Source organism: Lonchura striata, chromosome 24, assembly GCF_046129695.1.
Source record: "Lonchura striata isolate bLonStr1 chromosome 24, bLonStr1.mat, whole genome shotgun sequence".
NCBI lineage: Eukaryota > Metazoa > Chordata > Aves > Passeriformes > Estrildidae > Lonchura > Lonchura striata.
Window position 1 is genome coordinate 4977223 of NC_134626.1, and position 144179 is coordinate 5121401.

Sequence of the window (144179 nt, forward strand, 5' to 3'; positions counted from 1 at the left end):
CACCTGAACTAACAGCAGTAGATGAACCTCTAATATATATTTTTTTTTTTTCTAGTGCATTTTTAATGCAAATCTGGTCCCCATGATTACTGAAAATACACTCCCATGATGAAAGGACTTTTCCATTGAACCCCCAACTCTCACAGAGAAAGCAGTGAAAGCAGCAGGATGGACCCAACCTCTCACCACCCAGATGTCTGATGGCTTTAACTGGCTTTAATTACATTTTAATTACAGTTACAGTGAGCAGTACTTGAGATGGTCGATGGCTGGCAGATGTATTTATTCAGCTATTAGCTATTAGAATTTAAATCTGTTCCATTTCACAGATTGCTGTGATGTTAGGAAGAATTAAGTATCCCATTAATAGCACCCAATAGTAGGTTGATAACAAGGATGGCTACACTCGCAGCTACAACAGTCCAGGATTAAAAAATAGAAAAAAATAATAGAAAACTTCCTACAGATGACCAAGGTGAAACTCTGCCATTTGTTTTCCTGGTTCTTGACTGTGCTTTTGTACTGGCTTTTGAGAACACAGCCCAATTTTGCTAAAAGAGAAATGTTTGCTCCTTCAGAGTATTTTTATTTTAAGGAAGCAAAAGCTAAGGGTGCAGGAACAGAACTGGAAAATGGAATTTAGATGTGTGAGAGAAGCAGCAATTTGTTTACCAGCACACAGGGGGTTCTGAGTGCTGGGAAGTCAGCAAGAGGAAAAATCTGCCTCTGGTTTGGGTGGGAGCCTGTCTCTCCTGCCTCTCAACCAGGTCCCCACCCGTGGGACAATTCCTCTTTTTCCTGTGCTCAGACAGAAACCCAAACCATGCCACTTATTTATTTAACTTTGGGGTAGATTTTCCAAGGCACTGCAGCTCTGCTCAGCTCTGCTCCTGCAGCCCAGCTCAGCCAGCACCCGAAATCCCACCTGGGGCAGGGATCACCAAGTTCTGCATCCATGGAGCTCCTCGGTGCCATCGCTCAGCGGCTGCTCCCACCCCTCTCTAGGAGCCAAGTGCTCCTTGAAAAGCTGCTGTGCTGTCCTTTGGAAATTAAAATTCTTTCCAGAGTTTTCAGTAACAAGCAGCAGAGGGGACTGCCCTGGCATTGGTGAGGAGAGGCAGCTCCTAAAAAACATCTGAGGGGTGAAGGATAACACCCTGTGAAAGTGTCACCTTCTCACACCTTGGACAGCTTGGGGATGGCTCTCCCAACTCGTCTACTCTTGGTAACAAGCAGCAGAGTCATGCAGAGAGAATTTGGAGCAGATTTAGCCCGGGAGAAGCCTGGGAAAACGACCTTTGCCAGAGCACCCACCTTTGGTCAACACCCAGCTCTGACCTCCTGCCTCTACAGGGCTCATGAGGAGCACACAAAACACTGAATTCACTTATTTCCCCTCTTTCAGGCTCTGAATTTGTGGTGCCCTGGGGCTGAGAGCCCACATGCCCAGCCAGCACAGTGCAGCTCTGGACCACCCACACTCTGATTCTGCCACAGAGCACATGAAAAAATTATTTCTGGGATATAAAAGACAGGTACCCCCATTTATAATTATCACATGCCAACTAACGCCTGTTGTTGGGCAAAAAAAAAAAAAACCATTTTTCAAGCATCTGGATGCTTAAACAAGCACCGGAGAAAGTTCATTAATATAGAAATTGAAGTTAATTAACTAACTGATGGTCTCCTCTGTTCCATTCACTTTAAAGGAATCTGCATCCTTCCCTTGGTCGACTGACTGGCTTTATTCAGCTCCAGTTACTATATCAAAGTGATATATTCTGCTTACAAATTCAAGGCAAAGCCCATTTATCTATTACAGAAGGAGAATGGATTTACATTTAAATGGCTGTTCTTCATGTATCTAATAATTCAGTTGAGTAATCAAAGAAGTACAATCTAAGCAGGAGCCTCTCTGTGTTTTGCATTAATAAAGCCTCTAAGATTCCTCCACACATTCCTCCCAGTTTATTTATTTCAACAAAATGGGAAAGCTGCTGTTGCCCAGCTGCAATCAGCCACTGAGAAGGTTAGTTGGGAATTAACAGGCTGCTTGCTTAGGCTTACAATTCAGTTAAAAATTCAGGTTCAACAGGAGAGCAAGGAATTACACATGGACTTTCATTCCTTTAAGGAAGTAAATAAATAATGCTTCAAAGGTGTGAAGAGAACCTTGGCAACAAAACTGTGGCCACTGAGAGCAGCTGGTATCATGGGTTCACTGAATTCAGTGAGAAACTGCAAGGATTGAGCTGGCCAGATCCAAGCAAAACAATTTGCAAAGTGAAAGACACTTGGAATAGGAAAAGGCCAATAGGAAATAAAATTCAAAATTATGGTAATCAACTTTTTAATTCCTTTTCCTTGGGCTACATTCAAATTATCTAAACATATGCAGAAAAATCTGTGTATGCATTAAAAAAGCAAGTAACTATAGTTGATCCAAAACTGTCTTCCCAATGAATGGCTTGCAAAGCACAGAATTTGCTATTAAATTTTTTGTTATAGTAATTCCAGTGGCAACTTGACCCCAAAAACCTATCAAAATCCAAGTGAAAGACAAGAAATAAGAAAGAAAATGAATAAGTGAATAAAGTGAATAAAACCACTGTTTCATCTTTTACATCTAAATGGAGACACAGAACATTCCCTGCTCCCTGCCTCGTTGATGATCAGCTGACTTTTCACTGCAGCAAAAAGTTCCAGGAGCTGAAGAGGTCTAAGGAAGCATTTAAATGAGAAGAGTTTGGAGCTCAGCACATCCCTGCTGCTGCCTGACTGCAGGGACTGTGCAGCTCCCACCATGTACACAGCAGATGGCCTAAATAAGGCTAATAAAGATACATTAATGTTTCTGTTGCCTTCCTTGTAAATAAGATTTCCCCGTGGGCTTACTAATTCATTAGCCAGTTTCTCTACAGCTTCTGACCACAGATCACAGAGCCATGTAGGAAATGTTTGAATCTGCTGCACACATTCACCATCCTGTCCTTTCCCACAGCAAGAATTCTGCTCCCAGAATTCTGAATTCTAGGAGAAAGTCTGCTGGGGTGTGCTGCAAACCTAAGCAATGGTTTTGTTTGCTGCTGAGCTCCCAGGAAGTTTAGATTTAGAAACAACTCTTGGATAATTTATTTATAGATGTTTTAGGTAACCAACTCCAATTTAAGCATTTTCCCAAAGCCCCACTGCTGGCTGAATGCACAAGCAAAGCAATCAGATTAATCCTGTATCACTTGTCTGCCCCTGGGCCAAAGATGCTCTTTGTGCCCCCTGCACCCCGTGTGAGTTCTGCACCTTCCACTGCCTGAATGCAAAGCAGATGTGCTGGGAGGATCCCAATTTTCCTCCTCCCTGGGAGGAATGAGGAGAGGAGAGCACTGCTGGAGGAAATGCCTCCAACAAATGAAAACACAACGTGCTAAATAAAACCAGCTCCATTATCGGCTCCGCTTTCCACCTGCAATTACTGTACATTCCAGCTGAATATTTTTCCCTGGCAACCGAAACAGTTTCATTACAGCTTAAATATGTGACAAGGAAGCTGACTGCAGACTTGTGAAAAGCAATTATTTTGGACACTGATTACTTCCTATGCAGGCAGCGAGTGCTGGAACTGCAGAGAGCTGGGAAAGACCACAGTGATGGGTGAGGGTCTGGAGCAGTTAATTAATGTTTTAGGGTGAGCAGGGAGGGGGAACTGCAAACACACAGCGTAACATGCAAATTCATTAACATGAAATTACTTAATATATTTAGTTTAAATGCAATTAATTTACAGAAAAAAAGCCAGCCTAGAGACAGATAGCTGGTGCTTCTGGTGCAACAATCAGAGGAACATCAAGTTCCCATAGCAACATATTTGTTAGAAATAAGACAAACATACTTAGGATGGTGTGGTTTTGGTTTTAGTCCATCTGAGTGATGAGAACTGCACTAACAGGGCTCAAAATATTGAGATAAAAACTTAAGAACAGCTATAAAGACTCTTTTTCTCTAAGCTGAGAGGGCATTGCAGTGAGATCTGAACTAAATCTGGAAATGCTGGTTCTGATGTGGGGAACTGCAAAAACAACTGCATTGCATCAGTCCTGGGAGCAGTATCACAGCCCTTGTGGGCTCTGCACGACTCAGCCACAGCAGATGCTGGCATCCCACCCCTGCAGACAGAGGGAACTGCATTTATGGCTGCTCCAAGGCATCTCTGATGTGCATTGAGGTTTGATGGTCCTTAATTACTTCATTAACTAGAAAGAGCCAAAAAGGCATCCCAAACCTGTCAGTCAATGCTGTAAATGTATTTTTTTAATCAGTGAGTCATATCTAATGATGTTTCAAAAAGATGGAGGGATCCTGGCATGTGTTTTCTGAAGAAGGCTGCCTGTAGATGCCATGAAGCCCCTGGCAGGTGCTGTGCTCCCTGTGCCAGGCTGGGCAAGGAGCCCCACAAGGCTTGAACACCTTGAGCAGGAGGTGAAAGACCAAGGGCAGATACTCACAGAGATCCAGGAGGTCCATGGGCTACCTGAGCCACTGCCCCCATGGCAGCTTGTTCTTCCTCCTGACACGAGCTTTAAAACCAGTTCAACTCAGAATGGATCAAAAAAAATCCTTCAAGTGCCAAACTTGTGTGTTGTGCTTTCAACTGGTTTCAGACAAACAGAGATGAATTGATGTTCTGCCCCTTCTCAGGGGTGTGAGACAGTGATTTTCTTCCCCTTTAGATGCCATTAAGTGGATGTGACATTCAGCCAGGATCTTATTGACAAGTGAATATTCCCCATGTAATCACCAATCCCGGCCACTCAGCTGCTGCTCTGATCAGGGATGAGGACAAACGGAGCTGATGAACCACTCCATGTGCATTTAGCTCCTGAATAAAACCACTGTTTCATCTTTTACATTCCAGCTCTATCATAAATCTGCTTCTCTCCTTCTCCTCCTTTAAAAAGCACCGATACTCCCTTAAAATCAGATTTTAGAGGAAATTTCCATCCTTGTGCTTCACTCGCTCATTAATTATTTACCAAGACCTTCAAAACACAGCAAGTTTGTAATTAAGGCTGACTTGTATTTTTCACTTAGAGCAAGTGTTCATATCCTTTGTGTCCCCCCATCTCATAACACCAATCCTCTGAGTATTTTAAGATTTTACCAGAATATTCAACAATTAGTTCAATTTGTGGGTGCTGCCTTGAGCAGTGGCTGTTTCTTGGCTGCCTGGTTTCGGGAATGGATCAACACAGACTCCAATATCAATGTTTTACTGAGCAAAACACAGTTGATTTTAAGCTAGTATTGTTTCCTTTAATGGCTGTGATTATCTGCTGTGCTGAGGCGTCTCTACCCCATCGTTGGTCCTCTAGAGATGATACCACAGAAAGATAAAAGGCCAGAGGGTAATTATACAACTTTTCATTTCCACTGATCTCTAAGCATTGAGTAAAACACAAAAATGCCTCCTACACACACCAGTCAGCTTCAGCACTAAAGATTTACCTGGCAAGTAGAGAAAGGATTGAGGGTTTAGAAATAAATTTACCAGGTAAATAGAGACAACATTGAGGTTTTTTCCAAGGACTAAAATTAGAAAAACTCTTTTTATCATCGGAAATATTTTGCTTTTTGCAGCCAGCTTGTTAATTTGGCTGTAGAGGGATGTGATAAATGACACAAATCCCTGCAGGAGTGCAGATACTTGTGCAGCACAGAAAAACCTGGAAATAAAACCAGCATTGAGATGGCCATGTTTGCACATGAGAACATTTAGGTTGGAAAAGACTTCCAAGATCATCCAGTCCAACTGATTTTTTAAAAATATGGATATTGATCTAGTACCAATATCCAGCTGTGACGGACAAAAACTCTCTAACAGTTTAAAGTTAGAAAGTGTGTGTTGACTGTGTGTGGGATCGCTCCCAAATCCACACCGCAGCTTCCAGGTGATTACAGAGCCCTTTTATCCATACAAGTATTGAATACCCAAATACAAATACATATTCATGGTACATCCCATTCCTCACTTTGTATGCTAATCACTCCAAAAGCCATTCAGCATGCAGTGGTTTGTTCCCTGAAATGGGTTGGTGTCCCTTTCATGGGGAGGGGTCCCAAAATGAGGAAGTCAATGAAGTCTTCCTCATTCTGACCTTTCTACCTTTTCAATGCAAATATGACAAATGAACTCTAGGTAGAACTCCCATTCCTTGTCTTCAATTGGTTTCAGAGCAGAGGAGGCCCACAATTGTCTTGTGTTCCTAAAAGCTATTTGTGAGTTTCTATATTCTTCATTATAAACCCAGCTAACATTGTGCTGACAAGCAATCAATTATTAGTTAACTCCTAACTCTTAACTTCATCAAGGCCTACTCATTTATATGAATTAACTCTAGTAAGGCTTATCTCTAACTAAAATCTTAGCTCCTCTAAAATCTCTAAATTTACGTTTCACAGCCACCAGCCCAGCTCTGCCAGGTCCATCCCTGAGCCCCTTCCAGGGGTTGTGACTCCAACACTTCCCTGGGCAGCCTGTCCAAGGCCTGGCCCCTCCTCAGTGAAATTTTTCCCTGAACCTCCCCGGCACAACCTGAGGCTGTTTCCTCTCACCTGTTCCATGCAGGAAGAATGTCCTGTCTTGTAAGATAAGCATGGATTCTATTTGCCATCTGTTGGAGGTTGGGCATTTTCTTATCTCTTCCAAGAACAATGTCTCCCTCTGGGGAGAGATCTTCTGTTAATGGCCATTAATGCCTCACTGCATGACTGGGAAAGTTCCATCAGCCCATGGTGAGATGCTCCACCCAGAGGGAGGAGCCAAGCAGCCCTACCTCCATAAAATCAGCATTTTTGGGACACCAGAGCAGCCCTTTGCTGGATTCCCAGAGGAAGACCAGGCCCAACTCCTCCATCCCCAGACCTTCAGAGAAAACTCCACCCTTCTCCAGATCCCTGCTCCAGCAGCATTTCATCTGCCACTCCAGGAGGAGCAGCCACCATTTAACTGGACTATTCCCAACACCCTGACTCCTCAGGGTGTCAGGTTTCTGACTCCATCACTAGTTTTGTTTGTACTAATTACATTTTTTTTTTCATTTAGCTTTTTTTTCCTAGTAAAGAACTGTTATTCCCATTCCCATATCTTTGCCTGAGAGCATCTTAATTTTGAAATTGTGGTAATTTGGAGGGAGGGGGTTTACCTTTTCCATTTCACAGGAGGCTCTTGCCTTCCTTCACAGACTCCTGTATTTTCAAACCAAGACAAAGAGCCTGAACCCACCTGGCTGCACCCTCCTGCCAGGGACTTGGATAGCAGGAAGGTCCCCCCACCCCAAGTTTCCTTTTCTTCAAACATATTTCCCCAGCCTGCAGATAAAACATGTTAATTTCCAAGCTAAAAGTCTTTATTTCTGACTTTCAAATCAGAAAGAAAGGCCCAAACACTCAAAGCTCTTCAGCCAAGGATGGTGTTTGGGATTTTTTCCTCTGTTTCATCCATCTCACTGGTTACAGAGCCCAGACTCTCTCACCCACAGCTGCACAGTCACTGTTGTGCCAACAGGAAAAAAAAGCAGCTTCTGTTGGCAAACCTGGTAGATCAGAGCTGGGTCAAAGCTGCCTCTGGAATAAGGAGGGGCCTTTTGTCCAGGCTGGTTTGTGATTTACACTCCCCTCCAGAAGCCAATACAGCCATGGCCAGGGCAGCTGTGGGGGAGAGGGGGATGGAGCCCAGGCACACCCAGAGTGTCGGAGTCCAGCACATCCCTCCGGCTGCCCTGGCTGTCTCCAGACCCTGGCAGGAGGAAAAAACTCCTGCGGCTTCAATTTTAGCCTGTGGAAAACTCAATTTTGTACGAGGAATTACAAGTCACAAGGGTTTGAGTAGTGTAATAGGTGAGTTGACACAGGGTGGAAAAAAAGAATTTTGGGGTTTTTAGAATGGGGTTCAAGGGGGTACAGGATGGAGGAATTTGGGCATGTCCTGACCATCTTGTTCTTCTTGTCCTCCATGTCTTGCTGTGATAGTGACACTTTTCTGTTGGTTTGAGGTAGGGACACACTGTCTAACATAGATTTTAGGTATTGGTACAGGAACTGTAAACATGTGGGAGTCCAGGGCATCCCTCTGGCTGCCCTGGCAGGTCTGGGACCCTGGCAGGGGTCAGCAACCCCCCTGGACAGAGCCCCCAGAGACACTGGCTGTGATCTCTGGCCATGGAAAAGAGTTTTCAATCTTACAGGATGAATTACAAGCTCTGAGTGTTTGATATCAGTAATAATTAAGTGTGGCATGGGTGCAAAAGTAAAATTTTAGCATTCTTGATGAGGTGTTCAAAGGGGACAAGATGGAGGAAATTGGGTGTGCCTTGTCCTTTTTCTCCTGCTTCATGCCCTCCATGTCTCACTGTGGTGTTGGCATTTTTCTGTTGGTTCAGGCTGGGGACACACTGTCCAACGTAGGTGACAGATATTGGCACGTTATTGTAAATGCAGCCCAGGGAGTTTCTGGTATTTAATGTTTGTAACATCCCATTGAGGGCAGAGCCCCACACGCTGCCCTGCAGGACAGAGCTGGGCAGGGCAGCAGAACATGTGAGAGATAAACAGAATAAACAACCTGGAAACCAGCACAGACCAATTATGGCTTCTGCTTTGGCAGCGGGGCAGAAAGAGACTTTCTACAATTTTGGGATCATTTAAATATCACAGATCCTGACATAAACATAGTAGATGTAGTTTTGAGTATATAATGTGGGAGCTGCCCAGCACTCGAGGCCAGCCTGCCATGGTTTCTGTACAGGGCAGACCTTGGAGGGTCAGAGAAAAAATATCACAGATAAGGAGAAATAAACAACCTTGAAAAGCAATCAGAAGCATTCCAGGCTCCATCTTTGGCTCCTACTTTGATCCACACCAGAGATCCCTCCCACCCTTCCACCCCATAATGGCCAGAGCCTTTCCTGCCCCGGTCACACATTTGTGCTCACACTTCACACACCTGCTCCTCTTGCCACTCACAGGGACTAAACAGCCCCTAAAATGAAGTGGTCTCAGAAAAAAACCCAAAGAGAATATTCTACCTTGCCAAAGGAACAAAACTCAATCAGATTTGCAAGGAGGAACTCTACATTTCTATATAATGGTTCTATTGCTGGGATACCTGCAGGGGACAATCAATAGGAGACTGTTGCTCTCGTGTGATGACATTACCATATGGAGAAATTTTTCCTATGTGTAAAGAGGATTTCCTCTGATGAGCTTTTGAGCAGAGTGTTGGGCATCTGTGTCTTTGACAAGAAAAAGGCCAAATGGAGTTGTCTAAAATACTGCATGGCTGATTTTTGTTACCTGCTGTCTCATTTGTCCCCTTCTAAATCTAAGGCAGGAGCACATTTGTGAAGTCTCTCCAGGAGGACCAGAAGCTTGGATTGAAGAGTGCTTGTTTTTGATTGGAAAATAAAGCACAGATTTATTCCAGACTGTTCTGCTCCATGCTTTAAAAACAATGTCTGTTACAAGGTTATGACTTTCATCAAACCCAATATGTTTCTATTAGTGATACACAGAACTAGGGAAAAAACCCTAAATTAGAAGTCAACACTTGGTTCAGATAAAAAAAAAAAAGTTAAATTTCAAACCAGTAAAATTCCAAGTTATCAGCTGGAAAAATACACTTTTGCATTTCTTTTTTCCTTGTGGAACAACTAGAAATCCTGAAAATGCTGGGTTGGATTTTCTCTTTCATTCCCTCTCAAACTTGAACAGATTTAAATTCAGTATTAGTGAGCATCAGCTTCTTCCCTGATTAGGCAACAGCAGGGAAGAGGAGAGTGAAAAAATAAATGATAGCAACCATGAAATACTGATTTTTAAAGAAAAAAAAAGAGACATCCTGTTGTTTATTGATTTTTCTTGCAGTTATATGAAATAATCAAATGAATTAAGCCTCTCAAAAAATCTGGAAGGCAAAATGTGTGTGGGGGGAAGGTGCACAACAGCATAAACCCCTTGTTCAGCATCACCTCTCCCTGATCTGGGGAGATCCAGGAGCTACAAGCAAAGCAGGAAATTTCCAAAAGCATTAGACTGAAGAATTCCCAGCACCTGTGAAACCAATACCCAGAAAATAGATACAACTCACTGCTCTCAGGAAAGAAAAATATCATCTCTGATTTTCCTGGCTCTATTCTTTAGAAGATGAGGTTTAGCACTGCTTAGAGCTCTCCGTGCTACAAATCATGGACGAAATGATCCCACAGCTGCTGCCTCTGGGACCATCATCCCCACCTTCTTCCTCACAGATGGATTCAGATCCCCACCAGCAAATCCCATTTGAATTTCCAATCAGATGCAGTGACAAAGTTCCTGCAGTTTTCCTGTGGAGCATTCAAGCAGCTCTAATGGTATGTATGCTTTAGACATTTTTAGGGAGAAAGATGGAGTGAAAATAATGAAATTAAATACTTTGCTGTAGCTCTGAGCTGAATGCTTTAACAGGCTCCAAAATGTCAAAGGCTTTGTCTTGTCTGAAAGTAGGAAAAAGTCTTTTAAATAAAGGCTGGAACTACCCAGCTCACACATACTCCACCCAAAACAGAGGAAAATGAGTTCATAAGCGAACTAGTCTTCTGTCCTGGCTTGTAAGATAAGCATGGATTCTATTTGCCATCTGTTGGAGGTTGGGCATTTTCTTACCTCTCCCAAGAACAATGTCTCCCTCGGGGAGATATCTTCTGTTAATGGCCATTAATGACTCACTGCATGGCTGGTAAAGTTCCATCAGCCCATGGTGAGATGCTCCACCCAGAGGGAGGAGCCAAGCAGCCCTACCTCCATAAAATCAGCATTTTTGGGACACCAGGGCAGCCCTTTGCTGGATTCCCAGAGGAAGACCAGGCCCAACTCCTCCATCCCCAGACCTTCAGAGAAAACTCCAGCCTTCTCCAGATCCCTGCTCCAGCAGCATTTCATCTGCCACTCCAGGAGGAGCAGCCACCATTTAACTGGACTATTCCCAACACCCTGACTCCTCAGGGTGTCAGGTTTCTGACTCTATCACTAGTTTTGTTTGTACTAATTACATTTTTTTTTCCTAGTAAAGAACTGTTATTCCCATTCCCATATCTTTGCCTGAGAGCCTCTTAATTTTGAAATTGTGGTAATTTGGAGGAAGGGGGTTTACCTTTTCCATTTCACATGAGGCTTTTGCCTTCCTTCACAGACTCCTGTCTTTTCAAACCAAGACATCCTCAAAATTTGTAAGGCTCAGAGCTGTCTGGTCAGAAAGTTTTACGACCACATATTCCAGTGCCAGCCTTGCTCATCCATGGCAAAGGATGAGCAGCATCTGCTGGGCTGGAGGAGCTGGGGGAAGGAGGATGTGCTGTGCTGGGAGTGCCTCTCCACCCACGGCTGAGCAGTTTCACCCCCAGCCTCTGAATATTTATGGCTCAAGGTTCAGCTGCGCTGGAGCCGTCTCGTCTGCACACTCTCATCCTAAAACCCCTCAGGATTTCACCTCCTGCCTTTTATTCATGCTTCAAAGAGGAGGTGCCACTCAAAATGCAAGTGGGTTTGTATTAACCACCCGAGCAGAGTGGAACAGGTGTGGTGTGGCACTGCTGACCCTGCACTGAACCTCAGGACCTGGAGCTCCCGAAAATTCAATCAATTCCAGTGTCAGAATCTGAGCTATTGATGATTCCAAGATTGTAGAAATACTCTGTCTTTCACACCCTCTGCCAAAGAAGAAGTTGTAATTTGTGCTGGTTCCAAGGTTGTTTATTCTGTTTATCTCTCACATGTTCTGCTGCCCTGCCCAGCTCTGTCCTGCAGGGCAGCGTGTGGGGCTCTGCCCTCAGTGGGATGTTACAAACATTAAATACCAGAAACTCCCTGGGCTGCATTTACAAGAACGTGCCAATATCTGTCACCTACTTTGGACAGTGTGTCCCCAGCCTGAACCAACAGAAAAATGCCAACACCACAGTGAGACATGGAGGGCATGAAGAAGGAGAAAAAGGACAAGGCACACCCAATTTCCTCCATCTTGTCCCCTTTGGACCCCTAATCTAGAATGCTAAAATTCTACTTTTGCACCCATGCCACACTTAATTATCACTTCTATCAAACACTCAGAGCTTGTAATTCATCCTGTAAGATTGAAAACTCTTTTCCATGGACAGAGATCACAGCCAGTGTCTCTGGGGGCTCTGTCCAGGGGGGTTCCTGACCCCTGCCAGGGTCCCAGACCTGCCAGGGCAGCCAGAGGGATGCCCTGGATTCCCACATTCCAGAAGGTTTGGGGGAGCTGTGAGTGTGGGTTTCTCCCATCTTGAGGTGAATTAGTGAATTATTGCAATTGCACAGGAAATGATGGAGATGCACATCCAAAATAACAGCACCCAGATGATAATTCCACATGGAAATAAAGAGTATTTGTTGCTAGCATAGGTTACATCTCCAAACATCCTGTACTCAGAATACTGCTGCAAAAGCAAGAGTGGAAATCTCTCTGAGGAAAAGAGCAAAACCTGATTTTATATGTCATTCAACAAACACCATCTCTGCTGCCTTTCCTGGCCCCCAGTGCTGGTGTTCCCATAACAACAGAGGAGATGCTCCACTGACCCTGACAGCAAAGGGGATCCAGAGCTGCTAAAATACTTCCAGAACCTTCAAGGACCAGATTCTTACCCAAAAACTCAGTCTCAGTCTTGAAATACACCTGCAATAATGCTTATCTTCATCCAGTACCCATTGAAGGGGTTTTTATGTAGACAAAAACAAAAGGAGATGAAAGCCTAACAAAAAATTTGGGTCCAAACCTGAACAAATAAAAAAAATCAAGGCTGAAAAAATATCCAAACCTGAAACCATCTTATTTAGCCCTTAATTTCCCCAGAATCACAGTGTGTTTTACATATGGAATTCAATCAAGAGCTTTTACAACTCTCTACATAATTTTCTATATGGAATAATAACAGTAACCCAGTGAAGCTTCAAACATTGCACAGGGAAACATAAATCATGGCATACAGGATGAGCAGAGGCACTGAGGTATCAGTGGTAAAACAATACAGGACATTTGTAAAAGACATACAAACAAGAAAACCTATTTATTAAGTTAATTGGAAATTCAGCAAGGAATTTGCTCAGAGAACTTGCTCTTCCATAAAGAATTGAGATTTCTTCCAAGGGCTGCCTTGACATAAGGACTGTCCAAATTGCCCATATGCCCACAGGCTGTGGTGTTAAATATGAATAAGTTTACTTAATTATTCATCCATTGATTAACCATGACAGCCCCAGAAAATAAGACAAACACCTTTCCTCAAACACATTACTCTCCACTGTAATACAACAGCCCTGGCAACTCTCTCCTCATCACAGACCTATTTCTGCTCATTAAAGGAATTATGGCACCACAGGTGATACTTGAAAAACATTTCACAGAAATAGACCCTGAGGGCAGCATCTTACAGTGGGCACCCCTCTTTCCATTCAGGAAAACAAATGGAAGGAGACATTCATCAGCCTCCAGGGGCTCCAGGGGCTGAGGCTGGAGCAAGAGGGATTTCCAGGGAATGCCAATCCTGCATTTTCACTGCAGTCTGTCACCAGGGCAGGGTCACACCGTGTTGTGGCCCTTCTCCAGGGGAATGTGGCACCTTATCACCTTATGTGGCACCTTATCACAGGGACCTTTCAGCTGCCTGCACGCAGCCAGGGCAGGGCTGTCACACCTGGGGGACACCACTGGACAGCTCTGAGCAAACCATTAAGCCACAAAAAAAAAATCATCACTGAGATGATGCCTTGGCCAACTGAAGGTTTAGACTTGTAAAGGTGGAAGATGATGGTGAGATCACATCTTGAGTGCTGTGTCCAGTTCTGGGCCACTCAGTTCAGGAAGGACATTGAGATGTTTGAGCGCATCCAGAGGAGGCAACAAGGCTGGTGAGGGGCTTGGAACACAAACCCTGTGAGGAACCACTGAGGGAGCTGGGGTTGTTTAACCCGGAGAAGAGGAGGCTTAGAGGTGACCTCATTCTGGTCTTATTCTGTGTATCTTTACAACTTCCTGAAGGGAGGCTGCAGACAGGTGGGGATTGATCTCTTCCACCAGGCAGCAACTGGCAGAACAAGAGGACACAGTCTCAGCTACGTCAGGGAAGGTTTAGGTTGGATATTAGGAAAAAATTTTTCACTGAAAGAATAATAAAATACTGGAATTGTCTTCCTAGGGAAGTGGTGGAATCACCATCTCTGGATATGTTTTTAAAAAGACTGGACCTAGCACTTGGTGCTATAGTCTGGTTGTGGTGTTAGGGCATAGGTTGGACTTGATGATCTCAGAGGTCTCTTCCAACCTCATTATTCTCTGATTCTGTGAAAAAAGTGGTGACAAGAAGCAGAAAATGGCAGATGGAAGTTAGTTCCTAATAAGAAATGTCATAACTCGTTCTTGGGCTGTTTGTGGAGAGAGGTGAGCCTGGACAGGGCTGCCTGTGCTGGCAACAAAAAGCCCAGCAGGTCAGAGAAGCACCCAGCTCTGATCCCAGCTCTGATCCCAGCTCTGATCCCACTGGGAGCTGCAGAGGGATGTTTTCCAAGGGCCTGCAGGGACAGCACAAGGGGGAATGGCTTCCAACTGCAGAGGGCAGGGATGGATGGGATATTTGGAAGGAATCCTTCCCCATGAGGGTGATGATGCCCTGGCACAGGTGCCCAGAGCAGCTGTGGCTGTCCCTGGATCTCTGGAAGTGCCCAAGGCCAGGTTGGACAGGCTTGGAGCAGCCTGGGATGGTGAAGGGGTGGGACAGGAAGGTCTTTAAGGTCCTTTCCTGTCAGAACTCAAAATGTCCCTCAGACATTCTTGGAGGTTCCAGGCCCAGGTCAGAAGCATTTGAGACACTGGCAGGCAGCTGGAAACAGCTGTGATTTTGGATTTGAACCATGGAACGATTTACCAACCTTGCAGGAAGAACAAGAAGTCACAAAAATTTAGATGTTATAGTAGAAGTAGTCACAAAGTAAAGGGAAGAATTTTTGAGTGGTGTACAGGGGGGGTTTTAAGTCTTGTACATGAGGGTCAGAGGTTTTAAGATGGAGGGATTTGAGCCTGTCTTATGGTAGTTGAGCTAATTAATAATATAAGAGTTACCAAGAGCAATTCCCTGACAGGATTTATCACCAAATTATGAGAGTAATTGCTCACCAGAACTTTATTTAACAAAACCTCTCCTCTGGCAAGAACTCCCATGCACAACTTACCCTACTCTTCATTCACAGAATTATTTTGGGGTGAATTGTTTCTGACCTGCATGGTTCCATGTTCTCCTGGGGTGCTGCAAACAGCACCGAGCAGGAATTTTGTTTTACTTGCACCCTGGCACAAAGATTTTTTGTCATTGCCTTGCTCACACCGTCCTGGCAAAAATCCTAAACATGCACCAGCCAAAATCCTGCAGTAAGCACATTGTGGGTGCTCCAGGCTGATGTGAGATTATCTACTCTAACATGAAGCTGAATTAAATCAAATGGATGCAGCCCAGAAGAATTCTCAAGGTTGCCTGGGACATCAAATAAAACTTTTACACAGGGCACAGCTACAGAGAAACTGACTGATGAATTTGGACTGATTGCCAGAAACATGAAAGGCCCTTGATGTGACTCTTGTAGGAGCCAGTTTCCCAAAATACTTTTTATTTCCTTAAATTGCCTTTTTTTTTTTTTTATAGGCAGATTGCAGAGCTATTGCTGAGAGAAGAATCCTTTTTCTCTTTGGATTTCACTCTTCACTTTGGGAGGCTTCGGTTCATAAAACTAGAAAAATTTCTCACAACAGAAAATATCATAAAGACAAAATCTCCGATTTTCAAGTTTTTATTTCCTTTCCCCTGCCCTGCAGGTGAGCTCACCAGTACATCACCCTCACAGCTGAGCATTTCTTGGGCTCAAATTCTCTGGGCAAATTCGATTTACATCTAATCTGACCTATTTGCTAAACCAAATGCTGCTGCTTGTAATCATCAAATCACATGAAATCAGCCCAAATTCCCCTGAAATGAGCCTGAATCTGTGCAGATCAGCTAACCTGAACCAGCCATCATCTCATGGAATTGCCCTGCAGCCCAGGATCTGCCCCAGCCAGCTTTGGGATGGCAGGAGCTACCAGCAAGGAGAGGGGCTGGGAGGAGGAGGGATGGAGAGAGGGAGGGAGGAAAGGAGGAGGAAAGGAGGAGGAAAGGAGGAAAGGAGGAAAGGAGGAAAGGAGGGATGGAAGGAGGAAAGGAGGGGTGGAAAGAGGAAAGGAAGGAAAGGAGGGAAGGAGGGAGGGAAGGAGGAGGGAGGGGAGGAGGAAAGGAGGGAAGAAGGGAGGGAAGGGAGGAGGGAGGGGAGGAAGAAAGGAGGGAGGGAGGGAAGGAGGGATGGAAGGAGGAAAGGAGGGAAGAAAGGAGGGATGGAGAGATGGATGGAAAGATAGATGGAAAGGAGGATGGAGGGGGAAGGATGGATGGAGAGGGGAAGGAAGGAAGGATGGAGAGGGGAAGGAAGGAAGGATGGAGAGGGGAAGGAAGGAAGGATGGAGAGGGGAAGGAAGGAGAGGAGGGATGGAGGGGTCACCTGAAGCCCAGAAGAGCCTCACTCGACACCCAGGTGAGGGAGAGCCAGCAGCAGCAGCCGGTGCTGGCAGCGCTGGCTCCTCGGACACTTGAACTCCATGAAACAGAGCTGGGCTGAGCAGCTCTGCCTCTCTCGGTGCTCTGCCTCCCTCTCCTGTCTGTTCCCAGCAATTCCATAAATCGAGCAAAGCCTTGGGATTTGCCAGTTCGAGGTGCCAGAACCCTGCAGCTGAGCTGAGGATGCCAAACCCACACTCGCCACGGAAAAGGGAAGGAAAGAGAAATATTCCAGCCAAAACACCCCAAAATCCCCCTGCAGATCTCGGGTGTCAGAGCCCACAGCTTCTCCTCAGCCTTTCTTAAGGAAATGATCCCAGCCCCACTCCCTGTTTCTGATTTATTATAAAATACCAATGGAAAGGCATCTCAGCCACGATTCCTTAATTCCATCAATATAATAATAAAAGCAGCAAACCCCAAGTGGAGCATCACCCAGCTCAGTGAGAGTTAAGCATAACAAAAGCCCTCTCTCCAAAACAAGCAGGGAAAACACAACTTTTCTGAGGTGCAGGCAAACAGCTCTGGGCATTCCCAGGTAAATGGAGCCAGCTGGGATAGAACAGCTGAAAGGGAAGAGAAAAAAAAAAAAAACTATAAAAAGCATCTAAACACTCTATTCTACTCCCAGCAGCAGCCTCAGTCTGTTTTTGGATTTTATGTGGATAAGCTTAAATGTGTGATTCATGCTTGGCAATAGCTGTAGCTGGAATACAGTAAAATGCTAAGATCAAGAGGATAATTAGCATTAGATGTAATTAGATCCACACAGTTGGATTCTGGAGAAGCTAATTTGTATTTTAAACTTTCTTGTGTGCCTTTTGCCATCAAAGCTGGAGATCACCATGACTTTGGTTTTTTCCTCCCACATGGAGAACATTAAAATATTAAATGGTAGGAAGACCCTCACAAAAAACTGGCATGAATTCCTTCCATCTCTGATCCTAATGAATATCAAATTTTAACTAAAATGCTGAACTTCACAGGGGAAAAAAAATTATCACTTCTGAAATTCTTTCTCTGGGATTCCTACATGTGTATAACAAATCTTCACAGGAGTTAATCCCATTTAAACAACTGTGAATGTTAAATTACCCTTCTAGTTAATCTACAGTTTGCCTTGAAGATAAAAGCTTTGTTTTTATTGGAAAAGCAGCATTTTGCTGTTTACAGGAAACAAATCCCACCTTATCAATTTGCGTAGTTGGCATTTATCATTTGATGAGTTTGCTGCACTTAACACATTATTTACTAAAACTCTGAATTTTGAGAAGAGGAAAACAAGAAAATCTCCTCTTTCCATGAAGAAATGGAATTAAGAAACAGAGGATATTCAGAAACACAAATGCTATCACAATAAATCTTCTCCCAACTTTTGTTTTTTAAACAACCAATTCAGCTGGGGCTGCCATCCGCAGCCTGACAAACCCATAGGAATTTATGATGATGGATCATTATTTTTCAAGTAATTGTGTTATTGGCATCTTCAGCAAGCAGCAAAGTGATCGATAAGCTGTTGGGAAACAAACTGTTCTCAAGTCTGCAATAGGCCACTAGAGAAAAAATAATTTAAAAGGGAAAAGAAAAATTAATAAAAAAAGAGGAAAAGTGGGTGTGGAAAATAAAAAAAAAAACATATTTCTTGGAGAATAGTTGTGCTCTATTTTGAGAAGCACTTCTTTTTTTCTTTTAATATATTGTCACAAACTTTTTACTTAAAACCAGGTGCTTAATGGGAAGTCAGGACCCAGGCAGGAGCAGTTTTCCCACAGCACAGCAGGCAGCAGCCACCGGGGGTCAGCACCACAGCACAAGGAATTTCTGTTACAAACACCAGCTTTTCTAGAAAACCACAGTTATTCAGTCTGTGGGAATTGGCCACAGCCAGGCACAGATTGGTGCAGAGCTGTCCAGGACAGGGGATGGAATATTTGGTGAGAATTTAGCAGCCATGGATAGATCTGCTTTTTGAGAGTCCTTTGGATCATTATCTACCCATGGGTGAAAAACAGAGGAAGAGGCTCCAACCTTTCACGGTCTTAAAATTATATTTTGATTTAACCTGTTTGACTCATAACTGGAGTCTTCCCAGACTTTTCAGAAGCTGGGAAACATGGATAGATAGAGTGAATTTCTCTACTCAGAGCTGTGTGCTGCCATGGCCAGGTCTGGCAGCACTCTTAATATTTCCAGTGGAGTTTTCATTCCAGTACATTTTTCATTCCAGTACACTCTTAAGATTTCCAGTACATTTTTTATTCCATGTCACTCTTAATATTTCCACTACATTTAAGGGACCTGAGGTACCTTTGCAGCACCCTGGCCCACTGGGCTCCCAGTCCAGGCAGGGAAAATCAAACTCTTACTAAAAGCCTGCAAAAATGACTGTGCTCTCCCAGCTGAGCACCCAGTGCTGTTGGTTTTGGAAGCACAGAATCCCAGAAAAGTTTTGTGTCAGATGGGACCTCAAAGCTTCTTGCATTCCACCCCTCCACAGGCAGGGACACCTTCCCCTGTCCCAGGGTTAGGACACCCCCAGCCTGACCTCGGGCACTTCCAGGGATCCAGGGCAATCCCTCACAGCTGCTCTGGCCCCAGCAGCCTCCCAGGGAGGAATTCCTGCAGTTTTTCCATCCCCAGCCCTCCCCCTGTCCTGGCACAGAGCCCCTCTCCAGCCTGCCCAGGGGAGCCCTGGCACCCCTGTTGTGAATGCAGTGACCCTGGTGGGAAGAAATGCTCATGTCTGACTCAATTCAGAAGGCTGAATGATTTCTTTATTATAACTATGCTAAAATACATTAATATATTATATAAAGGAAGATACTAAAACTACAAATCCACTTTTTCTAACTCCCACATCTAACTCACAACTCATGACCCTCTCTGAGAGCCCAGCCCAGGTGGGTTGGATTGGCCATCAGGCTCAAACAATCCTCACCAGAACCCAACCCAGCAATCACCCCAGGTAAACAATTCTCCAAACACATTCCACAAGGAGCAGAAATAGAAATTATTTTCTCTTTCTTTGCTCTGTGCACCTCTATGAAAAAATCCTGAGAGAGAGAAGAACGTGCCTGCCACACAAATCCTCAGCAAATCCTCAGGGCTGCCCCTGGCGAGGCTGGGGAGGAGCTGCTGAGCTCTGCAGCCCCTGGCAGCAGATTTTATCCTGATTTTTGCTGCACACCCAAGCTCATCATTAGCACCTCTGTAGGAGAACCTGAGCTGCTCAAACAAGGGACAGGGACTGGTTCTGTCCAGGCTGAGAGATGTGGCAGGGAGGATGCATAAAATGATGGAATGAAGAGAATGAATCTTCATTTTGCTCAGACTCAAAGCATCAAATGCCTTTTGTTTTGCCAAACCTTAATGGACACACTCTTAATTCCCTGGAATTTAACTTTTTTTCTTTACTTTTTTTAACTCTTTAGTGAGGGCAGCACTTCCAGCCCATTTGTGAGTGCCAGTGGGTACCAAGGACACAGAATATAACAAATCAAACTGCATTGCTCAAGTCATTGGGCAAGCTGGAACAAAAGGAATAGTGGAAATAGAAATACATTGAATTCCCTGGGACTCTCTCTGCTCCTGCCACAGCTGCTGGGAGCCCTGACAAAGGTGCTGCTTGGATGGAGCCTTATAGGAAAATACTGCAAAAATGCAATATTCCTCACCTGCAACCCATCTGCCACTACCCTCAGGACACTGCAGGGTCCTTCTCTTCTGCAGAATAAAACCCCATCCATTTCTCCCTCCCAGCCTGTTTTCTCTTTACCAGGGCTTTGATGATGCTACATTTCCATTTCAAAAAAAAATGGAATCAAACATATTTCCTATTCAAGCATAGTTTTCCCATATTTAAATTTCATATAATACATTTCATTCCAAGCCAAGATAACATATGGATATTTTTAGGCTATCACATTCCAGCTCTTTAGGAATGTTTAATTTTGGAAGGGCTCACATGGTTTTTATTCCATCATTACATCCATTCCATTAGCCAGGAGTACAAAGCACAAAGGCAGCTCAAGCTCATGATGGCCTGGATGTGTTCTAGTAAAATATTTTCATTATTTCATATCAGAATTTAGGAAAAATATCCATTTACATGATTCTCAAAAATCCCCGCCTACCATAAAATAGGATAAAGGCAGAGCAAAGATAAATGCTTTGCTTCATGTCTTTCATCCCCTTTACCATTCTAATAATGCTTGGCCATTAAAATTGCCTCCAAGACCTCCAAAAAAGAATAATAACTGATTCCTGCTTGTAGCTGCAAGTGTAATCATACACATGTTTTCAGTTCATTATTTTGGTGTCATAAAAACATGAGGGTTGCAATTGCAATGAATTATTACATCCATATACTTTGCTACAAGCATTAACTGACAAAACCAAATTAGTCCATCAGGAGGGCAGATGAACACTGCCCATAATTGAATCAGGAGTAAATCAGCTCACAAGTGCTTTGTAGACAGATGATGTAATAATGGAGTCTGACTATTGAGATGACAGAGGACAATTTAATTTACACAAAAAACACCGTTCAATATTTCCTCTGTTTTCTGTTGTTGGTTTGTGGTTTTTTGGGCTTTTTTTTGTTATTGTTTTGTTTTTTTTTGTTTTCCCTCAGATACTTGGTATCTGATTCTTGGTAGCACACAGCAGTCAGAACATTTGGGAAAAGCTTTTTCTTGTTGTTTTAAGAATAACCCCCTCCTGCTGTGCACTATATACATAGCTGTAGGTACGTATCCATAATTTCACACTGAATAGTTCCCCTCAGAGGCTGCTCTGTGCTGGGCTGGTTTTAAACACATTTATCACACCTGCATGGGCCAAGGTGGCAGAAGAGCTGCCTGGCATGGAGAGGGGCACAGCATGGGGCACCTCTGCCCCCAAATCCTGCTGTGGGTTTGGCCTGACCCCACAAGTCCAGGGTGCTGCTCTGGGGAATAAACCACCAGATCCATCAAGGAAATTTGGATTCAGCTCCAGTCCAAGCCCATCTTTTACCATCTCTTTAATACCCACATTCCCACACCCTCATTTTTTTGAAAATACTGATTTTTTTCTACAATCCATCCACTGTCTGGCCATCAGAAAAACCTCTGTGCTGTCACAAATCCCTGTCCTGTGTTCTTAGGCAGGTTCTGCAGCTCCCAGCAGCTTTTCCAGCCTGAAATAAACCAAAGCAGGAAATCCCCTCAGAGGTAACAAAACTCCCAAGCTGCTACACCCCACTTTGCTCACTGAAACGTGGCCTCCATGGTTCTCTAAGGCACTTCCTATAGAATTATATATTTCTATATTTCTAGAGTATTAGCAAGTCCTTGTCTGTGATGCCTCTGTCCTTCAGGGCCCAGTGAATGTTTGTGTGATTAAAAGCAGAGCATTGTAAGCAATAAAATCCACAGAGAGAGCAAGTGGACTCCATCCACTCTTTTCCTCCTGGGAGCACAGTCCTACCTAATGAAGTGAAAAGAAGGAGATAAATGTCACTTATCTTTATCCCTAAAACAGCTCATCCCACTGGCTGGGAAGGAAAAATATTAATGATCTTCCCATTTTATTTCTGTGGCCCCCAAATCTCTTCAGCTCAGGCAGGAGCACATCAGCTGTCAAGGAGAATTTTTACTCATTGCTTTTGTAGGAAGAGGTAAATGATGTTTCCTCTAGAGCTGGAGCTGGCCCTGGAGACAATCAGATTATCCTGTTCTCCTCTAAAACACAAAACTCCAGGGGCTTCCCAAGCAGTTTGTTTGTGATACATTTCTTGTCATGTCAGAAAAATGGGCTTGGTTTTGACAAAAATTACACTTTTTTTCTGCACCAGCACACACAAGGTGATTCAGCCTGGCAATGACATGCACAGAAATTTGGCAGGGATTTTATTCTACACATTCCCAGGCACCACACTGGTGGGCACAGATTTATGTGGTTGCTTTTGAGCTGCTGAAGTCTGACAACACCAGCACACAAACCCAGACCACAGCTCCATTCAGGGAACAGATTTAGTAAAAGGAAAATCCCCAACAACAAAATCTGACAAAACAAAGTAACTGTTAATTCTGTAATGCTGCAGTCAGTAATTTTCTTTTTCAGGTGTCTGCAGCACAGGCCAGCATCACAACAGCCTTGGGTGGCTGCACTGTGGTGACAGGAAAAGAGGTAAGGGGTTCAGACTTAAAGGGGGATATTTAGGTTAAATATATGGAGGAAATTATTTCCTGTAAATTGTATTAATACTACCTCAATATTGTCAGGAACTGTAGTGATTGGCCAGCAATGGATACAAATAGAGGAAATTTGAGTTTGATGATAAAAGATTCTCCCCTGGGATGATGGTGATGCCCTGGTACAGCATGCCCAGAGCAGCTGCCCCATCCCTGGGATTCTCCAAGGGTTGGACAGGGCTTGGAGCCACCTGGGATAGTAGAAGGTGTCCCTGCCCAGGGAAGAGATGGGGTTTAAAGTCCCTCCAACCCAAACCATTCCATGATTCTATGACCAATTGTCAGGAGTCAGTGATGCCTCACCGTAGCAGGTCAGTGGTTCCCCAGCCAGGAAGGCCAGACTTTTTGGGATCACCAAATTAATCTCACTTCACCCACCACCTGACACCTGCTCCAGTTTCTTATTTTCCCAAAACTAGTTAATCTAACCTGAGGCACAGTAATTAAACCAGGCTGCTGAAAAACATCTCTGGCATCCACACACCCCCTCCTCTCCTGGGAGAGCAAATGAAACAGCTTGTTACCATGAAAGATTTATTTCTGCCTAATGCACGTAGGAAACCTGATGCTCCAAGTGCCAGAGAACACATTCCCAGCCCTGATTCCATGTGGCCCCAAACCAACTGATCCAAGTGAGATTTATGCTGTTTGCTGGTGTTGTCCACAGAAGGAAAGAGAGCTGTCACTGAAGGTTTGCTCAGATGCTCTGGAAGATGGTGCCTGAGTTCACAAAGTGCTGCAATTCAGGAAACCCAGCAGCAAAAATTAATCCACCCCTGGAAGTGTGTCGGAATCTGTGGTATTGATGATCCCGAGATTGTAGAAAGTCTCTGTCTTTCACACCCACTGCCAAAGAAGTTGTAATTGGTCTGTGCTGGTTTCCAGGTTGTTTATTCTGTTGATCTCTCACATGTTCTGCTGCCCTGCCCAGCTCTGTCCTGCAGGGCAGCGTGTGGGGCTCTGCCCTCAGTGGGATGTGACAAACATTAAATACCAGAAACTCCCTGGGCTGCATTTACAAGAACGTGCCAATATCTGTCACCTACGTTGGACAGTGTGTCCCCAGCCTGAACCAACAGAAAAATGCCAACACCACAGTGAGACGTGGAGGGCATGAAGAAGGAGAAAAAGGACAAGGCACACCCAATTTCCTCCATCTTGTCCCCTTTGGACCCCTCATCTAGAATCCTAAAATTTTACTTTTGCACCTGTGCCACACTTAATTATTACTTCTATCAAACACTCAGAGCTTGTAATTCATCCTGTAAGATTGAAAACTCTTTTCCATGGACAGAGATGACAGCCAGTGTCTCTGGGGGCTCTGTCCAGGGGGGTTCCTGACCCCTGCCAGGGTCCCAGACCTGCCAGGGCAGCCAGAGGGAAGCCCTGGATTCCCACAGAAGCGTCCAAGGCAATGAGTACAAATTCTCCTTGACAGGTGATGTGCTCCTGCCTGAGCTGAATAGATTTGGGGGCCACAGAAATGAAATGAGAAGATCATGAATATTTTTCCTTTCTAGCCAGTGGGATGAGCTGTTTTAGGGATAAAAAGGCCAGGTAGGATGGGGCTCAGAGCAGCCTGGGGCATGGGAAGGTGAAGAACAAGATGGGTTTGAAGTCCCTTCCAGCCCAAACCAGTCTGGGGCTCTGTGCCATGTCCCTCAGTGCCTGACAGGCACTGCTGCACTCAGCTTTTGGGAAGAAGGTGAAACTGCATCACCTCTCCTCTGCCTCAGCTCCAGGTAAATGGTTTGAAACCAGGTCCTGCTTGGTTACTCTTTAATTAAATAATGGAAAAATGCACAAGGGACTAAAGGGCACAAAATAAGAGAGCTCAGATGGTAAATGTTCATCTAAGCCTCAGTTTAGAAGGTCAGAGATTTTCTTTCTGCATCTTATCAGGGGCTGAAATTTTCCCATTAATCACTTTTTTCAGATCTAACACCCATCAGATCTGAACTGCTTCAAGGAGCCCAGCTCCTGAGTAGGGGGTACAGAGCAGGTCTTTAAAATACTATTTTGTTTGTATAAAACCATATTCAAGCACCAGATGAAGGAATTCTATGTTGCATATTCCATGCTTTGTTTGCAAAACAAAATCTTTGCAAAAGATGCCAGACCAGATGTGATTCCAGGGATTTCATGCTGCATGACAAATATTTTGCTTAGGTAATGCCACATCAATCTCACCTCACATTCCCCTTGAGAGGAACTGGACCAAGAGCTAAAAACTATAGATCTAGGGGGCAGAAAGTCAAAAGCTTTGAGCCACATGACATTAATTTCCATAGAAGAAGAACTAAGAATTTTTATCATGTCCTTAATTTTCTGCTGGGAGTGAGCAGCCAAACCAAACTGACATCCATTTGGGGAGCAGCCACCAGAGTGGAATACAGAATGCATGTAATGGATAATATCTGTGTAATGGAAATATAATATGGAAGAGATTCACTGCAAAATCCTAAGGTCTGGATGATTTTCAAATTACTTTCTTGTTCATGCTGGTCACATTTTGAATCAAGTTCCTTATTTCATAACCAAAGGAAAATTAACTGGCAAGATATAAAGAAAAAATATTGGGAGCCTAACAAATCAGCAGCATCTGAGAGCCAAGGAATTGATGGAAAAATGAAAATTAATCTAAAGGAGCAGTGAGTCAGAGAATTATGCATGGCTGTAAATCCAGAAAACTGCAATACACCAAACAAGTTGCTTGGAATTTTATGTATAAAATAAATGGTTTCTCTACTAAGCCCAATTCTTCCAGAGAACGCTCAGCTCTCCTGAAGATCACATCTCACTCCATATATTCAATATTTTATGATATATCAGATGGGAAATACTCTTCAAATTCTGATAAACCCTCATTTAAAAGTGGCAATCATAAATTCTTCAGATTTTTTTTTTCTTTTTTCTAAAATTAACAACTGGAGTTTTCATTTGGGTATTAGCAAAATTTATAGCACGAACTTATGCCAGATTTGAATTTGTGCTTCAAGCAAGAAAGACCCTCCAGCACTGCCTGGCAGGCAGGAATTTCTTCTGAGATCAGAAGATTTAGGATGGGGCTATGAAGCTAGCCTCTTTCCCAGTTACTTCTTTTGGAAATCACCAGCCCTGTAGCTAGGCTGGAAAGGCAAAACATCACCCACCCTGCATGGCTTGCCAAGGAAAACAGAAATTTTATTCCCCGAGTGATCCCAGGCAGGAATTACAGCCCCCCTTTGGGAATTACACTCCTCTAAAGGTGACCACGTCCCCAGTGGCACTGACAGATCTTTCAGGCATCAGCCAAATTTAATTCCTGCAACAGCAAGGATTTGCTGCCTTGGGAAATGTGGGGAATAGAATTATAACATCTGTGTTGTCTCACCCTTCACATGAGCCTGAAAATGGAATAAAAGTTTTTAAAACGCCTCTCAGTTGCCCCATCTCTAGGTCAAAAAACCTTAATCTGGCAGGGAAACTGGAGTTTTGTCAGGGAGCTCGGCCAGCTGCAGCCTCCCCATCCCCACTGTTCCCTGCACCCAGGGCAAATAAACCCCCAGGGCATCACCAGGAGCGCAGCCCAGCAGAGTTATGGAGCTGTAATAAATTGGTGAGGAAAGGGGCAACAGACTAAAATGGGAAGGAAGAAAAATAAATTTTCAAAGGGCATCCCATGTGCTGTGCTAGAAAATGCTGCTCCAGAGGTCAAATTCAGAATGAGGATCTCTGCAAAGGGCAAGCCAGCTCTGGAGCAGGGCTGCCAGCACACTCACAGGTGGATATTGTGGATGCAGAAATCTCCATAAGATGTGCAGGAATAATCAGCCAATTGTGCAGCATCAGCTGCTCCAAACCCCCAACTTTACCAGATTTTGTCAATGGGGACGAGGTGCAGCTGGCAAGGGGAAAGTCGACTTCCAAGCATTCAGTATTTGGTTTTCAGAGGCAGGTACTGAAGGGCAGCACTGGGAGAAGGGGATGTGTTTGCAGGGGAGCATCCCACACCCCCTGGTTTCCCCATCTAGGGCAGATAATGCTGCACACAACCTGAAGCACATTTTGCAAGCAGAGCCCAGCTCTTCTCACATGTGCTTTGGAGGAGAAGTGTCCTTACAGCACAGGCAGAAGCTATAAAAACCACAGGATCCTTGCAGGTGGTACATCAAAGAGTGCTGCCAAGCCTGTGATCTATCTGGAGCCTGGCAATTCTCCAGGCACAATCTGACATTTCATTAAGGCCAACACTTTTAGCAGTCAAGCACATCCCAGGGTTATTAAGGAGCTGAAATGCCACCAATGACAATGATGTGGTGCTGGGTATCCACAAATCTTTCTTGTGAGATGTGTAGTGTTGGGTCAGAACTTGGCTCCTCAGAGGTTGCTGATGAGGGGAATCCCAGGGGTAAGATCAGGTTTTATGGTTTGTAAAGGCATTTGCACAACCTTACTTGACATTGAGACCTTTTGTGGCCCTATTCCAAATGTCAGCTTGGTTGCCAGAGCCCACCCTGGGTCAGGGGTGGCTCCGTGTGGTGGAAAAGTCTCTCCTCCAACCCGAGCTTCCAAAGAAAGGCTCAGCAGTCTCTGTTGTTTGGTCTCAAGACAGTTTATTGCAAGTTATCTAAAAGATTTTCTCCTGGGGCTGCTGTGGTTTGCTCACAGCTCAGGCAGAGGCACACACACACCCTGACATCCTCTCTGACCCCGACTGCTTCTTCTCTCCCTGCCCAGGGCTGCTGCTGTCTTTTATATGGTACGTGTTAAAATGTTTATAGTTTTTCCCCAATGCCTACTATTATATTATTATAATATTATAGTATTATATTAATACTATATATTAAATGGTGCTTTTCTACTCTAAACCAATCTGTGAGTGCCAACATCACCAAGAACATGGAGGTGAGGAAGGAGAAAGAGGAAGGACAGGACAGGCCCAAATCCCTCCATCTTAAAACCTCTGACCCCCATGTACAAAACTAAAACCCCCCTGTAGAGCACTCAAAAATTCTTCCTTTTACTTTGTGACTACTTCTACTCCAATATCTAAACTTTTGTGACTTCTTGTTCTTCCTGCAAGGTTGGTAAGCCATTCCACAGCTCAAATCCAAAATCACAGCTGTTTCCAGCTGCCTGCCAGGGTCTCAAGTGCTTCTGACCTGGGCCCAGAACCTCAAAAAATGTCTGAGGGACATTTTGAGTTCCGACACTTGGTGACACAGGACAGGACCCAGAGCTTGATATCCCAAACCTGTGTCTGCTCCCACTGCCCCAGGGAGTCCTTCCTGCCCACTCTGCAAGGCCCATGGATACAGACACATCCACAGACACCTCAGCTGAAGTTCTGCTTTCAGGAGTGCTGAGTGTGCACGGTCATTGCCATAAGGCTGGAAAACTCATAGGAACACACATGATCCACTGAGATCCCGTTGGATGTCACTGACATCCATGGCAGCCATCCTCACATTGCATCTCACCTCCTACCTGAGGAAACATCTAGAAAATCCTACCAAGATGATCCACCAGAGTGCAAAAAACCTGTTTGACTGACTAAGGTGGGATTTGAAAACCCAGAAGCCCCAGGTTTCCTTTTGGAGCATTTCCCTCTAAGAGAGGGAAAGGAAAACAAACCAAACTGAAATTACCACCTGTGTTTTCCCACCTCGTTGGTCTTGCTAATTTGGGGAACAAACTGCTCACCCAGAATCAGAGCTTTCTCCTACATCTCTTCTTTGGGTAAAACCTGACACAATGGATCCACAGCCTTTGGACTGATCCCAGGACGTGTAATAGGAACGTTTAATACCAAATCCTCTTGAAGATCTGCCTGACATTTTCTTGGATGCAGCAGCATGATCCCAAACTTGATTAACTGAGTAGCAGTCAGCTAATTAGTCACCTAATGAGTCATCCTGCCAGCTCTACCTGTGAAAGTTTGAGAGGCAGAGCAGAAGTCCCACAGAGACCTGCAGGAAACTCCAATACATCGTATTTTTAATGTCACCCCCTAAGTAGAAGCATACAATCCAAACATTATTAGTTACAGAACTGGCTACTACAAGAGAGAGAAAAGGAAAAAGGAGAGAATACTTTACAGGACAAATTTGCCATGATACCTGTACCAACACAAACAGCAATAAGAAAGTACCAGTAGATCTGAGAGAAACAAGCCCTAAAAATTCAGAGCAAGTATTGTTATGGCATCACTGCAGAAACTCAGGTTTATCCATGGCTCTAAGTAAACAAGCACATCCTTCCTCAGAGCTACCTGTCAGCTGGGATAGGAAAATAGGAGTAAATCTTGTAAAATCCCTTATCCAGTCTCTTAGACTTGCGGAACTGGGTGTGAAGGAGGATGTGAGTGCACAGCTCTGGGGCACCTCATGGTGCTTCAGAGCACCTGTGAGGGGCAAGAGGCAAACATGGAAAATTTGGGATTAGTCATGCCACACACCACCTACTTAACAGCCAAAAGGCACAGATAAGAAATAACCAGGCCCATCTGTAGAGAAAACACCTGGGAAAAGGAACAGAGCTTCTAGGTGATACAGTAACACAAACAGCCAGGGAAAGCCATGGAAAAAAAAAAAACACTTTGTCCTTCACCCAGCTGAATACCAAAGCAGACATTCACATGCTGCAGCAATTACCCTCCAAAGCAGCAAATCAGCCTCCACTTAGAATGCCATTGTTTTGAAATGCAAAAACCACCACACATGCGTTGCTCACACCCAAACAGTGTGGGAAAGAGCAGCTTGTTGCAGCCCATGTTAACCCAAACCCACAGGGCCCACCCCTTGCTCCCGTTTGTAAATAACTGGGCACAAAGCTTTTGAGTGGTTTCAGGGGTAGTTGAGGCCAGTGTGCAAATGCAAAAGGGATCACCCCTTTGCAAAAACCCCCAGATTTTAGGGAAGAACTTGGGGAACAGAAAGGGACAGCAAGGACATTAGAGGGCGTGGGGTGAAGAGGTGCTGCCTGTGCACGGTCCCCTCTTACCTGCTTCCATCAGCTGGCACTGCTGCCCAAAAACTTGGGAGAAGGTGACGGGCCCTGCAGCAGGGCTGGAGGCGGCCGGGGGGGAGTCCATGGCTTCCCCGCAGCGCTGGGTGTTGGTCATGGAGCAGAGCCCGGAGCTCCAGACCTCCTGCCCCACAGATCCTCACGGAGACACCCAGGCAGGAACCGTGCTGCCTCTTCCCGAGATGCCAGGCTGCTCCTTTCAAGGGAGAGGATCAGCACAGGTTTTCAGCTGAGTGTCATCAGGATTTTCATTGAGGAAACCAAAGGTCTGTGCCTCTCCCGGGAGGTTCTCCTGCGTCCTGGGCAGGTCTGGCGGCTTCAGGCGCGAATTAGCACCGGGCACTGAGCACTGGCGCTTTCTGGGCTATCTGCCATGCTCACAGCAAAGCCCTGAGGCTCTTTTCTTCTGCCGAGATGTCCAAGCCCAGCGGTTACCTTGTCCGTGAGCTCAGGCACATCTCCTCGGGGAGCAGGGGAATTCTCCCGGGGCGGGATGCGGAGCTCCGTCCTTCCCTCAGAGCCCGAGCTGCCCGGGCTGATCCTTCCCTCAGAGCCCGGGCTGCCGGGCACCGGGGGGATCCTTCCCTCAGAGCCCGAGCTGATCCTTCCCTCAGAGCCCGAGCTGCCGGGCACCGGGGGGATCCTTCCCTCAGAGCCCGAGCTGATCCTTCCCTCCGAGCCCGAGCTGCCCGGGCTGATCCCTCCCTCCGAGCCCGAGCTGCCGGGCACCGGGGGGATCCTTCCCTCCGAGCCCGAGCTCCCGGGCACCGGGATGCCGGAGCCGCGGGGGATCCTTCCCGCAGGGCTCGGAGCCCGAGCAGCCCCTCAGGAGCCCAGGGGACGCTTCCAGCGGGTGGCCCCGGCCGGGCCGGGCTCTCGGTATCAGCCCCGCCGCTGTCCCTTCCCTACAGCCACACCGGCGAGGGGGAGGAGACTGGAGCCACGTTCAATAACATCCTCTGCCCTGCTGCAGTGCCTGCCCGGATGCAGCGGCTGCTCCCGGAGCGCTTCTGGAGGTGCTTGGCAGCGCTACCTCAGGCAGGGACCGAGGAGCCGCCTGCCCTAACCCTCTCCTGCCTGCCCTAACCCCCTCCGGGCTGCCCTAACCCCATCCTGCCTGCCCTAACCCAACCCCCTCCGGGCTGCCCTAACCCTCTCCTGCCTGCCCTAACCCAACACCATCCTGCCTGCCCTAACCCCATCCTGCCTGCCCTAACCCAACACCATCCTGCCTGCCCTAACCCCATCCTGCCTGCCCTAACCCAACCCCATCCTGCCTGCCCTAACCCTCTCCTGCCTGCCCTAACCCCCTCCCGGCTCCCTTAACCCTCCCCTGCCTGCCCTAACCATCCCCCGGCTCCCTTAACCCCCTCCTGCCTGCCTTAACCCCCTCCCGGCTGCCCTAACCCTCTCCGGGCTATTTTTCGAACACATATAAATAATAGACGTTCCTTTTCCGGGTTAAGTAAAGGTGGCCCGTCCACCTTGGACAAGTCCGGTAATTTGGTCCAATCCAGATGTTAATTGACGCGTTATGAAATAATAAAATTCTGTCCCTACTTACTATCCCTTAACCCTCTCCTGCCTGCCCTAACCCCCTCCGGGCTGCTTTAACCCCTTCCCGGCTGCCCTAACCCTCTCTGGGCTATCTTAACCCTCTCCTGCCTGCCCTAACCCCCTCCTGCCCGCCGGGATGCTCCAGGAACGGGAGGAAAGCTCCCAAACCTGCCCTTGGTGCCCGCATCCCGCAGAGATGCCTGGCTAGAATTCCTTCAGTGTAAAGCACCAGCCAGGGCTGTTTCCAAGGGGAAAGGGGCCAAGAGTTAACTCCCAGCAAAGTCTGACAGCGCTGATTCATCTTTATTTGAAAAGCTCCCTCTGCCAACGCAAAGGATGCTGACTCCGGGAGCTCTGCAGGAATTTGTCGGCCGTGAGTCATCAGAGCTTTTTTGGGGGAAGTCTGCTGGGAAAAAATCTTAGAGCGTGGTTAGGAAAACACACGGTGAGGCAGGTGGAAATGAGAAACTCAGATTGCAGCAGCAGCAAGCCCGGAGGATGAGAGGTGCCTGCAGGTACAGGCAGAGCAGGGACAGACAGGGCTGGCCGCAGCCTCTTCTGCAGCCCAAGGATGCAGAAAGAGCCGAGAGCAGCTGGAAAATTCCGAGCAGAGGGAATTGGAGTCACGTCAGCGCCCAGCCCCTGGGGCAGCATCACCGAGAGGGAGCTGTCCACAAAATCCCAACCTAGCCGGGTTATTGCATTTACTCCTCAGATATTACATTAATTTAAGGAACAAATATTTTACACTGAGGTGGAGGAGCCCTGGCACAGGCTGCCCCAGAGAAACTGTGGTGCCCCAGCCCTGTAGACATTCAAGGTCAGGCTGGATGGGGCTCTGAGCAATCCAATGAGGTTGGAGATGTCCCTGCTCGTGGCTAGATGCCCTTTAAAGCATCCTTTAACTAGTCTAGGATTCTATGATTTATATGATTTTTCAGCTCAGATTATCTTTGTCAGAATCCAAACAGACCATAAATAACTAAACTTTGCATTTTTATTTCACTAAAGACACAGGAACAATTTCTGCCCTTACACAAATAAGAGATTCAACCTGACCTTCCTGTCTACCACATGGGGGAAAGCAAAAATTGGGCCATTTGGTCCATATGTTTTCAACATTCAGGTGTTTATTCCCGTGGCTGTTTTCTTCCTCCCTAACTGTGCCTGTTGCTCTCCCTGACTGTGTCACATGAAATCCTTCCAGAGCTGTTTGGTAACTTCTCTGCAGAATCCACTGCAGAGATGCATCCTGCTCTGAAATAATAAAGCATAATTCGGGAAAAAAAAAAATATGCAAGAGGCTACCTGTAAATCTTTTTTCTCTATTTCCTTTGCAAAACTTTTCCAGCTTTAAGATGTCAGGGGTTTTAGTGTTGCAGATGAGCTCACAGATATATTTTTCCTTCTCCCCAATTCCCTTGTGCATTGGGAGAGTGCACTGGAGGTTCTAAATCACCAAAACAACCCAATAATCTCAGGTAGCCTGTCTGCTGCAGGTGCTGAGGACTTTGTCACTGGAGGGAGAGGAGGATAAAAGGGAGAAAAGTGGGGAACTGTTAAAGGCTGTTTGCTGTTGGATTTGCAGAGGGGTTACACAACACAGGAGGCCACGCTCCATTTCACACCACTGCTCACAGCTCCCTGCCACTGCATCCAGCCAGCCCACATCCCCAAAAACCAGAAAGCAAGAAAACAAACCCTCTTGTCTGGGCTGGCCTGGGAGTTGTGTCCCTGCTCAGCACCACCAGCTTCTCTCCCAGTGACCCCAGAGCAGAGGAGCTCACCAGAGCCTTCCCTTCTCTCTGGACACACTCCAAGGGATGCTCAGTTTAGCTCTGTACATTTTGTTCCTAAGAAATGACATTTTCCACCTCACTGCAGCTCACCTGGATTTTCCTCACAGCTGATGCCTGTGTTGCTGTGCTGAGTCCCACACCTCATCCAATGCCAGATTTCCTCCTCTGGGCTTCTGTGCTTACCACAACACCCCGGGTTTTATAAATGCAGGTGAACCCAATGGGAAGAAATGATGATGTTTGACTCAATTCAGAAGGCTGAATTATTTCTTTATTATATATTCTTTATTTTTTATATATATATATATATGTATATATATACACTATATATTCTTTATTATAACTATGCTAATATATTTTATATTAATATATACTAATATATTTTATTTTATTATAACTATGCTGGTATATTTGATATACTATATAAAGTCAGATACTAAAACTACATACTACTTTCTCTATCCCTAATACAACTCATGACCCTGAGAGTCCAGCCCCAGGTGGGTTGGATTTGCCATCAGGCTCAAACAATCCTCACCAGAATCCAATAAAGTAATCACCCCAGGGAAACAATTCTCTAAACACATTCCACATAGGAAAAACAAGGAGCAGAAATAGAAATTGTTTTCTCTTTCATTTCTCTCTGTGCACCTCTATGCAGTTCTGGTGGTGCCATGGTGAACTCAATCAGCTGTCCCTGCACAGAAAATAATGACAAACAGAATAACAGATCACACAACCTGACTCAAAGCTTCTCTTTCTAGGTGAAAAGGAAATAAATGAGTGTTAGGAATAATGAAAATAATGTGCCCCTTGTTGAGATGCTGGAGCTGAATTTAGAGGAGCTGTGTTTGTACACAGTGAATGAAATCTGTGGACTCAGTGCCCTGGAAGTGTGGGGGGAAGGTGAAAGGAGAGGGAAGTTAACCCTGTTTTGGTTTGACTCTAGTGAAATGCCAGTCCACTTATGAAAATATATTTTTCTTTAAATGAGTGTTGTGAGATGCTATTAGAAACAGAGTAAGCAGGTTTGAGTTTAGAAATAAAGAAAAAAACTTTGTTAACTTACAGTTATAATAAAAGGAACACACAGAATTTAGAATTAAAACTTTCTAAAACATTCATTTTCCCTCTACTAATAAATCCCCAATAAAACACAGCGAGACAAAACCTTCGGCTCTTGATTAAGTTACTACTCCTTAGATAATTCATTTTCAGTCTATTAAGGGAGAGAGGAGCTTCTCAAAGCAGGACCAACCCACGCTGGCAGCAGCACAGGCACAGGTCACACTGGGACAGAAGAGCCTTGGAAAATGCAGCTCAGTGGAGATCTGCTGCTCTTCCACATCCAGTTATCCCACGGAACAGACAACAGTGTGCCACAGGAAAACGCATGAAAGGGAGAGAAGAAGCTCAGCTGAACTCATTGCACCACGAGAACAGACTTTCACTGCTGTGGCACTTCACAGCTCTAGAAATACCCCGTGTGAGAAATGGGGTTATTCACAGCAAAGCTCTTTGTAACAAAGGATTTGGGAGTGGGGGAGGGCTCAGGAAAGAACATTCAGAAATTATCCTTAATGAGATGTCATCAGCTTTGAATGGGAGCAGGTGAGAACTTATTTCTTGTGTCAGAAATCCACATTTCACTGGTGCAAGGCAGACTCTGGGAGGAAAAATAGCAGCTAAGGATTTTTGCATTTTCTTCCAGGACAGCACTGTCACAAGGAGGGTTGGTGGAATCACTGCCTGGATGCAGGGGGATGTAGGGATGTGATTATTCCTCCTCAGACCACACCATTGACATCAGCCCTGGAAGGTTTCTGCAATTCTGATGCCTGTGTCATGCAAGGCAAATGGAGTTTTGTAGAACTCACTTGGAAGAAAAGCACTTAAGGTTTGGCATCAGAGGCAGCAATTAAACACATTTCTGCCTTCCTGCAGATTACATCTCCAGCAGCTCTTGGCTGGAAGACAATTTTGTTTGGTTGAGTTTTATTCTTTCTGGAAAAAAAAAAAAAGTTTGAAAGGCACAGAAGAAAATGACATAAGTGGTGCAGAAAGAAAATTCCCTTAAGGACTTAGAGAATATTTGGATAATTTATCAAAAGTAAGGCTTAATTAATATATAAATATCCTTGTAGCAAAGAAATATCAGCTCTGAAAGGACTCTAGTCAGTTGGTGGTGGGCCCAAAGAGAAGCTGAACTCAGATACAGAATCTACCAGAACAGAGTACTACAGGATTTCCCTTGAAGGTCAAATTAAGAAGCATTCCTGAATCAATACACCCCAGGTAAGCCTGCACATGATAGAGGAACCCAAGAAAAAATTTCAGGGAGTCTTTCAGTTCTGTCAGTTAACACTCCAGCTATAGGAAAATTCAATATATAAGAGAGTAAATACACAGTGCAGATGGCAAGATGTGAGCTTAATAAAGAGCACTGTTTCATATACAGATTTTCTGATGCAGTGACTGGCCCCACACAGTCTGTTCCCCTGAGCTTCAGCTGGAGGAGTGCAGAGGCCCAGAGAAGCTGACTTTGGGCAAGGAGATGAGCCTGGAGTTCATATCCCCTGCCCAGCTCTTCACACAGCCACTGACTCAGGCACACAGGGACAAAAAATTCACACAAAACCAGCCCTGCCAAGTGCTGCTGTGTGGGAATCCAGGGCTTCCCTCTGGCTGCCCTGGGACCCTGGCAGGGGTCAGGAACCCCCTGGACAGAGTCCCCAGAGACACTGGCTGTGATCTCTGGCCATGGAAAAGAGTTTTCAATCTTACACGATGAATTACACACTCTGAGTATTTGATATAAGCAATAATAAGTGTGTCATGGGTGTGGCAAGCACATTTCTCTCCCTCTCAGGATTTTTCATAGAGGTACACAGAGAGAAATGAAAGAGAAAACAATTTCCAGTTCTGCTCCTTGTTTTCCCATGTGGAATGTGTTTGGACAATTGTTTCCCTGGGGTGATGGCTTGGTTGGATTCTGGTGAGGATTGTTTGAGCCTGATGGCCAATCCAACCCACCTGGGGCTGGTCTCTCAGGGAGGGTCATGAGTTGTGTTAGAGAGATAGTCAGAGATAGTATGTACTTTTAGTATCCTCCTTTTATATAGTATAGTCATATATTTTAGCATAGTTATAATAAAGAACTAATTCAGCTTTCTGAATTGAGTCAGACATCATCATTTCTTCCCATTGGGTTCACCTGCATTTACAATAGCATAGGTGCAAATGTAAATTTTAGGATTCTAGATGAGGGGTTCAAAGGGGACAAGATGGAGGAAATTGGGTGTGCCTTGTCCTTTTCCTCCTTCTTCATGCCCTCCATGTCTCACTGTGGTGTTGGCATTTTTCTGTTGGTTCAGGCTGGGGACACACTGTCCAACGTAGGTGACAGATATTGGCACGTTCTTGTAAATCCAGCACAGGGAGTTTCTGGTATTTAATGTTTGTCACATCCCACTGAGGGCAGAGCCCCACACGCTGCCCTGCAGGACAGAGCTGGGCAGGGCAGCAGAACATGTGAGAGATAAACAGAATAAACAACCTGGAAACCAGCACAGACCAATTATGACTTCTGCTTTGGCAGCGGGGCTGACAGACAGAGACTTTCTACAATCTGGGAATCATCAATAGCTCAGATTCGGACACTGATGGAGTCAAAGTGACCAAAACTTAGCAGAGCAGTACAAAAAGGGGGGTGGCTCTATTTGCATTAGCATCTCACACCTAAGGTAGTATGTCCAGAGCTGCTCCCAAACAAATTCCCCTCCTTCTTCCAAGGAGCTGCAATTCCTGCTGTGAACCAGCATGAAATGGCCCCTAACCTCAGCAGCTGTCAGTGCCCCTCCTTTCCTCACTGGGGAATAAATGGTGATTGTCCATGAGCAGCAGGGCAGAACTTGCTCTGCTGTCACTTCCAGGTGAGCTCATCCCTGTTGCACTACAACATGAAATAACTTATGCATGTGTATTAAGATTAAAAGAGTAAAAGGAAGCAAAGGATGAAACTTTATTTCTGACTTCACAATATACAAAATTTTAAAAGTGGCTGTGGATTGGAGGATGAAACTTCTACTTTTCTAACTACACTGGTAAAACTAACAGTCTATCAATTCTCTCTTCTCACAAAGAATGTAAAAAAGTTATTGTTTACATGATAGTATGTGAGAAACTTTAGTAGAAATAAACATTAACATTAGAAGGTATAGAAAATTTCTAAAAGAACTTTAAAACTTTTCAAAGAACAGGGTGACACATCCCTGCACCACAGGGAATGTGCCTTGCACCAGGAGGATCAGCACTATTTCTGTCATTGCCCCTGGGGCTGGAGCATCCCTGGTGTGTCACAGCACTGCAGCAGCTTCTGAGCAGTGACCTTGGCTGGCTGTGAGCTGTGAGCCAGGAAAAGGCTCAGAGCTGCTCAGAGCCCAGGGAAATGCTGCTCAGCGGTGCTGGATGTGCAGCTCTATTGATTTATTTAAAAAATATGGATATTGATCTAGTACTGATATCTAACTGTGACAGACAAAAACCCTCTGACAGTTTAAAGTTAGAAAGTGTGTGTTTATAGCTCCCAAATCCACACTGCAGCTTCCAGGTGATTACAGAACCCTTTTATCCATACAAGTATAGAATACCCAAAATACAAATACATATTCATCATTTTGGTACATCCCATTCCTTGCTTTGTATGCTAATCACTCCAAAAGCCATTCAGCATGCAGTGGTTTGTTCCTTGAAATGGGTCAGTGTCCCTTTCATGGGGAGGGGTCCCAAAATGAGGAAGTCAATGAAGTTTTCCTCGTTCTGACCTTTCTACCTTTTCAATGAAAATATGAAAAATAAACTCTAGGTAGACTCCCATTCCTTGTCTTCAATTGGTTTCAGAACAGAGGAGGCCCACAACTGTCTTATGTTCCTAAAAGCAATTTGTCAGTTTGTGTATTCTTCATTATAAATCCAGCTAACTGAACATTGTGCTGACAAGCAATCAATTATTAGTTAACTCCTAACTCTTAACTTCATCAAGGCCTACTTATTTATTTGAATTAACTCTAGTAAGGCTTATCTCTAACTAAAATCTTAGCTCCTCTAAAATCTCTAAATTCCTTAAAATTTACGTTTCATTATTTCTGCCCTCTCCTGCGGTGTCTCAGATGAGCTCAGGATGGACTCTGTGGCCACTCCTGAGCACACAAAGTTCTCTGTGTGCCACAGCCTTGGAAGAGCATTTACAATCAGCTCTGGCACCAAGGACTGAAGCACCCCCTGGTTTTGCTAACTGGGACTCTGAGATGGGATCCAGCCACCAGCAGTGTCGTGTCCTCTGCATCCCCCTGCCAGCACCACGCACACAGAGCTGAGCAGCCTCCAGGCAGCAGCTTCAGGGTGAGAAAGTGATCCTCCTTATCTGTTTTGGGATGTAGCCTTCTCCCAAAAAAAGGCCACAGCTCTTCTAAAACGAAATAATTAGTGCTGCCTCATGTGACAGCACAGACAGAAGAATGGAGGCATGCAGCTATTTAAAGAATATTTCTCAAGGTTCTCATGCAGGGACAGAATGACAGCTCAGCACAGTCAAATCCCTTCAAACTCACCTGAAGCTGAAAGCCAAACAGGCTGTGACACTGCCAGAGGAGCCAGGCTGCCTGGCAGGCTGCTGCAGGCACTGGCAGGCGACAGTGACAGCAGTGGCTTTTCTCTAAGAGACAGATTTATCATGCATAAGGAACCTTCAGATTTTCTGGGGTGAAAGAGCCATTTTTAGCCTATGTGAAATTAATATTAATACATCTAATTCAGCTGTTCCCAAACCTACTTCTTGGCACCTGCTGTTGTTTTTAAGGAATGTGACTGGATTAATTCACCCATGACCATGGCTGCCCATCACCCTCAGTGATTCCCTTACAGGGTTTTCAACTGAGGAAGGGTCCATTTAGAGTAGATTTAAAGAAGGTTTTTACAGCGAGGGTGGTGAGACCCTGGACAGGCTGTGGCACAAAGCTGTGGCTGCCCCTGGATCCCTGGCAGTGTCCAAGGCCAGGCTGGACAGGGCTTGGAGCAGCCTGGGACAGTGGAAGGTGTCCCTGCCCATGGCAGGGGGAGAATGGGATCAGCTTTAAGGTCCCTCCAGCCCAAAGCACTTTGGGATTCTCTGGAAAGAGCCAAATCCCACAGCCCTGAAGCAAGCAGGAAGTGTCTCAGTGTGCTGTGATGGCACACAATGTATGAAACATGAAACTACAACATGAACTAACCTATGCAGGTATACTAAGATTAAAAGAGTAAAAGGGAGCAAATGGATGAAACTTTTTTTCTGACTTCACAATATATAGAATTCCTAGGGACCACTGCTAGGAAGGAAAGAGCCCTCCCACTGCCTGGACATTCCCCTCCCAACTGAGGAGAGCTGCCTTGAAGCTCCACAATGCTGGCACACTCAGGAGGAGGTTTGGATTGGGATGGAGAGGCCACACTGCAAAGGGCTCGTGGAGCTGTCAGGAGAATGAATCCCTGTCTGTGTGCACCAAACCTGTCAGAGTGAGGCAACACTCACACCTCCTTCCTCCTCCCCACCACCCACCAGGAAAACCCCAAACCATTCCATTGTTTCAAAGCTAGAGCACAGTCAGTCTCCATTTTTAAGATCTCCTTGGCTGAAATAATAAGAAATATTTCCATAATGGGCTTTTCCACATGAATCTATTGTTGTTCTCTTTCTTTACATAGCAGGCAGACAACAGAGTTTTCAGTCTTCCACAGCAATTCAGAGCCCAAACACAAACCAGGCTCCAGCACATCTCCACACAGTTTATTTTTAATAAACTTCTCAGTATCAGCATTGCCATGAGAGCACTGCAGAGCTGCCAGTGTTGTCCTTGCAAATTCTACATGCAAAACCTGAGTTTTTTCCCCACCCTCTCCTTGAATTTTCACAAGAACTTGTGGTATTGGTCAAGGGCAAAATTTCACATTTCATCAGCAGGCATGGGGGAGGTTAAAAATTTGCTGCAAAACTGTGAAATTCTGCCTTGAGAAAAGATGGCATACTTTTCGTGAATTCACTGTGAATGAAATCTCCATCCTGTTGAACTGATGCTTTTTTTCTGCAAGAAAAATCATTCCCCTCCACCCCCCTCCCAGAAAAACTGCATTTTTTATCTGAGGAAAAATGCTGAAGTCTGTAGCAACCATGGGTTATTTCTTGTTGGTGGCATGGATATTTTTCTGCTAGAGCTTAGACTGTAATGGACCCTTCAAACAGACCAGTACAATATAAAGCTGTGTGCTGTGGTCTCTTGGTTGAGTCACATGTTATAAAACTTTAAAAACAGAGCATTTACAATCAGGGACATAAAGACATGCTTTTAAAATTGTAAATACATATTTACAGGCTTGTGTGATAAACCAGAATTTCTCTGGGAAAATCGTTCCTGTATCACAACAGTGTACACACTTCTCTCCTTGAGTCTGTCAGTTTTTATAGTTGATAACACCCTAAAAAAGGCAGCAAAAATAAATTGCACTGAAGTGATTTCTAGTAACCTCACTGGGATGCCTTAAAGGCACTAAACTGGGCAGCATCCATGCCAGAACTCCACACTTCATTTAACTGACTGGAAGCTGAGTGGGTCTGAGAGAATAGATTGTTTAAATCAGTATTTGGACTATATGGCAAGAAAAGTCTTCCTCAGCAGCAATCCTCAAGTGAACAGTGATCATTTAAACACTAGCTGTGATCTTTGACAAGGTGTCCTACAAAACTGCACTGGGAAAATCAATCATAATCAATCAATCAATCACCAATAATAGTGGTGCTTTTAGTCAGAGTATATTTGGTTTATTATACTGCATATTCATCTTTCAAGTGAATTAGGCACTCTCCAGACACACAGGAAGAGCATTGCTGTTTGAAAGAACAGGGTTTACCATACTAAAATTACATTATGAGAAAAGGGACAAAATGTGGAGAGAAAATAAAAAGGTAACAAAACCAAAGTGAGACAAACTGATCAGAGAGCTGTGTGTGCACACCAGCTGCTTGGACACAGACATAAGGCTAGGAAACTTAATTTTTTTGTGCTATTTGACCAAAATTTACCAAGCTGCCTAGCAGATCTGGATGCTCACTTCTAACTAGTTTGAATGACTGAGATTCTCAGCCTTCCAAGGCTGCTGTGAAAAATCCCAGCCTTTGTTTGCAGTTAGTACAGCTCTTCCAAGAGGAGATTACTGCTAGAAAAAACTCCAAAGGGAACAAACCCTAGAGACCCTCCACCCCAGAAATGAGCCAGAGCAGCCAGCAATGGCACAAGGATTCCACAGTCTTGGACTGGAAGCATCACTCCCAGCATGGAAAGGGATGCAGCTTTTTCTGCCTCATCCAGTTCTCAGCCCCTCAGCCTTCCCCCAAACCACAATTGCACTTAGAAAGCCTCCAAGAGGGGTTTATCCAAAAAATCTGTAGTGAGATAATACAAGATCCTGAAACCCTTTACTTTCCAATTCAAACCACACACACCTAAAACATTTTTATGGCAAACAATGTTTCTTCTATAAAGCTTTTCTATTCAGTTTGAACAATTTGATTTTCATCAAAACTATACAAAATTAACTGTTTTCAGAAACTCCATGCATATATATTTTTATCTGTCTTATATATATATATCTATATATGAGATATATATATAAAATTGATAATTTCTTTGATTTTTTCAGGATGGTGGAGTATCCACTGGGCACTTGTTTCTTCCTAACTAACTTGTGGATACACAGATTTGTGCTTATCTGTGTGGAGTGCAAAGTCAGGACAGGAATAAATTGACTGAAACAGGAAGGAAATACAATAATCAACCCCTTTGGCCTCCTTAAAAAGTTCCAAACCTGGATGGTACATTAGCAGGGATCATGGAAATCATATGTTGGCAGCAGGAACCCTTCACCTCGTGGGTGAACTGGGCAGAAGTTCTGCCCAGAACTGGCAGAAGATGTGCCTGGGTGTGATTTGGGACAGGAAAGAGGTAAGAGACCTTTCTGCACTGCATTTATCATCTGACCTGTGTGTTTCTGGAATTAGTCTTTACTGGCTGTCCTCAAGGATGGCCTCTGGACAGCCCTCCCAAAACCAAACACGTCTAGAGACACAAACACAGGTGCTCTATTTAAGGACAAATGTTGTATTTGAGGACAAGTCTGGGCTGATACTGCACAGCAACACCTGTGTTTGATACTATCCCTAAATAAATAAATCCCAACTCTAAACAATACCAGATTGGCAACACAAGTTATGGCAGCTTTTGAGAAATGGATGTTTGTCCCTTCATGGAACTGGGCTATCAGTGCATTTCCCAGGGATCATGTAAGGGGTGATCTTCCCAAAAAATGTGTCCTGATACACTTCAAAAGCAACAGTATCTGCCCCTTAAAGCTACTGGTACAAAGTCAAGAGACTGAGGAACCCACAGACTTCCCATGTGGAAACCTCAGGAAACCCCAGCACTCCCTGCAGTGGTTTTTGTGGGATGCCCAGTTCTTTATCCGTGAGGATAAAGCAGAAACTGAAAGGATGGAACAGTCTTTTCAGAATTTAATTGCATAGTATGTGAAACCCCCTTTGTTCTCCCAGAAAGAGGAGACTCACCCAGACCCACCCACCCTCTGAGCATGGGTGCTTCGCCTGCAGATGCTGAGCACTTCCCCGTGCTGTTCTCCACGCTGGCACGTGGGCTCCATGCACTGGGGCACCCCCAGATCACCCTGCCCCAGCACCCCCAGTTATCCCTCTCTGGAGAAGGCAGGACCTGCTCTGTGCTCCCTCCCTTGGAAGGAAGGGATGACAGAAGCACAGCATCACTTCCAGCAGGAGAAAATACTGTCCCTGTTGTCTGCTGAGGAGCCCATCTCACCTCATCTGAGCAAAGCAGGAGAGGATAATGCCTGAGGATTACTTTACCTCACCTTTTTCAGTCAGAAGTTTCTGGTACCTGAAAATACACAGAGAGTTACATTTAATCAGAAATAGTTTAAGGAGTCACAGTTCCATGTTCCATGGAGCTGGAAGCAGGACAAGTCATTCAGTGACCACTGTACCGCAAAGAGACAGGCATGATTTAATTTTGCTTGGATTTGGACCACAGCTAAGTGATCCGTGCCACAGCTAGAGATATTAGCATTCATTAGCATCCATCCCCAGTATTGAGGAGATAGCAAACCTCAGAATTTTACTAACTATTCCCTCAAAAGTTGTTTTTTGAATGGTTTTAAGAATAAACTTCAGGCTGCAGTGTCTTCATTTTGTTAGTACTCATTGTCACCTTTAGCTTTACACATGTTAAATATCCTGTTCCTTAGCTGTTACATCAGTATAAAGGAGATTATTATCTGAAAGTTAATGGCGGGGAAATGAAGAAGCAGAAAATGGTGTCTTGTTTAAACCAACAGAAAATCAGCTCAGCCTCACCAGTACATGGAGCTGGGTAATTAATTTGCCCAAGCCCATAGTGCTGCATTACACAGTTTATCTCACCACTACCCCAGCTAAGGTTTTTGCATGTTACCACAGCACTGCAATTTGCATTGTAATGCTGGTCTTTGAGCTTGTGGTGGGCCACAAAAACAGCCAGCAAAATGCACATTCACAGGTATACATTTTTTTTGGACAGCGAATATTTTTGTCCAGTGTTCACCCATTCAGCCTAAAAGATCCCAAAGCACTTAGCCCACTATTACAATCATATACAAACACCACTCCTTCCAGGTCAGGGATAAAATCCATCCTTCCACAAATAATCACCATCTTCAAGCTCCCTAAGATCCAGGAGAGTGACACCTCAGGTCTTAAAAGATCATGAACAAAACTCTTTAAACCTTCCATGAGTTGTACAGGGCTGACTACACTCACACATCCTTTTGATCCATAGTATGTATGGATGGATGTAGTATGTATAAGTACTATGTATAGTATGTAATTATTTACATAGTATGTAAGTACCCATCAGCAGAGAAAACCTTGTCCCTTTGGGATTAGCACATCACATATTTCAAGAGGAAATCCTTGCTTGCAAAAAGCTCCAAAGGGAAAAAACCCTAGAGACCCTCCACCCCAGAAATGAGCCAGAGCAGCCAGCAATGGCACAAAGGATCTCAGTGGTCTCTCAGCATCACTTCCAGCATGGGAGGGGATGCAGCTTTTTTTGGCTCACCCAGTTCTCATCCTTTCAGCCTCCCCCAAAGCCAGGAGCAAAGGCTCCGTGGCTTCTCTGAGGTGTGGCTCACACCTCCAAAGAGACACCGACGCGTTTGGGAGCACAGAGAAGGAGCCCTGCGCACCCTCCAGGCTGCGCCGCTGTACCTGCTGGGGTGACACGCCCAGGGTCTATTCCTTGAAGAAGTGGGATGTGCTGGAGCTGCATTTCTTGCACTGCCTGCTGCTGGGGCTATGCGAGGAGGAGGAGGGACATCTAGAGGCCATGCGGAGCCTGCAGCTGGGCAAAGAGGCAGAAGAGCATCAGGGACCGGCACAAGGAAAAACAGAGCCGCGCTTCAGGGAGCCGTGAGAAAGGAGAAAGACATTCCACCCACACTGCAAGCACCAAGTGCCACTTCTGAAGGCAAGAGGGTATTTTTGCCTTGTTCTCGACTTACCCTGTGAGTTTATTTAAGCAGGAAACAGATAATGTCAACTGGAAGCAGTGTCCAGGCTCCCAGCCCGTGTCCCAGACCCTCTGACCAGGACAGACAAACCCACAGATACATCAGAAACTGGAAGAGTTGTGTTCTGTTCTCTCAGAACAGTCCACATCATGTTTTAAAATACACGTTTTTGGAAAAGGAGTTTTACTTTACCAGAGCATATACCACATCTGGTCATTCCTGGCCAGGGCAAGGTGGGCAGAACACTCCTGTCACTATTGCAGCGACAGACTCGACACGGGCACGCACAGGCCACAAAACTGCCTTTACTGCACTTCAAATTTTAAACTAAGAGTCCCAAAGGGAAAGTGAAAATCAGAGATTTGTACTGTAAAATTTTGATTTTTTTGCATCGGTTGATTGTGATTTCAAGAAGAAAGCCTGAACACATGACTTGAAGCAAGGGAAGTCCAACTGCTTCTGCCCTATTCTAGACATACAATCTCAGTTCAAATGTACACCCAAGCCAAACTTCCATACACTAAAAAATTAAAAAAAAAAAATCCCTTCTTTGTTTTTAAATTCAGCACCTTTTGCTGTCATGCACAAACTTGTCTGCTTTCCTTCACACCTGTGCACCCCCATAGATAATTACATACCTTTCTTCTCAAGGCAAATTCTTCAAAATTCTGACCAAACCAAACCACTTATGTTCTTCCAGGGGAACATCTTTTGAAATATCATTTTCTTACACAGCAACACGTCTAAAAAAAGTTAAAAGCCAGGTTTCTCTCCAGGTTATTTTTAGAGTTCAATATACACCCTTGAAAGGAGATTTCATCTTGTCCTTACACACAATGTAACTGCAAGTTAGACATGAAAAAGTGCAAAACTTTCCATTACAACAGAAAACCAAAACCACAGAAATTCTGAAAAGCAAGGCAATTCAATTATTTTCAAATTAAAGTTGGTGGTTAAAATTGCCTGCCAAGAGTTTTGTTATTGTTCTGTGTAAATCATCCACTCCAGCCTTTGTGAATTCAATCCTGAAGCCTTCAGCCAATGTGGAAGAACAAGAAAGTGGAAATGGGAAGGTCAACAACAACCAGATTTTTGTTCTTCCATATAAGGACTGTTACCAAGGGAAACAGCAGAATATCCAAAATAAGTTTAGTTTGTTTGGCTTCAGATTTTTACTATAAGAGGGAAATTTTCATTTATTTCTGTTTAGAATGTCTCCATGTAAGTAATGCTTTCTGTAAAAATATTAATTATGACTTCTTAAAGTTCTTCTATAATTGATGACATCTGTGTGCTCTTGCATGCAGTGAGGCAGGGTCTAGATCCTATGGGAAACCGAAAGAAAAAAAATGTTAAAAGGTTTAAATCCAAAGATAATAAATATCAGGGAAAATCTGATCTAAATTTTCAAATGCATACCCTGATCTGACATTAGGAAGAAATTCTTCCTTGTGAGGGTGGCACAGAAAAGCTGTGGCTACTCCAGCCCTGGAAGTGCCCAAGGCCAGGTTGGATGGGGCTTGGAGCAGCCTGGGACAGTGGAAGGTGTCCCTGCCATGGCAGGGAGTGGAAAGAAATGGGATTTAATGTCCCAAACTGCTCCAGAATTCTACGATTTTTCACTCCTAATTTCCACAAGCTTTAAAGCAAATAGATCATGGCTTGTTATTTGGAAGCTGAGGATTAGAGGAATGAGATAAAAAAAGGATATTTTTCTAAATAGAAAATGGAATTGAGTTCCTTATGGAGTTCTTCCTGCTGCCTTTCCACAGTGCTCCAAAAGCAGAGCTGTGTCTGCTCTGCCAAAGCTGCCAGGAACCAGGGCCCTCCCTGCTCCAGCACTAACCTGCCGTGGATGGATAACTCTTATTGAAGAGCCTGTTGAAAGAAGAGCTGGGATTTTGGGATGGTTTTGACAAAGTCCTGGGTGTGCGAGGGGAGCTGGGCTCCGAGAGGGAGGGGAGCAGAGATCCCCCCGCTGCACCAGGAGCAGTGATTGAAATTGCTATTTTTATCACTGTCACTTTGCACCTGCTTTCACCATCTCAGCGCTGCTGGGTAACTGGAGACAGGCGAGGAAAAGGAATTCTGAGGCTCCCTGTGCTGAGGGATGGTTCTGTGGGAAGGGGCAAGGGCTCCTCCCAGCCCCTCTCACCCCTGTGCACAGCCCAGCCCAGCAGCACAGCCCAGGCCACCCCAGCTCTGCCAGAACCACTGCTAGGGAGCTGTCCTAGCCAGAAAAAAAGTCATTAAAAAAATAATAACATCAGAAAACATGGCCAGAAAAAAAGCCATTAAAAAAAAAAAGAATAACATCAGAAAACATAGCCAGAAAAAAAGTCATTAAAAAAAAAAAAAAAAAATAACATCAGAAAACATACTCTGCTTGTAAGGGCCAGAACCCAAATGTCAAGTAGCAGAAAGGACTTGTGTGCACGAAGTTTTCTCTGTCAACGAAGGACTTTTAAACCAAACTAAATAGTTTGGTAGATGTACCAGCTATTCCATAAATTAAAGCTAACCCAGAAGTTCCATGAGGTTATTTTTTACATGGAGACAGGACCTAAAGCTCTCTCTCACACTGAGAGCATACTCAAACTAGAAGAGATAAATCACCCAATTTAGTGAGACTCCCTACAATAAAAAATATGGTAAATCCCAGCTCTTAAAAGTTTTCCATCCTCAAATCTGAAGGTGTTTTGTAGTGTGAGTCAGTACCATAATCCCAGTTTTTCAGATCCAGAACGGAGTCAGGTGGAAAGGGATTTGCCAAGGTCACTCAGAAAATCTGCAGCCTTAAAGCAGAGCACTGAACAAAGGAAAAGATTACCACAGCACCCACATTATTGTTCCAAGTTAAATTGTCTCCTGAATATTTAATTTGTCCAAACCAAGTTCCTACTTCCATACACCTTCCCAGGCTTCCCATGAGACTTGCCATGAGCAGCATACACAAATTCAAAGGCCAGGAAAAATGCCAAACCCTGGCACATCCCCTTCCGTAAGACATTTCCAAAATAATTTGGTATTTTTTATTCAAATTAGCTTGTCTTCTACCACACTTCTTCAATTAACGTTCTCCTGAGTTGCTAGTTTAATTCTCTAGAAATGTCCCAGAAAAATAAGCCATGGTATTTGTGGGTATGAAGGCTGGAGTGATCCGAGGTGGCTGCCAGTCCCACCAGGGAAATTCAGCAAACAAAGTCATGGCAGTATGTGGTAAAAATTCAGATGATTAAGTTCACATTTTTACCTCAATTAAAGTGGTTTTTTGTCCTGCAAGGATTATACTCTATAATCTAAAATAACCCCAAGGATATGCTCCAAAATTTCAGACACACACACATTCCACATTACATTTAACAATAAGCATTCCAGGAACATATTTTATCAAGTGTTTCATGCTCTTAAGTAAGAGAATAGCTAAACTGACATAAATCATTGACTGCCTAATTAAAAGAAAAAATAAATGTGGATGTTTAAGCTCAAATTCTTGTTTTTGCAGAATTAGGCTGAGTAATTTCACAGGCCAGAAGGGAAGCAAGAAGGTTCAGGGGGTGGATAAATGCCATTTCTGGGCTTTCTGCTCTCAGGGAGATTAAACCACAGTCCTGCTACCCTGACTGAAATGTACTCTGTGGCAGCAATACATTGCTTAATGGGAAAGTAAATATATAAAACAAGGACTTGGAAAAACATGAAAAACATCACCCACTAGGGAAAAGACCTTCGTTCATCTCTTTCAGTGAAACAAAGCATTTATCAAGACAAAAAGGTTTATGGATAGAATTTCGTTGAAAGGGATGTCTCCTGTGGTATGGAAAAGTGTATAGAAAATGGGGAAGCAGTAGAAAGCAAAAAGGATCTTAAGGTGTTGTACTGTGGTTATTAGAATTACGTGTGTTTGTTCAGGGAAGCAGGGAAAGAGCTGGAGCATGTAGGGATTTTATCTTTCCTTCACATGAAAAGCCAGAATATGAATATTAAGGTCGGGCCTTTCATGAATCTAAACTGGAAAAACCTGTTCTTGAGATCCTTTGCATTCTCCACTTCCAAGAAGACACCCACCAGCACTCTCCAACCACAGTGCTTCAAAGAACTGAATCCCTTGAAGCAGCACTGCTGCCCCACAGGAACACATAAATTGCTTTGTTTCACATGTGCTCCACAGTTTCAGTTTCTCCATTGCTGGCTCAGTTCCCCTCCCCGTGGATCACGAGGAATTGTGGTGATGAACACCAAACCAACAGCAAGAACTGCTGGAAAAAATCTCACCCCGTGCCTGCAGCTCACCTGGGGGAATCTAAGATTAATGTATTTACTATTTAAGTAAAATGCTGTTTTACAACGTGTTTTAAAATTGTGTTTAACATTTTCAAAAGCAACCGGTGACCTAAAGTAGCTCCTTGAAAAGGAATTCAGCACTGAGATAACTTCTGAGCTCCTTCAGAAAATCAGTTGCCTTGAAGGTACTTCAAACTGAGCTCAGAGATTGGAGTCTTAAGTCACTTAAGAAACCTTGGGGGTAAACCTATAAATTTAGATGAACAGTATCATGTCAGCAATTTGTCTTCCTGCCCTTTTAAAGTGACACAGAGTATTTTGCAAGCCAAAAGGTGAACAATTTGGGATTAAAAATAGAAGTACTCAAATTCATTTTCTATACTGTCAGGTCATGTGATTTGAGAAAAACTTTGTATCTACTAAATCACATTCCTAACAGAATGAGAAAACTTTCATCACACATAGGGAACACTGTAGTTTATTTAATTAACTTTATACAGAAATGTTGACACCAAAAGGGTTGAAAAGGATTGCTAGAGGGCTGCAGAACAAGGATGAGTCCTCGGTCCTGCACATCTCATTACATAAAAAAGAAACCATAGAACAAAGTGTACTTTTGATTTGACAAGGTAATGGGTGACATACTGAATTTGCCATAATGAATGGAGAATACAACTTCCAGTGTCAGTAGAATTTCAGTGTGAAACTCTTCAAAGCACCTCTGTGATGTAAGAATTCAGTATTTCTCATCTTCCACCTCCTTCCACTCTGCACTGCTGAGCAGAGATCTCGGCACCTAAAGGAAGCACTACATAAATTCCCCCACTGATCATGGCTGGGGGCTCTGTGGGAATGAGCCTTCGGATGCCCAGAGCAGGAATCCCATCCTCTGCACTCCCAACACAATCACTGCCCTGAAAAGTCCTTGCATTTACACAGGCAGTTAATTAACTTTGCTGAGCAGCACTGCCTGAGCTGCAGAAGGATCAGACTCACTGAGGCTGGAAAAGTCCTGGAGTCCAACTGAGACCCGTCCCCACCTCGTCACCCAGCCCAGAGCACCGAGTGCCACCTCCAGGATGGGGACCCCACCACATCCCTGGGCAGCCTCTAGGACACTCTGAGGCCACTTCCCCTTGTCCTGCCCCTTGTTCCCTGGGAGCAGAGCCACCCACAGCTGGCTGCATCCTCCTGGCAGGGAATTAGAGAAACTGTCCCTGCTGGGTGTCTCCACTGGGACACTTTTCTCCAGCCTGAGCTCCCCGCTCCCAGCTGGAAGCAAGGCAGGAGCTGCTGAAACAGGCTCAGTTATGAGGTTGTTACTCCTTTTGACTGACTGGGGGCTTTGAGTGGTGCAAGTCTCAGTTTTGCTGCTCACCTGCTGTGTGCCAGACCACCATGAATGAACACCGAGCCTTTACTCCAGAGAAATGAAACATCACCTGCTGAACAACCAAAGCCATTCCTCACAACCCTCTGGCAGTTTCTGGGAGAGCTGTCATCCAAAACATGACTCAGAGACCCTGTTTGGTTCAGGAAACATAAGTCTTAAAAAATTAAACAGATATATATATACATATATATACAAACAAAGTTCATGTTGCTGATTACATTGCTTCACTAACCACTTGAGCTTTGAATAAATTAGGAAAATGAAGCCGTTACCTATCTCTTAAGAAAAAGCTTCCCTCCAATTTGATGCCTGCTCAAGCTTCCCTTTGAGTTTGTTTTGCTGCCTGTATCTGAAAAATCCAGAAAGCAGGATTTCGGTAATCTCTTTCCAATGAAAAGTATGATCTACCAAAAAGTATGATCATACTTTTTGATCAGTATGTATTGTAAAGTATGATCATGCTCTAAAAGTATGATCTACCAAAACCATTTTTAAAGACTTACTAAGAGAAGTAAAGGTGCAGCAAATGAGAATGGAAAGTGATGAAATACGTGTGGGAAGCAGCACTCAGAGGTGACTCAATGGCTTCCTCTTTACTAAAGAGGGTCAGAGGTAGGTAGTGGTGCAGAGGCAGCACAGGACTCCTGGTCCTGTGTTCTGTCAGTAATTCTTGTGTAAGTCACTGGACCCATCCCCACTCTAACAATCTATTTGCATTTTAAACATCTAACCCTTGCTTGACTGGAACTGATGGGCACAAAGAGGCACCAACTCCTGCTGCAGTCTGTTACCTTAGTATTTATTTAATTCCAAAAATACTGTAAGACATTACTTACATTAAATTAAATTAACTATTTAAAAAGAAAAAACGTCCCAAAGCTTAGGAAATAGCAGCAACTCACATGGAAAAAAGATCCCTCTTCAGTAACATTCAATTCCCACTCTCATTTGATGTGTGCAATGGACCATTACCTATACACTTATACCATGCCTTATTTAAGAGTGTTTTATTTGCATCTTGCTGTGAAATACTTTCCTCACCATTCTTTTCTACTAGGAAGCTGCTATTTTTTACAGTTTAATTAAACAGATGTGGAAGTTCACCCGTCTCTCATCACAGACTTACCACAAAAGCTCAGCTCCAAACCAGCATGTGCTTGTTTATTGTTTATCTATTGTTTAGCTCCTTTTCATCATGAGCAGAACTACATCACCAAATCATCATGTGACTCATGCAGATCACATTCAGTAAATAAAAGCCAGAATTAGTATGTAAGGTCTTCTAAGTTCTCTTTTTAAGGTCATTCACAAGCTATTTGACTGTCTCTAGCAATTCAGCTCCTTGGCTAAACCCAACTCCAGTAAATACCTGGAGCTGAGCCCATAATTTTGGAAATGAAGTCACAAACCACAGCAAACGAAGTGACTGCTATTCCTATTTGCATTCAATATTGAACATTTAGACATCAAACTCTATTGACATCTCCCCAGAGAAAATCACCAGGAACCAAACTAGAATTTTAAATAACAGCCTTGCAATAGAAAATGCTGACAAACCAGAGAACCAGAACCAGCCCAGCCTGAATCCCCTTGGGCAGCTCCCTCCAGGCTGAGGAGCTTGCAGAGGGGCCTGGCTGCATCCCCTGGATTGCCTCGAACGCCTAGGACTGAACACAGCTCACACAGTTGCTGCCACAAGGTGGTTCCCATGCCTTCCAGCACACTGAAAAAGGGAAAACAGAAAAAGGTAAACACAAGCTGTCAGATCTCCCTCTCCACAACTCCAGCATGGCTGTTTTTATTAAACAGACACTCATTTGATCTCACCCAGCGTGTCACTTGGTCTCTGTAAACAGGACAAGTTTAATTGTTTTCATTGCCTGTCTGGATGCATTTCAAGACGTGTCAGCACTTTGTGGGCTACGTTACAGCTTTATTGTTGCTTCAGATCCTACAGAGACGGCTAGAGAAAAGCCAGAGAAATTCAATTATGCAGATGAGATGCAATAGCAATAGTTACTATGAAAGCTGCACATTTCTCTTTGTGATGAGTCACCTATTTAGGACTAAAACTCTTTGATGATCATTTCTCATTTGGAGATCTCCATCACCCAGCAATTCCCTGATCAACTGGAGAACACAGGTGAACAGCTCAGTGTGGCACATCCTCGGGACCAACAGGATTTAACATCACAGCAGAGAAACCTCATATAAAATGGCAAGAGGATTTCTGCTATGACATTAGAGAATGAGGCTGGTTTACTCACCATCAGTTCACTGCTAGACATGGTTAATAAATCCTTACAAGGTGACTGAAATACTGCAGCAAGAGCAAACAACAAGTGGTATTTCCTTTGTCAGTAAAGGATTGGAAACAATGAACCAAGTTTATGTCCCATCCTCAGCAATCTCAAAACTGTGAGTTTTCACTTTTTTTCATGTTTCCTTTTTCTTATAAAACCTCCAAATACAACAGTGGGTATGGAAAACAATGTTTTCCCCTGGGTAAATACAGTAAAACCTAATCAAGACTGAAAACCTTCAGTGCAGCTTCCTCCCACCTCCTTGGTTTAACTGCTGTTGTAAGTAGACCAAGGATTCACCTCTTCCATTGTGGTGCAAACCCCAAACTGCACTGAGTACAAAAACACTCCATGAACCATGTTGGAACCTCTGCATCATTCCACCAGATCTTCCCCCATCAGGTAAAATTCAGGGAAATGTTGTAGACAGAACATGTTCAAGGAATAATATCCCACGTGAAAAAATAAACTGGAGTTCTTACCAAAAAGTCATACTCACACAGAAGCATTAATTTGAACAGACAACTACATAAAATAGTAACTTACTTCTGGATTAGTTGGAAGCATGTGAAGGAACCGACTGCTATAATGCTGCTTAACCTTGTCAATGTTAAATTATTCCACCCCACTGCCACACTAATATGGGCACAGATGCTTCCAGTTCCACTGCAAGAGGCAGAACACACATCTTGGTTGTGGAATACATAATTCCAAAATTCTCAAGAGCCAAAAAAAAACCCTTTGCATGTATTTTTATTACTGGACTATTTAAAAAGTGTAAAGCATATAAAAATAGAAAACTATAATATCAGAAAACCACAAAACAATAGTATCAGGAGTTGAAATAGTGTTTGTAATTTTAATTTAAATAATTTAAATTTATTAGCTGTGTTCATAATTCAAATCTAAAATCCTCAGGCTAAGTACAAAGTGGCCAATTGGTATAAATTCATGTCACTGAACCAGGGGGACACAACTGAAGGATACAAGCACATTTAGCTCCTCCTAGATGAACACTGTTTCATTGTTCCTGGCACATCTGCACCCCACACAAAAGGCAAGTTTCCCCCAAGTTTTTAAAAAGTTTACTTTATTGGTCTTAGAAAACGTGTCAGGATATTTCCATCACAGTATTTCCATCTGGTTGGTCATTAAGTGCTTGCAACACCACGGACTTGTACCCTCAACTGCAACTTAGAGCACAGGATGGATGGCACGTGGAGGAGAAAATCCCTCTTCAGCTGCTGACCTGCATTTACAGCCCTCCAGCAAAGCTACAGCATTCAAAAGCAAGGACAACCCCACTTTTTATGTCAAATTGCAATTTTTAATGTTGTCATTAGAATAATCTTTATATCACTCTCCAATAGAAGAAACAATAAACCTAACAGCAAACTTTAATACAGGAACATGCTCCAAGATTAACAACCCAAAATGAAAACAAAATGAAATTAATGTAAAATGTAAATCACATATAGTACAATTGAAGTGTCCAAAACAATTTAAATAATTTTAAATATTTTATTTTCTTAAACTTGCTACAAATGCTTTATACAATATTTCAACATAAAGTCCCCATAACAGAAATGTAACAAAATGGGAATGATAGTGAAAGTGAAAGTTAAAGTGGCACAAATTCACCAAACAAGTATTAAACTACAAATTTCAAAGAGGTAGATTACTTTTTAAGAACAAAAAATAAAAGGGGTGTCTGTATAAAGAAAACTAGTCACTTCCCATCCATTCTTGTCATTAATCGTGAAAGTTCTATGAACACGTGACAAACAGTATTTCCATAAAAAGCTGTTATGAACAATAAACCAATTCATTGTCTTAAATTAGAGGCATACAACCTTTTAGAATAATTATATATTTCATTTTCAAAATATGCAGGTCTGCAGCCCTGCTCTAGCCTTCTTATCCATAAAAAGATACACTGCATCCATTATATATCTGGTGTTTAGAAATTCATCACTGCTATATAAAGTTTTATTTGCATGTGTAAATAAGCACTTGGAAAATCCATAAAACATCCAAATCAGGCTTTTTTCCACTGTATACTGGACATCTAAAAGACTCAGAAAGTGAGGAGAAGGTGGGAAGGTAATTCTGCCGTGCTAGTTGGCCTCTAGTGACTCATTTAGACAAAAGGCTTTAAGAGACCCAATACATGGCAAAAATACTCAGAGTGCAGCAACTGTTGGCCCTGACTTCTGCTGATTTCTGGCCAGGCTGAAGGAACCTGCTTTGCCAAGCACAGAAACTGAACTTCCCAACGCCATCCACAAAGGTGCAGACAAAGTCAAGAGCAAAAGATTTGGTTCACTTAATCCCACTGATTCTTCTGCTGATTTCCTGTGGGGTTTTATTTGTGTTTAACAGTACTCTTTGCTTTAATCTGAATCATCCTGTGTGCCAAGCACAAAGTAAGAAAATCTAGGCCCGACACTGAGCATGAGCAAGAAGCCTGCAGGCAATTTTATGGTTGTGACTCAGCTCCTGTGAGTTTCACAAGCTTGGATTTCACATCCCTTGGCGTACTGCTTATCCTAAGATGAGCATGCAACAGCTCTACCATGGCATTAAGGGATTTTTTTGTTTTGTTTTTACAAGAGATTCCTAGAAAATAGAAATTAACAAAAAAAAAAAAAAACAACAAAACAAAAACTGAAGATAAATGACAAAACAACTTGTGAACAAGTATGTTTACACAGAAAAACAGAAAGGTGAAAAACAAATTGGCAGACAAATATACATGAAGCAAGTCTTGAAAAAATATTAAGATTTCCTGGGGGAAAAAAAAAAAATCAAAACCCAATAGTGCCTACATTGAGGAGAACCAAAGCTGAACTGTGCTGATATTAGTGTATGAAGGAGAAAAATTCTTCACACTGTATAATTGATGTAAAAAGAATTTGAGTAGACAATCTAGATTTATAAAGTTACTTCAGAGACAATAAGAATTCCCTGGTGTAACCGTTTGTTAAACCGATAAAGACTCCAAGCAGCCAAAGTAAACCGAAATATTTGAGCCAGCCAAGGAAACCTTGCCCCAGGTCAATTGTTATTTCCCCAAATACAACTCAACAATTCCCATATGCACCCATTTCCAAGTACTTGGTTACTTTGCCTAAGGTCAAATGATTCATTTAGATGGAAAGATGTGGTGTTTTGGCTTCTTTTTCTACTGATCTGTTCTGGCACCATTTCAATATAGTTTCACACATAACTAAGAGAGCAGCTGATGAGAATTAACACGAAGATGTTTATGTCCCAAGGGAACAGGCCTGGTAGGCATTTCTTGTTCCTAAAAGGCATTTTTACACCATTAGTCTCCAAATTCCAATAACATTTTTCTCCTTCAACATATCCTAATTTGGGTATGGATTGTTTTAAGTCAAATTCCCCCCCAGCACTTGGGAATAATTCTGCTATATTGAACACCTTTACTTTAAAAAGTATTTCCTCGCTATTTGCACCTCAGAGATCTTCACTGTAAGACACACAAGCTGTGAACAGTTTGGATTTTGACAATGAACAGATCTTGCTCTACTTGTTCTGACAGAGGGTGCCAGTTCCTCCCCCTCCTCCTCTAGTAATGACTTCGATTAAAAAACCCTTCCCTTGGCCCTAAATCTGGTGTTAATCACAGCCAGGCGCTGCAATTACCAACCCCAAAAGAACTCTTAATTACCAGTGAGCTTTGTGAAAGTTCCTCAGCAAATCAGAGCCTGTTTCCAAGAAAAACAGGGCAGGAGCAAGGTAACAAAGGTTATAAACACTGTGCAAAATATACTATTGATTTGAGAGACTACATGAAGACGTAAATCGGGACTCAGGCACGTAGATTAAGATTTTTATTTATTTATTGAAGGATTACCCTTTCTTGTGATTAAAATGCTTCTTCTCAAAAAGAAATAGAACTTTAATTATAAAGTTTTATAGTGAAACATAAAAAGCATGATACTTCTAACAAATTTACATGTTCATGTAACTTTTCTTACATGTCTATTTCCCTTATATTAAGTATTTTACGATCTCAGTCCGTATGCACATACATTTTTGAAGTATTTGGTCATGGTTTGTTTCTTTCATATATATATATATATATGCAGAGAATGCTTTTTATTACAAACCAAAGCAAGTCATTTTAGTGAGTAAAGAATGCAGTCATGTTTTTTAACTTAGTGAACCACCATAAATAAATCTAGAATCATTCTGGGCTACCTTAGATGTCAGATACCAAATACAAGGTCAGTGTCTTCAATAACAATGAGTTTAATGACATTAAGTTTATTCCCACTCAGGTATTGACATTTTTTTCCAGAGTTTTCAATTCAGTTTATAATTAAAGACATTCTCTATACAAACCGTGTATATTTCATGACATGACAAAATGCATCAAGTATGTACATCATACCTCAGCATCAGTAAGCTGCTCATCCATGTTTTAGGAAATGCAACTTCTTTTTTTATTTAAGCATGACAAACTCAAAAAAAAAAAAGGAAAGAAAAAAAAAAAAAAAAAAAAGACTGGCAGGCAAAACAGCAAGCAACGTGTTCCTGGGTTGTTTCAACTTCAAATTAAATGCTTACCTGAAATCTTTCAGTTCTTGCTTTGTACTGCTTTCATCTCTTTTGTTTTCTGCTGCTTCTGCATTTGCTGCCTGCTGCAGACTCCGTGTGATTGGTCCTCCAATCCTCTCTCTAGATTTTACACTGAACCTGTCTGCCTTTTTCTTACTCGCCACAGCAGATTTACTTGGCAAAACAGCTTTATTATTCCTCTGTATTCTGACGTGCAATTTCCGCGACGCTTTGCTGGAGATTCCAGAAGAATTGTTCTTAGAAACCACCTTAGTTTTTTTCCCATCAACATGGGACATTTTAGACACTCTTACAGGACTAGAGTTCCTCAATGATGAAGATGAATTTGGCTTTTTAGATCGCATGGAAGGTACAAATTTAACGTTTTGTTTGGACTTGAAGGAGGCAGAGGGGAGCTGGAGCTGTGCAGGTCCTGAGGTTCGTGCTCTCGTCTTGCCCAGATGAGGCTGAGTGCTCTGCATTTTGATTTCTGCATCTGCTGTTCGCCTGCGCTGGTTGCTGCCTTTGTCACTGTTGGCAGGTGAAGAAGCTGCACTTTTTTTGGAAGAATTCTTTTTGGAGGAAGGAGAGATGGGTTTTTTGGGGCAGCTGTATGATGCATGTTTGTTCAAACTCCCAATGTAAGTGAACTCTCTGTTACAGTAGGGGCAGATGTGAGAGTCCGTCTCAGATGGGTTATTTTTCAGTTCTGCCTTCTGCTGGGCAGATTTCTTTTTTTGCAGGATAGCTTTCTGTACAAGCTGGTTTTTCTTTTTCAATGCACTTATTTTTAGTTTATTGGAGGACATTTTGCTAATCTCAACATTGAAATTGAGTCTTTTAGGCTGACCCATTCGTCTGAAGGCATTCTTCCCAGGCCCAGCAATAACCACCACACCATTCTTAGGCTGCACTGTCTGTTTGAGGGGTACTGGATTTTTTTTAGGTGTGTACCTCTTTTTATCACTAGCAGATGCACAAGCCAGTATGTGTTTGTGTAACTCAGGCATGTTATCAACACTTTTTCCACATTTTGTGCATCGAATGGCAGTAGTAAAAGTCTGTGGGATATTATGGGTTGTGAAGTTTGTTGCAGTAACTCCAATACCCATAGGATTACGATGGTGATACTGGAACGGAGGTGGTTTAAAGCTTGGGTAGTGTTGATTGAGACCCATACGAACATCTGGATCTTTAGATTTCACTCCAGAAGCCATTATTTTTATAGTAGTATAAAGCTCTTCAGAAGAATCATTTAGATCTTCATCTTCCTCCTCTTTCGAAGGTTCCAAAGAATCTTCTGGCAGGTTCTGCATGTGCTCTACGTTCGCCTTACTGGGGTCAGTAAAATTCTGGGGTCTCAAAGTCCCACTTTCAAACTCATGATGTGTGCACTCTTTGTCTGGATGGAGATCCCGTTGATGCTGTTGCAAATTGCACAAAAAAGCAAATTCCTTTTTACATACTGAACAAACAAAGATATTCCCTACTCCATGAAGCAGAAAGCGATGTTCTGACAAGTCTGTTTTATCCCTAAAAAGCTGTACACAGAATTCACATTTGAAGGGCCATTCTTCAGCATGAATGGATAAATGCTTTGTTAGGTCTTTAATGGAAAGAAAAGGTGATTCGCAGACATTGCACACAAAGCTCTTGTTGAACGTTTCCTGCACCACTCCTGATTCACTTGAAGTCTGAGCATCTTCTCTCACTTTCTGCTGCTCGCTTTCAGCTTCTTCCTGTTTTATTATCGGGAGAGAACTTTCAAGGTTATCAGCAGAGGAAACAACAGAAGAAACTACAGAAAGAGGAGGTGGAGATGGAGACGATGAGGAAGAAGAGGATGAGAAAGAGGAGGAAGAGGAGGAAGAAGATGAGGAAGACAGCGTAGGGGGGCCAGGTGAAGCAGCAGAAATAAGAGGTTCGACAGAAGGGACAGGGGATGGAGAAGGAGAAACCGTAGGTGAAAGAACTGGTAGCGGGGACTGGGTAGTAGTGTTGGAGAGTGGCGAGGGACAGGAGGAAGTGTTGGTGGCACTGGCAGAGACATCTGGAATCGGTAAGGGCATCGTCGGGAGCAGAGGGGGCGGTGAGGTGGCCGCTGTCAGCACGGGCAGGCAGGGCGGCGGGGACGGGGGGTTGGTGGGCGTTAGCAGCGGGGGCAGCTGGCACGCGGCAGGCGCCGCCGCCGCCTGTGGCACGGGGGAAGCGGAGGAGCCGAGGGGCCGAGCGCCAGAGGGAGGCGACGCCGAGAGCGCGGGATCCACGTCGGGCTCTGCCTGAGGCTCCAGGGCCTTGCTGGGGCTGGCGGCGCTGTCCGTGCCCACGGCGCTGTCCGGGGCTGCTTCCGTCCCGTTGTACTCGTTCAGCAGAACCTTCTGCAACATGCAAGTGGTGGGTTTCTTCTTCTTGACACCGCTACACGTTGGATGTGTGGAGTTTTCTTTGTATTCCCTAATTTCAGCATCACTGCAAGGCTTCTTATGCACACTTAGATCTAAAACAGATTCCCAGGGAACCTGAGTCTTGCTTTTGGCATCAGACCTTTGTTTCATACCACTGGACAAATCCAATGGCTGCTGGTTGCACACATTGCCAAAAGTTGGAGCTGCTGTCCAGTCTTTTGATATTTTATATTCTTCAAAGCAAAGAGGGCTCAAAGTCTCTTTGTCCTCCCTTCCACTCAAGCTCCAAGCAGGTGAGTTGCTGTGGCTTTCTAACTTTGGCATTTTTGAACTCCGAACATTATCATTCCACACAGTTTTTCCCTCACCTGATTTGACAAAGTCTCGAAGCACTGGACTGTGCTGTGGAGAACTGGGAGGAGAGCTGGTCCTTCTTTTAAACCTGCTGGATACTGGAGGCAAAACAGACGATGATGTAACAGAAGGTCCTATTTTAGGGATTTCACTTGATGGAGTTATCTTCTTATTGTCCTGTGTCTGAAGAAGCTGCTTTAATTTTGATGACAAATAAACCCCTTTTTCTTTATGAAAAGGTAAGCTTTCTGTTGAAATGCTAAGAGGAAGATTTAAAGAACTAGTAGGAGTTATAGGTTCTGGGTCTATTTCAGTTTTTATTTTTGGTACAAGAGGAGGGCTGGCAGTTCTTCTCTTTTTGGATTCACTGCTCCCACTGCTAGAGGGTTCCTTAGGAGATTCATTCACATGTGTTTGTGTAACCTTTAAATTTGTGGAAATTTCCACTGTGACTGGACTGATTATACAATTCAATCCATACAAATCTGCAGAGTTGGACTCCATCTGAATCACATCACAATTGCTAGTGCTGCTGTTGGACTGAATTTTACCATCAATGTAGTAGTTTAAATTCTCAGAGATATTGCTGGATATATCCATAAGGTAAACATCATCTCCTTCGCCTTCCTCTTCTATTTCTGTGCTTGCTATGTACACACTCTGGACTGCTGGGGCTGGCTCTGTTGGGAGAGGTGGCTCTTCAGTAAAGAACCCTTTTCTTCTGACACCTTTGGGAATAAGATGACGCTCGTGAACCCTACGCTGATGCCTCCGCATGTTGGTGTGAGTACCAAAAACCTTTTTGCAATATTTGCATGGATGCAATTCTTTGGGCTCCTTGTTTTCCTCAGCAAACGCAGAGTTTGACATCTCCTGGGAAACTTTCTCAGAATCCAAGGCAACAGAGTCTTGCACAAGATTGGAAACATTCAGGTCATCTTTAAGACCATCATCCACAATCACCTGGTTATCAGCAACGTTATCCAGGTGTTGTGACGAGGTCAGTGTCAGGAATGGTTTCCTTTTCGGGCCGGCCTCGTGGCGCCGCTCGTGCCTCCGCCTGTTGATTTGAGTGCCGAAGGCTTTCCCGCAGTATCGACACTTGAACGCGTGGTTCAGGGTGGATATGTGGATGTGCATGTGGCGCTCAAGTCCTTGCTTTGTTGTAAACTTCCTCTCACAATGCTGGCAAGGAAACATGAATGTTTCCTGAACATCACCGTTGGATTCCCCCTCTGCTTTTGGAATTTTCACCACGAGTTTTTTCTTTGGAGAGCTCTCTGGAGATTCCTCTGATGTGCTCTTTTGTTCTTCCATGGAGTCCAACTTTTCCTCACATATCAAAGGCATTTCAGCATTTTCTTTAGGCATATTGGTATCTTCTATCTCCTCTTCATCTTCCTCTTCTTCATCCTCCTCTTCATCATCCTCTAAATCATCTGATGCACAGTTTATTGCTTCTCCTTGTTTGTCTTCAGTTGCCACTTGTGTTTCGTTGGTTGGACTGGGGATCATCAGCTTTGGAAGTACATCTTGATTTACCATTTCCTGAATCACAGCTGTTTGTTCCAGAGACAGCACAGCAGAAACAGAAGGCATTTCATCTTCCTCTTTATGAGCTGGAACACAAGAGTGCAATAAAGAAAAGCATGAGATATTTTTACCAAAACATGTCAGGATATGTTACACCTTTCTTCTCCTTTCTTCCTCTAGCACAACATATTCCATGTTCCTGACCCAAGACAATATCACCACTTCTCATTTATTTACTCATGTGGATGGATGTTTTCCTGCATGCAAGTCCTACCTATCTGTTCTCTTTTTCCATTGCTGAAAAAATAAGGCCAGGTTGGATGGGGCTCTGAACAACCTTGTCTAGTGAAAGTTGTCCCTGTCCATGGCAGGGGACTGGAAGAAGATAAGTTTTAAGGTCCTTTCCAGCCCAAAATATGCTGTGATTCTACAATGGTTCTAGGAAAACACCTTTGCTGCCAATCCCCACAATGTTGCCTAAGTGGGTACATTATAGAGCAAAAAATCCTTCTCCATTCCTTAGCTGGGCCATTCCTTACCTGAACAGTGCAAGCAGAAGGGACAACAGAGGGAGGGAATGGAAGAGTTATGGGTCAAAAGAATTTATTCTGTATTTTTCCCCCTTGGTACAGACTTTGTTAATTAGCAATAAATAATGACCATGAAACTAAGCTCCAAAGACACTAGAATAAGGATTTTGCTCTGTTATTTTCCTCTAAGGAGTTTGGGTTTATGTCTAAATTTTGCAGCACATTAGTTTTTCCTGTGGTCAGAGTTGTATGTTTAATGACATGGTCCTAATAGCCAAGTTCCTAAGTAGTAAAACAGTTGGGGTAAGTGATACAAACATGTTCACTTTGCTACAGAAAGAGAACCTGTTAATGTACTAAACATGACAAGCATCCTTTGATTCAGAAAGATAAATAGAAGGAAAAAGTAAGACGTTTGAGAAGTCACCTTCTTTAGAATCCCTCATATCTGCAGAAGTAGAATCCAAATCAGTCTTTTTCTGTTTTGTTTCTGCTGCCTTCTTTCCCTTGTTTTTACCTTCTTGAGTCTTCTTCTTTCCTAGTGGGAAAAAAGCATTTATTATTTCTGCTTAACAATTTTTATTTGTCATAGATGAGTGGCAGATTTAAACCCTCAGCTTTGGAGTGCAACAAACTCCTGTAGAGACCCTGCTTTCCTGAGGAGTACAAATGATTGATTAGGAGAGCAGACAGCATTCATGTAAAAAAATTCTGACACTGAAATACTTTCCTCACTTTCAAAGCAAGAACAAACTACCTGTCCTGGGTTAAGCAGCTCACATCATGCAGTTACCCCATGCCTTAATATGGCCACTAAATTCCTGTATCTCGCAGAAGTATATGGAAAATAGAAAACTTCTTTATATACTATTAATCCTAATGTTAATTGGAAGATCTTACAAAACAGAAACCCACTGAGGTTTACTCTAGTTGTAGAAACATTTTGAATGATGAGGAGAGTTAGGATAAAAACAATGAAGTAAGAACATCATGAGAAGATTGAAAGCAGCATGAGTTTGAATCTTCTCATGGCAAACAGGGCAAAGCAGTACAACCAAATGAGATGCAACTGGGTAACAGAAAATGATGGAGGCATTTTGATGGGTCCTGACACAAACACCACTTTCAAGTTATCACTTTCTGTTAGCAAAATGAAGCAGCATGTATTAGTTGCAGAGGATGATGAACACAAAAGGGCATTAATATGAAAAGAGCTGACCAGTACTGTAAGATGTAAACACACGAAAAACTTCATTTTCCACTGCACTACAAAGTACTGCTAATTTTTGCCATTAATCTTACATATTCAGGCCTATAACATACAGAAATTATGATATGGGGTGTGTAGTAACAAATGGAAGTTCATGGATTTTCATTCACTTCATTGCAGATTGTAGTCTCCACACAGAATACAGAAAACACCGCTGAAACTCCACGGTTCTACACGCAGCTCTTGGGAAGAACAGTCCAGAAGCAGCAATCCAAACTCCTCCTTTGCCCCTCTAACACACAAAATGCCACTTTACAACACACTGCCCGTTCCCTCTGATCAGAAATGTCCACCGCAGCCCTAAATCCATTTCCTAGTTAGAAGCACATTCTTCCACGTCACAATCCTGTCAACAAACTCTTCCTTTTTATCCCTTGAAAATATTTTTCACATCCTGAGCCAAGAAACTGAAATGCCTTTAAAAAAATGCTCCTCTGTTCCAAGAAGTTCCAAGTACACATACCCCCCCCAAAGAACAGCTCAGAGAGCCTCAGCTTTAGAAGGAAACATTTGTTTTGATTTGAAAAAAACTAAATAATTACTTATATTTCCTCTCAAAGAGCTCAGATTTCATAGGCCGGCCCCAAATTCTAATATGTTTCAGTTTTATGTATATAATAAACATTTTTTAATTTCTTATCTCATTAACATATTTTAGTCTTATAACCTGACAATAGCCACTCAGACTGAATTTTGTCACCTTTGGAAGAGACACACACATCATTCCCAAAGAAAACTAGCAATTTCTCTAATATCCTCAATTATTGTTATGATGCCCATGTCTTACCTGCCATAATGGAATGATACTGGGTTGTTTGAACAATGCAACATTAAATTTTGCTTTTATACCAAACAGCTGCAACTGTCAGAAGACAGCACATATTTGGGTGTTCACATAGGCATTAGGAAGATAAATCTTTCTTTACATTATAAGATCGTGAAAGTCCAATTTAAACACCATTTTTTTATTATCAGCACCTCTAATGCTCATAATTACAACGAACACTATGAAGATCTGAGTATGAAGGATATCAAAGAAGTTTCCAGAAGTATCTCCCAAGTCACTTGAAATTCTCTGGGAATGTACAGTAACACAATCCAACAGTTCCAGTTCTAGGGAAGAAGTGGAAATGCAAGATTTCAACACACTCCTAGAAATCCAACATGCATCACAATACACTTTATGAGTGGCACAACAAATCATACCTAATTCCTAGAACCCTAAGAACTCTCAACCTTTTTGTAGACTACTTATCACCTGAAGACCACTATCAGTATCTTGACCTAAAACCAACAAAATTCTTGATTAATGTCTCTGGACAGGTGAGACTAGAAAGAAGAATTAAAAGGTTGGTGCATAGACCTGCCAAACCTGGCATGCACTCAGAGACACTTTTCCCCCCACAGTGCAGTGTCCAATGTACTGCAGACGAAGTCACAGGGCAATTCTGCATCTAACTCTACAGTAGCCCTGAATTTCAGCATAACAACAGGTCACTGTCAAAGTCTTCAAACCAAGACCAAATTAATTCTTTTTTCTAACAATACTGGCAATATACTGTGCTCTTTCAAGGCTGAGCTAAAGTATGAAAAGGCACCAACACAAATCCCAAATTATAAGCATGCGGGTATGTTTCAGAGTGTCATCCAGAGAGATGTCATCCATAAAGAATATAAAATTCATAATACCTCAAATCCAATTTTAATCTGAGAAATCACTACAATAGCAGGATTTTCACACAAAATCAAGGTAATTATGTCACATACCTCATGCTACTGATGGAAAGCAGATCCTTTGCAAGTTCTGCCAGTCCTAAAAAGAGATGCCACTTGCTCATGATGTAACCTGCTCCATGATACAGCTGGAGATGTTTCAAGTTCTTGGCATTTGAGCACCGATGCATTTGAAGAGAGAATTCACCCAGTACCCAACTTGCCCTTTCTCTGAACAGTGAACAAACTTCTTGTGCACACACAACATTTCAGATGTGTCAGATCAATTTCTGACACATATCAGTGAGAGACACCAAACCATTGTAGATGATCTCCTTTACCAGTTTTAGTTTATTCATCTTCTAGGTCGCAGCTTTCTTTGAGAAAGTTCAAAGAATTCACTATACTTAAGCATGACAATGACTGTCCCAGATGCACAATTTCAAGGTCCTGACCACTCAACAGCACATGGCCAGGAAGAGAATTTAAGAACATAGTAATAGGTGATACTTCACTGATATGCTCTCCCAGCTTTCATGTATTTGGAGTTCAGAAATTTTTGAAGAAATTTAACAGCTGTTGACAGACTTTCTCTCATGAGTTCCCAAAGTGCTTTCAAAATACATATAAACCTGGAATATTTATGTAATTTTCTTCCTGCAGATTTCCAATAAAAACATAACCTACTGCTGATATAAAGGGTATCAGTGAGTAGTCCAAGGCCTGCCCCTTAGTTTTCTTATTGTTTCAGAGGTCAGGAACAAACTGAAGCCTGCAGGAGGGGGAAATGCCTCTGAACACAGAACCTGGTGGAAGCCTGAGTATAAGTACACACGTGCACTTACCATCAGGTTCCTGAAGGGTCCTACATGGCTGCTACGGCCAGCTGGATCCTCCACTTGGTCTAAACAAGAAAGATACAGGAATGAAACACAGGGAAAGTGAAATGGAAACAATGACAAAAGAATAAATGAAGGGCAGAACTTAATATATGTGTATGTGCTTTAGAAGAATTGTAAAAGAAAGATGCAAAGGAAAATGAATGAAATAAACAGATGGAAAGTAGGAACTTGTCTGCAGTGATGAAGATCAAAAGAGGAATTCACCAATTTGCCTTGCAACTTTAAATAGAATTCCTTTATCTCTCCTCTCCACTTCTGCTGCAAGACAGCTCAGCCTTCACAGCCTTTATAGCTCAGCCTTTATAACATTGCAACAAGCACAGGAGAACTCATGCTACTGCTAATGTCCAGGTCACCAGTACTCCCACTAATATTGAAGGAGTTCAGATAACAACAGAGTAACAGTGCAAGAGAGAAGTAACCTTTATTTGCCCATACTTCCTTTTATTGATAAAACCATGAAACCTCTGGACAACCTGCAGTTAGCTGTGCTCAGGCTTTTGTTGTTAACCAAACTACTAATGGGACTATTAAACCACTGAGTTATTTCTGGTGGGATGGAATAAGCCTACTCAGAAGTTGGGAGGGAAGACGTTTAACACAGTCTTTCCATACACTTGGAGCTGAACTCTATAATTAAATATTGCTCAACCATACAAGATGCCATTGTCTTTAATAACCTTTAACTGCAGCACCAAACATGTTCACAGTTAAGATCATAAAGTAGAACATTCACACCTGAGCTCAAACACAGCTTCAATCCCTTACAGAAATGCAGAATGTTGACATTTGTCTCCCCAAAATTCTTGGGTCAATAAGGGAAAAGAATAATTGGTATGAAATTACTGTTACTCCTTTGAGATCCATAGCCAACAACTAACTGCAGCCCAGTAACACACCCAGACCTTACCCTGTGAGTCTCTGCTGAAAAGTACCACAGAAACCTGCCCAAATCTCAAGTCTTCTGGAAAACAATGGAGAAGTTCCCTCAGAGCCCAGCTGAAAAGTATTCTTAGGGGACAGACAAGGGCAGCACTTGGCAAGGCTGTGGCTGAAGGGGAAAGACAAAATGGCACATTACACTGGCAGCGCCACACAGCTTCATGCTGCAAAGCACAGTAATAACAAGTCACTAGTTAACCCTTTGGAAAAGGCTGAGATTAAAGTCTGCATCAATCCCATACAACAGCTGCTACTATTCTATAAAAAAAACCTTCTAGTTGTTTTTTTTCCTATTAAAAAAAATAGTACTTTGGCATTATAAAGATTGGAATACAGATTAAGTGAATATTCAAGCTAAAACATTATTTTGGAGAATTCAGCAGAAAACAACTGCATAATCATTTCCATAGTCTTTTGATTAGTGAATTTTAACATATTGATACAACTTGAATTTTAATTTGAGAAACAGCTTGCTGTGCACCAGAATTCATCTGTTCTTGTGTCCAGAATATTGGCTATTGTCATGTTTTTCAAAATAAATTCCTTAAGCCTTCAGGCATCAGTAAAAATTGGAGTAGTTGTTTGTTCTGCAGACAGGCCAGAACACATGAATGCCTTTTTCACACACAGAATGCTATATCCAGAAGAACAGCATAAATTGCTTCAAAAAATTAAATCCAAGTTGTGTTGGCTGAAGGTGCACGACAAGATGCAGAAACATGTTGCAGTGACTTCTTAGGATCTTGTCCAACTGTGAATGACACAGCACATGGGTGTTAAAGACCTTACATATTCAATAAGTTGAACTGATTAAACAGTAAGGTAACTAGGCACCAAAAAATGCTGTTTAATTCAAAATGCTCATTATTAAGATGTGAATACTAAGGCTGTTCTTTTAATACGTTCCTCTGTTTGCATTTAAAACTCCTTGTTTTGCTTTTTGCTTGTTTTTTTCAGTTCTTCCATTATTCACAAAATTGTTCATTATTCTCTACCAGCACTTGCTCACACAGCAAAGACAAATCAAAAACCACCAGGCTAAACAAAGGGCAACATAGCTGTGTGTTAAGGGCTGCTCTGAGCCACTGAGACAGCCAAGAACTCCCAACGTTTAGGGAAAGTTGGTAAGCACAACATGTCTGATACATGTATTTAAAAAATTAATGCATATGAGGATTATTCCTATAATCAGGGGAATTACAGAAATTTGCCAGAAACATGACCTCAAACCCACAAAGTTATGCAAATATTTTATTCCAATATCTAAGCCAAGAGTCACATTTCAGAGGAGCCAGCACAGGGTTGCTGCTGCCCATCCAGCACCTTACAGCCCCAGCACCTGGCTCAGTGCCTCACTCACAGCATCCACTAGCTCATAGACTGCGCTAATTAAATCTTTTTTAAATTGTTGTCCAAAGTTTTAAGTGACCTAGGATAGCTGAGGTTCAAAATGTCACACTGTAAATTACTGGAGAAAAAGGAAGCAAGAGTAAAAATAGTAAAAAATCTAATATTAGGCCAAGAATAAAAAGATTGAAAAAAAAGCCTCAACAATTCTGACTTATTTAAACAAACATTGATTAAATGTTGTAACACCGACTTCTTCCAAAATATTACTGTTAATACAACAAGATATCAAAGTTCCTTTTAAGTACTTGCAGTTAAGTACTGCTTTGAAAGGATTCCAGCAAGCTTAGCTGAGGAACTCCAAGTACTTCTGGACAGACACACTCATTACCCAGGGAGGGAATGGCTTTGGAACCCAAAACCAAAAAACTTAAAACAAAATAACCCATGAAACCACTGCCTACCAAGTGCTCTGGAGAAAAACACCCTCGTACTGGCAACAAAACAGGCTACAGAACCCAAACACAGGCTTCCCAAGAGCCCACAGCTCAGAAATTCCAGTGCTGCCACAGAACACCTTTGGTGATAATTCCTGGGGTTTATTTTCCCCACAATTCAGAAAAAGCTTTTCATTTTTATTTCTCTGTAAGATAGATACACTGTACCAGGAGCATTTCCCACTTTGGCTACAGATCATCCCAAGCACTGGTGGATACGTACACATGAAAACCTCCATTTTCAGAACTGTATATTTCTAAACCAGAAAATTTTACAGGCAAAGTCTGCACATTTTTAATCATATTCCAGCAAGTCTAAGGGTGAAATTCAAGCAACAGATCAATTTTTTAAACAAACACCTCATTAAAAGGAATGTCAATTAAATGTAAATGGCTCCACGCACAGTATCATTAAGAGGCATATTTCAACAATGCTGCCAGGTAGGTATGAAAACTTGCAGAAAAAAGGAATATGTAAAAGCTTTTATTACACTGTTTTCTTCAATCTGTCATCATTGTAAATATTTGGTGGAATGTACTTCTTGCAACACATTATAAAGTTATCAGATACAACTACTTTGTGTAGGCATAACTTGTATTGTTAAGCAAATGAAACACTAAAATTGACATGAGCTGTTTCACAGCATACAAAAACAATCACAACAGAATTTTAACCTCCAGTTCTTGAGAATCACAAGAATATTTCAGAGCTGCAGAAGATCATGCTTCTGTACAGTCAATCTGCCCAGACCTAATGTGTCAAATAATATTAAAGCTGGAGTGGTAGAATACATACAGCTATATAGTACAGAAAAAATGGAAAAATCTTGTGAATTATCTACAGATTATGGGCAAATGCAGTGAGCAAAGGTTTCTCTGTATTTTTTCCAGCAGAACTTGCATCTCCTCTTCCATAAAAAGACACTTTCAAGCTTACCCAGTAGGAGCAGGAGAAAGAGGAAGCCAAACTTCACAGCAATTCTATTAATACCAAACTGCCTGTTGTATAAGCCTAATGCTTCCCATTAACCACCACTTCACTCACAAAGAGAACATTTTAATCACTGCATTTTCCAACCACAATATAAAAGGGGTGATGAGGTCTCACCTTGGGAAGGTGTTTCAGGACACCTGAAGACAGAGGTACACACTCCAAACTGTGCATGAAACTATTTGTACCAAGCACTAAGTACACTCTGCAGGAAAGAAACAGGGCTGTGCACTGACACAGGCTGTTAACGTGACATTTGCATAACAGATGAACTTGTTGCCATGGAAAGCATAAGAAAATTCTGAGCTGGGCTATTTAAAACACCAATTTCTGCAAATGTTTGGCAAAGTCTCCACTTTAATGATAGCACTGAAGATCATGTTACTGTGTCTCACCACAAACTTCTGGAATTATGGTAGTACAAGAAATGTGAGGGTGACACCAAAGGTGTGCCATGCCAAGAGAAAGAAATGACCCAACAGTCTGCAAGAAGCAGAAGGGAATATATTGCCATTATATGGAGTTTGTGAGACCAGAAAATTTGACACTGTTCACAAATTTCAGATAAGCAGATTTTAAAAAATTGGTGAAAAATTCTGAGTGGGAAGCCTGTGTTAAATGTGTGATATCACACCAACCCCTACAAGCTGAACTATGAGCCATCTCTAGTCCTCTTCATACAAGTTACCTTTTGTAAATTAAATTATGTATCATAACTCTGTACCAGACAAGAGACAAAACCCGTTTATACTGTCTGTCAGAGTATGTCATCCACTCTTGCAGCATCTCATTCCAGTCCCCAACACGTTCTGCCTTCTGACTAACCTGGTGCATATCCCAGGAAGTCTTCAGTTTATAGACTACAAGACTTACAATGACTTAAGTAGTACAGAATGTCACCGAACAATTACAAGGCATGGCAAACAAGGGTTTAATTCCATGCAATTTTAACCCACACAAGAGCTGTGATGGAACAATTAAGTATAGATAATTAAATGTAGAGCTTTTATCCTCACAAGATTTGAAAATGTTATTTCTACCCTTATGCCAATATTTCTAAAAACAGTAGAAAGGGGACACAAATATGGGACCAGGCTTGCTCTAGACTTTCTCAATTGCTCCAACTCTTGGTGTATTCCCTCCCTAACCACACAGCCTCCCCTCATTCACTACAAATTCCTAGCAAGTTACTCCATGGCTACCACAGCTCCCACAGCCAGCCAGGACAGAAAACACGATGAACATTCTTCTCTGTACTTCTATTCCATGAGCTTTTGTTTTGCTAAGTATTAAGACAAAAGCTGCAGCAAAAGAAATGTCAGCTGGCACACACAGTTTCCAGAAATAACTGTTCTCTATATTTAGCCAGTTTTTATTTAAAAATTCAGTTAAAAATAGAGCACCCAAATTGTGTACTTAATACAGAGAATGTCTAAATTTAAATCTCTGCTTTAGCCAATCAAAGCCTTTATCTAAGCCCAGAAAATGTTGCTTCCAGTCACTAGACCTTGCTCGAAAATGTTTGTGAAATGAACTTAATCTCAGGTAATTAGAAATACCACCGATTTTGACAGCAGCGTTTACAAGGCAATGCAAATTAAGGCCCTCACACAACTACTTGTACCAGCAAGTTTAAAATGAGCACTACTAGATCAGTCTGACTTTTTCTGTAAGAAAAAAATCCAAGTATCTGTCATGGCCCTATCTGGATCACTGAACATTTGAGAGGATTACATCAAAAATATCTGCTGTTTTAGCTAAGTTATCTTCAAAAGTAACTACTTGGGCCTTTACGTGCCATTTTATTCTGCTGCTTGACAAACCAGGTATGTTCCAATCCAGCAGCAGTCACACAAATAAATGATATTAAAAAAAAATATATATATATAAAAAAAGGACATTTGAGTCCACTGCAGACCCAAAAGCCCTTCTCACAAAGCTGGTCAAGGTGGTGTCTTGCCATCCACAGCAATGTTGTCTCTCTATGCCACACACGAAAAGCTGTCACTGCATAGAAAACCAAACCCAAACCACTGATCCAAACATTTGCCTACAGAGGGGCAATGGCTTTGCTTGGAGAACACAGCTGTACAAAGGCTACAACCCCAGGAACAGGGCTGCCTTTGTGTCTACCAGGAGCCCCAGGAGTGCTGTAACAAGAGTCCCCACCACTGAGGAAACAAGAGCAAAATCTCTCACAGATGCAGGATTTGGACAGTGCTATCACCATGCTAAAGTTCCCATGGATAAACCCCTCAGAATGGCACAAGGTCACACTCAACATTTTCATTTACACTCACTCAAATTTGTCCTGTTATTAATTTTATTCAACTTTGTCATGTCTGCAACATGTCACTTCTCAGAATTTTTTCTCCAAATATTCCTAGTAAAATCACCCCTCTGTGCTTTAAAATGTATTTCTCTCACTCTTTGACAACCATTTCCAAATTTCTTTCCTTTAACCTTATTACATTTCTTCAGTACAACCAACTGCCTAGTGGTAAGAATGCAGTGTTTTTCCATCAGTCCCCATTAAAAGTATGACAGCATCTTCTCAACTGGGTCTCCAACCTAACAAAGAACATTAATTGTTAATAACCAGCTCCTGTCAAAACATATTTGCAGCATGAAAACTCTGCTTCTCTGTTTCTGTTAAATTTGAAAATACTCATATCCTTCCAGCTTCAGAGTGACAAATCCAAGGTCATATGAGAGAATATCACAGCAGGTCCTTTACAGAAGTAGATAAATGAGGGTAAATATTACTATGCAAACTCAACATTTTAATGTAGAATATAGTCACCAAATTGTTTTTATCTGCTGGGAAATTGTGGAAGATTTGCTTCACTTCCTTGGTGAAACAAAGTGCTTCATTCATTTCAGCCACAGCCCACTGATACTTGCTTAGAGAAAGGCCTGCCAGCCTTCTCTGATAACATGAGATACACTGAATTATATTTCCAAAGGAACTGTAATCCTCCAGTTGCCCAATCAGTCCATTTCTCAAAAGGACTGTGCTACAGGACAACAGCAACAGTTGGTGCTCATGTTAACAAGACCAACAACAGAAGTTCTAAATTTATAATATGCCCCAAACCAGACAAGAGCAAGTTGCTGTGTGCTTAATCTGCGACACCAAGAAAGGTCACAGGCTCATTAAGTTATTACAGGGAACAGCAACTTCTTCCACTTTTCAAACAGTGAAAACAAATCTCAGAGCACAAATGTATTTGTCTTCTGCTCAGTAAACTGCTACGTGCAAGATGAAAGTCTAATTTGATCTAAATGGGTTAAAACTAGAAGTTTTTTGCACACACCTGTTTATAGTATGCAAAGTCAACTAAAACAGACTACAGAAATCAAACATCACTGTAACATAACTTGGCCAATTCAATTTGCAGGTAAGGAACCAGAAAATAAAGCCAGCTCTGGTATCTGAGTGGGGAGAGTGGAGGGTAATACCCAAGAGCTCAGGATTTGAGAGCTATGAGCTAAGCTTCAGCCCAAAGTCCACTTTGCTTTTGCAATCCCCCACAAGGGTCTGTAAGATCAGAAACACTGGGCTCGCTGCTCTTTACCTGCAAATTGAAAGGGAACACTTTGCAGGAAAGTCCATTTTTTCCTCAACTCACTGCCACTTGGTAAGACCTACTCCATGGGAAAAGCCCAAGGCAACTCTCAAGACGTGGCTGAGGCTCCAGCTCTGGCAAAGGTGGGTGTTTGAACATTCTGATCCCAATCCCAGCTGGACAGGTCAGCTATCACAGCCCTGAGCTGCTTTACACAGCTCACCATCTCCACAGTCTGCAGCTTTAGTGGCAGCAGCATAGGGAAGTCTGCACTGCACTCAGCCCTGAATAATGGCAATGCCTGAGAAAACGTTCCCAAATTTCTATGAATCGAGTCACTTCTACAAACACCAGGGCTCTCCCATTCAACAGTCACCTTGTTTCTGATGGGCTGCCAAACAAAACCAGATCTGTATCTGAGGAGACTGGAGTGAGACATCTGACTCTCAACAAGAGTTAGAATAATTTATAGCTGACTACTCATTTCCATGGCATTTTGCAGCAATAATAATCAAGATGATGGATTTTCAGCTATTAGAATACTCTCACTAGAATAATTTTATGTCAATCAGCACATTAATAACAGGGCCTCTCTGAAGTTCTGCAGCATTAATCATACTCAATCAAAAGCTCTCACAGAACTCTGATAACAAAGTGTAACAACAGAATTAACTCTTAACAGCTGGTAAGATCTTAAGTGCTCAGAAAGCTTCATCCTAAATAACTCTCAGGCACTGGTGATGCACATAAATATTGTGATTTTTCCAGCGAAAGAGTGTATAAAAGGCAAGTAAAATTCTTCTAGAAAATGGTCAGATACTGCCTAATTTCTTAGCTACAAATGCCACTGAGTCTTGTTTCAATAAGCGATAATAAGCCCAAGCAGAAAGTCAGTCTGCTGTAACATTTCCTTGACAAACTCAACATAGCAAGTGCAGGCCAGTGAGACTTCTTCAGAACAGTCATTCCTGTCAATCTGTGTAAGGCTCTTGGCAGGAATGACAAAATAAATTGACAGATTGAAAAAAATTAATACACTCTAGTCTTAAAATGGCTTTACTTTTCGTTCATTTGAAAAAGATACAAAACAGTTACTAAATGAAATATAAAATTTCTTTGCTATTTTGCAGGTTTGTAATGTGGTCATGCGAGAATCTTCAGAGAGTTGACAAACACAAGTTACCTTCTGAAGGAGACCTCAATTAAAGAAAAGAGCTCTCAGCCAAACACTCAAATGGAGCCTGCATGTCCTCCATGAACAAACCAGCTATCAAAACTTTCTCTGTGTGCACACTCCTGAAGTTAAACGTGCTTGTTCATCACTGCATAATAAATTACTGGGGGCATCTGCAGATAAGACCTTGATATAACACATTATCTATAAATAATGTGAGTAAAATAAATGGTCAATGCAAAATCATGGTAAATTGCAATAAAAAAGTTTAGTACAGTTAATGATACAATATTATTCACATTAATTCTGATCTAATGGTTTTGAAAAGATGATGCATTAAAAAAAATCTAGAGAAAGGCAATAGAAATTATTAAGAGCCACAAAAGATTCTTACTACAAGAACTTAAAGCCTTCCCTACATAAAGAAATGGTTCAAGCAGGAGGCAAATAAAATAAGAATACACTGAAATAACTGTCAATAACTGACTTTGTCTTGCATCCACCAAAATCCCCAGAGCCTCCAACTGAGAAAACCACTGAAGTGGGAAGATTGCACAGGAGGGTCAGGAAACCATAGAAAGAGCAACAGTGGCTGGTAAAGCCTTGGCTTATGTGAGGGAACACAAAGTAATTCAAGAAAGGATTATTCATGAGAGCAGAAGTCACCCAGATTTACTGAGATGTAAAGCAGTCAGTAGCTCATCGAGTTTGTTCTCTTATCTTCTACAAGCAACAGGACAATTCTATATCACTAAATACTTGAAGGAACAGAAAACAAAAGTACTTGTTTCTCTCTGGAAAACAGTGCCTATTCTACTCTGCAGGAATTCATCCCCTTCCTATTTTCGAACAAATCCTCCAAATCTATCTCAAAGCTCTTCCCTAACAGCAATCACCAAATTTTCTCCACATCTTCTACACAGAAGTGTTTAAACAGTTCTATGGTCAGAAGAAAACAGTCTAAAGAGTCTTGGGAAATCCCAATACAATAAATACTTCTACAAGGAAACTGGTATTTCAATAGCAACTGAGTAACTTAACTTATTTTCAGGAAAATCGAAACAGTATTTGCTAAGAAAGCAGGAGAATAACTTCCAAATGCAGTGGATTATTTAAAAAAAAACAGCAGTGAAGTATCAATCAGCTTTCCTTTAGGTCACTCCTTGCTTCAAAGCTAATCCTGATCATATGAAAGGAAAAATTGATTAATAATAGAAAGCTGCCTGTGCCTTGTTTCACTTCCCACTGTGGATTATGTAACTGAAGATAACTGAAGATAGCAAATTTGCTGGGAAATGCCACAACTGTGGTCTAGATATATTTTATTTTTTAACTTGAGAAAAGCAGCCTAAGGAAGTGTGACTAAAAATGCAAAAGTATGAAAAAAATACAGAACGCTTTAGAATCTGAGTTACCAAACAACCCAGGAATTTTTATTCTGTTAGGTAACTACATACATCTGCTTTAAGCAGAACTAAGTAGCTAGAAATACAACTTGTAACAACCATGAAGGTCAGATTGTTATTTTAAGTCAAAGACAAAAACCCCACAGAAATAAAGTAACTGTGTTCAAGGTGCTTGTAGTAATTCCAAAAGTTTATACTTAAAAACACAGAGTTTAAGGCACAAACACAGGCTGAATTTTTTAAATTTTCTTAAATACAGGTAATTACTTTTTAAATTCCTGAAATGAAGGCTTATTTTCTCTTATTTTCTTAAATCCATAGGCAGGAGCAAGGCTGGAATGAGTGATACCAAATACACTTGGCTGTTCTGAAAGCACAGAGCAGCTGTCCTAGGAACTGGGGGCACTGCTGGAGAGGTGAGGATGGGAATTTAAAGTAATACAAGTCCCCCTTTCAAAGACCCCCATTTATGGGGGTTAAAAGAAAACTTGCACTGCTTAGAAGACCTCAAATGTATGAGTTACTCTCCAGACAGATGCCTCTATGATGGTTATGGTCCCCTGACACCCAAAATGCTGCTTCTGAACTGGAGTTGTATAAACCTTATTGCAAATCAATGTGATTTGGGGAAATCAAAGTAAATTCAATCCTAAGACTTTGTTCCAGATGATCTTGATGACTTCTTCCTCCCTCCCGTGTCTTTTCCCAGTCATTGGTTGGGAAATGGAAAATTTTAAAGCCTTGGGCTCCTGAGTTTTGCATTAAATTTACTGGAAATAGAGCTTAGATAACAATATAATTTCATTATATCCTTGCTACAAATGTACAACTTACACTTCCCTCCATAAGCTAAATTCCAACTCAAATACAGTAATTTTTCTTACAAACTCTTTTCTGGTTAGAAACAAACTTTTAAACTTCGTCAAAGTACAAACCTAATAAATTTGTGTAACTTAAAAACCAGACAGTCACAGCATCATTTGACCACAATTTCCATTTGGGATGACATCCAGATGGCAATCCAAGGCCTACCTTTTATAAACAGGATGCATATTTACAGCACTCTCACGTACAGCTAATTATTTGGAACTACATGAGAATGTCTAAGAAATTATCAACAAAAAAATTAAAACTGCAAGGATTTCTACTATCACAGAATTTAACCTGCTTATTTCATCCCTACGTGTCTGTGTTCCCCAACAGCAATTTGACACTGTTTCAGCAACAGTCACACTTTCAGACAGCAGAAAAACAGTGTAACTTTTAGGATGACAGAGTTTTATTTACACAAGAGAAGAAAAAGCCTGAAGTTGCACGATTCATTCAGCCTGATATAAACCAAGGCACAATAATTATTTGTAATAGCCAGTAACTGATTGTTAATTCACCCACCTTCATCTCACACTGCCTCTGGGTCAGTGTTAGTTATTATGAGTACCCCTATAGCTCATGTTCTGCCTGAAGCCCAGTAAGAACTGTGGGAAGCAGCAACATTTATAATAGAACCATGTAAGGTAACAAACATTTAAAAGATTTATTAGCAATGGTTTGAGATTTTAAACCACACTGAACAATCACCAGGGGCTGTCCATGACACAGGTGACCCTGATGCAGGTGCTTTGCCTGCACTACAATAGCAAAATATTTCAGGAGTTGACACAACTGTGGTTGAGAGGTCATTTGGTTTCACAAGCCACACCAGCTGCATTATGCATTGAATTCTGCAATAATGAAATTGAAGACTTTTCCCTTCTGCTGAGAGCCTGACAGCCCCAGTGCAGCTCCTGCAGCCTCGCTGAGGAGCCGCGGGGCTGCCGGACGTGAGGGGACACAGGAGGGCCTGAGCACCTCCAGAGACAGAAAAAAGCACGGGAAAAAGAAAACACTGTCCTCTTCTCTCCCCAAAAAAGGCTATTTTAGAGGTATTACTCTCAAGCATGTGGTAAGACAAGCTTTCATCCTGAGTAGCATCAGTACCTTTCTTCCTTCAGAACCAGATTTTTGATCTGCCACATAATCCATAAGAAAAATGAGATTTTAGCCTTGTTTGATCACACTGTGGAGCCTTATAAAGCAGATTACAGTCTGATACAAACACTGAATATCTTTATGTATGACCATCTATTGAATGACCATCCTTTCTTTAAAAAAAAAATACTTTAGCTACTGAAAAGTTACTTTTTTTCAGAAAGACCAAGTCTGAAGCCAGAAGCTGCATGTGCTCTTTCCGAAGGAAACACTCTGTTGATGTTACTGCTTACTGCTACAAATTATTCCTGTCATATGAAATGAAAGAAACACCTGGATGACACAATAAACAATCCACGCTACTTCTTACAAGGACACATGAACCCAACTTAAAAAGTGAATCCTAACTGAACTGTTTTTAATTTCCTTAGAAGGAGAATTTTTAAAAGATCTTGTGCTAATGCAGTTGTTTGAGCAAATTTCCCTAAGAGCTTGGCAGGCAGCACATTAACTACAACCTGGGAGAAACAATGATAAACATTTAACAAATGAAATTTCAGAAAGAAATGCAAAAGAAACAAAAAAACTAATCTCAGCTATTTTTGGCCATGCACTGCAGCTGCTGGCTCTGAACTGTGTAGTTAAGGCAGCAGTAACAGCTTGGCCCTGATAAAAATCCATTATGGTACCCAGTTCAAGTTCAGGTTTTCCTTTTTGGGGGACTGCATTATCATCTCCCTCAATACCTTGTTATCCTCCTAAATTTCTTTCTACATCTCAAATGCACCTTAGGAACATCACATTGCTCCAATGCATGAAAAGAAATGCAATGACTGCTTTTTTCCTCCAGAATTCCTGAGCTGCTGTGCATGGTAGAAGGAAGGTGTAGATTTTAAGTCAAAGACAAAAGCCAGGCAGCAGCCAGCAAACACGAACACCTGGGGACTACAAAGCAGTTTGAAAGCAGAACACAAAACCAAAAACATGCAGGAGGGAGATGGGGACCTGGAGGAAATGCCAGGTTAGATCCACTCTAAAGCAGATTATGGGCCCTTGTGTCAGGGATCACTGGCAAAAGGGCAGCTCAAGGGCAGGGTGAGCAGTTCCGTGTGGAGCTGGTGTGTGCCCAGCCCCTGGCTCACCCAAACCTCACAGGGGAGCCTGTTCTTCCTCCCCTGCTACCTCAGCTGGCTCACAGCACAGAGGATTCTGCCATTCCTTCAGAGAGAGGATTCCTGCTGCTGCATGGACACCTCACAGCACTGAAAGGGCAGAACAGCCCTCTTTAAATACCTGTGGAACAGTCACCTCTTCTGTCACTACACAGATGGCAGGAACAAGGCTACCTGTCAAATGATAAATATCTAAACTGTTCAAGCATAAGATCTAAGATGCATTAAAAATTCAAAAGGATATTTGTTTTACTGAATATAAAATAATAACTACATGTGTATCACAACACACCTCTCAAATAATGTCTTGTCTAGTCATTCCTAAGGTATTAAACTGTTACTTTACTTTTCTGGAATATGTGCTCCTAAAGGACACACTCATCCACAGTTGTTAGAATTTAGCAATTCTTACTTGGCTATATTTTCTTCTCAATGTGTAAGACAATAGTGTGCAACATAGGCCAAAATAAAATTGGGGTGGTTTTGGGTGTTTCAGTGCTATAAAGTAAAACTTTTAAAATCTACTGATCTTTTTAGGTCACTAATGAACTCAAATTTCACAAGTCTCTGGAGGAGCTGCTCTCTAGCAAGCTTCTTAAACTGCTATTTAAATCAAATATTACCTTATACTGACTTTCAAGGGAAAAAAAAAAAAAATCTTTCTCCTCCCATCTCTTTCTATCATATAATTAGAACTATTTATTTTAAAATTAATTACTTTTCAATTATGTTCATCATAATTTCCTTTATTTCCTCAAATCCCTCAAGTCTAGGATTAAGAGGCTTCCCCATCCAAGGATACAGCTGAATCTACAAGAACAGGGAATAGAAACCATTCTGGAATCCTCACTGCAGCTACTGCTACTAAATCTGCAGGGGAAAAAGTGTATATTTCTTGAAAAAACATAGCTGTGAATTGCAAATATTAGCACATGTTACTAGAAACAGTAAAATAACTGAGAGTAAATGTAGAGTAAAAAAAAAAAATCCAACAAAACCTGTGAAAAACAATTATAAAATCTCAAAACATCCAATGAATTGCCTTCTCACTTTACAGCTGAAACTTTAATAAAACAATTCAAATCAACTAAATGCTAAGAATTTGGTCTTCACGAGACAAGTGTATTACTACATAAATAGATTATTCTTGGTTATTCTCAAATGCTTCACGAATATTGTGCTTGGAGTTGGTTTTTGCTGGGTTGCTTTTAATTCAATAATTGTGAGCCTCAGTAAGGAGCTTGTGTTTATAAAAAGAGGGAGAAGATTTACTCTTCCTAATTATGAAATCTGTAAAATCTGTAACAGTTAAAACACAAAACCTACAAAAGAGCACAAAATCAAACCCCAGAAACCGAATTACTTTACTGGTATATTTACCTATAACTTCATGAATGCAAATCAAACTTCTATGCCCTGAAAAATTACCTCAGAAATTATTCTGTCTGGCTTTTCTCATTTATCATATAATCAAATTCCTGTAGGTTGTTTTTCTAGCCTTTCAGGTACATCACAGGCACACAAATTCCTTGTGCTAAGATAATGCAGATTTAGTTAAAAAAACATAATACAGTCTGTAGTTTACCAAGTGCTGCTTACATTTGTGCTAAATATGCTTTTTCATTATAAAATAAAACTCAGTGCTTGAATTTCAGTTTGTATTTGCTTAACCTATGAAATACTATTCAAAATAACTGTGTTGCACTACAGTCCCCCTCCTCAATCTCAAACAGAATAATACTCACACAATAAATGTTTCCAATATCTGACCTTGTTTCCATTCTGAGTTCCAATCAACTGTACTACCTGTAAGATCAGGCCCTACATTTTAAGTTAAAAAAAAATTGTAATGACGCTTCTTAAAATATTATCTTTCTTCAGTTCATTTGTAGCCTCCAGAGAATACCAAAATGTACATACTCCCATGCCAGAGGAATTGATACATCTGTGCTGCAACTGAGAATATTTCCTTTTTTATATCTAGTCCCTGTAACTAAAGGCTTTGTTGTCATTTTGGCCTAAAACGTTAGTCAAAATGTCAGTTATATAAGGCCACGCGTGGAGGCACACGCACTCTAAAAAACCCTGCTGCTGTATTAGTAATGGAAAAAAATCATGGATGTCTGGTCTGACATACACATTCACAGAGGGAATAACGCGTTTATACCACCCGAAACTGTCCCACCCTCCCTCCTCGGCCCAAGGCAGCCGGGAGCAGCCATTCCCACCGCCTGCGAAATTCCACAACCATCGGCCTAGAAACAACAAGAAATTCAAAACCGCAGGGAAAGAACAGGACCGGAATTCTTCATTTGGCTCGACCGACGTACCCCAAAGCCCGGGCTCAGCCTTCCCTTCCCAAAGGATCCGGCCCCGGGCTCGGCTCCCCGTCCTGCACAGCGGGATCGCGGCGGCCCGAGCTCAGCTCCCGCTTCCCAAGGAGGGATCGGGCGGCCCCGAGCTCCACCCGCCTTCCCAGGGAGGGATTGCCGGGCTCCGCTGCCTTTCCCAAGGAGGGATTGCCGGGCTCCGCTGCCTTTCCCAGGGAGGGATCGCCCCGGCTCCGCTGCCTTTTCCAAGGAGGGATTGCCGGGCTCCGCTGCCTTTCCCAGGGAGGGATCGGCTGACTCCGCTGCCTTTCCCAGGGAGGGATCGGCTGACTCCGCTGCCTTTCCCAGGGAGGGATCGGCTGACTCCGCTGCCTTTCCCAAAGAGCGATCGCCCCGGCTCCGCTGCCTTTTCTAAGGAGGGATCGCCCCGGCTCCGCTGCCTTTCCCAAGGAGGGATCGCCCCGGCTCCGCTGCCTTTCCCAGGGAGCGATCGGGGCTGCGTTGGGCTCGGCCCCCGCCCCACGCGGGATCGCAGCGGCTGCCGCGGCCCCGCGTGTTCGGCCGGCGGAGCGGGGCATTCGTTCCCCCGGCCCGCGCCGCCTCTCCCAACTTTTCCAGCCACAACTTCCACGTTCCGCCCGCGGCGCCGCCGGCCGGGCCGGGCCGGGCCGGGCCGGGCCGGGGCCTCGCCTCCCTCCTCTCCCGGCTGCGGAAGGTCACGGCGGCCGCAGGCGGGGCGGCCCCGCGCGCTGGCGGCGGCGCGGCCGGTGCGCTCCGTACCTCTGCGGGCCTTCGGGGAGTGCCGGCGGCTGCGGGCGCTCGCTCGCTCCTCCTCGATCGCGGCCGCTATCGCCGGGTCGTCCTCGCCATTGTACCACACCAACAGCTCCTCTCCCGCCGCGATTGGCTGCCGGGACACAACACGGGCCGCGCGGCCAATCAGCGCGCGCGTTGTTGGCGGGGCGGGGAGCGGCCGCGGCGGCGCCCACGGCGCTGCTCCCGCCGAGCCTCGAGGGCGCCGCCCCGCGCGCCCCCTGCCGGCCGGAGGGCACAGCGCGCCCCGCCCCGCGCCGGGAGCCAGAAACGCGCAAAACTGCCCAAAAACTGCCCAAAATAACCCAAAACAACCCAAAAACACACAAAACTGCCCGAAATAACCCAAAACACCCCAAAAACACACAAAACTGCCCAAAACTGCCCAAAACAACCCAAAACCACACAAAACTGCCCAGAACAACCCCCAAACACACCCCTAAACCACACAAAACTGCCCAAAACAACCCAAAACAACCAAAAAACACACGAAACTGCCCAAAATAACCCAAAATAACCCAAAACAACCAAAAACACACAAAACTGACAAGAACAACCCAAAACATTCCAAAACAACCCAAAAAACACCCCAAAACCACACAAAACTGCCCAGAACAACCCAAAAGAACTCCAAAACCCCCCAAAAACAACCCCCAAAAACAACCCCCAAAAACAACCCCCAAAACACCCCAGAACTACCCAAAACACCCCAGAACCCCAAAAACAGCCCCCAAAAAAACCCCCAAAAACAACCCCCAACAACACACAAAGCTGCCCAAAACAACCCAAAATAACCCAAAACAATCAAAAAAACACTAAAACACCCCAAAACAACCCTAAAAAGAGCCCCAAAACTGCCCACAAACAACCCCAAAAACACCCAAAACCAACCCAAAACACCCCCCAAAACAACCCCAAAACAACCCCAAAAGCAACCAAACACCTCCTCATAGACTGTAATACACACACATAACCCCCGGAACACAAAACATCATTATCTTAAAAAATCATCCCCCAGAAATTCACACAAAGACACAGAAAAGCCCCACAAAAGTGACAAGAAAAGACCAAGCAAAGACCAGAAAAAACAAAAGAAAAGATAACCTTTAAAAATGGAAAAAAAAAAAAAACAAACTAGAAAAAAAATCAGAAAAGGTCAAAATCAGGAAAAAAGACAGTCACAAAAAACCCCAATATCACAGAAAAAAAAATCAGAAAAATCATGGAATGTTAATATGATTCAGGTTGGAAGGGACTTTAAAATCCATCAATCCGTGTATTAATAATTAATACACAGTTGTTGTTATTATTATTATTATTGGCATGAACCTTCCAGCTGTAAAGTCCCAAATTGTCGTTTGCCTCAAATTGTGACCCTGATTTAAATCCCAGTGCTCACTTCTCTGGATATTCACTGTTAATTCTTTCCAGAGAGCAGCCATGTTGGGACAAACATACCTTACACAAAGCATTAAATAACATTAATTAATTATAATGTAAGTTACTGCTCAGACAGCCACAGCTGGGATCTGGAACAAATTCTAAAGATCCAGGAAAAGACTATCACAGTGGGTTAATGGGAATACAGATAATTATAACATGTTTAATAAATCCACTTCACCATAAAAGTCAAAGGTTTGTTTGCCATTCCAAATTGATTATTTCTATTCTTTTTAACCAAATTTTTAAAAAGTCACAGACTAAATTAGTCAAATGGGCATCACTGCAAATGCTACTCATACTCCCAGCACTGCCAACAAAAAAAACTATTGATCACTTCATTTCACAGGCTCTTTAAAATATCAGACTCAAACTAGCAAGTCCCCAAGTTGGCAGACTGGAGATTTTAACTTACTTTTTAAATCTTCCTCATTGTTTCTCCATTTTCTGAAGCATTTTACCCAAAACCAAGAAAAATTTAAATATTTAAATGCCTTAACTTCAGTTCCCCTCTTTCAGGGCTTAATGAACACAGGGCTGGTGGAGAGCAGATCCTATTTTGAGTCATTCCAACAGAGCAAAGGATTGCTCAGACTATTATTTCCAGTCTGAAGCCAAAGGGGAATTTTGTATCAAGAAGAAAATAAGGATTTCTTTCTTCTACAGCCCATTTTTAGTAGGTCTCATAGCACATGATAAAGGTGATAATTATCATCATACCCCCAGACACTGGAACAACAAGAGGTGCAAGATCCCAACAACTAAGGGAAGAGTAAGTTATAACATAAACAAAGTCTACAGCTTGGCTTCCTTGACTTCCAGAGGCCTGATAGGATAAATAGTGGCAAATTTATTTGCATGGCCTTGGAGCTGCTGAGCAGCAAGGAATGTAGCAGAGTTGTCTGATGCAAAAAACCCTTTATCATCTAAAAAATATACAAAGATCTGGATGAGGTTTCAGGCAATGCAAACACAGGGTGGTAATGAACATGTAATTTGTTGGCTGCATGGCTGGAGCTACGTTCAGCTTGATGAATTTAGTTTTATTATGCCTGCTCTAGAATCTAAATTAAGCCCTCTAACCTTGCACTTCTAAAATGAGATGCAGAAGCAGCTTCAAAACCAGACAATTAAAGCTGCTTCCTCAGCAGCAATATGAGAGCAGGACTACACTGAGCAACTTTTCCTCCTGACACCCTCTAGTAACAACTCCAAAACCCAACCTCCTCCAAACTATTCCCTACAGATCCTTGGTGCAGACTGGGACAACCTGGCTAAAGAAGGTAAGAATTTTGGGAAGGTTCATTAGGTTAATAATTCCCACACACTTTTTTTCGCTTTTTGCTTTAACTGCAACATTTACCTGTCCTTAATCTGAGTATTTTCTGTTCAAAAGGCTTACAGTAAATTCAAAATCTGTTATTTTCAAGAGTAGTATCCTAACAAGTTATTAACCTACCCTAACTAACCTTAGAGGCTTTAGCAGATTGTATAAATATTGATTAATTGTGCATGTTCAAGCACTCTAATGTGTCTTGCACAGACTGAGATAAGCATTTGCCTGTCTGACCTCAGAGTATCTATTTTTCACCACAGACATCACATTTTACTGTGATATTGTGCTTCTGCACCTGGATGTGGCCTCATCTCACCACACACAGCCCAAGTGAACAATCTGACATTTACTTGAGTGAATCTTTCACACTCTGCAACCCTACATTATGTTGCTCTCTCCTATGTAACAGGGAGGATCTTGATGTTGGGAAAGGTCTTCCATGAGCAAACTAATTTCATTTTAATCAAGGACAGTTTCACAGACAAACTTCTTCAGAAGACCTTTTGAAGCTGAGTTTTCACTGTATTTTACTTTTTCTAGAATTCAAGTGCAGAACAACACTACAGAGCAAGCTCCTGCCATGAGCAGAGGCAGGAAGAGCTGAAACTGCATCATGAATTTAAGCTGTTCACTTGCAATATCACAGCTCTCACACAGGCATCCTGGGGAAAGCAAGTGCAAAGCAGCAAAGATGAAGAGAAGATACAAGAGAAAAAACATTTGCTTGTGCTCACTCACAAGTTCTATTCTATTCCATAACTATTCTTTGAGAGCAGGGAACTGGAAAGTTAAAGCTCTTCAGCTCTGAGGAGGTTCTGCACCAAGCAAATTTGGAGTTTGCTATTTCAGCAATGAGGACTGGAAATCAGCCTGCTTAATTTACAAATTAAAAACCTACAAAAAGTTAAAGGAAACCTCAGGAAAAATAAGACCCCATTACTTTACTTTCAATGCTTCCAGGTAAAGCAGAACAAAATTACACACAAGCCACATGAATTCTCCTCTGGGGGTAAATAAAACCTGTGCTGTTTATTTGTCAGCAAATGGAACTCCCCTAAATTTATGAATTATGATAAAGATCAGGAAAGAACCATCTGTTCATACCTGGGCTGGTAAATTTACAGCAGGTTTGAAACGGCAGTAGAGATGCTAAAATTATATGCAAAAGATAAGGACATTTAAGATGTTGTTTATTACATGCCTTCTGTTGTCTCAGTTAGTAATAAGGTGTGACTGGGACAAAATTCATCAAGTTGCAAAAGACAACATTCAAAGGAACAAAAGGACAATCCAGTGCTGAGACAAGGTATTTGTTATTCTGTCAGCAGTGCTCAGCCTCTTTTAGCAGTACAGTTATTTTCTGAAGTGCAGTATAATCCATCACATAAACAAATTTTAAATAAGGTAAATGCTTCCCTGTCAGGACTGAAACTTTTGCAGAAAAGATTCAAGGAGAAATTTAAAATGTCAGAGTGACTCCAAAAGCACACGTATATTTATGAGCTAGTGGGACTGTGGGCAAAGGCAGAAGAAATCCAAGATAAAGTGGCTAGAGAAATCAAGGCTGGCTACAGAGTTGTATTGGGAGCCTGCCTCTGTGAATAAACACTGCAGAAAAGTCAGCACCTGGCTGGCAATAGTGAACCTCTACTTGAATGCCATTACAAAGTTCAGAAAATGTTTAGGAGATTTCTTCAATTTAGCTTGAGTGACCTACAAAATTCACCTACTGCTGTACTGCCCCATAAACTTCAAAACTGCACGGGATCAACTCACTCTTTTCTAAAGGAAATACCAGTTATTTACAGATATCGTTGTCCTCACAAGGAAATGGAAGGAACAGCAATAGTGCAAAAACAAAACTGCATATGCCCCAAACACCCAAAAGTACTTTAAATAAAAACTAAGTTAAGCTACACATACTCACTGCTAGGTCTTGATCAGGGATTCAAGAAATAATTTAGAGCGACAATATTCTTAACTTAACATGCTCCACCATTATAGTTAAACCATTTTTTTTTCTTGATTTGGGAGATAAAATGCTCCAGGAATTACACTTTTCCCTGCCTTCTCCTCACTCCCTGAACAAAACCAAAATGGTATAAAACCATGAAAAATAGTTTCATGGAGCTATCCATGAAAGTGTTTTGACAGCCAAACTTTGTCAAACGATGCACAGACCACAAAAATAACTGATCACTGCAAAAACATCCTCAGCAGAAGGAGTCTTGGTATCTACAAAACCAGAAAAACATTTATTTCATATACTCTGTAGTTTTTCATTCTAGCTTGTATCAAATTTGGTGCTACAGCAAATGACCCAGTAAGACACACTCAGTGTTGAAACACCCAGTAGTTTAACAGTAAATCTAATGTCAACTGTATTGGCAGGTGAGAATTTAAACCAATGATGTGTAGCATTTGCAGTGTTTAAAATATGTTTCATAGTAGCATTTCCAGTGTTTTAATATGGTGCATAATAGCATGTGGAGTGTTTTAAATATGGTTCATAGTAGCATTTGCAGTGTTTTAAATATGGTTCATAAAATGTTTCAAACTCTTTTTCATATAAATAGTAAAAAAAAAGGTTTTTAATAAAGCAGAATGAAAGGTTTAATAATACAAGACAACAAAGTAGCAGCTGTTCAGACAGTGATACCTTTAAACTCTTGTAGTAAATGGTCCTGTTGATCTCCAGAGGGAAGAGGTTCTGCTCCTTCCCTGAGCGAGCCCAGTTTATGTAGCGCAGCCAGTTGCCCTTCTCTGGGTCGGTGGCATCCACACACATCCAGCCCAAGTTGGGGTAATACACCTGGGAGAGAGGCAGCAGACAGAGGGACTAAAATCTGGGACCCTCTGAATCCTTCCCCCTCAGGGAAATCCTCAGGGCCTTGCCTTGGAAGAACAGATCAGAGTTTTCCCCACCTAGGCTGACACAGGGGACTCAGCCCATGGTGCTCTGCAGCACCACTGCCCAATCTACATTAAATTGCATCCCCCAGTGCCCAGTTGACCCTGTCCACCCCAATTACTCATCCCTCATTGCCCCTACAGGTTGCTGCCCTTTGCCCACCCCTGTGCCCTCAGGTCGTTGGTTACTGAGCCCATCCTTGAGCCTGTGCAGACTGCATGGTTTTGTCTTTGTCCCTGATCCCTTTGGTTTGCTTTGGAATAAACTTTTGCTGGAATACATCATACAAAGACCCTTCCTGTCTTTCCTCTGCTGAGCTGTCTGTGGGGTGTGTGTACATTTGTGGGAATCCAGAGCTTCCCTCTGGCTGCCCTGGCAGGGGTCAGGAACCCCCCTGGACACTGAGCCACTGTCTCTGATCTCTGTCCATGGAAAAGAGTTTTCAATCTTACAGCATGAATTACAAACTCTGAATGTTTGATATAAGTAATAATTAAGTGTGGCACGGGTGCAAAAGTAAAATTTTAGGTTTTTAGATGAGGGGTCCAAAGGGGACAAGATGGAGGAAATTGGGTGTGCCTTGTCCTTTTTCTCCTTCTTCATGCCCTCCATGTCTCACTGTGGTGTTGGCATTTTTCTGTTGGTTCAGGCTGGGGACACACTGTTCAACGTAGGTGACAGATATTGGCACGTTCTTGTAAATGCAGCCCAGGGAGTTTCTGGTATTTAATGTTTGTAACATCCCACTGAGGGCAGAGCCCCACACGCTGCCCTGCAGGACAGAGCTGGGCAGGGCAGCAGAACATGTGAGAGATAAACAGAATAAACAACCTGGAAACCAGCACAGACCAATTATGGCTTCTTCTTTGGCAGTGGGGCAGAAAGACAGAGACCTTTTACAATCTTGAAATCATCAATACCACAGATTCTGACATGCATTGAAATGGCTGTTCTGGTGGCCTAACTCTGAGTGGCTCTGAAGGAGATCTTCTGAAGAAGGTTGCAGCATTTCTACCACCCTGCCAACGCTGCAGCATTAAAACATTGTATTTCACAGCTCCACAAAGCCCTCAGTACCACCCAAGGCCAGAGACAACACAAAGGGCCTGGCAGAGCCAGGGCTGGACTGGCAAAGTCTTGCTACTCTTCTGCAACCTTTCAGAGAAACTGCTACAACTGGGAAAAAACCCACTTGTGGCCTGCAATCCCCTCTCTGAAGGCCTTGGGCTCAAAAGCCAAAATCCTTAAAATATTTTACACTTTCTTTTCAGACTGGCAAGCCTGAAATAATACTCTAGATTTTGCATTTAGTAAATGAAGGCCATAGAGCTTTATTTTTACCATCTGATGAATTGGAAAAAGTAATTGTATAGAAGCTAGAAGCATTTGCTTTGTTTGGAAAGATATGGGAAAGCATACTTTATTTAATCTTTTTTTAGGGTATAAAAGGACATTTTAACCTTTCAGAAATCTTGTGATCACCTTAAGAACCTGACCATGTCAATAAAATTCTGCATGTTCCAAGATGCTGTGTAAATTCCTTGGTTTCTGTTCTTGGGGAAAAGGCTGACACCTACTCCTGGTTTACATTTCCAGACAACTTGCAGTAAAGCAAGAACAGGACTGACATCTTCACTATTTTCTGATGACAGGTGACTGCTTCTCTTTCAAGATGTTATGCATCTCCCACTCTTCTTATAATCCAAGTTAGATGCCTATAAGAAGAGCTATCAGTGGGTATTTTTCCTTTTCTGTTTTTCTAAAAGTCCAAAAATCTACTATGTTGTAGCTTTTTATTTCCTCATACTTTACAAGTAATTCCGAGGCTTTTCAAATTGTTCTCCAATTTCAATCCTACGTACACTTCTACAACAGCTTAGTAAAACCCCTACTTAATATATTCAAATATTTTTGTGCTGATAATACTGTTGATTAAATGAAATAGAAATTTATCAACAAAAGTGAAGTTTTAATAAACATATAAACATCTAAATTTCTTCCCAAGTAAATGGAAAACATCTCCCTTACTCAAACTATTCCAGCATGGATTTCATCAGCTGACTTTTGAAAGAATGTTCTCCCAGGCTGCACAATATGAAAGCATAAACAGCATCCCAGGTGAGAGTGCAAAAGCAATTCTTTTGGTTAAAATGGAAGAGAAGAGCCAAAGAATGCTGTGGGAGAGCTGAACAGATATGGAATATATGTCTAAATGGAGTTACTGATTTCTTATATATATATATATAAAAACATTTTACTATGTTTTTATATTACTTTATTATGGTTCTTCCACAAACCAAAGTACATTATTGCTTTACTAATTTACAGAATATTATCGTCTAATTTACAGAGCATTGTTTAAAGGCCTTGTGCACTGTGAGAAAGAAAATAGCTCCAACTCCTCTCCAAAACACTGTGACTTTAAGTGATTCCTGTCCCTACAATAAAACCCACTCAGCACAACTGTGCCAGTCATTCTGAACCAGCATTTCCCTCCCTTTTCAGACACTTGTTCTCACTTTCACAACTGTGGCTTTTCACCAGTAGAAAAGGAAAAGATGTTCTCTCCTCAGATACCAGAGGCATATACTGACACACACATCTTGTATTTTTCACAATGAGCCTCTGGTATGACAGTTCAAAACCATTAAAATTGACTGGAGAGGCCAGTTTTAGAAGCCTTATTTTTTATTCAGATTAATTTGATTAAAGAAGCAAGTGGAACACTTGTGGAAAATGTTGTTCCCCAAGCTGAGTGTCCATATACTGAACTGCTCCTACACACCACCATCCTTCTACAAACCATATTTTTTAACAGATGAGATTCTGGACTAGTTTCAGGTATGAGACCAACTGTTGCAGTCTCATTTTAGCTGCTTTTTTCCTAACTCTAAAATCACTATTAAAGCAACACACAATTACACTGGAATCTAATAAGGGTTCCCATTATTACTTCATTGTAAACACAAACTGAAAATATATCCACCATGAACATTCAGCACCCAGCACTGAGCAACACGATTGCAAGGTCAATAATTTACTTGACCTATTCCATCTCACCAAATGTTCCTGTAACAGATCAAAACTGGAGATACCTTATGCAGTGGAGTTTGTGATAGCATGAGCTCAATGCAACAAACATTGTACTTGAAATCTGTATTACTTTTCTACAGCGTAATTTGCATTTATGGGAATGTTCTAGATCAACTCCTCTGATAGAGGTTAACTCTAAGCTCTGTGCATGTTTTTAATGTTTCAGGGAGTTCCATTTTTGCAAGCAAGGGGACAGAAGGATGGATGACCATTACCAGGGTCTTTAGCCTAAAAATCCATGTTCCAGAACATTCTATGCCACAGTTCTCCCACCCCTCCCCTCCCTGACTATTCACTTAGATAAAATCATGTCCTGTGTTTATTTTCAGAAAGGCTGAAGAAGTCTTTGGAAGTGGATATAAACTGCCTTAAAGACACTTTAGATGGGATTCAACTCCAGACTATGACATTTATATTTTAAAATCTACATATTACCCAAGGTCTCCTGACTAGCAGTGGAGCTTCCAGAGCTGCTCAGCTGCCCAGACAGCACTTGCTTCAAGGCAAGCCCAGCACAAGAAATACTGCAACACTTGAGAACTCTTACAAAAACTCCAAAAGCTGGTCTTCAAAGAACTAAATGAGGAGGAGTGGTGTGGCTTCCTTATGAGATTCCATATCCTCCTGATTTCCCTAATTCCATAAGCAGTTGACAGCACTCAGCTGCACTCAGGGTTCAACCCAAGAAAGCAAAGATCAGCAGCAAACTCTCAAAGGTAACTGTGATCCACACACAGCAGATAAGAAATACAGCAATTTCAAACAATGCCAATGGTTTCTAAAGCTTTGTAATTCAAAACAGTTGCTCCATCCAAGTGTCTATAAATAACTGTTAGTAATGGCAGTAACAGATGGCAATTACCTTACATCAAGTTTATTTCTAAAATATCTGGAAAATTAAAGGCTAAATACAAAATATTGACCTGGTGACAGGCACATTTTTCCATTTACAAGCTGTTTCTTACCTCCCACATGTACACATTGCTCTTAACCTGAGATCTTTTTTTCTTGTCACCAACAAATGGTCCAAACTTCTTGCCTTTCAAAATTGACTTTGTTGCCCAGACACCTGAGGAGACACATATCAGGAGTTAAAAATAATCTAAATTATTCCAAGTAAATCTTCTACTCAAAATTCACATTCATAAGATCATTACATGCGTCCATCTTGGACTGGGGAGCTGTCCACTCTTCCCAAGAGGAATTATTTCAGACAAATACACCAGACATCATCTCTAGCCAGCACAGGAGGGCACCAGGTTTTCACAGCAACTCAAAATTTATGTGAGTTACTGTAAAAATCTTCATTCTCTTTTCACAGCTGTAGCACTCACCAAGCCGAGTCTTGTCAACAGCAGATGGGAAGAGCCTTACATCCTCAGGAAGGCCCCTAAGCACATGCTCAGGAACATCATCCAAGGTCTCCACAGCAACAGGGGAGTCAGTTGTGTTCTACAAGTCAAAAAACCAACCACCATTAACAGGCAAAAATAAGAATACAGCAGGTGATCAACCCACAAGAACTTCAAAACCTTCTGACTTGTAATTAAAGTAAAATTACCAAACTCACCGTACTGAGGATAATTTCACATATATTAGCAATCATTTTTTTTTCCCTTTTTCAAAGAATGACTTCCAGGCATACTCAACCTAATCATTCCCCCAAAACCAATCTAACATATTTTATTATCTTGCCCCTTGTGAGAAAGACTAAAAAGTAACTTTAGGAGAAAACCAAACTCAAAGTTCCAAGAAGTGCATACAGTAGGAAATCTGAAATGTTGCTTGCTCTGCCAACTGAAATGAGTGTGTTGCAGTAAATTAATCACTCCATTGCAGGCAGAAGAACTTGCACTTGGGATACCCCATCCACTCTGGCACAGTAGGATGTTCTGCCTGGAACGGGGTAAGACAATGCCCTACTTGCAAAGCTATCAGTGGTGAATGCAGGGGGTGGGGTCATGCTGCTTTTGGTGCTGAATAATGCTAAAACCAGGCAGAGCCATCAATCCCAAAGTTAAACATCCCGAGGGTTGTTTGTGGCAGAGCTGACAAAGCACCCAAAAAGGAACAGAAGAGGGACACTACAGAACCTGCCTAAAGCTGCTTAGCTGGCACAGCTGCCTGGGGACACCTGACTGACAGGCCAGCACTTCATCCTAGAAAAGCCAAGGCCACTTTTGAACTGACACACCCCTTCTTGCAGTGTGTGTGGAGATTCCTCCTTGGAGTGAGGACCGCCCTCAAGGACATCTCCAAAGGCCATCCAGTGTGGCAAGCACATTTCTCTCCCTCTCGGGATTTTTCATAGAGGTGCACAGAGAGAAATGAAAGAGAAAACAATTTCTTTTTCTGTTCTTGTTTTTCCTATGTGGAATGTGTTTGGAGAATTGTTTACCTGGAGTGATTGCTTGATTGGATTCTGGTGAGGATTGTTTGAGCCCGATGGCCAATCCAACCCACCTGGGGCTGGACTTTCAAGAGAGGGTAATGAGTTGGGTGAGGGTTAGAGATAGGGTCAGAGAAAGTAGTATGTAGTTTTAGTATCCTCCTTTTATATAGCATATTAATGTATTTTAGCATAGTTATAATAAAGAAGTAATTCAGCCTTCTGAATTGAGTCTGACATCGTCATTTCTTCCCATTGGGTTCACCTGCATTTACAATAATCCAGTGCCACCCCTGCCATGGACAGGGTCACCTTCCACTGTCCCAGGCTGCTCCAAGCCCCAGTGTCCAACCTGGCCTTGGACACCTCCAGGGATGGGGCCTCCACAGCTCCTCTGGGCACCCTGTGCCAGTGGCTCCCCACCCTGACAGCCAAACCCTCCCTACAGCCAAGCTAAACCCACTCTCTGTCAGCACTCTCTGTGATCTTGGGACAAGATCACAACTTGTCCCCAAGCAATGTCTGTCTACCAAAGAGAAATACTGCATTTCAATCACTTTTCTACCAAGACTTAACAATCGCATTTAAATTTATTTTTCTGTTTACAAACTCACCCCTTGATAAGGATAGTGCACTTGTTCATGTCCTACAGCCAACTTTTGCATTTATCTGAAGCCATTCCCCCTTCCACTGTCACTACAGTTCCTGGTGATTGAGGAATGTGCATATCAAGTTTACTGCTCTGCAACAGAGACTAAGCTAAAAACAGCTTTTAAAGAGAATAAAACGGTTTTAATAGTAATTATTTCAGTATCATAAATGTTAGTCGTATTTCCTACATCAAGTAACAGCTCAGAACTTTAGCCGGAAGCTTATAATTAATACAAGAAGTTTTAGGATATTTCTATATTAAAGTTTGATAGGCAATATAAAGCTAATAAATTATTTACCATCCAGTAAGTCATTAGTTCAATTTTATGGAGCCTCCAAGGTTTGATATTACACTTATATATTATCCATACTATTACTAATATTAATATTATCCATACTATTACTACTCACACTTGTCATAAAACACCCTGCTCCCTATTACCCACTTAGAATTAAAAAACCACTACTTCTGATAGAAATTACCAGAATTTCAAAGTTACAGGAATGCAAAGTTTCCTATAAAATCTGTCCACATTCCAAATGAACTGTGCACGGTGAAATTTAAGCCTTTATTGAACCACATGCCCTAAAATAACTCCCTGCCTTCTGATACTGAACCCTAATCATTCTGGTCAGGAACAAACACTGGTGGTAATGGCAGGAACAGCTCTAATATTAAGGATGTTATACTTCACCTCTGAAGCCACATTTAGGAAGAGGTTAAACTGAGAATTTTTTCCAAATAAACTTTAATTTTTTGGAAATTGTTCTGGCTTTTACCTATAACCATAAAGCAGAGATACAATAGTAATTTTCACATACTGAGTAATAAACTAGTGAGTAATATTCAAGAGTATTTTCTAGTGAGTACTTTTGAAATACACTGAAAGGTTAATGGAAATATATTTAAAAATGTATCCCAATCGGCTATCAAATTGCATTTTTTTTCTCTCTAAAGCAAAACAAATAAAGCTTCTCAGCCCTTGCTCCTCAGCACCCAGTCTTTGTCAGGGTGCTGCTATGGCAATCATATTCACTACATTTGAAAATATTCTGAGTGGAGTTAAAAGAACAAATCTTCTGCCAGTTTTAATTGCAACAATGAGGAAAATTACAAAACTGGAGTCAGAGCAAGGTTATTCTAGTGCTGCCTTCATAAACCTTAACAGCTGCACAGAGGGCTCCCAAAGAGCTATTTGCAGGGGAGAAAGACCCCCAGATTGGAAACCATGGAAGGGAGAGAATGCCAGAAATCCCTTCCCATCCAAGAGTGGAGACACCAGGGATAAATACTTATCCAATAGTTAGAATAGCTGAAGACTATTCAAAGCAGAGCAAAGCTTTATTTTGCTCTTCTAACAGCCCAAAAGGAAAAATACTGATGAAAGCAGCCTGATTTTCAGACATCTGTTTGCCTTGAACTGATATGCAAGAAGCCATGTCTCAGCTGAAAAAGAAACATGCTCTTCCTTGCATATCAAAGAAACCTAAAAATCTTCCCAGTACATTACCCCAGGATTTCATCAGGGGAGAATAAGCCAATTTTTCCCAGTGGTTTCTAACAAGTTAGGTACAGAAATAGGAGAGGGTGGCTGACAGCTCTCAGAATGGTCCACTTCCAGTTTGAAGCTAAAAGGAGGATGGTTTTTTGGCTGGGTTGCATTTGGGGTTTGGTTTCTTTGGAGAGTGTTGATTTTGGTTTGGTGTTTTGATGAGAAGGTAAAAATCTCAAATCTCAACCCTGCAAATAGATTTTAACCTATCATAACAGATTAAACTGATTCAGACAGAAGTGTACAGCACTGTGATACATCTTTTATTTTCCTGGTATATTCCTTAATAGTCACACATTTTAAGTGTAAATATCCCTGAACTGCTCTACCATTTAAGAAGTGTGTTTGTATGGAGTAGTATACAATCAGAATTTTACTGTGCACCTACATAAAGCAGAGATTAGCCAGACATTCAGAGAACACAACACTCAGACTCATCCAACACTTCTCACATTAATGGATTTCACAAGTACTAGAAAACTGGATACGGCCTTTACACAACAATACACTTCACAGCTCAAATGAATGCTAATAAGCAATCAAATTCAAAACAATAAAATAAACAATTTAGTTTAGTCAAATCAGTGCAATCTCTTTTTATTTGCAATTTAGATGTAGCTACTTGAAACTTTTTCCAGATCATAACTTGTCCCCAAGCAATGTCTGTCTACCAAAGAGAAATACTGCATTTCAATCACTTTTCTACCAAGACTTAACAATCACATTTATATTTATTTTTCTGTTTACAAAATTCACCCCTTGATAAGGGTAGTGTACTTGTGCATGTCCTACAGCCGACTTTTGCATTTTCACTCCTTCCAAGGCTGCAATTTTGAATACAAAAACATCTGAAGCTTATTTCACTTTTAAGCTTCTTACTCTGAAGTTTGTAAAAAAATTACATTCTAGCATTTAAATCAACCAGTATGAAGTGACTTTAGGACAATTCCAAAGGATCATTTGAGGGCTGAAGTGGTGCCTTAACTGGAACAGCTTGCATCAAATCCAGAGCCCAGACACTCTGACAGCACCTTTTAACACATTAAGCAACTTTTCACACCACTTTCAATACCATTGTACTCATGAACCAACCACTGATTAGTCTGTAATGGTACAAACAGTATTTAGGCAGAGTAGAAAAGGCATCTGCAACAGGATACTTAGAGGTGATAAAAGATTAGAGTGAAAAGGAAAGAAACCATCCTGAAGACTGCAATGAATGACAGCCAGCAAGTGTCATGTTAGGGTGAAAACAGGATTAGGATAAATGAGAAGATAAAGGAAAGGATGCCACTGAAGAGGGAGGGAGGGGAGGAGGCAGGAGATGGCAGAGAAGTTAGAATAGGTAGTTGAGGAAGGGTAGTTGTGCCAGCTGGCACAGGAAAGCCAACAGGCCTCTCCTTGTCCAGGCACCTTACCTGGCAACCCTCTTTGCCACAATATCACTCAATTAGTGTACTTGAAAATTTAAGATGTGTTGGAAATATTTGAAATAATCATTGAAAAATTCAGAAGGAATGAAGGGAGGAAGTTTCAGTACAAGTGCAGATGTCCTTTGTTCCTGCATTCCTCAGCACTTTTTAAGTAACTGCCTATGCTGTTTTCCCTGTAGAACCCAAATTCTTCCTACTCTGTCTTACTGCAGTCTGACATAATGCTACCAATCAAACCCCATGTTTGCTTGGGGTTTTTCAAATAAATTATTCAGCAATTCTGATGAACTAATTTACGTATTAGAGGAAGATCTCCTTTCAAAAGAGGACTGCCTATCCGGAGACAGCAATCTTCCAAGAAACCCAAAAACATGAACTCCAACAACAGACGGTTTTTTTTAATCCTTCTCCTTACAACAGGAAGGCTGTATCAAAGAATTTAAGTTTTCCTTCACTACTTCAAGATTTCTGTGGGATAAACCACAAAACTAACAGTCTTTTAATATAAACCAATTCAACTGCAGCCCAGTTAGTTTCATGGTCATCAAAGTCACACCAAAAGCAGAGACAAGCAGAATGAAAGAAATATGAGACTGAACCACTCGAAAGATGTTTGGCATCAGGCAGACACATTTCTTATAGAGACCTGGCACTACAACTTGTCAACAGTGAATGAAATTACAAAGGCACTGCAAGAAAAAAACACATGGTTGATGATAAATACACACTTATTCTGAATGGTCAGCCAACAGTTAAAGCCATCTGGGCTCCATGGGCTTTGGAAGCCAAAGGTGAAAGCCAGAAACCCCAAGGAGGACCCTGAGCTGCTGTAAGAACTCCTTGAGGAAGGGCAATCTCACTCTTCAACTGTAAGATGACACATAGATAAATGAGAACAGCAGTCCCCATAAGAAAGATAGGACTTTTGGTACAGCACAGAAATCTGACTTAATTCTAGAAACAAATCAGGGTGTAGGAACACAACAACAGATGGGACACGAGTGGCCATGGACACACACATGGGAAGGAAGCAGTCAATAGTAACAATTACAGATTAGGATCCACAGTTTCCAGAGTTTTAGCAGAATCCAAAGCTTATTGGAATGACTAATAAGGCAGGATTAATCCTCAGGCAGACAGAGCAATAGGCTGCTGGCTTCATGCCACTGAGTGCACCAAAATAAACCTTATAGGTGAAAAAATTTCAATTCTCAATAGAAATTTTGAAGCAGCAGTTAACCCTGCTCCCCAAAACAGACTATTAATGCTTAGAAGTGTGCTAATACAAATGCCATTTCTATTTTATATATATAATTCATATTTGTTTATAGATATAATACAAGTATGTTTTTTCATAATGCATATTTCAACACTTTGATAGAGATTCTATTTTGCTTTTTACCTTTTTAATATGTACAAATAAACTGAAGACATTTTACTTTATATCAGAGGAAAAAAAAGCAATAGGAAATATCTCACCAACCATTCCAACCTGTAATTACTTATGCATATACCTCTATGACCTCACAGATAATATACTTCAGCAAATGCTAACTGTACTCAGGCCTGCTGCTGATCAAATAAGGATAACAGAAGCACACATTAGCCACAGGCATTGAAGTATACAAAGCATTTTATACAACTGTACTGTGGTTGTTTCTGACTCATAAAGCTTCTGTTTATGGCTGATGTTTTCAGCAAAGTAAAAATGGCTTTCCTGCACTGTGATATCCTATGGTCACACTCCCATGCCAAAGGGGCTTGGTAAGATCAGCCAGAGAGAGGAGAAAAAATTGAGGCAACATGTACTTTTTCTGTATTCCTAAATAACACAACTGTGTGTGACAGACAAACTGATGGACAATTCCCGCTTGGATAAACAAATGCAGAATAAAATGCTGCACAGTTGGTGCTGATTAGAACAACACCCTCCAGTCAGGGTACTCCTGACTCCCCACAGCAGAGTGCTGCTCCACAAAGGAAATGTGCTTTCCCAGTCTTTCCACTTGGTTCCAGGAGAAACACTGCAGATTCCAGAAAAGTGTGACATTTCCCAAGCAATCCATTTGTGGCAGATTGTTTACTGCACATTAGAAAAAGGAATGTGATTATAAAAGGATTTTAAAAAATGGAAGCCTTCAATTTTCAAGCCACTTTTATAAGGAACTGAATTACTACGTACAGGTTCAGGAGGAAATAGAATTTTCTGCAGCAGTGTTCTTAGAAGAGGTGCCAGGAGTAATAACTTACACACAGCTTAAGGGAATTCACAAAAACCTTGAATCCATGAAATAACAGACATCTCACAAGTATACATGGTGCAGAATGGATAATGATGAAATTGAATGAGACCAAAGTTTTTAAGGAACATTTTTTAGTGGATGATTTACTTTTCTTATTAATAATTAGCTGTTCTACATATTTTGACAAAGTCTTGCATTTCTACTCACCTGATTCATTTTGAATTCCTGTTGTGTTCTGAAAAGATACACACAACAAAGAAACTCCTTTGATTACATGAACCCTAAAAAGAAAAACAGACAATTGTAATACGTACCTATGTACACATTTACATTGAAGTGAAAGTACATACAGAGCTGTAGTTTCTCTTCCTAAATTGTCTGTAGAAAAGGAGCATTTTGCTTTAGAAAAAAGTCTGCTCCAGGCTGCAGTTTTGTTATTACAGTTCAAATGCGCCTGAATAATGTCAAGATTATCTAGCATTAATCTTTTTCCCACTTTAAATGATGATGTAACAGATGTGCTCAGGTACAATTGTTCCATTTGTTTTTTAAAGTAAGTTAGTTTGCTCAAGATTGAGTACTCTTTACAATTTTATATCAAAGCATTATAGAAGGACTTACATGGTTTTCAAACTAAAAAAATGCATGTATTGAGGCTCTACTCATCTATATTAGAAACAGGAAAATATTCCTTAAATTGACCTGTATTGAGGTATCTTATTACACTAATGTATTTTAGATTCCTTTTTTATAAAAGCCTGAGATTTCAAAAGGTTATCTGACAAAAATTCCTAGTTCAAGTAGGCCTCAAATTTGGATAGTCACAACTTGAGGGAAAACTAATCAGAATGAGGCCATATCTAAGAGTCGAGATCAACTCACTTCCTTTCTTTGTTAATGTATACAAAACAGCATGTTTGCAAATTAGGCCCAAAACACTTTTAGACCCATTGTCATACAGAATTTTCAATAAATTAACGTCCCCCATTTTTGAAAGTGAACTGGTCCCTCTTCACTTAAAGCACTTTATTCAAGTACTGCTATTCTTTCATTACTGCTATTACTATAACAATGATCAACTGAAATTTTTTACTAAGTACTCTGCATAAGTACTAACATTTAATTTAAAATAAGTTCAAGCAAAATCTTCTCTAAATAGATTTCACATAATCCCTCTCATCTTTGCACTGAAAGAATTCTTAATGCTGTGCAAAAGTGACAATACTGCCAAAGAGAAATCTGTAAGAAAAGGAAAAATGTCCTTGGAAATGATATTTCTGTTGTATACACCTCTTCCAGGATTAAGCCTTTTGTCCTGGTGTTTCCATAATATGTGAGCATTTAAACACAGAGCTGAAACATCTGTATTTCAGTTCCAGTTTTGCAACTGCTTCTGAGGGATTTAAAGTTTTCCAGCAAAGACCAGCTATGGGATAAGGAGCTCCATCCGAGCAGCTTGTACACATCCAAAGAAAAAATTCCTTTTGGAATGCATTATTTCTAACTTCTAACTGATTTCAGTATTGGAGTCAGCATAAACATCTGTACTTAAGCTGAGGCCTGAACATCAGGGAAAAACCCAGCAATCTTATTAATTGTTCATTGGGACAAAACCCATGCAACATCATTTTAAAAATGAAATCATTTCTGTAGCAGGAGAGGTGTCAAGTAATTTCCCGGTATGAAACCAAACTTACTTTTCATATCAAATGTCTCATTTTTATATACTGTTAGAATATTTTTATACAATTACATAAAGTCAAGGAAAAGCAGAACCTCTTGTGGACACAGGAGCACAGCCTGAGGAGCACAGGCTGGCACGACTTTGTTGTTACTGTCTCCCCTGCCTATTTCTACTTTTTCTCCTCCCTCTCACCAAAAATCATCATCCCCTCCATGCCACAGGCTCAGCTGTCCACATGATCTCTGACACTGCACACTTTGCCCAAAAATCCAGATATACACAGACAATAAAACACTTTCTTACAGGAAAAAAAGCACTGAACACCATCACTATCCACACTGGAGAATCTGAGAGAAGTAAATAGCAATAAAGTGATGGGCTGCAGATTTTTAAAGGAAAGTCCTGTCAAACTGAACATTTCCACTAAGCTGAATTTTCTTAGCCCAATTATTGAACAAACTACTCAAAAAATTTGAAAAGAAGACAAAATCTTCTTACTTTGTTTCATTTGAGGTGTAAAAATACACTTTTCTTCTTTTTCATATACTATGCTGAGAATTAATAGTTAACAAAGAATTTTTGAAACAAAAATAATGTTATTTTTACAAATTTTGTAAATATTTTATTCAACTTTTATGCAACAGGTTGTATCCCAACCTCTCAATGGTATTTCTTAGGAGATGACAACACACCTCAATAAACTGATGTAGTTAATCATCCATACAACACAGTTTAGGCAGATTCCTAACAGACTGTACTACTCTATATTCTTTCAACTACCAATTACCAGTGGAACCATTTGAGCATAAAACAGAATTAGGTGAGAAATTAAATTTGTAGCAAACCAAAAGCTTTAAGGAGTATTTTTAAAGCTATTAATTTAAAATACACACTTCATATTAAAATTTTATACCTGCAGTTTGGTATTTTTTTTCCCTCTTCCGCATTACTTATTTTGTTAACAGCGAATTCAACTATGTGAAAAGCAAGATTAATTGTACTGGAAAATAAGTAAAATTTATACTGTACAGAGTCTTGCGTGCAGCCACTAGTTGTATGAAATTAATCAAAATGAAATGTAAGAACAGAAGTATCTGTAACAGTAAACTTGGGGTTTAACTTTTGGTACACAAAGTTCAACAAACTCAAGAAAATATGAAATTAATTCTACAAGTGCTGCCCAACCATCAGCTCCCAGCAGAACCAGTGAGTAGCAACAAGGTCTTTACTCTCATCAGGAGCAAGCTCTGACTCCAAGCACTAAGGGATTCCCAGCTACACCCAGTCCTGTATGGGATTTCCCAGAAAAGCCCCAAAGAAAACCACACTACTCTGATGTGTCACCAGGGGATTCTCTCCTCTATCAAAGGCACACTGATGGCCCCATTAAATCAGTTTTAAAGTTAGTCAACAACTGCATTAGTACTTTGAAAAAGTCACTCAGCAGCTCCATCAAATACACATAGCAAGTATTTTCATCCAACCTCTCCTCCAAACTCAACAGCAACATAACCTAATCTATTAAAGACCTGGATATGATTAATAACATTTACCACAATGAACTTCAACCATTCAGTGACAGCCCTAAGAAAAGAACAATAAAATTCTATCCCAAAAGTGAAGCACACACACCAGCAACCTGAATTTTCAAAATTAATTCTCAGAAAACATTGCCAAGTCATATTGATTTTAAACTACTCCTTACTATCTCATGAGTACAAAATTACTACACACTTACTCAAGACATTTAAGCATCTGGGAAACCAAGAAGAGAAAGAAGATCTACTGCATTGTCTTATCTTAGAGTCACAGAAAAATTTATTTTTCTGAAAGGCTCAGTTTTAGCCAACAAATTATATTTATTCATATAAGAATATACAAGGTATTTGTATTTAAGGAAACACTGTGGTCTTTAAAACAAAATCCTTAACGCAAAAAGTATTTTGACATTATTTCTGAATCTGTGCTTCAGAATTTTAAATGTTCCCTTAGAAAACCTATGTTGTTAGGAATAAAGTCTGCAAACAAAAGCAAGTGATTTTATTCAAAACCAGCATTGCAGATCATCCCTTTGCAACTCAAGCAGACTGAAACAGACTAGTAAGCACTCCTAGGTTTTACTAAGTAGACTACCTTCTGATTTTATAAACCATATTTATAATTTCTGTATGTGGGGTTTTTTTTAAATCCCAGCATCCAAAAGCATTTTGAAAGAGAATGCTGCTTCCAATTCAGAGGAAGGAAAAACCCGGCATGAGAGTATCAATCCTATTTTGGAAGCTGAAAATGGGACATGCATTACGTCACTGCTCCAGTAAAAACATGTTCATTAGAGAACCAGGAACAAGTTGAAAATCTCCATGGCCTGTTTTCCTAATGCCCGGGGTTCAGGCTGGGATACTGCACAGCTCCTGCCTTTGTTTTACTTTCTAGCTGCAGCACATGACCATTTTTTAAACATCAAGACAGCTACATGTTTTCAATACTGAAATACTCTCACCCACGAATTTTCCATGTATTAGGTGAAATAAAGCTTGCCAATTTAAAAACATAAAAGTTCATGTTAACTCTAAAAGTTTGAAATATGCATGTGATAGGGAATCACATTTCCCTATGTTTCTATGGACAGGCACTTACATGCAAAGACATTTTTAGTTACTCAAGACTGCCTGAATAAGAGCAGAGAAAAAATGGGCAGACAATGATTTTCTGAACACTAAAATCTATTACCTATTGACTAGTAAGAAAAAAAAACTTTGCTTACTGCCAAATAAGCAAATAAACTGCTACACCTCAGGAAGGTTTGTTCAGGTAACCAAGATAATAAGCCAAGAAATCACCAACACTCCACAAACCCCTAGTTTATTAATTACACAGCAACTAGTCAAGAGAAGTCAACAGAAAATAACAACTCTCTAACAAGTGCAAATATGCAGAAATTCCACTCCAATCTTCAGATATGAGTGCACTTTAATTTGACTCACAAATGCAGTAAAACCCAACAAAAATTTTTTCAGGTTAAGTACACTGCTGATTTATTACTGTGTGAAAAAGTCAATTTCAGTCATTTTACAACACAGAACTCATCCTCCCACTTTTGACTACAGCATGTTTTATACAGAGGCAGAGAAGAAATATTTTTCAGCTTATTCTCAGTGGAGAAAAAACATATCAGTAAAAGAAATTATGTCATTTGAGGGGTTAACTTCAGGATCAAATCTGCCCTTTCCATGAGAACAAGTTCAACAGCAAAGATATTACCGTATTTTACACAGGTTTGCCATGGCAGGAATATATTACTGGTCATCTCTAGACCTCTTTGAATTTCTGTTTCTAACAGAGAGACACCCAGTAAGCAGCATCTCCCTTTTATACAGTTTATATTACTTGTTTATCTCTAAGGATCAAGGATTTTATGTGTAACAGTGGAATGGAGACATCACTGCACTGCAGGACGGACTTCGAGAGCCATTTCAGTTGTTACAGAAAAAATATTTATTTATATATTTATGAACTTTCTGCCTTACTTCTCTTCCATTCTCAAGCAAATTTTCAATAGTAAAAAGTGGATTTGTTATACCAATGCACAAAAGTGCTTGAACATTCTTCCCCAGTAGAAAGCTGTTCTTTGGACTCCCATAAAACAGGCACCAACTCAGCAATCTCCAAATACCATACTTCTAGGATAAGTGCCAGGGGCACTTCTAGCAAAGATACGTTATCCAAAGTGATTATCTGCCCTTTAATTAACGTAACTAGGGTTCCACTGTCAGTGCCATTATTTTTATGGAGGCACTGCTGCCCCAGCAAATCCTGGGATCCTTGAAAACCAACAGGTACCTGCACATGGCTCTCACTGCTGTCTCTGCAAGTCCAAAAGTTCTTCTGCTTCTTAAACATCACTCCCTCATCTATCAGTGACACGGATCTCCATCTGAAAAGTGCCAGTGCTCTCGCAGATTCACCATTATGCTTTCCTGCAGTTGGAAGAGCTGGAAATCTCTACACCAAGGAAAGCAGCCCTGAATTCTTAACATGCTCGTCGTTTTTACAGAAATGTTGTAAGCGTCAGAAGACAACAATAACAGAATCATGGAATGACCTGGGTTCAAAGAGACCTTAAAGCTCATCCAGTCCCACCCCCTGCCATGGACAGAGACATCTTCCACTATCCCAGGTTGCTTCAAGCCCTGTCCAACCCAGCCTTGGACACTTCTAGGGATAAGGCATCAAAAGCTTCTCTGGACACCCTGTGCCAGGGCCTCACCAGCCTTATGGGGAACAATTTCTTCCATATAGCTAACCTAAACTTCCCCTCTTTCAATTTGAAACCATTACTTCTTGTAATCAGTTCCTACAGTTCCTGGTGAGGAACATAATTACATGCCATTGTACTGTACATCTCCAGTTACCCTCATTTATTTAGTATATTTGAGTAAGCTGGAGAAGACTTTGCATCCAAACAGTATGCCCAAAGTCCAGAGCACAGCCTGGGAACAGCAAACTGGGGCAGCATGAGAAGCACAAGTAGCCCTGCTATTCTCTAGAGCTGTCCACTGCTGCTCACTCAAATGTGAAAGAACAATAGTTCTCTTGCCACTGAATGATCATTTAGCAGGTGCAGCCATACCACCTTCTCTTCCTTCCTCAGCTGAAAACAACTTAAAGTTTTCTTTACTGCTTCAGAACGGAAATTTTGCAGCTTCATATGAATTTGAAACCACTGGAAACTTCACTGTATACTTCAGCTACCTGTCCATGAGATGGTTATCAGCAAAGCTCCACAGGCTGCTCTGCCTTCAAATAAAAAATGCACTTAGGATACATCTCTTAAGCTGTTCTAAACATCTTACATGAATATTTTTCATCTCACCCCAAACATTTTTTCCTGCACGGTACCACTGCACAGTGAATTATTCTCCGACTTAGAAGAATAATTCACGGATGGCCATCTCCAGTGAGGGAACCAATTCTGGAGTTAATTTCTTCCAGCCCTGCTCACTCAGCTTGGCGGAACGTGACCTGCAGGAGCTTTGGCACCTGCGAAGTGCCAGAACTTCTGAAGACAGTTTAAAAGAGCAGAGTTCTCCCAGCATCGCGCTGGCAGCGGCAGGAGCCAGCCGACACTTCCGAGACAGCATTTTCAAGATTTCAAAAAAAAAAAAAATTGAAAAATCCGCGCCAGGGCATGAAGCGTCCTCCTCCAACCGGCCTCCCTCGCATCCTCCATCCTCGCTTCCCCTCCCGGGGCGCTCCCACGTCCCGGCGGGCTCAGGTCGCGCACCTGCCGCCGCTGCCCGCCCGCCCGCGGCCGCCGCCTCCCCGCGGCCGCCGGGGCGGCTCCGCTCCCGCACAGCCCCCGGGGCCCCCCGCCTGTGCCGCCGGCCCTGCCCCGCGCCCGCCCGGCCGGCCCGCGGCCCCGCTCACCCGGGCCCCGCCGCCTCCGCTCGGCCGGGCCCCGCTGGCGGCGGAGCGGCCTCAGCGCCGGCACCGTCCGGGCGCCATCTTGTCTCCAGCCTCGGAAGTGACGTGCGGGGAGGCCGCGGGCAGGGCCCGCGCGGGACCCCCGGAGCGCTGCCCGCCCCTCGTCTCCATCGTCCTCATCGGCTTCATCCTCATCCTTAACAGCCCCTGCCCGCCCCTCGTCTTCATCGGCTTCATCGGCTTCATCCTATCCTTAACAGCCCCTGCCCGCCCCTCGTCTTCATCGGCTTCATCCCCATCCTTAACAGCCCCTGCCCGCCCCTCGTCTTCATCGTCCTCATCGGCTTCATCCTCATCCTTAACAGCCCCTGCCTGCCCCTCGTCTTCATCGCCTTCATCCTCATCCTTAACAGCCCCTTCCTGCCCCTCGTCTTCATCGGCTTCATCCTCATCCTTAACAGCCCCTTCCCGCCCCTCGTCTCCATCGTCCTCATCGTCTTCGTCCTCATCGTTAACAGTCCCTTCCTGCCCCTCATCTTCGTCTTCATTGTCCTCATCAGCTTCATACTCAACAGTCCCTTCCTGCCCTTCCTGCCCTTCATCCCCAGAGCCCCTTCCTGCACTTCGTCCTCATCGTCTTCATTGGCTCTATCCTCATCCCCATCAGTGCCTTCCTGCCCCTCATCTTCATCGTCCTCATCAGCTTCTTCCTCATCCTTAATAGTCCCTTCCTACCCTTCATCCCCCTCATCCCCAGAGCCCCTTCCTGCGCTTCATCTTCATTATCCTCATCCGCTTTATCCTCATCTCCAGAGTCTCTTCCTGCCCTTCATCTCCTTCTTCCCCCTCATCAACTTTGTTGTTCTCATCCTCCTCATCCCCAACAGCCTCTTCCTGCCCTTCATCCCCCTCATCGCACTCATCCCCAACCTCCAAGGGGTTCCATCAACTTCATCATCCTCATTCCCCTTGTCATCCTCATCCCTAATTCCCCCTTCTTGCCCCTCATCATCTTCATCACCCTCATTGCTCTCATCCCCAGCAGCCTCTTCCTGCCCTTCATCACCTTCATCCCCAACATCCCCTTTTGCCTTCATCCTCTACATTGCCTTCATGCCCAACATCCACAAGAGCCCCTTCATCACCTTCATTCCATTTGTTCCCCTCATCACCTTCTTTCCATTCATTCCCTTCACCCCCTTCCTCCCCTTCATCACCTTCATTCTTATATTCCTTTCTCCCCCTTCATCCCCAGCACTGCCTTCCTCCCATACATACTCTTCATCCCCTTTATCCCTTTTCACCCTCTTTACCCCTTTATCCCCTCCACCCACTCCATCCCCTGAGCCCCCCTTAGATCACACCACATGCCCCAGCCACCTCCATCCACCGCCCTCTGCCAGACAAGCAACAGCTTCTCCAAGCTCTTTGTTGGAACCCATTTGTGCTGTACACAAATTGTACTGTTCCATCTAAACCAAGTTTTTTATTCTGCTATTTCTGAGCAGGTACCTGAGAGGAAAAAAACCCCTCCACAATCACCTGCTGGGAGATGTCTCTATTTGTACTGCGGCACATAACAGTGTGTCTGCCCTTAATTTCTCTCTCCCCAGAATGTTCTATTCATAATGCAGTCAAAGATGTATTCGTCACAGGTTAGGACTGTATTTTACTTGGAATTGTTAAGAATTTGCCATTTTCCCAGAGGAAAATCCCTGATTTAAATCCATAGGACATTAATACAGTTACAGAGAATAATAAGTTCAGAAATGTTCTATATTTATTTGATTATGTACATCAATGAGTAACATTAAAACTGTCAGTGAGGCTGGGCACAAAAAGTACTCAGGACAGAGGAATCCCATTCCATTCCATGAAGCTGATTTCCTCAGCAAGTAGCCAAGCAAATCACCTGTCTGCCCACTCTTACCAAAACACAGCTTTTTTAAAACAATCCACCCTATTACCAAGAAACAGCTACAAACATAACCTTTCATACATCTGGAATACAGACACTGCCAGGGAATTTGAACACCTCTGCAGTGATGCAGTGGCAAGCAACAGAAGACTAAAAAATAACAGGACAACAGTGATTTTTCCACCTGGAACACTCAAGATGCATTTATATTACAAAATGTTTTGTAGGTACACCATAATCAGTTTTGAAACCTCTAATTTTAGAAATAAGAAAACCTCAAGTAGGTTTAAACTACTTTGACTTATTAGACAAAATTAATTCCAATTTAGCTGTATCAACATTTAATTTTATAAGTAAGTAGACTAGTTACACCTGTGTAAGTTACGAGGTTATTTTAAGAAAAATCAGGGCTCCCATTTAACATGTTAGAGCCCTTTATCTGTAACAGAAAAATTTAAAACTTAGAACAAATTACCTACCCAACTAGCTAGAATATGAACCTTTCTACCTTCAAGATTAAGTATAAAAATTATCACAAATAACAGAAATTATAGCTTTTCTCCAAATGTATGTAGAAGTCATCCCCACATTTATACTGAGAATATCTACCATCTGGTGGTGTTCCAGGGAATCTGCACTTTCAATTTACATTTTCAGTTTTCAGAGAAGCCTACAAATCTTTATTTGATTAAAGTTCTGAACATTTAATTGTTTGTGTTCTGAATACATCAATATTTCTGCTGCTGTGCTCTCTAAAATGATGAACAAGCTTTTCTGGTTACTTGGAGGTGTGTAAGCACATAAAAGAGACAAATACTAGCAAAAACCTTTTTGTAAATCTTGGGCTTCTGGCTGAATATATTCAGAGTGACTGAAAAGGAGACTCGTGGGTTAGAGAGAATTATCTTCTTGTGTGTGAAAATCTTATTGAGCCATAGCAGGAAAAAACATTTCTAGAAAAGAATTTTTAAATCAGAAGTCCTCAAGTAGCCTTGAAAGTAGGTGGACTCCAGTGATACCAGTATGGCCAGTTTTTCTCTTGTTAAATGGGACAAGGTCTCTTTTATCTTAACTTTCTGTGCTCTTCTGCTTTGTCCTTATAAACATAGAAGAAAATGTGCTGCATGTTATGGCTCTGGGAAAGACTGAGCTGTTTGGGTAACTGGTTATTAATAGCTCTGAATTTAAGCAATATTACCATCTTTTTCTACAAGTGTAGTTTTTGAAAATAGACAATCGACTGAACCGCTCAGATATTTTGGGAAGTTGTTCTCAAAATGCCCTGGGGAATGGGACTTTAAAGACTCGAGCATTAAGTATTCCTGCTGCTCTCTCTTTCTTCATTTAGATGTGCCCCTCTAACCTCAAGGTCCTTCACAGCCCTCATCTCTGCTTTCTCCAGCCTGCACCACTAGCAGGTTTTGTTATAAACATCTAACTTTTCAAAGCTTAAAGCAATATCCAAGCTTTCACACTACTCAAATGTCCCTTGGTTTGGTTGTCACTCATCTGTCACATTGTACAAAAGTTCCTCACCTGCTGCCCCAAAAGTGCTGCTTTTCCCACAGCTATGGAGGGGTCTCTTTTCAGAACCACTTTATGGAATTGGTCATAGGTCATACCTAGTTAGTCTTACATATTTGGGTTCAATATCCTGCTCCAAAGGGCTTTCCCACAACTCCCATTTGACTGACTTCAGCAAAAGGGTAACCAGGATATCTGATGGGACAGGAGAGGGGTGTTAAGACAGTTATGTTGATTTATTCCCTCTTAATCATAGGTTGTGATCCCAAGGCTTTTACCCAGTTTCACACAAGAGATGACTCCTGTCCAAAATTGATCATTGCCCTCTCCAGAATGTGACAGCTGCTGAGATCTTCAGTCCAGCAGGTAAATTTTGTAGGACTTGATAGAATGGGTTGGATTGGAATTTAAGGATTATCCAGTTCTACCCTGCTGCCATGGTCAGGGACACCTTCCACTATCTCAAGTTGCTCCAAGCCCTGTCCAGCCTGGCCTTGGACACTTCCAGGGATGGGGCAGCTGTACTAAGATGGACTTAGTATCCGTTTCCTGCATACTACTCACACTAACTGGCTAAAATTCATGTGTACAGATTACACCAACAGTGTCACAGGGCTAAAGACAAAGTTCACTAAAAAGTAAATTTATCAATGACATCGGATAATCTCCATTGCAAACTGGAGCAGATATTTTAGGACTGTCTCTATAAATTGATTTGAACACTACAGTATTGGGTCCAGAAAATTGATGCCCATGAGTTTCTTAGCTGAATTAATCACTTAAATTTACTTAATATAGAAATATTTATGTTGAGAGAATATGTTGGTGATACTCAATGGAAGGAAGAACATGTAAGAATCATTTTCAGCTCTTGGTTGTACTGCCTACTAGTTGTGTAGTGACAGGCTGGCTCAGAGGATGAAAATAGCACCAGGAAAGGAGAAAGCATCTCACTGCCTGCACTCCTGCTTCTTCCAACTTCCAGCAGCTGGATCAACCAGAACCACTGAGATGCTGTACAGATGGTGTAAGCAAACCATGAGTAACCAATATGCAGCTTTTGTTTTGTTGGAAGCATTTTAAAAATGAAACCAGTAGGAGGCAATTCATAAGAATCTGAAGCTTTTCTGTTATGAACAAGCTCATCCTTCCTGTTAAAATGCCATCTGTAATTCCCACCACTAGCTGGGGCTCAGGTACAGCTTACTGAGTGTGCAGTTTTTGTGCATCTACATCAGCCTGCAGTGAGGAGTCTTTAATTTTAATATTCTGCTCATGCATTTCTTTACCCATTTGTTTTTGTCAGGCGTATGAAATCTGAAGTCATTCTTACAGCTCTTGCTCACTTTCTGCATGAAATGCAAGCATGGTTTACCTTCTCAATAATTCTATTGCGACTTTCCTCTCAATCAAACATGCTTACTGTGTTAGTAAGTTCAGTATTGATCATGACAAAATGAACTAGAATTCATCAGGAAAATTGTTTTCAAGGAGAAGCTTCATAGTTATGAATTAAATATTTTTTAACTTCAGCCCTTCCAGGTTTAAATGAAGAAGTGACAAGCTTTGCCTCCCTCTGAGAGGTGATTAACAATAATGTATGCTTACATGATCTCATTAATATTTTGTCTGTTACAAAAACTCAGATCTTAGTTCCAGGAGTAGTTTCCTCAGGCTAAGTCCAGGTCTGGATCAGAGGGAACTTTGAACAGCAACTTAAATCAATAAATTCTTCTACTACTTTATAACAGGCAGCCTGTAAAAGTGAGCTGTGCTTTTTATATGCAACTTGCCTGTAAGGGCTGGCTTTTAGGTCAAAATCTGTTGTACCACCTATATGTAAACCTTTGTCTAAGTGGTGAGAAGTGGACTTTTCTCAGTTCTCTTTGTCTAAACAGTTTGTAGGGTTGTAGGCAGGAAAACAGCTCTGGACTGTCCCTTATTTCTCAGCAAATTGCCTCAGTGCCTGATGTACAGGAGAGGGCATTCCTTCAAGAAGGAAGCTGGAATGTACTACACTGTGCTCAGTTATTGCTGCTTATCCAACTCCTGGGGGGTTTATTCCTGTGGTGGATAGGAAATGAGGAAGAGCTGACATTCCTATCTCTTTTCCCTTGAGCACACCTGCTGAACCTGTTAATTCCTTCCCTGTTTCCTGCATAGGATGAATCAAATGTCATGAGGCAAAATAACCACAGGACTCAAAGGAATGTGTTATTTGGTTCATAAAGGCAGGAAATGGAGTTGCTTCCCAGCTCAAATGAGACATACAGTACTAATTTCCTAAGACAAACACCATTACATTTAAAATTGTCTTGTTAGAAAATATTTGGTCATTCTGGAAAGAAGAATGGAGTATTTTAATAAAGATTTAGGTTCATCCACTTCTAGTCAATGACTAAATTCAGTTACTGGTCATTATTGCCTTCAAGCTGTTACCAGCAATTGTAAGAAAGATTACTCAAAGGGCTTGTGTAGTGCAATGAAATCCATGTTCTTAGAACATCGATAGCTTCCAGTTCTGCACAGGAGAAAGAAGCCCCAGGGTTCTCTGCGTAATAGGACAGATTTCACTTCAACAGGACCATCTTCCCCTTAAAACCCAGCTTTTTTACATGGCTGTTACTGGACTTGTTGCTGTGTTCCATCCGCATCACTCTTACTGCCTTTCCAACTGGAAAATAAGGTTGTAACCTTTTTAAGATTTTTTCATTTCCTTGATGCAAGTTTATCTGAGTACTGATGTGGGTTAACATCTGAAGTAGCCCTACAGGCTGGCAAGTCCATTGGCAAGTCCAGTTTTATCTGAAGCTGGAAATATGAACAAAAATTAAATTTTAGTGAAGACCAAGTGTTGCAGTTCTCTACTTTCACTTATCCTTCCACTTTCCTCTTTTTTTGTGCATGTCACTCTTTGGTTTTGGTTCTGAACTCTCAATAATCACTCATCCTTGCCAACTGCCTCCTGGAGACAGAACACAGCTTTGAAAATGCATGGAATGGGCAGCAATCCTTTGCCTGCTAAGCAATTTGCCAGTCAAGAATTTACCAGAGTCTGAAAATCTGACTTCTCAAGCCTGGAAGAGCTGAACAAGCTCCATGATTGAATGAGGGTCTTTGTGTTGCAGCCCAACTGTTTGTTGCAGAGCAGGGGGAGCTGTGGGTTTGGTCTGATGCCTAAATCCACAAGGCCTGGACAAAGACACATGGCCAGTCTGATGCTCAGTTTATTTATCCATAAATACCTCCATGCTGCAGCTGTGAAAAGTGTACAAAGCATTAATTCAGCCTTCTCATTATGGCACCTGGTGTCAAGTTACAGATCCCATGTTACCTTCTGCATCCATCAGGAGTTGTCAAACAAAAAAAAAAAAATGCTGGGGATTTCAATATAATTAATCCTTTAGCTTAAAAAAGCTGTCTGCAGAAGGATGGGTATGGCCAATCTGATGTTTCAGCTGGTGTAACAATATCATCTTAAACCACTTTAGAGTGGTCCAGCAGCATCAACACTGCAGAACTGCAGCCAGTGCCAGAAAAATTAATTTTAGATTGTTCCCCATCAAAAGCAACCCAAGTGCACTTCTGACCTGAATGGTCTTGGAGATTCAGTAAGGTGCATTTTTCCTCTGTATCCTTTGTTCCTGTCTTATGGAAAAGAATATTCAGGATGGTGTTACCATAAAATGTAATGGAACTTCTCTTCATTGGAACTAATATGAAGCTGTGACAGGACTAATGTTTTAATGTTTAAAGTTTCCTGGGTTGGTGGCTTTTCTCTTACCTGTGTTATAACCTTTGGCAAGTCACTTCATCTGGCAGTCCTTGCCATCCGCCTGTGAACAATGCATCTGTGCTTTTGAGTTTGAACTCTTTACAGAGGTGTTAATGTGCAGAGTGTCCTCAGTCTTTAATAAAATAAGATGTGGTCAAGATAATTGCAACAGCATACTGCAGTGCTCCTAAAATAATAAGCAATTGCTGCATGTTTTAATTGGTATTTAATTATAAAATGAACACTTCTTTCATTTACAGGAGTAAGTCAATCTTCATAATTCTTCTGGTGCACACTTTTTTATTGCTGGTTTTATTGAATCAATTCTTCTGACATTTTCTGTTCTTACAGGAGAAACACGCCTTAAATGAACTCTTGTAAGAATTGCTGTATTGATGTCCAGAACTATTATAAATATTGATGTATCAAGTCACTGCTTTCATAGTTACTACTGCTGTGTATCTTCCCCACAGACACAAATGCAAGGGGACAACTATGTTTATGATATTTTTTAGTGACATCTGGCATTCTCACAGGAAGCCTGGTGCCTGCTTGTCTGTTCGGGGGAGCCGCATTCATGACTCAAAGCCAAGCTGCAAAAGGGAACATTATTGTTACTAACTCTAAAGGAATGAATGTGATCAGGAGTGAGGGCTTTAAGCTAAAAGCAAGTGTTGATTTATTGAGTGTTGTTCCCTGTGAATAAAAGTCAAGCTTGGCCAGCTGGTGAAAGTATGGAGCTGTTGTTTCCTCGTGTGTTCTCATGCATAGGAAGTCTCCTGACCTTGGCCTTGGTGGTACCAATCACTCATTTCAGCTCACAGAAGGATTTGTCCTGGGACAATGTGCTCTTTGACTTCTCACAAAGCAGAAAAAGTCTCATCTTCCGCAGAAAAAGTCTCATCTTCCACAGAAATTCTACCAAAAAACCTGCATAGCTTGTGTTCAGCCCACCTTTGAGCTCCTGAACTAGTAATGGGAGGTTGGATAAGGTGACAGCTCAGTCACAGAAGGCTGCAGTAGATTCATGTGAAATACAAACCTCTGTGTGCATCTTTAGTCTGCATTTTAAAACGTTTGTATCATGAAATTACAATTTAATTAAATTAAGGATCAGTAACACATAGATACGTAACAAATGTGCAAGATTTTAATGAATTTTCCATTGTTTCTTGAGGTTTGCTTGAAGCTGACTGGGATGTTCTGCACTTGAGATTTCTAGGCAGCAAGGTGTATGAATCATCAGAATATTGAATGTATCAGTGCAGCAGCAGTTGTTGGATTTTCAAAGAGATATCTGCTGGTTCTTTGGAGTCCTTGGTTTCTTTAGCCATAACAGAGTATCCTGGACTCCAACTGATAATCAGAAGGAAATTATCTTCATGTCTTTGTTGGTCAGATTTAATACAGCACAATATTTAGTACTGAGTCTCCAGTGCTGGAAGCCCCCTAAATGTTTCAATGGAGTGTGGGCCATTTGGTCAAGATTTAAAAAACTTGCCTAAAAAAAAGGGGTGGGCTATAAAGACACAGTTAAGACCAAAAAAAAAAATAAGTAGTTGTACCATGAAGTTAAAATGGCTTCTGGAGCAGGAACAAAGCACAGTGTCCTTGAGCGGAATGCTGCCTGTTCAACTGTTCTGTCCATGATCCAGGGAAACTCAGAAACTCAGAAAACCAGAAAGGTTCTCTGCTATACATTTTTCAAATGGGAGGCTTGTTACTAGTGGTGGCATAGGAAAGGTTTCCTCATTTTGGTATTTGCAAATCAGCAGTGACTGAGCTGATGCAGAAGAAACTGGTGACATCTGTGCTATTCCCTTCAGTGGGTGAATAATTCATAGTTCCATATGCCATGCATTTGAGCAGGCATCAGAGCACCTCATGGGGTATTTCCTAGTACAGATAAGAAATTGTTAAATTGAGGCTAACAGAATTAATATTCTTTTGCTGCAAGAAGAAAAAAACTGTAATTTTCCTGCTTTCATATAAATTAACAGCAAGATAAATATTAGGCTTACTCCTTGGTCATAGGCTGAGAGTCTCATCACATCAGCTCCAGAACTAACTAAAGACTTCTGAATTAGTTTTCTCTCATATGTTTAGTTTTCAATTATAATTTCATTTATCAGTGTCAAATGAGTTGGTTGTAGACATTACATTGATAAAACAAGTAGCAAAATAAGTCAGGAAAATTCAAGGAAGTGTAAGACATTTTACTGGTTTTTTTTGAAGAAAACAAGAACAATTATTGTAAAATAATACAGTTTATATTTTGATTTTTATTTCCAAAGCTTGTATTGATATGATAGTTCAAGGCACATGAAAGAAACAGAAAAGAAAACACAGATAAGCTGACAAATTTAGCAATGGATGACGATATAGATTATCATGATTTTTACACCAAACACTGAAGTGTCATAACATTTAGGAAACCTGATGCACTGCAGTCACTTGACATGCAAAGCCTTTGCTCTGAGCTCTGTACATTCAGGTTGTGCTGCTCTAAATATGCCCCAGAAAAGCTGCAGACTCCAAAGCTGCATCACACCTCAGTGACACATTCTGACCTGGTGTTGCACGTGTTGCCAAACAAATCAAATGTACGCTTAGAAAATGGGACAGGCATAAAAAAAAGCTGTGGTGTACACTAATTCAAAAGCTTCTACACGTCAGCTCTAAAGTGACCCATCAAAACTGGGTATTTTCCAAGCACCCCTTAATTCAGGATGTGTATTTCAATTCCTGTATGTCTCTGCAACAAGAGAAGACAGGAATTCCTGATGCCATAGTCAGACGAGAAAGCTTTCAGTTGGTAGATCAGTTCCAGCCAGACCTACCATATTTTGCCACTAAATAACATAAATATCAAGAGCAGAAAAAATGTATCAGCAGTGGAAAGATTTTAGCTTCCTATATCCAGTATTTTCCTACTTTGTAAATAACTGGTTCTCACTGAAGCTAATTCGTCCTTTTTGATACATTGTGTGGTAGATAAACAGGCCAGGAGCACTTAACCAGCTAAAACCACCTTTTTTTGTTGCTGTTTTAAAAGAATACATATAATGTAATGTGAAATCATCTTTGGTAGCATTTAAAACCCAAGCATATAATACCTGCAAATCACATTTCAGATGTACATCCCTTACTCCAGTTTTTTGGGTTTGTTTGTTTGTTTGTTTGTTTGTTTGTTTGTTTGTTTGTTTTGGGGGGGGGGTTGGGTGTTTTTTTTGTTTGGTTGGTTTGGTTTTTTTTTGGTTGTTTTTTTTTTTTTTTTTTTTTTTAACTGCAAAATCGTTTTCTTCTAGTAAAATTCTGGTTAGTAAAAAATCCTATTAAATGTTCCATGCTCTGTGCAAGGAGGGGTGTGAGGGTGGTCCTTAAAGTTGTGTGGTATCCCCACAGATCTGAAATTCTTTGACTATATTTTCCATGGATCATCTTCTCACACAAATACAGGAATAGTCTTTAGTTTGTATGAAATAAGAAGCACTTGTGTTTTCCAGCATGGAATGGCATGGATGCTTGTTTCAACAGTATTTAAGGCCTGAAAAACAAAAAGCAGAGATTTTATTGTTCATCATTACCCAAATGTAAGATACATTATCCTTTTTTTTCTCCTTCTCTTCATCTTTTCTATCACCTCTTTATTTCTCTTCCTAGTTCCTATTTGTCTTTCTCCTGGTGCACAGTATCTGCTCAATTTCCTGAGGTTTTCTTACTCCTTCAGAGTCTGTAAAACTCTTTAGATTTGTGTGTCACTAAAAATAAGGTAGAGATCTCTCCCTAATGTTCACATGCTATCCACTACTTCTGGAACTTACTCCTCTCATACTTCCTAGTGAATGACTCTGTTCCCCAGAGTAATCCCAGCCCCAAGCATCTGAAATTATAACACAGGTGTCTTATAATGTGCACACATTCTAACACGTGTGCACACTGTCTGGGAAGATCTTCTGGAGCACATGAGAGCATGCAGACACCATACCACATTGGCAGCTCTTGCTGAGCCTGTCTAAGGCACTGTATAACAGGAAAATATATTGTTTTTGTCAAAATAGAAACTTCCCAGGTGATTTCTGTGACCCTGCTCAGAGGAAGATGCTTGAAGGAAAAGCCTGATGAGCAATTTACTTACGAGTACCTGCCTGACATCTTCCTTACAACTGTAATTATTATTCCTGCAAGGATTCCAACTGCAACAATGATTCCAATAATTATTCCAAGCAGTGCAATTGTTCCCAGACCACCTGAAAGAAGAAAATTGGAATGTTAGTGTGTATCTCATGGAGACCATTGATAAGAGGCTACTGATAGACCTAGTGCTGTTCTGCTGCTCCTTGGGGAAATTTCTTACTGTCTTGTGAATTCTAAAGTAGGTTTGGATGTTCAGCAGGCTGCAAGCATGCCTTTGGGCTGATGGGCACCATATGGATGTGGATATGGAGACAGGGATCAGGTGAAGCAGGGAAAGCAGCTCAGGGAGCAGGTTGTGCCTCCCCTGGAGCTTTTATTGGATGGCATGGGCACAGGAAGGGGAATTGCCTGGCAGCTACTCTTCTCCCTTGTTTTTATAAGCAAATCTTTTTAATACCTTCATCAGTTGTCTCTGGTTCCCCACTCCGTTCCCCACCTGTAAATCCAGAAAGACAATAATTACTCCCTCAGCTTTGTACAGAGTGTTGCCTTCCAATTTGAAAGGCTATATCCAAGGAAAACTTTTCTTGACTTTGTCACAATGGCTTGAGCTTGTTCTTTTGATAGAAAGTGAGTAAATGAAGTTTGAGAGAGTATTTGAGATTTCCAGATATTGTTTAGTGGATGGCAGTATAACTTTGATATGTAAAAATAGAAATTAAAGGGATTTTTACCATCAACACTTTCTGTGTTAACTTCATAGGCAGTAGCATTTTCACTTTCTTCATCCACGATGAAGGTACTTTCTGTCGTCTTCATTTCTCCAAACTGCAAGAGATTTGTTACATGGTGTAATCTTGTGGGAAATGACAAGAATTGAGGGGGAAAGAGGGAGAAAAAATCCCTTAGTACATCCAGTCTACATGTGTAAAGTAACATTTAAATTTCTTGGTTTGTCAGGTGTGAATGCTTTTTTAGCTGTCACCTCTCATGTTTGACATGCATACAGTGACCAAACAAACCAAGATAAGCTGATTTGTCTTCCCAGCTAGAGGATTTCCACATCAGATCTCTTGGTAGGACTGCAAAAGGTGTAGAAGTGTAGAAAGCTGCAGAATTTTGCAGACCTGCCTTTTTTTCAGTGGGTTTTTGTAAAGTAGTTTTGAGTTTAGTTTCACTGAAACTGTTTGAGAGATCCTGAATTGGAAGAGGTGGGAAGTGTCAGTGAATAAGAAGGTAGCATAAAGGATCTTTTATTTAGCATTATATACTCACTATTGTTGGAAATTCTTCATATTCTGTGTCATTTCTGTCTCTGAAATCAATTGTTGCACTTTCTTCTCCTTCTAGAACTGAGCTTGCTGAATAAAATTTTAGAAAATTAGTCAGGATTTTACTTGGTAGTAACATGTTCTGGCTCTTCTGACACATAAACTTTTGAAAACATGACCTCTGTGGGATGTTCTGTCTCCCTGCCCTTGCCCACATGGAAATGGGAAATTATTTATTTGGAATAAGCTTGAATTCTGTTATACTCTTGTCCAAAGCAGTAGGACAAAAAGCTGAACTACCCATCACTTAACTCTGGTACAACCTTGAAACATACTGGTTATGAATATTTTGTCCAAGAAATATTTTCTTTTTTATTAAGAAAATTTTCTCCCAAGTGGAAGATTCCAGATTTCAAGCTAAACATTAGCTTATGTATTGGGATAGATTCCTTCAAGCATCTTCCATTTTCTAAAATAGTAAAAGATTTCTCCCATTTTTCTGTTCAGCCCCAGCTGCAATCTTTCTTCATCAATACTTATGGGTACAGCTATAGTTTTGAAATATTCCTACACAAATCAGTCTCGAGGCTTTCCTAGAGCTGCAAACCTTAGTTGCCATAACTTGAATTTTTAGATAACAATGTAAGACTTGGTTTTGGTGGGATTTTTTTGTTTTTTGTTTGGTTAGTTGGTTGGTTGGTTGGTTTTGGGGTTTTTTTTGGTTGGTGGGGGTTTTGTTTGTTTGTTTGTTTGCTTTAATTCTAGACCCCTAGTTCATCTGTACTCTTTGATAAAATGGATATTTAGATTTTGGTCCACACAATGCTGTTAATTTATAAATACAGCCAGAATTCATCAGTAGGGAAATGAGCTGGAATAAGGTAGAACAGGAAATATAGAACAGTGTGGAGATAACTGCAGTACCAAGAATGTGCTGAAGACCTAACTATCATTTAATCCAATTTCATGCTGATTCATAAACCTGTGACGGGCAGAGTGTGATGTTAATGTGGTGTGAGAGCTCCTGGGAGTTTGTAATTCCTGGTGATTACAAAGCCAGGTGAGGCTGCTTGTCCTGCTGCTGCCTGGGGCATAAAGGTCCTGCTAATTCCAGATACCAGTGCTGAAACTAAAGAAAATATCTAATAGTACATGTCCTGAGCAAGCACTTGAGGCAAAAAAAAACACTGAAAACTTTTCCTGGAGTCAAATTTTGCATCTTACTTCTATTTATCAAACCAACTAGATCAGAAGAAGGACAACTCTTGACAGCTCTCTTAAAAAATTAAAATTACTGTATCATTTGAATATCTTAGGTATGAGAAATAGTCACAACCTCTTTGTTTTATTGAATTGTAACACTGTTTCTACTAATGACACAATTTATTTAGTGATCTAAAAGCATTCTCATCTCCTCTGCATATGAAGTTGGACAATTTCTGAATTGTTAGATTGATTCCAAATGCTTTTTATGGAAAACTTTACTACTCCTAAATGCATTCTACTTGTTTTATAAATGATATGGAGGCAAGTAAACAGCTTTTATTCTGTAACTGAAATTAGAAAGGATGGGGATTTTTCTTGAAAGCAGCCAAAAAATTAATATAAAATGTAGAATCTCTTCAGATTAGCTGTGCAGATATCACTCAGAAATAGTTTTTCTTTAATTGTCAGTTCCATTTAAATTTTGTTCATTTTTACCTGTCCCTTTTAATATAAACATGTTATTTCAAATAAAAAAGTCAATATTTAATTTTAAAATTGGTAAAAAAAATAATGTACTGGCAGCTTAGAGAAAATTTTTCAAGCAGAAGATGAATGATTTGCCATTGAGAAAAATAACTCCTGGCTTTGCTTGAAACTCTCATTTGAATTCTACTGGAAACTTGCAAATATTATTCCTTTAGTTCAAAAACTGTTTTCTGAACCAAACTAGAAAATTTTTATCCATCTCAACCAATATAAGACTGAGAGATTTGTCCCATTACTAAGACACCAAACACTGAACTAAACTTAGATTTCTAATTCCATGTTTATTGAACTAAAGAGAATTTTATATTTCTGTGTCCTTATAAACCTGAATACAGATACAGTTTCTATTTAGAAGCCAAATGGTGTGTGCAGGTAGTTCTTTAGGCTGTCATAGATGAAGAAACTTTATTCATGTTATGCCAACATGAGGCCAAATATAGTGGCTAATAAAGCCAGTCAGTCTTCCAGAAATCACTTTATAATCCATGGAAAAACTAAAACAGGGGAAAATCAGAGTTCCAAATTAGATGCTAAAAATAATGGTTTGGTCATTTTTGATTGAAATACCCCAGATATTGTTGAAGTAGCATAAAAGGGGCTGATCTTTTGTGGTATATTTAGACACTCTCTAAGTATCAGTGCCTGCAGCACTATTTTATAATCATATTTTTTGCTTCTTAAACAATATCTTTAAAATACAATACTGTGATGTACAATCACAGCTACATAAAGTGTGAACAAAGAAATAGCAATAGAACTCAGTAGCACAAATGTGTATGGATCAGTTCACCTTGCAATCCCAGTCAGAACTGAAGAAACATCCTTTATTCACTAGTTGAAAATAAGCACAGATGGAGAAAACCAATTACTAGAGGAAAATCCCCAGTAGAAGGTGAAATAAATTTTGTGTGTTAACAACAAGCAGCTTATTGGGAGAAGCTGCTTATACTCCTGGCATGGCAGTAACTTTCAGCCCTGAAAATAGCCTGATGGTGAAGGCAGGAAAGGAAAGCATGTCACACAGCAAAGGTGTAGAAAATTAATGAATGTCACAAAGAAACATAAAATAATTTTTCTCTGTGTGATGCCTGTTGCAGATTCTTGGCCATGGGTGGCATGTAGAAAACCTATTTCAGTGCCTTTGCCCTGTCAGAACTGTGATTGACAAAAGGAGGTGACCCAGATTAATCTTGCCTAATTTTAGGTTCTTAATAAAGGCACCTAAATAAAGTGTCTACTTGCCCTTATCTTCTTTTATAGTCTCTAGGGGAAAATAAATACCTCTAAAGATAATTCAGCTCACTTGAGATTTGGGTCATCCTTAGTAGTGCTGCCTTTCCTTAATTGCAAAGGGAAATTGGAATGTGGCTTCCCTATGAACTGCCCAAGGCTCTGACTGATCTGGTCTGGTTTCTGTCAATCTGAAGTTCTTGTCCCAGCCTTGTTCAAGCTGAGATTCTCTGTCTGATGCAGAAAAATCCCTGGACTCTATTTCCAGGTTCATTTTAGACTGGCAGTGGAGGGGGCTGGCTGGTGGTTAGTGGTTATTTCTGTGGGTAATACCAAACTATTACCCACAGAAAGAGTGGGAGGCATTTCATTCTCAGTGTTCTGCATTTGTAGGAAGCAACACTGCCTGCTAGACAGCTCTATGTCAGAGAAAGTCATAATGAAGTTAAATATTGAAATGGAATTGGGAGACACTACTGGACTTTAAGCTTCTTCCACTGTACCCAGTACAAGGCTCAGCACCAGTGACATCAAAGGGGATGTAAATGGGATTGAAGGGGTGTGTGCTTGTGTCATTTCTTGGTTTCATCTGATGTGGGCCAAATGTAGCAAGAGTCAGGGTTGAATGGTGCTTCTGCATGTGTTCTTAATATTATCTTAGAGGAGGTTGTAAATAAAAACATTGCCTCACAGTGCTGGCACTGTCTCCAAGGAGCCTCCTCTGTTTGCAGCTATATGTTGCTGCAGATGTGAATTAATCATTGCATCCCTTTCTGCCAAAATTCCAGCTGGGAGCCCTTTCAGTTCAAAGTCCCAGCTGCTCTCAGGGTGCAGCTTCTCACACCAGGACAAAATTTGATGTCTTTAAAAGCTTAATACTACTTTGAAAACCTCCTATGCTTAACCATCCCATGACCCACTTAGGGGAAGCTGAGCTCACTACTTCCACGCACAGAGTGACAATTTACTAGAGAAACCTCTCAGAGCTGCTTTCAAAGCACAGTGGTTGTGTTGGAAAGGAGAGGGAGTTGTAAAACTGTTGTTCATTAGCATTTCTTTCAGGTATCTCCAAAACCAACAAAGATACTTCTGAAGATGAAAAATGTTGTAGGATCTTGCTTCTTTCCTTGCATAAACCTAAATAAACCCAAACACTAGGTGGGTAAAGGCAGTTGTAGGCCTATATTTTAGCTTAGTCCTTGAAATAGTAGGCCATCAAAATAGAATGTTTCCATTTCTGGTAAGAGACCAGGAGAAAAAAATGGCAAACCTTAAAGGATTCCCTCTAGCAGGAAATGTAATAATCCTTTGCTCAGTGCCCTCTGCTTCTGCACACAAAAAACAAACAAAAAAAACCCCAACAAAACAAAACAAAACAAAAACAACCAAAACCAAACCAAACCAAAAATCCAAAACAAAAAAAAAAAACAGCTTCAGTTATTTATAAATAACAGCTAAAGATATTAGCTAGCAGACAGTTTAGCAGGATGGGACACTTTGGACATATCACTTTTCTGTTGGAGATGTAGCAGAGCAAACATCTGCAGCTGACTGATGGTTTTCAGTATCTGCTTCCGGAATTTCAACAGACCAAGTGGTGTTGTTTGAAAGACTGTGTATGGATGTGTGTGTTGGCCATCCTGTTTTGACTGCATTTTATTCAGCATTTATGTCCTGATACAGGAATTCCCTTTCTGCAGAAGTATCCTTCACTTAAATACCTTAATTTGATTGTGAGCAAACAGAGTCTTAATCAGTATCTCATTATTGGAATTGGTTCTGTTGTAGTTCAATGAAAACTTCTATTCATGGTGGTAAAGGTTTAACAAAAATGCAGGATTTGCAAGGGATCTGCCCTTTAAATACAGCAGCTCTGTAATTTTCAAAAGCAGTTTTGTCTGTGATTTGGCTTCATCCTCAATTTAAGTATATTCCAGACTCATGTCCAAAACCTATAACAGTAGCTTAATTTTGTATGAGAATAGTTTTCCATTATTTTTATACTTTTGGATTTTTTTTTTTTTTAAGTACACAGGTGTCTCTTTGGTTGTGAAATCATTCAACACTGCCAAATCCAAGCCACAAAATTTTTGTACTTTGAAAATGCAAGGGCTTGAAGAATATAATATAATAAATTCTGGGATTTGAATTTTGCATCTTGAATTTTTGGAAAGTTACAATTTTCAAACTTCAGAAAAGTAGGGAAGTTTGTTAATGAGAACTGAAATTCTCATTTGTGCCTGGGGCTCCTGCAAAGTCTATCTGCTGTATCTGGAGAGCTCTGTGTCCTTGGCCTGTTTGGGGCCACAACATTGGCATTTCTTTCTCTGTTCATTCTTTCTGGAAGCTGCAGTAATCTGTCATGTCATTAAAAATCCCCTGGTGTGTGTTTAAGTGCCTAGACTGTGGTTCAAGAGAAAGTATGTACTGTGTAACTCCTGAAGTGCTTTCTGCAGTTACAAAGACTGACAGCTTTGCTATATATAACAAAGCAAGGTGGGTGACAGAATAGCAGAAACTTTGGAAAGTATCTGCCAGTTGGGAAAATGGTCATGAAGTACAAGGAAAGATTTAGCTCAGCCTTATTTAGAATATGACTGACTTTGGTCAGGTATTCCATGTAGCTTGTGATGACAATGCTTTGCTGAACTGTCAGAAACATTTCCTTTGGTCACCACACCCTGCTACAGATGGGTTTTATTGCCGGGGCTGGCTTAGCCAAAGGAACAAAGCCAGAGTTTAAATCGACAGTGCCAAAGTGGCAAAGAACCACTCGGCTGCTCCTCAAGTAATTCACATGTCTTCTGAATGTTACAAATACAGAAAAGCAAACCAAAATGTAATTTAACGGGGCAGATACAGAAGAGCAACTGCTCTTCAAGTGCTTGGTGTGTGCAATGACCCCCAGCCAGAGCCACAAAACAAAGCCAGGAGAGGAAAAGCTGCAAACTTCCTAAGCTTTGTCTTATATACAGTGAAATCAGCCACAGAACTGTGGGCACTAGGAAGGAAATTACAAACTCCATTACAGGATATTCCTTTAAAATATTCCTTGCAGTGAGTAGTCCAAATTTATGCTTTTAATAATGTTGCTGTGCCAACATCTGCTTTCTTGTCTACTAAGTACTAACCTCACACTTGTTATCCCATGAAAACAGGATAAAATTACTTTCTTATCAAGATTTGCTGCCCCGTGACCCCGCTCCCCTGTTTGCAGTTTTATAAGAGTTTAATTGTTTCCTCTACACAGTGAGGGATGGAACAACAAGGTAGGATTTGTGATCAAGGTGTAAATGTCTCTTGTATCTTACTGCAAAGTGGCAGAGTCACAGAACTTTCAGTCTTTTGCTGTGTGGCTGACTAGGAAGAAGAGTTGCAACCAAGACAAAGAAAAAATACAAAACTTGGTGTAAGGCATCAGCAAACCGAGCAGATGTGCAGCACGAAGCAGACATCTGCTTACAAATACTGGGAGATGTAAATGCAAATGAAAGGAATTAAAAAATGACCTCTAATGCAGTAATAAACTAATCTTTTCCCTAAATGACTTCCTTCTGTGGACTCTGAAGCTACAGCCATGTGCCCTTTCACAGCTGCCTTGCTGTAGATTACTAATCTTTTGTATCTGCAAGCAGAATGTTCCTCAACTCCTTTGTTTGAAATACTCATGCCAGACACTGAACTGGAAACTCTTAGGTGTTAATTCTGTTCACACAGTGATTTTTGACTACCTACTTTCTATTGCCATGCAGCAGGCAAGTTCCCTGCAAATGTGTTTAGTCTGAGTTTTATACTCCACTAACAATAGGCTAATGTTTGGATGGGTTTCATAGTCATAAAAACATTTTAATATGGGTTTGGATTTAAGTGTGTCCCTGTTACAGATTTAGTAGCATCTCAAGCTCTCCTGACAGAGTACATGCTTGCATGAAAATGGTGCTGCTGGAACAGCTGAATTGTGCCCTCACCGAGGATTATTCTGATGCAGTCTGTGCTGGATGTTGCAGTGTTTGTAATCAACAAGTACAAGGATGGAAAAAACATGAGGAAGTCATAAAGCAACATGAGAATGTGCTCAGCATCAGCTTCTAGGTCCTTTGAGAGTTTTTGGCCAAGCTTCTGAGATGGAGAGTTGGAAATCAATAGTGCATTTGTCTCTTATTTTTCCTCATTTGTTTCTCTTTAGCACATCCCAGCATACCTATACTCCCAATCCCACATCTTTTTCTGAAACTCTGTGTAACAAATTGTGCACTGCAGAGCTCTGAGCTTTGCTGTGGGATTAATCCCCATGGAGGGGATGGTCTGCACACACACAAATCAGAGGGGCCCTTTGAGAGCATCTGGGAGGCTGCGAGTGGCAGGATCTGGCAGCATTTGGGTTCATCCTGTAGTCCCTGACCACATCCAGACAAAAAGCAAACAAACCAACAAAATAAACGTGCCACTGAGCCAGCCCCTGTGCCCGAGCTGGGCCACCAGCAGCAGCGGGAATTTCTGTGGTCCTTGTGTGGCTCACCTCAAGTGACACATGGAGAAACACCACACGGTCCTGCTGGAGCCTCACAGCCTGAAAACCTTCCTGCACTGCCTCATTATCTGCCTAAACCCTCTCCAGGTTCTTTGCTGCTTTGGGGTTTTTTGCTCTTTTTAAATTTTTTTTTTTTTGCAGATGATTTACACGTCCTTGATCTGAGGTAAATGCACAGATTCAGTAGAAACTACTGAATTGCAGGAGCTGGGAATCTGGCCTCTCCGCTTCCAGTTTTAGTGTGCAGCCTGAGTCAATGAAAGGTCCACTTGTAAGCCCTTAAATATGACTCTTTTCTTTGTTTGTGAAGCTACAGATTCAAAAACTAACTGTTGGAATACAGATGTGCAAACCTCTCTGCTTGCCCAGCTGAGGAGAAATCTAATTATATTTGTTCTCTGCTGTCTTCCACAAATATACTGAAAAATTCAGATACACTAACTTGCATACCTACTAACTGAGATTCAGCAAGATGATTTTCTCCATTCTGTGATATCATTTTGGGTATTGGACATGTAGAGTTAGATTTATATGGTGAAGAGGCACATATGGGACTTGTGTAAGAGTACTCATCATTCTTCATGCAGGATGAAAGGTTGTGCAGTGCTTATTTAGAAGAAAGCTGGGTCCCTTTTGAGTCAAATGTGACTGTTCCATTTGCTTTTACATTTTGTTTACCACCAGCAGTTACAGAGTTTGATTTTCAAAAGGCTTTAGAGTTGCCTGATTTTATTGTTTAGTTTTGCCACTGAAATACTGACAGAGTTTGGGTAAATCAGTACTCTTTTCTTGTGGTTGTTTCAATTCTCTTTGTTATGATTTTGAAAAGCAGAAAACTTTTTAGTCTTTCATAGCTGATTGTAAACTTCAATGTCCTTTCTTATGATATAAACACTTTTTATCTGAATTATCCTGGCCATATTCTTACTTTCGGTCCAAACCAAATGTAACATGACCTAGTATAAACCTGCCTTGCATAAGGAAATACAATCTAATATTTGCCTCTAGGTAAGATCAGGCACATGGACAATTGATACAGACCAAGTGACATGTGGTATCTTGTTAAACAGTCATGTTAAATTTTGTTCATGTTATGTGACAGCCAACAGAGTAAACTCCTTCCCTGCAATGATACAGCACCATGGGAAAGGTTTGGAATCAGGAAATGTGTTGCCTCTGCAAGGCACTGGTTTGGATGCCTCTTGAGGCCAACTTCCATCTCAGCTCCTTTGATCTGATTCTGTGTGAAGATTTGCCTGAGTTTTGACATGCTGAACAAGATCAGCAGGGCCAAAATGTAGCTGCTAATATGATAATTAATATTATTAATAATTGTAATAATAGCAATGATAATAATTATTATTTTGGAAATTGGAAAGATGCTTCTTGCGGGAAACAAAGCTGCTTTTCTCCATTTGGTCTCAGTCCATAACCTGGAGTGCCCAACCATAAGAAAAGAGTAGCTGCAGGTTTATTTATGGCCTTTTCTAGGTTAAGGGGTGTCAGATAGAGACGTTTTTCCTCTAAAACCCCCAAGCCACACTGTGTTCCCCAGAGGTTCATGTAGCTGGATAAAGCCACTCCACCAAGCACTGTACAAGTCAAGCCTTCCCCATCTCCCTCTCAGCCAGCAGAGATTGATAAAAGTGGCATTGTCATTTCAGGTCTGTTCTAACTTGTAATTGCTGATGATTATCAGTAAACAGCAGTGATAGACACAAAATACTTATGACTTATTTTATCTGGAGTTTATTTTCCTGGTGTACCCTTTGGAAGCTATCCTAAACAACTGGCTCCATGTGGAGAAAAAGTCACAAACCCTAAACAGACACAGAAAACCTTACATGCTGTAAATTGCATTCTTGATCCAGCTCTGGAGTTCAGTGCAAACTGTGCAGTTAATAAAGTAGACGGTAATATTCTTATATTCTTATTCTTAAAGCAGAAAATATATTTTTTTATGACTAGTAGAGTTTCAGCCTGAGCATTGCTGGACTCTTCTCAGAGTTGAGAGAAAATATGCTTAAAAACTTCTCAAAAGCCTGAGGATGAAAGACCTTTTAACATGTAATTCTGGTATCTTAGATTGCTTAAGGTAATTCTATAAAGTAGTGGTGGTTTTGCCTCATTTCTATTGGCTTTAAACTTCGGTACACTTAATATAAATGCTTTTTAAGAACAAGTTGGCTGTGTAAACCTAGAAAACAACTTTTGCGACTTGCCTAATATCTGTTGCTTTTAGTTTTTCTGTGAAATTTTGAAGCACAACTCCAAATTTCAGCCTCACATCCTGACATACAGAACACCATTAGAAGCTTCAAGTCAACACACGCAGTGTGTGTGTGAATGCAGCTCCATTCTTTCCAGCAGGATGACACTAATTGTCAGCAGGTCATTTTTTCAGTTTGGGTCCCCAAATCTAATCCTGATGAGCAGATCTGTGCTTTTGAAGAGCAGTGGGCTGAGTTTGCAGTTACTGTGTTCAGAGCACTGGTATGAAACTAAGCTGCTGCTTGGAGCATGTTCCATGGCCATGGAACATGTAAACCATGTAAACCATGCTGCCTCTTGGCCAATTCATTCACATGAGTCAAATACTACTCGGAAAGACTGAGTTTCAAAATGACATTTCTGGAATCAAGTACTGGTCAGGGTAATTCTGATTTACTGTTAACAAATCAGACTCCAATCCTTTAGCTGTAGAAAGACTTAAATGTCTATTTGACCTAAAAGTCTATATTGTATCTTTCTTATAAAATTCAAAATACATAACTTCAGATATTAATATTTTTGGTACATAGCACTTTTCATATCTGTCTTTGGCACTAATTCCCCCTGGTTTATTTTCCCTCATTGTATATAAATATTTCTTATGACTAAATTAGACTCAACAAAGCCCTGCAGAAAGCTCAAATTCTAAGAGTCTGAAATGCCTCTAAGCACAGAAGTTAAACTCCTGAATGAACAGATTTACAAGTTACTTTCACGGAGCCATACCCCTAATTTAATTTTTAAACTAAATCATTGCTTGCAGAGCCCTCTGTGTGTGTTCCAGTGAGACTGGAGCTGTTTCCAAGGGCTGTGCAGGGAATACCTCCCCTGCCTGCCCCTACCCCTCTCCCTCCCATACAGACACACAGAAAATTCTTTCCTAATGCAGTCAAACTCAGCCCATCGAAAACTTTTACTGCTTCTTTCCAGATCACAGCTGTAGTAGATGCCCTGTTGCAGCTTAAGAATTTCAAAGAAAGTTTTACAAACAGGTCAGAGTAACTATGTAACCCATGAGAGAGCGCAGAAACTGTTAAATTACAGGAAATGACTGGGAATAACTGTAACCAAACTTTCCCCTTACCTTCTTGAGCAAGTGCTACAAAAGGCAGGCTCCCGAGGACGAAGATGAAGAATGGAACTTTTATAAACATATTTGATCTGCTCAGGGAGTCGCTTTCCAATCCTGAAAACAGATGGATTCAAATTTAGATTATTTTCTGTAGAAGTAGTGGAGAATTGCGATGATAAAAAGAAATCACTGCAAAAAAATACTTTGGTATTCCAAATATTCCTCTAGGTACTGTAATGTAAAGAGAGGAGGTTTTCTCAGATGATAACTGAGCAGTTAAAGAAAACTGAGTGGAGTCAGAATTATTTTCTTTAGCCAAGGGATGGGAGCAGCCTAAGGTGGTCCTCAATGAGCAGCCAGGCCCGCCCTCCCCACGCTGTTTGGTCAGGACTAAAGTTATGATCTCAGCTCAGATTTAAAGTTACAGGACCTGTTGTGGCTTTCAGAAGACTTTTATTTAGCAAAGGGGGAAAAGGAATTTAGGCAAAATGAGGTGTTCATTCCCTCCCTTCTGCAAACTGTCTTTAAAAAAAATCCTTTTTTTTTTTTTTTTTTTTTTAACTAAGGACACTTTTCTTGTTATTTCCAGCAGTGAACTGATGTTTTTCAGTTCAAAGTGAGCCCCCATGTTTATCTAAGCAAGTGTGGTACTGAATGTGCATTTAGGGATACTGAAATAGTTTTTAGGACAGGCTATTTAATTCTGCAGTAAATACTGCCTGAATTTTCCTGTGTGTCTGTGTCTCTCAGCTTGTGTCCTCAAGTGACATCCTGGCTGTGCTCGACCACTTCTCTCTGCCCGCAGTCAGAGAGCCAACACCACCCTGCAGAGAGAGGATTTCTCCTTTTCTTGTGCAGTATGAGGAGTGCAGCCCCTACAACAGTCTGTGCAAGACTTGTTTCTGTTTCCCTGTGTGTTTCTGGGCACCAGCTTTGCAGGGCAGGAGGGTGAGGTTGGATACCCCACCATGTGTGAGAGACACCTCTGCTCGCAGAATGGCTGAGGCACGAGCTGGGGCTGAGCAGGGCTTGGGGAGCAATGATTCCTATCAATCCTTTTCTGAATTTTGCCTCACCTTGAGCAAGGGATAATCTACTGAGTTACATATATTTAAGAGTGCAGTGAGTTTTAACCAGGGCTTATGTGTGAGCTAAGTGTCCCAGTGACAGAGCTGGGTGAGGAAATGTGGGACCTTCTCCCCCAGCTTCTGCAGGGCCAGGACACCAGGCTCCAGCACAGCAGCAGCATAGATTTGCTTCCTTTCTGCCCACAGCTGTAGGATAAGCTCTGCCAGAGGAGATTTGTGGCAGAGGTTTTGTCTTTTTCTAAACACACACACAAGCCCTACCCAGACAACCAAACAAAAAAAGAAAACCCTAAGCCAGGACTGGAATGTGAGTCAGAACTGTCATTAAAGACCCCACAACTCTTGGTGCTATAAAGGCCCAAAACAAGCAGTTTTGTAAACATAAAGCAGTGATATAAAAAGGGCTGCACATGGGGAATGCAACACCTTCCATAGGGATTTTCTTTCCTTCTGGAAGTGATAGGTGCCAAAGGAATTTGTCAGCTATCAATTATGGTGCTATAATTGTGTTATTTGTGATGAAAAGGAGTGTAGGATGAGAACAGTTGGTGCCAATGCAAAGAAACAACAGGCAATATTGGCTGATTGTCTTCAGGAAAATAGCAAAATAAATATTGCCATGTACTGCCACTAAATTTCAACATCTTAAAATCTGGGATTAATTATTTCTTGATAACTCTGCTTCAACTTGATTTAAAAGAATGTTTGCTTATTGGGGAAATGTTCCTCATAGGAAACTGAAGCTTGCTAGGGGAGTGTGTCCATTTTAATGGACCTTATTTTGAAAGACTGAAACAAATTCTTTTTTACCTTATCAGAATGGAATGTTTGGAATTCTGTATGTACCTTCAGAACAAAAAATTAATGCAGTACACCATGAAAGACAAACCAGAACAAACAGTGACTTTTAAATGTTAACATATTCTCATCAAGAATGAAAAGAAGGGATTTTTAGAATTCCATTCAATTTTCAAAACTATTCAGAAGACCTTTTGCTTTTATGATTATTCATATAAACAATTTTGTCTCATGTTTAGGAATAAGTCTTTCTAAAGGAGAAGCTTTTTGCTGATTTATATAAATTCTTGCTTTAAACTGTGCTGTATTCTGGGTATAGAGTTAAGGCACTTGAGCTTTCAGGAACTGGAGATATCCAGGTTCCAGTGGTTACTCCAACACTTTTATTATTCTTCCTAATAAGGAAGAATTTCTTCTATATGAACCTATTTCTCCTGCTCCAGCCTGTTCCTGAAAGGAAAATTCCCTAGATAAATTTATTGAACTATAAAGAATTTAATGAAATCATCTTCTATCATTGTATCATAGTGCAACAAAGAGCATGTGTGCCCACAACAAAACGTGCCTACAGATGAAAAAGAAGTTAGAGCAAAAGCTAGAAATGTCTTAGTAATTTTCATCTCGGGATGGAATTGTTCCTGAAGGACAGCAGGGGCAGGAACTTGCCTCCATGGGGACAACATGTTGCCATGCAAGGAGATTAAGGCTGGGAGACACTGCTGAGCCCTCTGATTGAAAACATCAACAAAATTGTTTCAGAGGAGCCAATATACCCTTGGGAGAGAGGATGGATCCGAGGAGATGAGAGAGCAGTTTTCCTCAGAGCTGTACCAGATTAAGGGGGTTTAATGAAACCTTGGATCACTGGTTTGTAATTCTGTCAAGCCAATAGGTTCTGTGACAATAGAGGAGTTATGTACAGGTTCTGATTTAACAATTCATCTGCATTTTAAACAACACCTGGTCCTGTGCCTGTGTCAGAACAGGAATGAGCACATACCTGAGTGTGTGTGTGCTGCCTGCAGTGGATCTGCACATGTGCTCAAATGCTGCCATGAAATGCAGGTTAGGTCTACGCAGGGATGTTGTAATTTGGTCTGGGTGTGTTATGACAAATCCCACAAATTGCCAGGATATGAGTGCATGGGTCACTCTTTCTTTTTTTTTTTTTTTTTTTTTGCCAGGCAGGTCTGTGTTTTCAATTGCTGTGGTTTAGAGGAGGAGGTGGAAAGGGTCTCGAGTACACTCAGCACGTCTGTTTTCATTTCATAATCCCTTCTTTCCGTCTCATTGTACCAGGGGTTTGCAGAGTCTTGTGGGAGGCTTAGACTGTCTCTGGTTCAGTGAGAGCAAGGAATGAACCAGAGCTGGGGGAGTAGAGAAGTGGTGACTGTAACCTGCAATGCATTCTGCCTCACAGACAGAGCTGTTGTGGGAGGATGTTTTCCCCTGACTCAGTCAGTGTTGCTGTATGAACCCAGGGGTTGAACTCAATCAGAGACTCCCCTCATCACAAAAAGGTTTGATTTCATGTAAATAACCCAGGGTTTGAACTCAATCAGAGATTCCCCCCATCACAAAAAGGTTTGATTTCATGTAAATAACCCATAAGATTTATGGAACATGATCATCCACGCTCAGTTTAATGTCCAGTGTAGACCAAAGTTACACCCTAGGATGAATTCTCTCTAAACACACACTAGGAAGGGCACACAAATGTCTCTCCACAGAGGAGTATCCCAGCTACCCCTCCAAGTCCCACAGTCTCACAAGTGGGCAGGGGTTGTAGCATGGGGACACATTTTAATATCCTGGCTTCTGCCTGACTTCCTACAGAGCTTTTCATGAATGTGCAACTCCATGTGCTGCTAGAATTTCTCTTTCCATGGGACCATCTCTGTTACATTAGGCTGGAGACAGGCACACACACAGCAGGACTCACTGAGGATCATGTGACAAACAGCTCAGTTTATTGTTTGACACCCCCTTTTATAGGGGGTTCAAAATTCCTGCCCTTGGACACTGACTGGCCAAGGCCCCTGCACCACCCAGCTCCTTGGCCAGCAATATGTCTGCATTTAGGATTGAATGGGATTGGCTGGGGTGCCCTGTTTGACTTCAATCCCATCCTATCATTGCTCACTCAGGGTCTTGTTGACCTCTTTTCTATAACAAACTAAACTAGCTTTATTGGATTTTTTGTTATGGCCAGAATTATCTGTCTATTTACAGACCAGCTGTGCTGGGACACATCTGATCCATCATCACTGGACAAGTGAAACCCTAGCTTACAACACCTTCAATCCATAGAAAGTAAACATGTATTTTCCCTTCCTATTCTTTTAGTAAAATCACTCAAAAAGTTTAATTTAAGCATTCCATTTGATGACATCCTTTACAAATCTGCTCTGTAACTCAAAAAAATACTGTCTCTTTCTGTTGCCAAATTTCCTGTCTCTGCACCCTGGGGGCAGCTGTGGGCCCTGCAATATTTGGTCAGAAGCATAAAAGCTGTTTTCTGCAAGCTTTATTAATTTTCAAGCCATTTCCTGTTTTCCCTTTGCAGCCAAACCCACCCCTTTTGGCAGGTACTGAAATACAGAAACAACCAATTCAGTCTGAAGAAAAGTTCAGTTTTTTGAGAGGGGAGGAGTCACCAGGTGATGGTTCCAATTTTTGTTACCTGTTTTCTGTGAGGCAGCTTTGCTTTCCTGTGAGGTGATCTTCCAGCAGATTATGTATGCTGTGTGGGATTGCAGACAGCTTTTGCAGAACTACAGATCCTTGCCTTCAGGAATGGCTTTTACCTTCCCTTAGTCCCAAACTGTTGGAGTTCAAATCCATCATCTCTTAAAGATGTGTCACTTGGTCATATCTTTTGGGTTTAAGTCACTTTGGGTTTAATTTCTGATTTCTGGAATGCAAGAGATGAGAAGGCCTAGTACCTCCAGCTGCTAAAATGGCATTCCTGAAGTGTTTCATTGGGCAGGTGGCAGGAAATGGGAGATGGAAGATGCTGCTTTCAGCCTCTCTGTGTTTCAGGCAGCCTTTCCTGCCTGACAGGGAGACCACTTGGGATGTGAAGTCAGACTTGTTAATAAAAGCATAAAAAGTAAAATGTGTCCCATAGGAAGAGATTGGTCTCAGTATTGACAAACTCAAATACACATATTATGCAGCTTTTTAAAGATAAGCAGCTGTAAATCAAACCCTGCTCCTTGACCATCTGTGCTCTTAACAGTATAATAAATGCACAGTGCTGGAAGCAGCCCAAGCTGTCAGATGAGGAGAAGAGAGACTGTGAATGAGAAAATGGCAATAATCCTTGAGTTTGGAGCCCTTAAGCTACAACAATGATATCTCTCACTCAGTTTTAGAGATGGGGCTGCATTTTCAGCTGATATAAATCAGTTTCATCAAAATCAATATATACCAGTGTTCACAAATCAGGCCTCCAATCTATGGGGCATAGAGGAAACCAAAAATATTTTAGGATTTGAGAAATGGGCACACACTGAGTCAGTGCCTCCAAGCTGTACAGGAGGCTGATGGATAGAGAAATTCTGGGGCAGCCAGGTGCCCTCCTAGCCAGGAAATCTTAGATGTATTGAACTGACTCTCAAAGTAAATATATTTAAAGAGAAAGAAGAAAGTATCTACATTTTAAATAGTTTCATTTGAGATTTATCACCAGATGCTCCTTGTACAAGTTGCTGTTCTCCATGACAGCATTTTAGTCAGTCCTGAAAAGAATTGATTAAGATGTGCTGGGAAAGGGCACAGAGAGCTGCAGAGCAGTTTTGTGTAGAGCAAGTTGGTTCATGTAAAATGGCAAGATTTCTCTATGATGTTTCAAAGTCTGTCATTTGATGTTGAGATTTCAAAGTTGAAACTTGATTTTGTTCATATTTTATGGTTTTCCATTAGTAGCAGATAAATTCAGGCCATTTAACACAAAAGCGTGAATTATATTTTTATGTAAGGTAACACCCACCTGAAGCAAAACACAGGTGTGAAGGGAGTAGGAGGCATTTGGTAGATGGTCTGCAGCACCTTTCTCAAGAGGATTTGAGTGTTGCTTGTTTATAAGGACCCTGGAGCAGAGCTTTGAGCTGCTTCCTCAATGAGGCTTTCTCCAGAGACAGAGGAATTCTCAGGGGACACAGTCCTGGAAACATAAATTTCATGGAGTTCAACAGGTTAAGAGCTGACTGTAGGGAGTGGACATGCTGCTCAGGATACCCTGGAGTTGGGATTTCTGTCAGTGAGTACCTTATCCAGGAAAAGTCTTCTCAAAGTCTGCCAGCAGCTGTCTCTGTGTGACACACAATGGAGTGACTCAGAGTTAAATATGGAATGCCCACTCTTTACTACTTTTAAACCTGTCACTGACCACCATGTACTTAACAAACAATTATAAGGTTGACGTAGGTTTTCTTAGGTCAGGAGTGTTTTTTAACTAGAACAGTTATATAAGGAAAGCAACACAGCAATGGAGCCAGAAGGAGAAAACACACAGACTCAGCCTCATTTATTGCAGAATGGTCCTATGAGTTTGTTAATACTTTCAGAGGCTTTCATTGCTTTGAGAGTGAGCTTATACAGGTAAAGCAAATGCCTGTCATTAGGAATTTACATGCCCTAATTTTTTTAAATACACATTGTGATAGTGTGCTGGAAATTTAGCAAGAGACACTGAAATCCTGACAAGGTGACTTAGATCACACCTGTTGGGAATTTCAGCAGAACCTGGGGCAGTCCCTGGATTATTTGAAGCCATGCTGTGTCCTAACAGCAGCCAGGAGCTGTCTGGGCACCTTCAAGGTGCAGCAGGACTTGTCTGGGGTTACAGGGAGACCAAGGCACACATTGCATAAGGGCACAGCCAGTTCCTCATTAAATGACTAATTGTCTCTTCGAATGAACTCGTGAGTCTTTGAGAAGAAATGAAATGCACATGGGTGAATAAATGACAAATACTACGCCCATGAAGTTCCATGAAAAAACTCCCATTTCAACTCTGATTTTAGGGGGGAATCACATATAAAATATTCTTTCCCTTCCTGTGTTCAAAGCATGTTCCCAAGAATAAGCAGCTTCGTGGAGGAAGTGCACAAATGAACAGAGGCTGGTGGAAAGAAGAGCTGTGTTTCAAATGAGGAGGGAAGAGAGGGACAGAAAAGCTGGTCCATGTGGGGATGAAGCCTCAGGAATGTGGGGAAGAAAGGAGTGCAGAGTGGTGTTTTTCAGTTGAGATTTATCTGCAAACAATGTAAGTGAATCAACAAAAAGCCCATTTCCACAGTACCTGCGGCCAGGCCACGAGAGGGAGTGAGATGTTCACAGGTCCTGGCTTGTGGGAATGCAGAGCTTCCCCCTGGCTGCCCTGGGACCCTGGCAGGATCAGGAACCCCCTGGACAGAGCCCCCAGAGACACTGGCTGTGATCTCTGTCCATGGAAAAGAGTTTTCAATCTTACAGCATGAATTACAAGCTCTGAGTGTTTGATATAAGTAATAATTAAGCGTGGCACAGGTGCAAAAGTAAAATTTTAGGATTCTAGACGAGGGGTCCAAAGGGGACAAGATGGAGGAAATTGGGTGTGCCTTGTCCTTTTTCTCCTTCTTCATGCCCTCCATGTTTCACTGTGGTGTTGGCATTTTTCTGTTGGTTCAGGCTGGGGACACACTGTCCAACGTAGGTGACAGATATTGGCACGTTCTTGTAAATCCAGCCCAGGGAGTTTCTGGTATTTAATGTTTGTCACATCCCACTGAGGGCAGAGCCCCACACGCTGCCCTGCAGGACAGAGCTGGGCAGGGCAGCAGAACATGTGAGAGAGAAACAGAATAAACAACCTGGAAACCAGCACAGACCAATTATGGCTTCTGCTTTGGCAATGGGGCTGAAAGACAGAGACTTTCTACAACCTCAGAATCATCAATACCTCAGATTCTGACACTGCTGGGATGAAATTCCCTCGGTGCAGGGCTGGATTCCTGCTTGCCTAATGCCAGTGAGGAATTTGAGCAGAGAAATACACTCTAGACAAATAAGGTTTTAGCTGCAATATTTTTGCTATATTCTCAAGAAGCAGCATGGTTTTCCACCCCATATAGAGATGGAAATGTGTGGTTTGGTGGGAGAAACAAGGCAGAGTGATCTCAGCACAGAAACCAGTGACACTCATGGTGACTCCAGCTCACCTTCTGACTGCCAACCATACCAACAGGGAGCAGCAACCCAGAGATTTTCTTAAGGAGCAAAGCACAGCTCAACTGAGAATGAATCCAAGCATTGAAATCAGGGCAGAGATCATGGGTGTTTCAGTGTTTCAGCTGTTTTGCAAAATCTGGATTCATTCACATATTATTGCACTGACGTGTGGCTGAATCACGCACTGCAATCTCTTAAAATGAAATTCTATACCAGTGAGTTTAACAAAGGGTCTCAGCTGCCACTGCAAATGCTTTGTCTAGGAGAAATACTAGACCAAGAGCATGGCTTTACAAACTTTTCTGCCAAATATTTATAATATTGCACTGTTTTTCTGAAAAGTTAAGTGAATAAGTATCATGATAAGGGAAAAAAAAACAACAGAGGACACAAAAAAATTTAATGAATCTTCATCACAGTTAAAACAACTATCAGATTCAGAGTTTGATTTTTGTCTGGACTACACTATAAATTATTTGTGTCTGGATAAAATGAAATAATGACTTGAGAGTGGGTAGTGCCAGTCTGTGAGGAGAAGGTGGACCTCGAGGAAAACAATAAAAAGCAGTTCACAAAGATGGACCTTATTTCTCAAACCACTGCCTGGGATCACTGTGTGTGACAGCAGCTTGTCAGTCCATGGAGACAAGGGAAAGCAGTTTAAATGCAGGATTTTCCTATCTAAGGTGTAAGTTAATTCATGCTTTAAATTAGGGATGAATGTTCTATGCTTTGCTCTGTATTTGCAAGACCTGTCTTGCATAAACTAATCCTGGGACACAAAGGAGAAGGAGATAGCTGCACTCTTGGAGGCCTCCTCAGCACTTTAATAGCCTCAAGCCATGTCTTCAGATCAAGGCACTATTGTGTTGTTAAAAAATAAATATTTAAAAGCCAGGGCCTTTTAACATGGAAATGCTGAAAGCTTTTGCAGTGAATATCATTTAACTTTAAAGCTCCATCCTGTTGCTGCTTCGAGTTATTTTCCATATGAAATGGTGGAGAAACAGGTGCTGAGTACTCTGGTGACTTTCCCAAGGTTGTACAGTAGATAGGAGTGGAAATAAATACTGCAGATTCTCCCTCCAGTGCCAATACTCTATTCTATAAATCAGTTCATTAAATACAAGCAGTGAATTAAGAGGGTTTTTCTTTATTGGAATATTAATAATATCTTGCTTTCACTGCAGGAAACTGAATTAGAGGACCATGATTCATGGATTTGTAGGCGTAGACAGCTGTACACCAAGTACAAAGAATATTAACAGTTTTAATCGCCTGCAAGCACTACAGATAATTCAGTATCTTTCATAGCAAACAAGATTACTCCTAAAATGGGTGACTTAGATCTAAATACAATATATAATACAAACTCTATCTTGTATTGTAGTCCATAAGCCTGAGAGCAGTTTTACCACTTCTCCTGTTTAAGAAAAAGGGAAACTAAGGCCCCAAGGTATTACCCTCTAAGTGTAAGCTAAGGTAAAACTCTGTTTTTGAGATGGATTTTTTTACCTCAGGATGTGCATCCACGGTGGGTTTCCGTCCCAGTTCCCATCCCCATTCTCATTCCCAGTTCCCATCCCCATTCTCACCCCCATTCCCATTTTCCCATCCTCATTCCCAGTTTTCCATTCCCAACTTCCCATTCCCAGTTCCCATCCCCATTCCCATTCCCATTCCCTATTTTCCATTCCCAGTATCAATCCCCTTTCCCAGTTTTCCATTCCTAATTTCCCGTTCCCATCCCCATTCTCTATTTCCCATTCCCAGTTCTTATTCCCTTTCCCAGTTTTCCATTCCCAGATTCTCATTCCCAGTTCTTACTCCCAGTCCTCCATGCCTAGTTTCCCATTCCCAGTTCCCAATCCCATTCCCAGTTTTCCATTCATTAGTGTATAGAACATTTATGTTGCACAAAGCTGTGTGCACACAAATCTCCCAAGAGCTCCCAGGAATTCTTGGCTCAGCGGTGCCCCTGCCACAGCAGGGAAGGATGATGTGTCCCAGCAGCAGAAGGAACAAGGTGTCTGCTCTGAGTGACACTTTATCAGGGACAATATTGCAGTAAACTGCATTTTCTGAAAAGTGACAAGTCTAAAACAAACTAAAAATCATTAGGGCTTTCTTGACTATTTGCATTAACTAATCCTTTATTGGATTAAATTTTTTTAGCATCACAAGTGACTGATTCACCTTACTCAAAAACTGGACATTAAACACTTCTTATTAACTCTGTTCCTCTGACCATCCCATGGAATAGCATGTGATACCTGACTGGGATAGTAGCCAGAGGAAAGCTGACTTCTGGATAATACATGACTTACATAATTTTGGTGAAAGGAAAGGTCCTACCTTTAGGGTTCCAAGAATAACAATACAACAGAAAGTAATTTTCAAATTTTTTTTAATTGACTGTGTTTTGTTAGATATTTTTGGTTTCTCTATTTTTAGTCTGCAGCCATTCCACCATCCCTAAAAATGTCTTTTTGCTTCTAGCACTGCCTGAGAAAATGGACAGTGCATTCTACATGTTGCCATGTGGACAATATTTTTACCATATTTCTTTTTTGTGCCGTTAACTTCCTGAAAAATTTACAAGAGCCTGAAGCAAACTTACTTTCTCTTCTGTGTTCCCTTCAAATTTGAGTTTTAAGTGATTTCACTTATTCCTTTCTTGTGAGATGGATTAATTTTTGATGCTACTAAAGCAAAAAAAGAAAAAATATGTAGAACCATCTCAGGTTGTGATGCCTGAGGACAGCACTGCACAGTGCCCATTAACTTCACCAGCGTTCCCCAGGGAGGAACATTACTGAAGTTAATGGGGTTTACCATTTTTTGGTGATGTCACTCAGCTTTAGAGTCTTTGAAATGAGGCAGAATTGTAGAAGGCAATATAAATTGTATATAATAATTGTATATAATTGTAGAAAGCAGAGGTATAAAGGATTTATCCAGACATAAATTATAAAGCTATATAAGCTATAAAACAGGCACAGGGCACTGAGCTACCCCTGCTTGCACGGGAGCACCAGGTTACTGTGGGAATGAACTCTGGGTCCAGTGATTCTAGAAAGTTAATTAATTACTTCATTATACTGTATCATACTAAAACTATATTACACTAACAACTATCACTAACTAGAAAACTCACGACTCTCCCTGCCAAGAGTCCTAACACAGGTGTGACTTAATTGGTCAACCAATCTAAAACACCATTACCAGTGTCTAATTAAGAAATCACCTTGGGTAAACAATCTCAATAACACATTCCACGTGTGTACAACAATGAGACAGAATTGTTTTGATTTTCTTTTCTCTGTTGCTCTCACAGCTTCTCTCAGGAGAAATCCTGAGAAAGCTGAGTTTCTCTCTGTTCAGAGGATATGTGAATAGCACACTACAGAAGTTCCATTATTCCAACTACTTCGTGCCACTGTAGTGCCACCACAGAGGCTGAAAATCTGTGTTAGAGCAGCTCACACTGCTCCAAGTGGGACTGCAATAAAATTTGGGAGGTTATTTTTTACATCACCCAGTGCCAGAGAAGTCCCCACAGTGTGCTGCCAGTGAGTGAGTGCTTTGTGAGGCAGTGATGAAATAAGTGTAATAATTAATAAGTGTGATAATTAGCGTTGCTTTGTGGAAAGCAGCTCCAGAGGCAGCACAGGGGCTCTGTGCAGCTCCTGGGACTCTGCTGCTCTCGCTGACGAGATCCCACCTGACATCTCACCCAGCTTATTCACAGGGCCAGGGAGATGTCACAAGGCATCAAATCAAAGCCTGCTGCCTCCCCTGAGGGACACTCAACTTCTGCACAGCCACAGAAACTTTTAAGAGCATAGAAAGATCCCTTTAGAGAAAAGATAAATGAACAGGGATCACCTACCACAAAGAGGACTGTGGGTGCCTCAGTTATATTTATAACCATAACGAGGTTTTGTCCTCTTGAAGACATTTTTCTGCAGTAAAGTGCAGGGAAAGCTTTCAAAATTTGCTTTATAATTCAAAGGTAGACACAAGTCCTTTACACCACAAGGATTTCATCCCATTGGTTCAAGGATCTCTGTCACTCTTTTGTTTGGGTCTGTTCTTCATGTAGTGTAGAAGTACCTGGGAATTCTTGACTTTAGAGTGGGAATTTGATTTATTTAATATAGGATTACAAAGGATGACAGATCTGTCCACATAAAGAGCTCTGAAGTTCAAGTGTAAGGGCCCATGGCCATATACACACATTTACACACCCTCATCCTGCCACTTTACTTCCATTGGAACACGGTGCAAAATCTCATTTTCCTCATCTTGCCTCAAGGTGTTGTCCCTTTGGACAGCCCTGTTGGTTGTCCCTTTGTATTCCAGAGTTCCCTGTGGTTCCAGTGCAGAGATGGATACATTTCTGTGCAGTAATTTTTTTGCAGAAACCTGTATTATATATATACCAGACTTAACCTGTAAAATATGGAACTGTGCACTTCTGGGAAGGGTGCACATGATTTAATGAGTGTGAGATGCACCTTAAAGGGCAGTTTTCAAGTCCTATTTTGTAAGTAGTCTGATCTTTTAAGAATGTAGTTCTATTTTTCATGAAGTATTTTTATGGTAAGGGGCAACAGAGACGTGTGTAATAATTATTTCCATTATTTCTGCCTCTCAGCTGATGCCTGGAATTCCCTCTGACACAAACATGCTTTCTGCATATTTAAATCCATGGAGTGCAGGCAGCAACAATCAATAAGGGAGAAGAGAAGGGAGTACTAATGACTTCTCTGCATTACAACAAAGATTTAGAAGATCCAGCCTGTTTTAACTCCTCTTGTGAATAGCTTGTACCACATATAACTTTAATAAATACAGCCACAGAAGACACTTCACAGAATGTCTTTGTGAAATTCCCTTATCAAAGCAGACTGAGGAGTCACTAGAAGACCTTCACGTCCAATTAAATCAGTGCCTTTGTAAATGGAATTTTTCTTTCTGGGTGTATGTTTGATGTTAATTTGCATGAAATCCTCTCAGGTGCACCATCCTTTTTGGCCAAAAATTCAGCTCATCAATGTTACAGTGTTAATCACATATTAATTCGATTTATGTTTTGGTTTGTTTTGGGGTTCTTTTAGTTGTTGAGGGGTTTATTTGTGTTTTTTTTGGGTTTTGTGGTTTTTTACAGTCTCTGGTGGACCATGCAGACCTCATGATCTGGAAGGGCGTTATACTCAGTTTTCATGCGGGATTTTTATAAACATTAGTCAACTGCTTTAATTGCTGTAAATCCATTTGCTGTTCCTTAGAACAGAGCAAACTCCCCAAAAGGTTTTCTAAGGAGCACAGAGGACAAATTAAACCTATACACTTCCTCCTGAGAGAATACAAACTTGGCTTGCAGATATATCAAGATAATTTCTGTTTTTCCACCATGTCATTAAGAGAGGATAACTGCCCCACCTTTCACAGGTGGCAATTGAATACACACCCAGCTAAAGCTGAGACAAAGGAGCAAAGGAGAACTTGCCTCCTTTCCACTGGAACATTCTCCTTTGTGATGCTCTGCCCTCTGCTCAGCCTCTGCTGGGTGCTCAGCACTTCTTCCCTCCAGCAGGGCTGGAGACAAGGATCATAAGGAAAGCAATTCCCAAATTTATTAGTTTCCCGTCTTTTGAAGCAAATAGACCATGTTTATAATGGCAATTATAGGTTAAAAATCCATTCTGTTAAACCTTGCACTAGGGCTGGATTAAGTGTTGTGGTATCTTGAGGCATTGAGAATTTGCTCATGCTTCCTTCTCTCTTCAGCTTCACTGAAAGGTGAGAGGCTGAAAAAGGTGCAGGTTGAAACAAGTTTCAGATATGAACGTTGTGTTCAGCTCCAGCTGCTGCTTTAAAAGCCCCTGACTTTCATAATTTTTCCTCCAGAAATCCTGTGTTGGATTTCTTACATAATTTTTCTTATAGAAACTCTTGAGCATTTAGAAAATCTTGGATCTCTGATCTCTGTGAGGTTTTTGAA

General features: G+C 41.6%; 3 protein-coding genes and 1 long non-coding RNA gene across 5 annotated transcripts in view; all 4 read right to left on the reverse strand.

Annotated features, from left to right (window-relative positions):
• KAZN (kazrin, periplakin interacting protein) overlaps nt 1–30612 on the reverse strand; it is a 213361-nt gene extending 182749 nt beyond the window's left edge. The window contains exon 1 of the mRNA XM_021542041.3: nt 29903–30612. Coding sequence (XP_021397716.1) covers nt 29903–30023 — 121 coding nt within the window. The 5' untranslated portion in view covers nt 30024–30612. The remainder of the gene's footprint in view (nt 1–29902) is intronic.
• A 9367-nt stretch (nt 30613–39979) lies between these two features.
• Nucleotides 39980–45191, reverse strand: LOC110476778 (uncharacterized). The gene is made up of 2 exons (XR_002466479.2): nt 44645–45191; nt 39980–43277 (listed from the first exon to the last, which is right to left on the reverse strand). It is a non-coding gene; the product is annotated as an uncharacterized LOC110476778 (long non-coding RNA).
• Nucleotides 45192–56770: 11579 nt separating this feature from the next.
• PRDM2 (PR/SET domain 2) lies at nt 56771–106687 on the reverse strand. 2 transcript variants are annotated; one of them, XM_031506655.2, is made up of 8 exons: nt 106590–106687; nt 99686–99759; nt 92544–92661; nt 92175–92278; nt 87865–88017; nt 82397–82523; nt 62763–62873; nt 56771–61891 (listed from the first exon to the last, which is right to left on the reverse strand). In XM_031506655.2, exons 2-8 carry the CDS (start codon nt 99692–99694, stop codon nt 57519–57521), a joined length of 4995 nt encoding a protein of 1664 aa, XP_031362515.1. In that variant the 5' UTR covers nt 99695–99759; nt 106590–106687; the 3' UTR covers nt 56771–57518. The 2 variants fall into 2 exon arrangements, with proteins under 2 accessions (XP_031362515.1, XP_021397718.1); XM_021542043.3 differs by lacking the exon at nt 106590–106687 and adding an exon at nt 106036–106309.
• Nucleotides 106688–117101: 10414 nt separating this feature from the next.
• On the reverse strand, nt 117102–130400 carry PDPN (podoplanin). The gene is made up of 7 exons (XM_021542027.3): nt 130271–130400; nt 130080–130181; nt 119216–119301; nt 118675–118768; nt 118398–118436; nt 117948–118053; nt 117102–117350 (listed from the first exon to the last, which is right to left on the reverse strand). Exons 2-7 carry the CDS (start codon nt 130147–130149, stop codon nt 117344–117346), a joined length of 402 nt encoding a protein of 133 aa, XP_021397702.1. The 5' UTR covers nt 130150–130181; nt 130271–130400; the 3' UTR covers nt 117102–117343.
• Nucleotides 130401–144179: the final 13779 nt, after the last annotated feature.

Excerpts from the sequence above, each read along its gene's own strand:
- PRDM2 (XM_031506655.2), bottom strand. Across the intron at positions 92,279-92,543 it reads TGTTGACAAGACTCGGCTTG|GTGTCTGGGCAACAAAGTCA; the intron begins GTGAGTGCTACA and ends GTGTCTCCTCAG. Across the intron at positions 88,018-92,174 it reads GCAATGTGTACATGTGGGAG|GTGTATTACCCCAACTTGGG; the intron begins GTAAGAAACAGC and ends CCTCTCTCCCAG.
- PDPN (XM_021542027.3), bottom strand. The coding sequence starts at position 130,149 with ATGTTTATAAAAGTTCCATTCTTCATCTTCGTCCTCGGGAGCCTGCCT. Across the intron at positions 118,437-118,674 it reads TAACACAGAAAGTGTTGATG|GTGGGGAACGGAGTGGGGAA; the intron begins GTAAAAATCCCT and ends CTGGATTTACAG. Across the intron at positions 118,054-118,397 it reads ACCAGAGACAACTGATGAAG|GTGGTCTGGGAACAATTGCA; the intron begins GTATTAAAAAGA and ends TTCTTCTTTCAG.